This window comes from Macaca mulatta, chromosome 8 (assembly GCF_049350105.2).
Source record: "Macaca mulatta isolate MMU2019108-1 chromosome 8, T2T-MMU8v2.0, whole genome shotgun sequence".
Lineage (NCBI taxonomy): Eukaryota > Metazoa > Chordata > Mammalia > Primates > Cercopithecidae > Macaca > Macaca mulatta.
Window position 1 is genome coordinate 76794119 of NC_133413.1, and position 144179 is coordinate 76938297.

Below are 144179 nucleotides of genomic sequence, written 5' to 3' on the forward strand. Positions count from 1 at the left end.
CTTCCTGTGGTCTTTTTAAGCAAAATGGTCAGGTCTATTTTGAAAAGCAACTTACAAATTACAAAGCTCACCTTCTCTTTCTTGCTCAAACCTCATTTTCCTTTCTCACATGGAATTTTTTGCTTCCACTCCTAGTTCCCCCAGGAAGCTGGTCCAAGAGTGGTTAAGATGAGAACAGGACATGGATCAGAATCAGAATTAGATGGTAGAATCAAATTGCTAGAGGGGTTCTGGCCAATGTTCCTCACAAAGGGCTAGTTTCTGGTTACAATGATGTGTGACAAATGCAAGCACTTGAATGCCTATGAATGAGGGAATGAATTCTGCAGAATGCTCCTTCAGCTACAGAGATACAAGAATCCACTCTTCATTAGAGGAGGAGCTGCTGAAGTATATTGTGGGGGTCAACAGAAGGGCTATCCAGAAGCACTGGCAGTCATTCTGAACTCACAAGCATCTTAGCAGGGAAGCTTCAAGGCAAGAAGAGAAATGCTGAGTGTGAGCCTCATCGGTGGACACACAGAGTTCATTGAACGGTCCGTGTCAACAGCTCACCACCTATCCTGGGCACTGGGCTACTGGAATGGGAGACTTCTTAAAAAGTTCAATGAGTCATCCATTTATTTTTTTGCTGTCTTACATTAGAACATAATAAAAAACTTACATGTGCATTTTTCTTTACCCAAACACACACACACACACACATATATCAATTCTTTTAGAATAAGTGACATTCTATATCTAGAATGAAAAAACTGTCTATACATGAATTTTTTTTTTTTTTTTTTTTTTTGAGACAGAGTCTCACTGCAATCTCTGCCTCCTGGGCTCAAGTAATTCTTGTGCCTCAGTCTCCCGAGTAGCTGGGACTATAGTCGCGTGCCATCACGCCCGGCTACATTATATTTTTAGTATTTTTAGTAGAGACGGGGTTTCACCATGTTGGCCAGGCTGATCTCGAACTCCTGACCTCAGGTGATCTGCCCGCCTCGGCCTCCCAAAGTGTTGGGATTACAGGTGTGAGCCACCACGCCCAGCTACATTGATTAATTTATTAGCATAATAGTTTTATATAAAATGCCTTCATTTCGAAAACATTTTTATTGTATTCAGCATGGAAATTTTTTTTTTAATCAATGTGTAACATACTAGAAAATTAAATATTTAGCTACCAAAACTTGAAAGATACCTGTTATTCTGAGTCAAAGAGTAAAGTTTTAACAAAATAAAATGAGTCACTTTCCTACTCATATTCTGCATTTCTTAGCTCTTTTACCTCTTCCTTTCTCATCCCATCCCCCAAAATAGAGGATTTGAAAGTGTTGGCCTTAGTCTCACAGGTGCATTTACTTGTATTTGAGAAAGCTGATTTATTCTTTCATAAATTAGAAATAAAATTTCTAAGAGAATAATAACCAAGAGTCATAGTGCTTAGTATCTGACACTGCCCTAAGAGCTTTATATTGATTCATTTAATACAACAACCTGTGAGAGAAGTACTGTCACCATCATCATCTGTGGTTTTTTAGACTATGTGACTAGAACATGGAAAAGATAAGTAACTTGGCTAACAGGGTTCAAAATGACTTTATACAATGTAATTACATGAACAATAAGAATCAAGTGTATCTTCACTGGAATTCCCCAGAATAGTTCCCTTTCTGACCTAGAAACATCATCTCTGTGGTTTCTCACAAATATCCTTCTTGGAGATGGTGCATATTTAGAGAAAACCATGGATAAGTCAATAAGCCTGAGTCTAGCCCTGCACCCCTAATCTGGATGGTCATTCTAAAGACATTGTTTAATCTTTCCAGGTAGAGCTTCCTTATCTGTAAAATGGTTTCCTTGACTGAAAGGAAAAACTTGAAAGCTCTTTAGTGCACATATGTCTAAGAATAATTTTTCTAGTAAACAATGGCTTTTTTTTTTTTCACATTTCACGGAGTCTTGACACACCTCCTTGGAGCATTGCTGTTAACAAATTTAAGGGATTTGACCTTTGGATTTAGAGGTGAGAAGAGAATACCCTTTAATAGATGGAACACTTTGCTACTCCCAGAATGTCCGTTTTCTGACTGCACTGGCATCAGAACCTGCCTTTCAACCTCCTTCCTCCCAGAGTAGCAGCCAGCAGCCCAATCTCCCTAACCCAAGTGTCCGTCTGAGGACAGAGAGACCAAGCAGTGCCACAGAAAGGAGCCCTGGCTATGACTCAGGAGGCCTGAGATCTCACATGCCACTTCTCCTCTCTGTAACCTTGGATAAGTCATTTCACATCTTTGGGCCTCAGTTTCTTCATTCTTAAGCAATTTTTATTAGAGAAGATCTTTAATTAGATGACAATTATGGGACACTCTGACCCATACATGTTATGTAAAAATAACTTACATATGGTTAAACAAAAATGTACAAAAGCAAATTTTTTCACCATCCCCATATAGTTTGTTAGGGCTCTCATAACAAAATATCACAGACTGGGTGGCTTTTAAAAACAAAACTTATTTTATCACAGTTCTAGAGACTAGAAGTCTAAGCCAAGGTATTGGCAGGTTTGGTTTCTTCTCAGAATCCATGGCTTGTAGATGGCCATCTTCTCCCTGCATCTTCTTGTGGCCATCTCTGTGTGTGTGCATGTGCCTGCTGTCTCTGTGTTCTGTTCTCCTCATCTTGTAAGGACACCAGTTGTATTGGATCAGGACTTATCCTAATGACCTTGTTTTTGCTTAATTACCTCTTTAAAGGCCTTATCTCCAAATACAGTCACACTCTGAAGTACTAGGAGTTAGGTCTTCAACAAATAAATTGGGGTGGGGAGGGAAGTCAGCCCAACAACACCCATGCCATCAATTTCTCAAAATTGTGCCATATTTCAGTTTGCTTTATATTTGAACCACATATGTTTTATAAAGACTTTTTTTTTTTTTTTTTAGAAATCCCTGAGTATCTTTGTTCTGTCTTTTTGAGAAAAGTGACATGTGCCTTTATCATATCTCTAAGGTCTCCCAGGTCCTTAATCACACTACTATTGTAAAGAATCTGCTTCTTTTTGAAAACTAATCTTCCCAGAGCCCTCTTTTTTCTTCCCCTTAATTTGTCCCGATTGCTTTCTTTGCCAGCTGCATCACTGTCAACCTGAGATTTTATTTTCATTGAGTTCCTGGGTTGGTTTCCCTTTTTCTTAAATCCTGTGTACTCCTCCTTCTTGGATTCTTGCTTTGCTTTGCTGAAGTATATCCGTGGCATACACAGAGACATGCTGCTAGACATGCTGTTCTTTCCCTTCAAACAAGAACTCACTACCCAGCTGCAAGGAGGATGGTTAACTAGTAGCCACCACGTGTTAACTCCTCTAGCCGAGGTTCTAAGCCTCCGGCCAATGACTGAGCAAGGTGGTGATGCTAGGGCCTCACCATTTCTGCCCAACTTGAGACTCCTCTAAAAAGAAATCTTTGCTCTGGAGCCACCAAGAGGGTTGGCAGAAACTTTGTTGGGTCTGCATCATTGTCTAATGACTACCTCTACCCAATCCTGTGTCCTCCCCTTTTCCATTCACAGAAGTTACTCCCCTGTAAAATGTTGTGCTCTAATTCTGTTTGAGCTTCAGCTTCCTGGAGAAGCCATCCAGTATAACATCCTCAAATAATGTTTACTTACTTTTTATTTGTTTCAGAAAGGAATCATAGATTTAAACTTTATGAGACCTTGCAAGTGTGAACTATTTGTCCTCATATGTGATTACTACTTCGATCAGTATACAATTCTAGGCTTAAAATTATTTCTCTGCAGAACTTTGAAGGCCATGCTCCACTGTCTTCTAACATCCAGTAATGATGATGATAAGTCTGATCATAATCCAATTCTTATTCCTTTGTAGCTAGCCTAGTTCTTGTTTAGATTTTGTTTTGTTTTGTTTTGTTTTTCTCCATCTTTGAAAGTTATAGGGTTTCATCTTTATCCTCAATGCTTTTGAATGTCACTAGGCTGTGTCCAGGCATAGTTGTTTTTCATTCATCCTAACTTGCATGATCCTTTCCATCCATCTGAGGACCAATGTCTTTCTTTTATTCTTTCCCTTGCATTGTCTCTGTTTGCTCTTTCTGGAGCTCATATTAGGTACTCTTTATGTCTTCAGGATCTATCTTTTCTTTCTTTTTTTTGGGGGGGGTGGGTGTGTGTGTGTGTGTGCGCGCGCGTGCGTGTATGTATGAAACCGGATCTCACGCTGTCCCAGGAGCAGGAGTGCAATGGTGCAATCAATCATAGCTCACCGCAGCTTTGAACTCCTGGGCTCAAGAGATCCTCCTGCCTCAGCCTCCCAAGTAGCTGGGACTACAGGTGCACACCACTATGTCTAGCTAATTTTCGTATCTTTTGTAGAGATGAGGGTCTTGCGTTGTTGCCCAGGCTTGCTTAAACTCTTGGCTTCAAGCAATCCTCCCGCCCCGGGCTCCCAAAATACTGGAATTACAGAGGTGAGCCACCGTATCCAATGTCATGTTTTTATTTTTTGCTTTCCACATATTTTCCATTCTGTCTTCTATATCTTCATAGTTGATCTTTAGCCATGACCAATATGTTACTTTTCACCTTAACAATCATACTTTTATATTCAGGAACTCTCTTCTTCCCTAATTGCTCCTGTTAATATCACTGTATTCTGGTTTTCATTGCTGTAACACTCTCTTGGATGTCCCTGAGGATATCCCTAACTACTTTTTTGTTAAATAGTTCTGTTCTATTCCTTGCATTATCTCTGTTTTCTCCTCAGTCATTTATTTAACTTGTTCATCTTCGACTTTCTTTTTTAAGTTGTTATTTCCTCCCAAATGTCTGGTAAACACAATATGACGGAATACATTGATATCTGTAAAAATGACTGTGTCCTGAGGACAATCAGGCTTTGCATTTATGGTGCATGGGTGGGAACAGCCATGCTGGCCTAAGATCCCCCAACCTGACAAATCAAGGAAGAACTTGCTCTAAGAGTTGGGTGGGGTGGCCTTCCTGTTCCCTCCATCTCTATTAGGCTCTACTCTGCCCTACTCCCTAGCCCTATACCACTCTACAGACTCTAGACTGGCAAATCTACTCTGCTTAAGCCATTCTCCAGTGGGATCTCCCTGGCAAAAAATTCAGCAGCAGCTGCACAATGTTGTGGGCGGCTGACCTCTGTGCTGCTCTCTCTGTGCCTGGAGTCTCTTATGAGCTCCATGGGGAGAATGGTTTTGTCTCTGCTAGCTTGCAGAATGTGCATTTGAAGCTGTGCTTTTCTCCATTATAATCTCATTTGATTTTCACCTTCCAGAAGTTATTTAAAATGTCTATTTGTTAATTATACCTACTGTAGTTTTCCATGTTGCAATAGATTTTTTTTTTCTTTTGTGTATTTTTATCATCTTTTCAATGTACTCCTGGGGAGGAAAGGGTGTAGTCGTATGCGCCCAACCTTCATACATGTAATCCTGATCCCTGGACACAGTGGGTGAGCACCTAAGTGAGGCCAAGAATAACGGAGAGTTTTGCAGTCAGGCCAGAGAAAGAGAAGTGACTCTCTGTGTGATAGACCATGAAGAATAAAGCTCCAGAACTTTTAGGGTGGGGGACAGCACCATGTTTCCAACTGTGTGCGCTAGAGAGGAGCTGAGAAGCACTGACAGAGAAACTTTTAAGGAGGCCTAGTGACATTTCATCCTTGGTTTCTTGGGGACACCCTTGTATCATTATAATAAATGTCTTGCTTATACTAGCTCTTGTGAATTTCTGTCACTTACAAGTAAGAAGGCCAAAAATTATGCATGTTTGGCCTCCCTGAAACCTGTTACTCAAGTAAGGTTGGCCATTGGGGAAAAGGGCTTGGCTAGGTATGGTAGCTTGCGCCTTAATCCCAGCACTTTGGGAGGCCGAGGCCGGAAAATCACTTGAAGTCAAGAGTTCAAGACTAGCCTGGGCAAAAAAGCTAGAGCCAGGTGAGGTGGTGCATGCCTGTAATCCCATGAGGCTGAGGCAGGAGAATCACTTGAGCTCAGAAGTTTGAGGCTGCAGTGAGCTATGATTGCATCACTGCACCCCAATCTGGGTAACAAAGCAAGACTCTGTTTCTAAAAAATAATGATAAAAATAATTTAATAAACACCCTGCTTGCCACTCTTGTAAAATAAGGAGAAAGTAGGACTAAAAGGAGGCTCTTTTCTCTTAGCCTAATTTACATGGTTCTGTCCATGAACTTTGAGCCAGAGGGGTACAACTCACCTCCTCCACCTCTCAGAGGTCATTTTCTCAAACTCTCAGAAACGCTGTATAACTTTAAAGATACATCAGCTTGTTACATGCAAAAATGGAAAAATGTTCACCAGGAAACAAAAATAATCTCCTCATGTTTGTGCAGCCTTAAGGAAGCCGCTTTCCCACTTAAAAATCCAGCCCTTTCCTTTTCTCTAACTTCCTATTTTCTCTTTCCTAATTTTACGTTTTATTAAAGCTTTTACTTTTGGGAACTACTATCTTATAGGGGAGATTTAAGAAACAATTCCAATCTTCCTTCCACAAATATTACTATAATAACATTAACACAGAAACTCAGTTTGCCCAAACCAACATGATGCCTTCTTGGTTAAAAGACCCCTAAGGGCAAAATCCAGGTCGTTGGATGGTTTTTATGCTATGCTAAAAACTGAGTGGGAATATGGCGGCAAACCTTTAACAATTTATAAACGCTGACTATGACCGTACAAAAATAGGCCGACAAAGCAGGATTATAGGCCTATTTGAGATTGAATAACTTTGTTAAAATTAAACATAAAATAGGAACCAGATCAAAAAGACATTTTATGTAATCTTAATCTTCTTCCCTCTCTTCGCTTAGCCGGGGGTTGGTGAGGGGACTTTCTCTAGGAACTTAATGACTCTGATGTCTTAAAGTACATGCGGTGGAACCAGCTCTGTCTACACAACCGCGGGCTTCAGTGGCGTCTTCCTAACCCGGCTTGCCGGCCGGGGGCGTCCCGAGAGCCTCGGGGCCTTCCCTTCACCCCGCGGAAGTTGGACGGGCGGCGCTGGTAAGGCCTCCCGGGCTTAAAGTGCAACGGACACTGCAGAAATCCAAACTGGTGGCATTCGCAGTTTGGGGACGCTAGAGGAAGTAATGATTTCTGGTTTGTTAACCTCAGGTGACAAAAATGCCGAGCCAGGCGGGAGCTGGACCTACAATCTTCTGCTGCGTGGTCAGACACGTTATCCATTGCGCCACTGGTCTACCACGCAACTCCTCCACTGGCCGTTGAATTACTGCGTGTTGAGAACACACTCGGCAACCACTTTAAAGGGCAACGCAGGCTGGTAAAGGAAAAGTACGATAAGCGAGGGCGGTAGAGTCGCAGGGTCTTGGCACCGCGGGCCCCAGACACCTGGGTTGAGGGCCTTTACCCGGTCAGTCAGGCTATGGAGCCAGAGCGCGCTGTCTTTCTGCGCACGCGTGGAGCACACTGGCCGGCTCTCTGGCGCTGCGCTCAGTGCAATCTCCGGCTGCCTGGACTGGCGCTCCGATTCTTCTGTGCTGAATCTCAGGGGACGCCAACATCCATACACGTCCCTTCGATAGCTCAGCTGGTAGAGCGGAGGACTGTAGCTACTTCCTCAGCAGGAGACATCCTTAGGTCGCTGGTTCGATTCCGGCTCGAAGGAGACGAGTGCGGTTTTTATTCCAGCTCCCGATGACTTAGGTCCCTTTCCTTGGGTGCCCTCAATGACACATTGCATTCCAACAAGCAGTTGGAAACTCTAGCGCGTTCTCCCCATTTTGGGCCTCCCAGCCTGCGCGGTAATTCTTTTTAGCTGTCCCCCCGCGGGGACGTGCCCGGGCAGGTTCCCAGCGCAGCTGTGGGTCTCCGCTCGGCCGAGCGACTGCCGGGTCACGGCTTCTGCATCTTTCTAACCGGTCTTTGGCATTGCCGGGCTCCTGAGTCACACAGGAGGCAGCGCCGGCTCCAGGGGGCCGGGCGGGGCCCTCTCCTCAGAGCCCCGAGCAGCTTCTGCGACCCGATGGCTCGCAACGGCTGCCCTGAGGAGGTGGGGGGTCCGCGGGAAGAGGGATCTAGTGCTCCCGGAACCTGGGAATCAGAAAGAAAGAGAACAAAATACCCAAAACAGGAAGCCTAAAAATGACACAATGTTACAGAGACAAGGCGGCACCCAGGCCGTTTTCCCCGCTCCCTTCGATAGCTCAGCTGGTAGAGCGGAGGACTGTAGGCGCGCGCCCGTAGCCATCCTTAGGTCGCTGGTTCGATTCCGGCTCGAAGGAGAGACTCATCTGTTTTGTTGCTTTGAACCAAAGAAATCTGTCTTTAGTGCTGAGTGTTCTGACCCTTCTCTAGAGGAACAGATAACGAGCCGTGCCCAGCCGTGGGGGATTAGCTCAAATGGTAGAGCGCTCGCTTAGCATGCGAGAGGTAGCGGGATCGATGCCCGCATCCTCCAGTTTTCTTTCCTGTCCCGTACGGTTTTTCTTTCGATTCTCTCAGCCCAAACTAGAGCTGAAAAGTCAGACGAAGTCAACTGAAGAGTAGGGCGAGCTCCAGGTTACCACTCTAAAACTTCCCAGACAAGGAGTGGTGGGTGCTAGCAGTTTATCCTTCTAGCTTTAAATTTCTAGACCGATTTAGTTGGGGGAAATTCACGAAATACAATTATTTCTCCTTCAAAATGGAGACAGATTGCCGTCACATGTATTATCCCTCAAAATCCTTTATGATTTGTGATAAGATGTCTGCATTTCCAGGGACTCATCTGAGGCTAAGCTGCCCATCGTTCGGGGAGACCCTCAGGGAAAACAAAACAAGAAACAGAGAACTTGGAAACGGACACTGATTACTTTGAACGTTTGCTCAGCCGGGGAAGCAGGAACTGTTCGGCCCCGGGCGGGCTGCCTGGCTCCGGACAGAGGACAGATCCGAGGTGGATGGATAAGGCAAAAGGTAGCCCTGGGGAGGTGAGTGGATAAAGTCCCTGGACACAGGGGCTGCCCTTGGAGGAGGTTCTTATGTCATTGTCCTCCAGTGGAAGTAACTGTGCAGAATTAACTAGAGACCAGCGATGAGAGAGAATTAATTGGATAAAAATTTTATCTAGGGCAGTCCTTGAGCGTAATTTTGTTAAGCAAAGACAAGACAAAAACAAAACGAGTAAAACCCAAACACACATCCACACACTCACTGAAAGATTCAAAGATAAAACAGAACACAAAGACTTTTCTGGTAATAAAATCTCCCTATCCTAATTTTCTAGAAAAAAAGCTGTTGAAGCCACCCCGCAGTTCTTACAAGACAAAACACAAATCTTCCACACAAAAGCAGAAATACAGTATTATCCTTTGTGAGGAGTGCAGCAAATAAATGATATTTCTTCAGGGTCCTAGGCAACCTGTATACTTTTGTTACCAGTGTATACAACATGCTATGGTTTATTGCTGTCTTTCATTTTCTAGAGTGGTCTCCATTTTTACCTCGTTTTATTATTTTCAATAGTCTTTCAATTGAATGTGTTGTAAATTACTTGAAATATAACATCATGATGTTCATAAAAACAAATTCACAAAGTAAGAAAAAGAATTCTTTTATCAGATGCCATGTCCCAGTTTCTAGTTTGGGATTATGGGCGTTCTAGCTGGCTGAGGGGAGGAACTGGCAGTGAAACTTTAAGTGACCGAAAGAGCAAGAAGTAAGTAATAAGTCAAAGGAATAGCAAGTAATGCACCCAAAACCCAGTGTAGGACACACGTTTGGGGGAGGTGACCTGGGCCAGAACTCAAAGGATATCTCAGAGTCAGCAACCCAAACTGGGAATGGAATTCACATACAAAGCTCAAAGGTATCAATCAGGAAGCAGTAATGCATAGTGGTTAGTCAGGCAGACTGTGAAACCTGATGGCCTTTCTTGGCTTTGCTACTTCTAACTGTATGACCACAGGCAGGTTGCTTGACATTTCGGTGCTTCAGTGTCTTTGTTTCTCAAATGGGGATATAATAATAATACCTACTTTTAATTAAGATATAACATGTAAAAGCCTTAGTACAGTGCCTGGCACATAGTAAACACAAAATAAACATTAGCTGTTATCAGTGTGCAAGGAAGGAAGAAACAGAAACATAAAGTGTCATTTCCCTGGCAAACTGCAGAGATTCGACACATTTCAGCACCTGGAGGCCTGGCAAGCATAGCATCATACAGTGAAGGCCTGGGGGAATTAGTCTAAGGGTTTGTATATGTGTTTATATAAACATATATGGAAGTGCTTGGAAAGAGGTGCTTGGATCTACTGTGTAGGGAAAGTAGGAAGAACAATGCTAAAAATACAATATGATGGTTAGATATATTATGGTGTGGCCGTGTAATGAAATATATATAGCCCTCAGAATTGTATTTATTAAGAACTTACATTGACATGGGAAATGTTAATAATCATGCTTAGAAATAAAGTAGGTATAGAGCAATATAAACAAGCATAAGTTATTTATAGAAAAGACTAGAAACAGGCTGGCATGGTGGCTCATGCCTATAATCCCAGCACTTTGAGAGGCCCAGGCAAACAGATCCCTTGAAGTCAGGAGTTCGAGACCAGCCTGGGCAACATGGTGAAACCCTGTCTCTAAAAAAAATACAAAAATTAGCTGTATGCGGTGGCATGTACCTGTGATCCCAGCTGCTCGGGAGGGTAAGGTAGGAAGATCTCTTGAACCTGAGAGGTCAAGGCTGCAGTGAGCAGTGATTGCACCACTGCACTCCAGCTTGGGTGACAGAGGGAGACCCCGTCTCAAAAAAAAAAAAGAAGAAGAAAAAGAAAAAAAAAAGACTGGAAACATGCATTAAAATGTTAACAACAATAATGATCTTTGGTAGTATGATTACTGTGATATATTTTCCTTAAAATTTTAAACTATTTTCTAAGTTTTCTGAAATAAACAATATTTTTAAATTGGAACTAGGGATGACTTTAAAAAAATTAACAGCTGACATCAACCCAGCACTTCCTACAAGCCGAGCACAGCTCTAGGTACTTTACATGTTGTAACTTATTTCTCTCATAAAGAGAACACCAGGCCCAAATGGCTTCAGTACTGAATTCTACCAAAGAGTTAAGGAAGAAAAAAAATACCAATTATATACAAATTTTTCCAAAAAAAAATGATGAAAAAGGAGTACTTTCCAACTCATTCTATGAAGTCTCTGATACCAAAATTAGGCAAAGACATTACAGAAAAAGAAAACTACAGACCAATATAGCTTATGAATATAGATGCAAAAATTCTCAACAAAATTTTAGCCAAGTAAATCCAACAACATATAAAAAGGAAAATACGTTATGACTAAGTGAGATTTATCCCAGGAATACAAGACTGGCTCAACATTCAAATTCATAACATTAAACAGATTAAAGAAAAAAAATCATGTGATCATCTGAGCAGATGCAGAAAAATCATTTGACCAAATTCAACATCCATTCCTGCTTTTAAAAACTGTCACCAAATTTAGAGGGGAAGGGAACTCATTCAACCTGATAAAGGACATAAGTGAAACACATGCAGCTTACATTATGCTTAATATTAAAGAACAGTGCTTTCCTCCTAAGACCAAGACCAAGGCAAGGGTGTTTTCAGCTCTCATCAGGGCAATAAAGCAAAGGAAATGAAGTAAAAGATCTCCATATAGGAAAGGAAGAGGGAAAACTGTTTCTGTGTGCACATCTCACTTTTAAACAGTATTGGTTACATGTTGAAATGATAATATTTTAGATGTTCTGGGGTTAAGTAAAATTTTTATTTATTTTTAGATTTTTTAAATGTGGCTATTACAAAATTTAAAATCATGTATATGGAACATATTTGTCACATACATCTTATGTCTTTGGACAGTGCAAGTCAGAGAGATAGGCAAGGGCCAGATCACATCAGGTCTTGGGACCACAGTGAGGATTAATACCTTTATCCTAGAGGTGATGTGACCATTAATAGGATTTAAATAAGGGGTGACTTGTGAGAAGTGGATTGCAGAAGGCAAGAGTGAATTCAGAGAAATCAGTTAGGAGGCTGAGGTGGAGGAGAAGTGGGGCTGGGGCTGGGTGGGGAGGGTGGAGCCAACGTGTGGAGTTCAGACATAGGCCATTGGGAAGACCTTGGGCTAAAGTATTCGCTACTTGTTGGGACTGTCGCTGCTTATTTCTGGCACATATATAATGAGTGTTTCTTATTTCCAAGAAGTGTTCAGGGGAAAGTAAAATATGTTCATTTTTCTGACGTTTCCTCAGAGATCTTTATGATGAAGTAAAATTTATAAACAACAGATTTGAAGAAGGAGTGATTATCAAATGAACAAAAGATTTCAAGCAGAAGTTGGCAAACCATCTAATGAAAGAAATGCCACAGTGTTAGCTGCTGTTAAGTGCTTTTCACGTTCATTTCTCTTTGATTTTAGATTTTGTAAGATGTTTCTTTTCATTAAAAATTTAAAAATCACGCGGGGCGCGGTGGCTCACGCCTGTAATCCCAGCACTTTGGGAGGCCGAGGCGGGCGGATCACGAGGTCAGGAGGTCGAGACCATCCTGGCTAACACTGTGAAACCCCGTCTCTACTAAAAATACAAAAAAATTAGCCAGGCGTGGTGGTGCGCGGCCTGTAGTCCCAACTACTCTGAGGCTGAGGCAGGAGAATGACGTGAACCCGGGAGGCGGAGCTTGCAGTGAGCCGAGATCGCACCACTGCACTCCAGCCTGGGTGACAAAGCGAGACTCCGTCTCAAAAAAAAAAAAAATTTTTTAAATCACATATCCAAGCTACTAATTGCCAGGTAGACAGCTAAATAGAAAAGACTGATGACACAGGCAGAGGGAAAACATGAAGTATTTTGTAGATGTCATGGGTCAAGTCCTCAGTGCAAAGGGATGGCAAGAATCTTTGTAAGGAAAGAGAGTTCTGGGTTATATTTTTTGGAATAACTTTTAAAGTTGTTACATGGAGGGAAATTTCTAAGCCAAATAATGGTTAGACAGTGCTTTATTTGGGCCACACCCTGAGCTCTAGGATACCAAAGGAAATAACATTATGTCTTCTGTGGTCAGATGGGTTATATCTGGCAGGACTGATAACCGAGCCTGGTGCTTGGAACACCAGCTCATTGAAATCCCAAATGAAGTGTGGCCTTCTCTCCACTGGTCATGAGTGGAGTTCTCACTAAAAAAGGGAGGGAGGGAGGGAGGGAGGGAGGGATGGATGGATGGATGGATGGACGGACGGATGTAGGCATGCATGTGTGAATATTGCAAGAAAGAATTAACAGCCTCACTGGCTTAGTTTAAGAGGACCTGGTTTGCACAAGATTAAGTGTTGGCCTTTGTTTTGGCATGGGATTAAAATAATTCTCAGATTATATTGGTGCTGGAGTTGACCTGAAAGTCTTGGTCCACTGGTGCCCTAGTGCTCCAGCCCAACTAAACTTCCTTCTTCAGCAATCACCAACTCTCTGCCTTCACATTCACATCATCTGATGTTCTTTCCCTGTTTTAATTCTTTAGTCAGTCACCCCCTTTCTCACTTCCAGTGGGCACAAGAAAGCAAGAATACTTCCTTTCTACCTTAGAGGCTGAGCCAGGAGTGAGATCCGTCTTCCAACTCCTCTTGTTTTCTCTTTCATCAGGACTGCACTCTCTCTGCTCACTGTTTTGCTTCAAACCATATCTGTTTTTATTTTCTTTTAGCTGTACCCTCCATCTAACCATAAATTCTCTATTCTGTTTGATGAACAAATGGCTCCTTAAACTAAGGCTGGATTATTTTCAAGTACCTGGAATTGCAATTACCTGCACCAAAGACACAAAACAGAACGTGGGTAAATGAAATGCTGAGGATGTTCTGGAATGTTCAGGATTCTTTGGGATTTTCTAATGTCTCCTGTTCACAGAATGCTCTGACCTATTTTGACAGTTACAATGAAGAATCGGTGCTGCTCTTCTGACCACACTGGGGCGAGTAGAGATTCACATCACTCTAGCCAGAGAGTACAAAATCACCAAAAGACAGTGACCCAGTTCTTGTTGGAGAGTCCTTCATATGCATTTGAATTTGCCCCCAATATTTTTTTATATCTCGTGTTCTAGGACTGGTTGTCTAGTATAATAACCACTATCCACATGTGGACATTTAAATATAAGTTTACATTAATACAGTTTAAAATTTAGTTTCAGAGCTGCACTGTGCACATTCCAAGTACTCAAGAACCACAAGTGGCTAGAGATTGGACACTACAGATATAGAACATTTCCATAATTAGTGGAAATTGTTATGGACAGTGCCCTTCTAAAGCATGGGTGTGGTGCAGTTTAGTGGGTGAGGTCATGGGCTCTGTACTCAAAAGATGTGTCTCTTAGTCTGCATCACAGTTTCAGCAGCCATGTGACTCAAGGCAACTACTTAACTTGCTCAGCCACAGTTGACTCAGTGGAGATAATAATACCAGAGACAGGGAGCTATGATATGAAGTAATGGGTACTCAGTACATATTTATCATATTTGTTGTAGTAGTATAGTAGTAAAAATAATTTTAGCATCCCTTCCTGTCTTCCCTAGATGAAAAACACACTGAGCTCTTACTGTATAATAAAGAACTTAGCTGGTCTTTGTCCCAAGTCCCTGAGTGGGAGCCTCTAAATCCTTAGAATTTCTCGAGTGACAGACATGCCTTTGTTATTCATCGTGGGCCCTGATAGTTTATGCTAATGAGATAGCTGAGGATGGGGGCCGGCCATGTCAGAAAGAACAACCATGAGATGCGAATCTTGGGGCTTTGAGCCACATGATGTCAGCCCAACCTCCAGGGAGGCAAGGAGAAAGCTGAAGATTGAGATCAGTCACATAGCTAATGATTCCATCAATCATGCCTCCATAATGAAGCCCCCATAAGAACTCTGGACACAGAAGCTCGGGTGACCTTCCCTGGTTAACAGCACTCTGTGTGCATTGTTACACATTCATGTGCCAGGAGGGTGATGCATCCTGACTCCACTGGGAGAGGACATGGAAGTTCACATTTGGGACACCCTGCAACCTTGCCCCTATGAATTTCTTCTTTTGGCCAGTCTTAATTTGTATTCTTTTTGGCTCTAATAAAACTGTAATCATAAATATGTTTTCCTGAGTTCTGTGAGTCATTCTACCAAACCAAGGAGGTAGTGGGAACCCCCAAATTTGTAGCCAGTTGGTCAGAAGTACAGGATCTGGGAACCCCAGAGTTCGCTGCTAGTGTCTTAAGTGAGGACAGACCGTGCCCTTTACTTGTGAAATTTGGCCTAACTCCATTTAGGTCATGTAAGAATTCCACTGCAGATCTACATCTCATTCCTAGGCCCTGGCCCCTGAAAATGCCTGGTTCCATTTGGCCCGGCAGCTACAGGTTGAAAGAGGTCAAAAGCCTTCTTTTTCTGTTGTTACTCTTCAGCATCACATCCACCGTTGGGTGCACACTCAGGTTCCTAGGGACCCATCTAATTTCCCCAGATGTATCTGGGAGACCGGAAAACTGTTGAAAGAGGGGAGGGTGGTGGTAACTTTGCTTCAGTTTTTCAATGTGTCTAAACATACTCCAGCCCCAGGCTGGTGGGACTCAGAAATGAGGGGCAACCAGGGCTTCCAACCATGGCAGCTCCCTGTGTAATTGCTCCCGATCAGTTTCTAGCCTCTGTCCTGATATGTGTGGTGAGAGTAGGGGTGGACGTGGGGGAAGCAGTGCACTCCTTCTATATAAACCAAAATACCTTCAGGAGACTACGCTTTGTTAAATTAAGTTTGACCTAAAGCTACCTTCATATATATTTTAGGTTTCACCTAAAGGTTTCTTGTACATAGTGAACTGTCGCCCAGCTGGGTGTCGAAACAGACTGTAACGTGCTCATGTAACAGGTCGCTGAGTCTCAGCCAATCCCAGGTGGTCAGCTGTTAAACCAGGTTCAAGTAAGGCAAACGCTGAGCTGTCACCAGTCCATATAACTCTGTGCCCCACTTCTGCTTTCTGTACATCACTTCCTTTTCTCGGTCCATAAATCCTACCCAACCATGGGGCAGCCCTTCAATCTCTAAACCTATTCTGGTTCTGAGGGCTGCCTCATTCGTGAATCATCCTTTGCTCAATTAAATTTTGTTAATTTCAATTTGTCTAAATTTTTTCTTTTATCAGCTGGTTTTCATGTCCAGCACAGGCTCAGGTCCACTCCAAATCCCGGAGCCTGAAGATGACTTAAATTCTGATTCAGGTCCAGAATTTCCCCAATCTCCTGAACCCTGTGAATGATTTGGGAGTAAACAAAATGTTCTGATTTCTCCTTAGAGCAGAGCACTCCCTCCTGTGTCCCACTTCCAGCTCAAACACCCACCCCATGGACTGGTGTCTGAGAGCAGGGAGGAGCAAGAAATGAAGAAAGAGAACGCAGAGAGGAAGGTGGTAATTATTCATGTTGTGAAGGGAAAATAAATCTTGGGGCCCCCAAATCACTAAGCTAAAGGGAAAAGTCAAGCTGGGAACTGTTTAGGGCCAATCTGCCTCTCATTCTATTCAAAGTCGCCCCTCTGCTCACTGAGATAAATGCATAAATGAAGAGGCTAATTAGAAACTGAAGAGAATGCAACCATTTTTCTCTTTTCTACCTATGACCTGGAATCCTCCTCCCCGCTTCAAATCTTCCACCTTTGCTTTGAGCTGTCCAGACCAAGCCAATGTTCATCTTGCATATGTTGATTGATGTGTCATGTCTCCATAGAATGTATAAAAACAAACTGTGCTCTGATCACCTTGGGCACACATTGTTAGGACCTCCTGAGGCTGTGTCACAGGCGTGCATCCTCAACCTTGGCAAAATTAACTTTCTAAATTAACTGAGACCTGTCTCAGATTTTCAGGGTATATTTTGGTAACCAAAAATATAATTCTAAGCCCCCCAACTCACTGATGGACGCCCCTTCTCGGCCAAGGTCGTTCCAAAGTAAACCTAAAAAATGATTTCAGGCCATCATGGGAAGATAGAGTCACACATGCCTCCTTCTAGCCTCTTTTAGAATTCAGGCTCAGCTGACCAGCATTAACACTAAAACAGAGATCTTAAGACTGAAAAAACAGACTCTTTGTAGCAATAAGATACCAAATTCCAATCTGACGCTAGTATAACATCATATGACAGATAGCAGGCCCTGAAAGAAATTAAAGTATTTTCCCCCAAAATATATTTCTTTGAAATATTTTGAAATGGCCCTGCAACACTGTCTCTTGTGAGGAAAATCTATATTCTGTAGAGAATCCCTTCCTTTTCCAGGTCTTTTCCCTGATCCAGGAGAGATTTAACTGATTTAACTTCTACTCTCTCTGAAGCCTGCTAGTTGGAAGCATCTTCTGCACAAGAACCTTGGTGTCCACAACCCCTTATCTAAACCCAGACATACCTTACTGTAAATTGCAGGTCCTTAGGTGATATCTTAGCTCTTTTAACCAACTGCCAATCAGAAAATCTTCGAATCTACGTATGTATGACCTGGAAGCCCCTACTTCGAGCTGTCCCATATTTCAGACCAAATGAATGTATACCCCCACATATATTGATTGATGTCTTATGTCTCCCTGAAACTTATAAAACTAAACTGTAGCCTGACCACTTTGGGCACCTGTTCTCAGGACTTCCTGGGGCTGTCACAGGTCATGGTTCTTATATTTGGCTCAGAGTAAATCTTTTCAAATGTTTTACAGAGTTTTACTCTTTTTCATTGACATTCATCACCTGAGCTCTTAGTCCTGTGGGATTCATGCTGGTTTCCTGTGTCGCCTCCAGGGACAGTTCTAAGAAAAAGTAAAAGGCAGGGAGCAAGAAAGAACAGAGAGAAAAAAAAAAAAGACAGAGAAAGGAAGATAGAGATCAGCTCTGTAATCCCAGAGCTTTGGGAGGCCATGGCAGGAGGATGGCTTGAAGCCAGGAGTTCAAGCCTGGGCAACATAGCAAGACCCTTGTCTCTGCAAAAAAATTAAAAAATTAGCTGGGCCTAGTGGTGCACACCTGTAGTCCCAGCTACTCAGGGGGCTGAGGTGGGGGGATTGCTTGAGCTCAGGACTTTGAGGTTTCAGTGAGCTATGACTGCGCCACTACACTCCAGTTTGGGCAACAGAGTGACTCTCGGTCTCTTAAAAGAAAATACTGTTTCAGAGGTTTTTGTTTTTTTCTACGAATACTGCTAAGCTAGGTTATGAACCCCACTCACTTATAGAGGGCAGAACTGAAATCCTCCTAGGTGAGGTCACCTTCCAAGACCACAAAGCGAGGTAGATGCAGAAGTTGGGAGAAAGCCTGACTGTCTCTGACTCACTCTGCAGCCTCTCACTACATCATCGGTCACTCAGGCTCACGCATCTGAGTCATCTCTGTGGATTCTACTTTCATAGCAGCCCCAGGGATCATTTCCTTCTTTCCTTCCCCACTGCCATGACCTGTGCCAGGGCTTCCCGACCTCTCACCTGGACTATTGGCAACAGCCTCTGATCTGGTCTTTAGCCAGTCACCTTCATGCTAATCTAATCCAACGCTCACTGAAAGATCAATCTAACCAACCACTGCCCTCACGGAAGTGAGAAACTTTTAACGACTTCCTGCTGCTTAATTTATTAAGTGTTAAAAACTCTTTAACGCAGTATCCATGGCCAGCCAATGCTTGAGCAGCATGCCTGCACTCCAGCTCAAGTCACTGTGGCTCGGAGATCCCCTGCACGCCTGTGCATGCCCATGTTGCTGCTTCTGTGCCTTCTCTTGGAAAGCCCCAGCCATGCCTCACCTAACTACACGTCCATCCCTCTGAGATCCTCGGTGCAGCAGTTCAAACACTAACCCCACCCATGAAGCCCTTCTGATTCCTCCGACCCTGAATTGCTGTAGCTGTTGTGAAAGGAAAATAAATCTTGGGACCCCAAAATCATAAGCCAAAGGGAAAAGTCAAGCTGGGAACTGCGTCAGGCAAACCTGCCTCCCACATTATTCCTAAATAAGATAGCTACAAAGATTTAAAAGCTACATACCTCCCTTACAATTTGCACCCTGGGAAATTCCTTACAGGCCCCAATATCTTTACCTTAAAACAGTTTTGTTGAATTTTACCTTGACAGTGTAAACTGACAGCTTATCTTCACAGGCGTGGTACAAAGGACAGAACTCTAAGTCATCTCTCTGCTTACCTGAGACAAATGCATATCTGCTTTCTTCCTCTGATGTAAAAATGCAGACTCACTGAGCTAGAGGAAGACATAAATGACTATTATTCCTCTACCTACCGCCCAGCGCCAACATGTAAATTATGTATTTGGTGAAAGACTGATCAAAGACTCGAAAGAATGCAACCGTTTGCCTCTTATCTATACCCACAACTGAGAAATTTTTTTTCTCTTTCCCCAATATCCATCCTTTTCCCTTTAAATATTAAAGCCTCCGAAATCTTCTCTGGAGAAAGGCACAGACCTGCCTCCTGGCACGCGCCGTTAACTTTCTCGATTGAGACCTGTCTCAGGTACTTTTTGGCTTGGACTCTTTATCACATTTTATTTTGTACTATGTTGTGTGTGTGCACGTCTCATCTCCACTCTTAGACTGGGCTCCTTGAGGACAATGACCTATGTCTTGTTCATCTTTCAATCCCCAGAGCCTCACACAATGGAGACACACTACACATATCCAATGAATGTATTTTGAAGGAATGAATTCCTTCTACAAGAAAAGACTCTGCTGCAATGTACATGATTAGTTTAAGTGCTTTTACTTAGATTGCAAGGTCTTTGGCAGTAGAAACTTAATCTTTCCTAGAAAATATCTCACATATTGCATTCAGACCTCCCTTCCACAGCCCATGAATTGATAAACACAATTAACTGTCTAGGCGGGGTGAACCGAAGTAATTCAGTAAAAAAATTTTACCAGTTCCTGTCCTCACTGTAGTTGCTAAATAAGTATTGAAAGGACTAAGATAATTCTCTAAAGATCCCCGATATGTTTATGAATACATATAACTTATTATTAATTAATAGAGCTTGTTAGATTCTCAATAAGCTCTCTGTGCACACAGCACTAAGACCACACATAACCAGTCACACTGACCTACACTTCACTGGTAATCTAATTCACACCAGGGATATGTTAACAAAATGTGTTCATTGTCCCAGGTTTTTAAAATCAAGGAGAAAGAAAGCCAAAATTTATCACATATAAACAGACATGGATTTCTTTTTCATTTTTGATCTGATTTAAAAATTTTTAAATACAATATATATTGGTTAAATTGTTGCTTCACAAAATCCCGATGAATGTCAGAATCAATGTTTTTGACTCAAGAGCAGACCAAGAATATTAGAAATTACCAGGGAAACTATGGTTTAAAAAGTCACCTTGGAGGAAGGGGAAATGCAAGGGCGTATAGTTATTTTGGAGGCAGATGAAATGCAGGTATGGAAAAAGGACTCCATTTATACTTCACTTGTCAATGGCGCTGGTAACTGTGCCCCAAGGGATGACAAAATGAAATAATAGATTTGCCACCCCCAGGCCCCTGCCAGTTGCTACCTCATTACTGATTATTGTTGCAAACTATTATATAATTTAAGAATTTAAATAATCAGTAAAAGACCATCAAATTTGCTTTGTGTTTTTGGGTGTGTGTAGGAGGCAGGGCAGCATAGGAGGAAAGAGGGCCAAGGAAGAGGAAAGCAATGCGGAAGAGCAGACAGCATACTAGAGTTGTTTTATCATATAACTTTTTTCTCAAATAATTAGATCATCCACTGGTTTTGAATTTTTATTTATGCATGTATTTATTTATTTATGAGGTGGATACCTCTGTGGTGAAGATTTGAATTTAGCTTTTAAATTGTAATTTTTCAAAGACCACAACCCCAGCTGACAAAGATGAAATACTTAACATTAAGAAAGTCTTTTTGATGATTGCCCTTGTGAAGCCTGGATAACAATTTTCAAGACATGTTTTGTTCATTTTCACCTAAGAAGGCTCTATTAGGCTACTTTTGGTGACTCAGTTCCTGCACTCTCAAGACAGGGCTGGCATTAGTTACACAGTCAGACACTGTGCTGCGTTCTGCCCCTTCCTGGAGAAACTGTCACCAAATTCTCAGTGAGTGTTCACAGAGGGCATGGTTCAGTGGCTAGGCATGCACATTTGCATTTGTTGTTGACAACTGTCAGCTTTGACCTCCTTCTCTTCACAACCCTGTCTAAATGGGGTTTGTAATCCTCCTTCCCACCCACTCTCTTCACTCCCTGGGGCAAGAATGTTGACTCCTGCTCGTCACCTGTCAGGATCCATCCTCCTGTCACTGGCTTATATGGACAAGTCAGCCCACATCACGTGACTGCAGGTTGCTAAAAACAGCTCCGGCACCCACTCCAAACCAGGGCCTGAAACAATGTCCTCCACCGAGGGAAACGTAAAGGACACTTGATCACACAATCCCTGGAATAATATCCAGGAAACACTTGCTGGAGCCACTTGCAGCACCCTTCCCTGGCAGCACACTTGGGGACAGCGAGGAGATGAGCGCATCTCTGAATTACAAGTCTTTTTCCAAAGAGCAGCAGACCATGGATAACTTAGAGAAGCAACTCATCTGTCCCATCTGCTTAGAGATGTTCACGAAACCCGTGGTCATTCTCCCCTGTCAGCACAACCTGTGTAGGAAATGTGCCAGTGATATTTTCCAGGTAGGTTTGTTTGGAATTTGGTTGGGGGGAGGGGGTGGAAAAGATTCCCTTCTCTTGGAATCAAGTGCTTAACATTGAGGTGAAATGCTTTAAAAAACTTTATAAGGTTGCCAGGCGCGGTGGCTCACACCTGTAATCCCAGCACTTTGGGAGGCCGAGGCCAGTGGATCACCTGAGGTCAGGCACTCGAGACGAGGCTGGCTAACATGGCAAAACCCCATCTCCACTAAAAATACAAAAAAAAAAAAATTAGCTGGGCATGGTGGCGGGCACCTATAATCTCAGGTACTTGGGAGGCTGAGGCAGGAGAATTTCTTGAACCCAGGAGGTGGAGGTTGCAGTGAGCTGAGATTGTGCCATTGCACTCCAGCCTGGGCAACGGAGTGAAACTCTGTCTTAAAAAAAGAAAAACAAACAAACAAACAAACAAAACTTTATAAAGTTGCATTTACTTTCAAGAAAAACATGTTTCTTTTAACGATTTGGTTTGTGTCCTCTTTACTCCCAAATCTAGTTTTATTTTAATACTAAGAATCATATATTTTTAAAAATCAAACCATTTAATGTGTTTCAAAACTATAAATAAGTAATTGCTGAAGACTTTAATGTGGAGTTTCTGGCTGGAACTTTTGGTTCTGAAAATGTTGAATGGAAAAATATCTGATGTACACAGTGGTATGTTCGCATATGACTGTGGATAAGGTCTGACCCTGTGTTTCAGAACCACTTGCTGAGAAAGCCCTGAGGGATGATCTTATGGCAAGCTTAAAGTAGAAGTTCATGTTGTTTGTAGTAGCAGAGAGTGAAAACAAGTCTCGGAGAAGCTACTTGTGGCATTACCCAATTCCTTTTTTCTTACTTGGCAAGAACAGGCCTCTAACCCGTATTTGCCCACAAGAGGAGGCACCACCATGGCATCAGGGGGCCGATTCCGCTGCCCATCCTGTAGACATGAAGTGGTTTTGGATAGACATGGGGTATATGGACTTCAGAGGAACCTGCTGGTGGAAAATATCATTGACATCTACAAGCAGGAGTCCATCAGGTAACACTCTTCCACTCTTCCATGTATCAAGGCCATCTGAAACTTGTTTTTGTTTGTTTGGTTTAATGGGTTGCTGCACTGAATGCTTGTTTATCAATCACAGACTGTTTTATGGAAAAATGGTTTTCCAAGTCAGTCCTTCCCAGTGAGATTGAGAGTTGCTCACAGCATGAGAGAGGGGAGTTGGTGCCCATGCTTTTTATCAATTTAAGAATTAAGTGACTCATTAACACTAATCCATTCCAGATGGTGATGTTGAAAGAGACCTACTGCTGTCCCTCTACACCTTAAATCCTGGTATTACATCCATTTTACACATTTTTGCACTTCACAGGTCCTTTGTAGCTCCAGATCTCTACAAAGAAAAAATATCTAGTAAAAACTTAATAGAAAATTAATAGAAATGGCATCTTGCAAAATAGCCCAGTTCCTAATTCAGACAGTCTTGCCTTAAAATTGTTTGGATGGTAATAATAAAAACAAAATCCTCTAACATAGGTTGTCACTGTATTTACCCTAAGGGAAGTCACAAAGCAAGGCAAAACCCTGGCCTTTAGGGACTTAAAGTTCAGAGACATGAGGAAAAAAAAGATGAAATTCAGGTTATGTTTCCCTATTCCTTATTCTGTATTTACTGCATAGTCAGCATTCACTTGTTGATTGCGAATAGCATCGTGATAGCATTATATATCATCCATTCATTTAAAAAAATAACAAAAAAGGCTTCTTATTCACCAAACCACATTGGCTATAGAATTCCTTTCCTAGATACAACGCTGTGGGAAGCTTATTCCTAGAAAGGAACGATGTGAAGAGCCCCTTTTCAATTGTGCACAGGTCAGTCCAGTCCACAAAGCTTGATAGCAATATTGAGACCATCTAGAAGTGGCCTCATTGTGATTCCATTAGGGGACATGTATTTATGGAACATCTGCAGAGCTCTAAGAGGCTTGTGCTCTTGGAAGGAAAGCTGTTCTATAAATCTAACATAATTATTATAATTATTATAGCTATTAATTTCCGCTAAAGATCCAAAACTAAATTAGATAGTACCAGGATCTAGATGGGTTTGGGGAAGAATTGCTGATGACATATTGCAGAGATTGCAGCTGGCTGTTTCCCTTGCTTCCAAAGTCTCTTGACAAGAACAACAGTACTATTGCTGTTGCTGTTACTTTACAGATTTGATCTCATTGTATTTCACTACTTTAAAATACAAATACACACTGTCTCTTAAAAACTTAACCAACCAATTAAAAACCAATTAATTATGAGACTGATGCAAAATTGCGATTTTTGCAATTACTTTTCATGGCCAAAACAGCAATTACTTTTCCACCAACCTAATATTAAGAGAGTTTATATTAACAAGAGTTTCAGGGCTAGTCCAGTGCCTTGCACAAAATAGTTGCTCCATAAACCCAGCTGATTAAGCAATACCACAAATATTCTTACATAACAAGTTTCAGAGCTCGTACAGTGCCTTGCACAGAATAGTTGCCCCATAAATCCCAGCTGATTAAGCAACACCACAAATATTCTTACATGTTCTATTTATTGCAATAAATTTATGTTTTGTTACTTGTCACAGTGGGAATTTGAGACATGAAAAAATAGCAATACTTGTTATGAAATCCAGAGAAGAGATGTTAAAACTTGCAGTATTAGTAAAACTACAAAACACATCTTCACCTTAACTATGAAGTTGGCTTGGTGCAGCTGCCAAAAATAGTACCCAGGTCTGGGAAGTAAATTGCACAAAAGAAATGAACGAAATTTCCAACAATAAAGCTCATAGTTGAGTGGACTAGGGATGCTTTTGTAATTTTCTGTGATTTTGTTATGCTGTTTTTTCTTGAACTTGAGACTTGCTTGTGGGACAATTTTACTTGGTAGCAGAACCACAAGTGGCACAGAGCACTTGGCCACGTGTCTGGGAAGAAACGCAGGTGTCCCCTGGGGGCAGGCAGCCTTACTAGACCAGAACCTTGAGCCTCAGGGTACATTAGGTAACCCTGGAATGACCTTGGATATATAGAGTGAGAAGAGTTCAGCTGTGGCCTTTGGAAGGGGGTGGAGGGGTGACCAGTCACAGACTGGGATGTTATTGGTCAACTCTGACCTCCTCCAGAAAGGCTGGAGACTGTAAGTCTCCACCAAACCTAGCATTGTTTTTTTATTTTATTTTACTTATCTTTTTTTGAGATGGAGTCTCGCTCTGTCGCCCAGGCTGGAGTGCAGTGGCGCAATCTTGGCTCACTGCAAGCTCCACCTCCCGGGTTGACGCCATTCTCCTGCCTCAGCTTCCTGAGTAGCTGGGACTACAGGCGCCCGCCACCTCGCCCGGCTAATTTTTTCGTATTTTTAGCAGAGATGGGGTTTCACTGTGTTAGCCAGGATGGTCTCGATCTCCTGACCTGGAGGATCCGCCCGCCTTGGCCTCCCAAAGTGCTGGGATTACAGGCATGAGCCACCGTGCCCAGCCAAAACCTAGCATTCTTATCCAGAATTCTGCATGGTGCCAGACTAGCCACAGTTGGGAGGGAGAGACGGTAAGAGAAGGTACTATTTTGGCTAATATTAATAATTAATATAATAATAATTAACTTTAAACTATAATAAGTAAAACTGCTATGTGCTATGTGACAGACACTTTTCAGGGTTCCTAATACATGAATCATGTGCAATTCTTTTTTTTTTTTTTTTTTTGAGACGGAGTCTTGCTCTGTCGCCCAAGCTAGAGTGCAGTGGCACGATCTCCACTAACTGCAAGCTCCACCACCCAGGTTCACACCATTCTCCTGCCTCAGCCTCCCCAGTAGCTGGGACTCCAGGTGCCCACCACCAAGCCTGGCTAATTTTTTTTTTTTTAAGTAGAGACGGGGTTTCACCGTGTTAGCCAGGATGGTCTCTATCTCCTGACCTCGTGATCTGCCCACCTTGGCCTCCCAAAGTGCTGGGATTACAGGCGTGAGCCACCGTGCCTGGCCCATATGCAATTCTTTAATTCTTACAATAATCCTGTGAGGTGTTGATTATTATAATTACTGCTATTCTATTAAAGTTTTTAGTGTCTTAAAGTAACTAACATACACACTTTTTAAAATTCAGTATACAAGGCCTCTGAAGAGAAATGCTATCTCCACCCTATTCTCTCTTTACCCCCAAGCCTCATTCACCAGAGTCAACCACTTTTAATTCTTTTAACTGTTTTTCTGCTATGTATCACCAATGACATGTGCATACTACTGGTATGCTTCTATTCTTTGACTTTTCAATTTTAGACATTTCCTATTGACTTTCCACTGTAGACGATTAGGACTGAGCCCTCACATGGCTAGACTTTACCCTCTACTTGGGAATTCTTTTACTCTCCCCTGGGTTGAACCCCTTGCTTCCTGGATTCCTGGTCTCCTTGTTTGGTGGCTTACTCTCTTGTTTCTGTGGAGCACATCCTCAAGTAATCTCTTGAAATGTGCACAAAGTCCTCCTCTTTTCAGCCTCTCCCACTCCGTCACTGCCTACTTCCGCCTTCAGGACTCCTGGCTCCTGCAGTTCCAGAGCCTTTCCAGGGTTCCATAGCTCAAGTCAGCTTGCTTATTGTAAGCTTCTCACTGCAGGAACGTAACAGAACTAAGATGCAACTCAAGTAGGTCATGTCCCTTCATCCAGATGTTCCTAATTTCCAACATTGGGTTGACATCTCTCATTTGCTGTCATCCGTGTTCACTTTTTGTCCTTATTAATGTATGCCCTTTTATTTCCTTATCCTCATTTCACTGGGATTTCAGCAGAATAAATACATACATACATATATAAATACATAAATAAATACGTGCTTGTGTGCATTCTGCCACATTTAATTAGAAGACCCTTAATCCGATTTTTGATACGAGTAAAAACTGAGACCAAAAGAGGTTAAGTAACTTGTCTAAGGCCACATAGCCACTACATGGAGAAGCTGAGCTGGAATGAAGCTTTAAGATCAGTTTGGCTGGGCACGGTGGCTCACACCTGTAATCTCAGCACTTTGGGAGGCTGAGTTGGGCAGATCACCTGAGGTCAGGAGTTCGAGGCCAGCCTGACCAACATGGTGAAATCCCGTCTCTACTAAATACAAGAAAAATTGGCCGGGTGCGGTGGCAGATGCGTGTTATCCCAGCAATTTGGGAGACTGAGGCAAGAGAATCACTTGAACCCGGGAGGTGGAGGTTGCAGTGAGCTGAGATTGAGCCATTGCACTGCAGCCTGGGCAACAAGAGCAAAACTCCATCTCAAAAAAAAAATCAGTTTGACTACAAAGTTACTACTTGAATTGCCTCACCAAGACCAGATGCCCACTCCTCAGGAAACTCTAGGGTGGCCTCAGGAACCTCAGAGACCAGAGACAGCAGGCTACAGACTCCTCAGTCCAGCCTACACTGAATGGCAAGGGGCCACAGCCAACATTTAGCATTGGGCCTTTACCACAGCTGTGAGCTTGGCTGCTCTCACCTCATAAAAATGTATTTATGTCTTTTTTTTTACATGCCAAATCTGTCCCAAGTCTGTTACATGTTTTAAGTTGTACAGAGGTCTCATTATACACTCATCTATGAATGGGTGGTGCCTCTGGGGCTGGGCTACAACCTAAATAGGAAAAACCCAATGAGGAATACGGGAAATCAGTGTATACAGCACCATGAAAAAAATAAATAAATAAATTGAATCACAAACAAAACTAAATGTAGAGCCTTATGGCTGTTTTCACATTTTCAATATTTGCACATACTGCATAGACACGTGCTCTGTGACACTATCTCTGGTCACAGTTATTGATATCAGAACAGCATGTGGGACCCAGGCTGCCCACTCTTGCTTAACCCACGTTAATAATAAGGTAGAGATACCTAGGAGGGAAGGATTTAGAGGGGAAGATGCCTTTGACCAGGCAGAGACCAACTTGCCAGTCCAAACCCCAGAGGGCACTGTCATTTATTAAAGGAGTAATCAGGAAGTTGTCTGGTCTCTTCCTCTGCCACTCAGGAGTGCCAGGTGATCCCAGGCTTTCCCCATATTTGCCATGCCTTCTCCAGCTGGGTGGTGTTACACTAGAGCACAGAGAATACTGTCCATTAATAGGTCAAATTCCCTTTCGTTGTCTCACTCATTTGTGCAACGAATATTTACGGAGCCACTGCCTCTGTGCGAGGCACTGTTCCGAGTACTGGAGATGCAGCAAAAAAGAAGACTCACCATGGCCCCTGCCTTCATGGAGCTGATTTTCTAGTGGAGGAAACAGACAGACCTGAGAGGGGAATAATTTTCTCAATTGTGGAGTTGACTTTCCTTATTTGAGTTCCAAATATGTGGTCAAATCAGAAGGTCATAGACTTCAAGGAAAGCATATTGGTGCAAAACCAGACAGAAATTCCTTTTGCAACAATCAGATTCTAATATTTTGAAACTGGAAGTCCATGCAATTTTCTTATGAGACCCAGGGATTCTCCCAATGTTTGTCCTAATCTCAAGTACTTGACATCCACCTAGCAACTTATAAAGGAACATTAGTCTCTTACAGAGGTACATCAGTATGTTCTCTGCCTTTCTCTGAGTTCTGGGGTTGCAGCTACAAGATACCACACATCAGAAACAATGGGTTTCAACACCTGTATTCATGATTCACAGTAGGAAGTGCATTTTACATTGTAACCACTTACATATATGGATGGATATATATACACACACGTACATACATATATACGCACATACACACACACACGAACACACATACTTTTGTTTCAGTCACATATATACACATGTACACCTGAAACAAAAGTTTCGAATAGCTATACTTTTTCTTACTACATGTAATTCACAGTATTTGCTATTCCATTCTATTTTTATTTTAACAATGCGGATCATAGCTCCCTAAATTGATTTCATGCCTCATAAAAACCTGTAGTTTTTAAAAATTGGATCTGTATAGCAACAAAAAAAAAATGTAGTCCCAAATCTAAGATATTGCTAAATAACTATGTGTTTGGAAATTTGAAGAAAGCTTCTGGATTTGGATTTGAATTTTTTTAATACTTCTGAAAACTATTAGCAGCCTCAGTCATTAGATAGGATATATCAGAATTCCTGGGGTTTATATAAGGAGGTACACCCACACTTGCCTCTCATACACAGTTGCATCCAACCAGTACTTGAATTAATAATCAGAAGATTTCGGTTCCATGTGAGCCACGCCTATCCTCACTCCTTCAAGTGAAAGGGGTGTTTCCTGGGGCCAGAGGCTGGAGGGGTGTGATCTAGCTCCTCCCAAAACTTGTGCAAACTTGACTTTTAGTTAATCAACAACTTCCTGTTCTTGGTCCATAATGGGAAAGTGTCCCTTGAGAAACTCGTGAGCATGTGGACACAGTGCTGGACCACATTCCTGACGGCTCACCAGGGTCCGATGTTCGAACTTTCAGGAATTTCACTAGCAGATTCTTAAACCTTAAATAACTTAAAATTGGCCATGTGGAAATACACCATGGAAATGGGCAAATGGTACAAATCAGGGTCTCCACGTCTCTGTCCCTACCCCAAGCAAGTTGTTAGAGATTTGCCAGCACTCCCCTGCTACACCTGCAGGGAAGCTGAATTTGGTGAACTCTGAGCACGTAAAAGGGCCCCTGGGGGCCTTCTGGAATAGAGTTGCTGGGCATACAGGGACGAGAAGGAATTTGCAAGGCAGAGCAACAGTCTCTGCTCTGGCCCAGTGAGAGCTGATGGACATTTATCTGCCTACGTCCTCCCAGGCCAGAAAAGAAGTCTGACCAGCCCATGTGTGAGGAGCATGAAGAGGAGCGCATCAACATCTACTGTCTGAACTGCGAAGTGCCCACCTGCTCTCTGTGCAAGGTGTTTGGTGCACACAAGGACTGCCAGGTGGCTCCCCTCACTCATGTGTTCCAGAGACAGAAGGTAACAGAGCTGCTCCCTCCCTCCTGCACCCCCTTCCCATCCTCACACCTCAGGGCCTTGCTGGGGCCAGTGTGAGTGGCCTCCTCTGGTGGAGGAGGAAATCCAAGCCACACAGGGCCAAGGGACACTGGGGGCACACAAGGTCTGCAGGAAGATGTGTGCACAGTTGTGCACGAGGCACACACCAAATTCCCTGGACGGTGGGGGGAAAGGCGAGACAGGGCAGGGGTGCCCAGGTTCAGGAAGGGGCACAGAAGGGCAGGATCCCTGTTTCTGTGCCCTTTGGAGGTTGCTAAAGATGAGCAATGTTAGGGGACCCAGCAAAAGCTCAAACTGCTCAAGATTATGTGAAGTTTAGACTACAGATAAGAAAAGGACAGCTTTTTACCCTACTCACAGAATACTTTTCTTCATCCACCCATGAAAGGTTTCTTTGGTCCTCCTCAATGCCTTTTCTCTCGCACTCTTAGTGAGGGAGGGTTACACTAATGACATACAGTTACAGAACAGCTTTAAAACACAGACTTGTGCTGGCCCTCCTGTCAGGGGGCCAGTTGCCTAAAGACCCCTCTGAGTGTGGTGCATACCCTTGACCCCAGGGCCTCAGCCATAGCCCCCTCTACACTTTACCAACCTGCCAACCTGGTTTCATGCACGAGCAGGTCAGTATTTATCCATCTGGTGCAGATAAAAGCGGAGTTGGGTACTCCAATAGGTGCAGCCACTCCAGGCACTGAGAATTTGAACAGTTCCACCTCTCAGTTTCTTTCATTTAGAATCATCAGTTCCACATTTGATCAGTGTTTTACTGTGAAGATCAGCACTGGAATCAAATTTGGAAGTAAAACTCTTGGGCAACTCCAACTGCAACTAGTGGCCACTAAGTGCTAAAGCTAGATTTTGCAAATTATCCACAACATTTGTTTATTTTTCAATCCAGTTACAATTTATTCCCCCTTCTGTTCTGCCCACCTCCCCCAAAGTCATAGCATGATAGAACTGTATGGTAGCTGTTTCACAGTCCTTCCTTCAGAGCCCATAGACTCATGTGAGATGGACAGAAGGACAGACTGGTGGGACCCTCACCCTTGCTCCTGTTTGGCCAAAGTAGCTTCACCTCCATATTAGCTTTCATTTGAAGAAGGTTCTGCAACTTTAAAATATTTTATAATCACTGTTCTGGTCCAATCTTCTCCTTCTAAATGTGAGAAAATTAGGCAGAAATTGAATATATGTTTTGCCCAACATCACAGAAAAGTTGGGGGTAGAGCTGGACCAAATACATGTGTCTCCCAAGTGCCCATCCAGTGTTCCCAGTGGCTCCATCAGCCAGCCTTGGGAAGGGGGTAAATAGGAACAGTAGAATCTCTTCCTAAGTCAAAAGAGCAAAGGAATTTCAAAGTTGACATTTCTCTCCTAGAACCAGTTCTTTGTTTCAGTGTGAAGTTTGTAATGACTTAGTCTAATGTGTGTTTGTGTCTGTATACACTACATTCTTATGCCCATAATAAGTGTATGTTGAATAAATGAGTATTTACTATACACATTTCCCAAGTAAAATTGACCCTTAGTTCCACTAGGTAAATAATTCCATTTGGGTCCCTGAAGTCGCATATTTGTCTCCATGTCATTTATAAGCAATACTTAACAATTCTTTAGCTTGAACATGTTGATCTCAATATTAAGAATGTGATGAAAACTGTGAAACCTCTCCCTGCACAAATGTATTCATACACAAAAGTTTGCTTGCAAAATCAGGAGGTCCACAGGCCTCCCTGTTAGTCCTTAGGGATTGCATGTATCCTAAATTAAGAACCTGTAAAGACAATATTATGACCAGTTCACAGTTGGGGTGACTAGGAAATCCCTAAGATATGGGGTTCATGTTTTCTCTTCATTAGTCTGAGCTCAGCGATGGCATCGCCATTCTCGTGGGCAGCAACGATCGAGTCCAGGGAGTGATCAGCCAGCTGGAAGACACCTGCAAAACCATCGAGGTGAGTCAGGTGACTCTCACAGGGTCTCCACCAAGCCTGCAATACCCGGGGGTTCGTGGCTTCCTCAGTGCCACACTAGACATCCCTGTTCTGACCTTTCATCCTTTGCTTCTAGAATGGCCTCCTTCCTGATATGTCTCTGAAATATTCACCTCCTGCACAAAAAGAGACATTACCACATGAGTCACTGAGGCAGATGTTGCCACAATTACTAGGGCTATTGTTGCATGTGTTATTCTTTCTTCCTTTTGAAAGATTAGCTACAAGAAAAATAAATCCCCCATCGTGGAAATCAGTGTTGTTGCTATTAGAGCAAACTTTCTTGGTGGAAATCCAAACTGTCTTAGGAAATGCTTGTCGGTGCTTTAGACAGTCATAGGCAGGTCTGAGCTGCACTTCTCCGTTCTCACAGCAATACTGCAAAGTGGTTGTCAGGAGGAGAAAAATCTGCCTAGCTGTAGTTAGAGAATGGCTCGGGGACTGTGAGCTCATGGAGGCCAGAGTTCAGGCTCATTCATCACCACTTGCCCTCTGGCTGGCCCAATGCCTGGCACATAATCAACACTCAAAAAAAAAAAAAAAAAAAAAAAAAAAAAAAACTTGCTGAATGAATAGATGAGTGGCTGGTTGTTTAGCTTATATACGTGCTTGCCGTATAGTAGTAAGTAGAGCAAATTGACTTGTCCCTCAAGATCAAATATAAAGTATGTCATTACTGGAGGCCTTTAAAGTGTGGAAGCCTAAAGAGAGTTAGCTATGTGGCAGATATCTTTTCAGGAATTGAAAATTCACTGACTAGTTACAGCCATGTTGCTCTGGGACAGGTGCAAGATATCTGGGTTCAAGTCCAGGCCCTGGCTCTGTAACCCGGAGCAGTCCATTACAATCTCCCTGCTCTAAGCTTTGGGGTCATTGTTTGTGTAGTTGGACCTCTGTGCAGAGGGTGGAGGAATGATGCTGTTCAGTTCATGGCATATAGTTCTCATTGCTGGGTGCCAAGCCTCTCTTGTTATCTATTTATTCCCCATTATCCTCATTTCCCACTCTTGTTCTCTTCCCCATAGATCACCACTCTAACATGTTTGATGTTCTGTTTGTATTCTTATAAAATATGTATTGTGTTATATGCATGTCTTTTAATTTTATAAATGGTATTGTGTGGAATTTTTCATTCTGCTTCTTACTTTTTAAAAAACCAAGCCTTACATTTTTGGAGTTTTTGTTTGTTTTTTGGGATGGAGTCTCACACTGTCACCCAGGCTGGAGTGCAATGACGTGATCTCAGCTCACTGCTACCTCTGCCTCCCAGGTTCAAACGATTTTTCTGCCTCAGCCTCCTGAGTAGCTGGGATTACAGGCTCCCACCACCATGCCAAGCTAATTTTTTGTATTTTTAGTAGAGGCGGGGTTTCATTCTGTTGGCCAGGCTGGTCTCAAACTCCTGACCTCCTGATCTGCCCGCCTTGGCCTCCCAAAGTGCTGGGATCACAGGCATGAGCCACCAGCATTATGTTTTTAAGATCCATTTGTGTTGCTACAAGGAGATTCAGTTCCTCAGTTTTCTCCTCTGTAAAAATGGGGCAATCATGGTACCTACCTTATAGAGTTACTATGAATAATTAAATAAGCAGAAGCAAAATGCTTAGCACAGTGCCTGGCGTGTGGTGAGTGTCCAATAAATACTATTCTTATTATTTTATCATGAGAAAGGCAAATTCTATTGAAAGCTAAAGGTCATTTTCTAAATGAGGGCTTTAGAACATTAGCTATACTTATCTCATTTTAAATTTGCACATTATTAAAATCAATTTTGTTTCTTCTCCACACTCATATTCCTGAAAAGATCCATGATCAGTCTGGGATCCATTTATAGGAGGAAAGTTTTCTCTTGGTGAAGAGCCAAAAGAGATTCGGAAACAGACAGTACAAACTTTTTTCTTTGCACTTATTTACAATAAAGGCAAAATACTATTCAGTTGTAACACCGTGAATCAGCACTCCAGGTAGTACCAACCTGAGTCTTGAGTTTATAAATAGGGGCATGTTGCTTGTGGGTGAGCAAGGTGATCTCAAGGCTTTATTGGAGATGTCTGTTGGAAGGAACAGGCTTTGTGTCTGGGATGGAGAAGCTGGAGAATGCACAGGAGAAGAGCCCTGGAGGGGTCCATCTGGGTCTTGAGCAATTTGATTCTTGAGCAAATGCAAATGATTGGGGCTCCATTTAGCCAGCATCAGAGGACACCGAGTGGGCTGTAGAAATTTGACAACTGATTTTCTTCATAGAAGCCAGTCAAGGGTGCGGTAGGAAGTGCTGTTTTTATTCACCGAAATGACTAGAAGGAACAGGTTTGAAGTTAAATCAGCAATAGGGATTAGTGCAGATGTCAGGAAGAATGCTTGGCAGGGAAGGGCAGGATCATTACCCCCATTCTTATTGGCAATAGCATTCATTGAACATGACACACTTTTCTAATAAGCATTTTCACAGGTGGCTAGGGGAGGGTATGTAATCACTCTCTGCAGGACTTCACGATGAGGCTGCAAATTGTCAGGAGTCTTAAAAGTCCATCTTTTTATCTGTTTATTTCATTTCTTTCATTTATTTCATACCTGTTTTTGTAAGATGAAAAAACATAGCAAGTATACAGTCTTATTTGTTGTTTAGAATGTATATTCATATATAACAGTATAGAAAGTACAGTCATGCACCGTGTAATATTTTGGTCAGTGATGAACTGCATATATGATGGAGGTCTCGTAAGATTATAATATCATATTTTATCATATTTTTACTGTACCTTTATATATTTAGATATGCTTAGATGCACAAATACCATGTATTACATTTGCCTGTGGTATTCAGTACTATAACATGCTGTACAGGTTTGTGGCCTAGGAGCAATAGATCATGACATACAACCTAAGTGGGCAGTAGGCTCTGCCATGTAGGTTTGTGTAAGTACATTTTGTGATGCTCACACAATGTAACTGCCTAAGGATGCACTTCTCAGAACATACCCCATAGTTAAGCAACACGTGACTGTGGATATTTACATATAACCTTCTATACATTCATGTGGAGAAATCAGGAATGAAAAACATCAAAAGCTTAAGGCCTGTGAATAGTGGGACTGCAGGTGATTTTCAGCCTCCCTTTTATATTCCTGTATTCACATTTTTATAAAGTGAGTCTGACATTTTTAATAATCAGCAAAATAAAGAATGAGTGAATATGACTCACATGAGCATAGTTCTTTCAGATCAGTTAAGGTGGCTCATCTGGAGATGTAGAGATTGTCTCAAAGCCCCATGGAGGTCTCCTACTTTATGATTCCCACTTGACACATTAGCCTTCATTTGAAGTGTCCCTGAGGACAGGGACGGTTCCAGATGGCCACCCTGTGCATCTGTCATCACTGGGGTGATCTCCCAGAGCCGGTTCCATATCAGTGGGCAAAGCCCAGAGGCTCAGCTTCTTGCCAGCCTGCAAGGCAGGACAACATGGAGCAAACCAGGTCCTCGGCTTGCAGTGAAATTGTCCTAGCTTGAGAGCCGGGTGGATTCTCTACCGGGGTCAGGGCCACAGAGCTCTTGTGTCTCCTCTTCTGCCCGGAGTTCATTTCCCTTTCTGGCTTTGCTCACCACCTGCCCAGAAACATTTTCTGAGAAGCTATGAGTAGTTCCTGGCCGGGGGGCGGGGGGGGGGGTTGTTAAAGAATTCTCTTTTCTGATTGGTGAAGATCTCCTTAGGGATGGAAATGAAGTAGTCCCTGGGGTGGGTATTATCCTTCCATAATTACACAGCCTCTCCCCGCCCTGGGCCCTGACACCTGCCCCAGAGCCCTTTGGTGGCAGTGCCTTCCTTGCACATGTCTAATTTTGTCCTAATCATGTAATATCACATAGGACTGGCCTGGTGAGGCACCTGTCCCAGGACCCGCCCTGGAGCAATGCTGAGCTTAGAGTAAATTACATTGTGGACTCCTTGTTATCATTTAAGAATAATGTCTGCAGTTAACATGAATTTACAGTGATAATGAAGAAGGATTTGAGAATGACTATAGTTGCAAAAGGGCGGTCTGAAAGGGGGAGTGGCATTTTCCTTCCGTGCTGTGGGCTGACAGGGAGTGAAGGAGCCGTGAGTCTTTTTACCTCTGCTTCTTGAGAGAGGCTTGGCCTAAGACGGTCCCTGAACTCTGGACTGCAGGTTGGTGGAGGGCTTCTGGGCTGTTCTATGAGCCCAGCATGATCTGAAGTTTCACTTGCCTTTCTAGGCCTGGAGATGTTCTGGACAGGAAGGAACTGGATGGGGGGCTGCCTACAGGCAGTGGAAATGTCCGTGGGGAGCTCTCCACTTCCAGGAAAACATGCTTGACTTTCACTCCTCATCCCTAGAGAACATAATCTACCTCTTGTAAAATTTACCAGTGGCACTTATCCTATGTCACTGGATGCTTAAGGGCACAGACTGTTAATACTAGCCCTCCCAAAGGCAGGCTGGCAGGCCTAGAAACATCCCTGTTTTGTATGGCCTGTCTAGGGAAAATTGTTCCAAGTTGAATAATAAATATTTGATATTGAGCATTTTCAATCTCTGAAAAAGGACAACTTGAATAAAACCCTCCAATGATTGTGCAGTGAGAACAAATTCATTGTGTTTCCAAAGCAGTGATTTTACCCCAAATGACCTTTTCTCATCTCTGAGACATTGTCCATGCCTTTACAAATATGAAATATGAATGTAATTAAAATTGTTTAAATAGCTTGCCAGAATTGTAAAGTCAATATAGCATATGTTTAAAAGAACAGATTTCAGAGTTTGAGTTTTAGCTCTGTTGCTTAATTACATGACATTAGGCACGTTACTTAAGCTTCCTGCCCCTCGGTTTCCTCAGAGTTACAGTGGGAATGATAATATCTTCTTCACAGCATTGTCATGATGATGAAGTTGAAATAAGAGGCACATGCCAGGGCCTTGGTAAATGTCACCTAACAGCCTCAGAGTCAGCTTGGAAAGCATACACTTATTCTGATGATGTGACCCAACTGGAACCTCTAACGATTCTGGAGCATGTTTTAAATGGTGTCAGAAGACGGTCAGGTCCTAGTTGACTGTGATGGCAGGACTGAGCAACTTCCTCTAGAGGGACATGTTGAGAATGAATGGAGCTAGACATGACTTCCGTTCTTTATCGAAGAGGTTTTGTGGCAACAGGAAATACTGGCAACCAAGGGAGACTGAGCCTCTTCTGGGAAACGTGGTGACTATCCACAGCAGACCAGAGTGAGATAAACATCTGCTCAGCCTGACAAGTGGCTTTCGCTGAACCATGGGGCTCCACTCAGAACAGGCCCACCTGGCCCTCAGCCCTCATAATGTCTACTCAAGAAGATTCTAAATGATCTGGCCTAGCCCAGAAAAACTCAAATGCCAAGAACCCCAAGATTAAGTGTTAGAAATCCCTCAAATTATGGCATAATTATCCTTTGAACATGGAGTGGCAACATAAAGTAGTAGAAAAGAAGCTGAGTTTGGAAGACCCGAGACCCAAGCCACTGAATGGAGTTGTTTGCTGAGCACTACAAAAAGGGGCCGGCTGATGGAGAGCCGAATCCCAGTCTGGGTGCCCAGAAGATGGTGTCTCTCTAGTTTATCTGTCCTCTTTCTAGGGACATCCTAGTCTGTACTCATGGGACTTCTCCAAGTGCTTGTAACTGGAGCTTTATAAATGAAAGGCTGGATTTGATTTTCTTGAAAGGAACTTCTTACTTTAGTATAGTTCTTTTTTCAGTATTATTAATCTACAGGCTGCTTTTCTTTTTCTTTTTTGGAGGGTTAGTGGGAGGAAATCCTGTTTGCTTAATGAAGGGAATTTTGAAGTTCCTTATTTCAAATGAAGGTATAGCTCTGAACAAGTATGTCTCGATGAATGTTGGAGGAATGTGGTGGAGATACAAATGGGCCTAATCAAGCCAGTTGCTCAGTGACAAGTGGTGGGGCTAAGAGCTTATCTTCAGCTCTATTTTGGTCACAGAGCTGTATTCCTTACATGGTAAGAGCAGTGGTCGTTGTTGCCTTAGGATTTTTCCTATTGTGGCCATGACACATGCACAAGCTAGTGCTGAGCTTTCAGGGCTAGGACTTGCAATGTATGTCTTAATGCTGTCAATGACACAAGACTTGCCAGGAACAGAGGGAGGCACGTCATAGCCTAGTGACTGTCTGAAATGTCTTCACATTTACTTGAAATTAGAGAGTCTTGGAGCTGTAGAGTCAGAAGGGACCTTAGCAATTATACAATTCAATCTTTCACTGTAGAAATACAAACATGCTAATGACTGTTCTGAGGCTTAATGGTTTCCCAAAGGTTGCATAGTCATATTTTACTGGATTTTTTGTTTTTTGGTCTTTTTTTTTTTTTTTTAACATTGAATGAAGCAGAAGCTTGGAATATCCACTTAAATACCTATTTCTTTGGAACAGAACAAAATTGAAGCTTTTGCATGAGGGCTGAATGTTTCTAGATGCAAGTCATCTATCTTTCTTTCTTTCTTTCTTTCTTTCTTTCTTTCTTTCTTTTTCTCAATCTATATTTCTCAAGTGAGCATGCGTGCTGGGAACTGGTGATGAGCTAAACATAAAAGGTCCTGTTCACAGGCAGTTTTTATTCTAACAGAGGAGTTAGGCAATAATCAAATGAATAACAAGATCATTTTAGAGAGTGATAATTACCTGAGAGAAAAGCAAACCAATAAAAATCTAGCCATTTAAAACAGTGGTATGATGGTGCTATGCTTGGAAGGCTATCTTCTCTTTTAATGTAAGGTCATCTATTGTTGAATTTTTTTTTCCATGAGAGGTTCTCTTTGCAGTTGCATGTTTTGTTTTTCTTATTACTATTAAAATATAAAGGTGACTAGAAATTGGAGTCTGCCAATTTTAACATTTCCATGATGTCAACAGTTAAACAATGGCTTTAGATCAATGTTAAATGTTACCTACTCACTTCTAAGGAAACAACCCAATGACCATTTGATTTTTTTTCTTTACATCCAGAAATGTTGGCATTGGTTAGGAACAAATATCCCACCCATCATCATCTTACCATTTCAATATGGGAAAGATAATCTTCACTTTGTAAAATCATCCCCTTTTGGTATATTGCATCCACACTGCGTTCTCCCTAGAAATGGGATGAATTTTATTTTCGTTAAAATATTATAGGCAACTTTAATTTCATTCCCCCAAGAAGCCAAGAAATATAACTGTCCCAGCAGACCCAGGAGGAAGGCTGTGCAGCAGCCAGAGGCTTTGCATCAGAGTATGCCTGGACGCCAATACCTACTGCATTTATGGCGGAGTTATACTTCACTTGCTAAGCACACTTACACAGGTGCACACACACAGAGGATGTAGGAACCACAGACATCAAAAGGGAGAAAATGGAGACTATTTGAAAAGACAAACTCAAAAGCTCAAAAATTATATATTTTGATTGAATTACTGTCCAGAGAAGAGGGGAGGTATATGGTTCCGAATTGGTCTTAAAGATGCATACCTTTTTACTCAAGTAAATGAAAGAAGCATGCTAAAAGCAAGGAGCCTTCTTGGAAATGAGGAAGTGTTTGTGGAGAAGAGACAAATATGGTTGCTATCATGCTTTTGTAGGTAACAGCAATCCTTTAAAGTGTGCTGTCTGCAGACGTTTTCACAATGCAAAAGTCCACATATTTTCCTATTCCATTTTTCAGGCTGCTAGAAAGTTACTGCTGAAAGTGTTGCAGATTCACATTAACAAAGGCACAGCAGGTACTGAAATTCACAGTCATTACTGTCAGTAGCTAGGTGGCCTCTGAGAACATTTTTTTTTTCATGGCACATATCTGTTCCCTCATCAGCTTAGAGGGCAAACTGATAACCTGAGGTGTTTATTGTTCCCTGACTTTCACAGCACTTTGATGTTAGGGGGCACCTAAGTTAGTCTCTCGTGTGTGGGTTCTACCTCAAAGAGTGTGAAAAAATAGAAGACTTCATTTCATGGAGTATTTCACATTTGAATATGACGTTAGGTTAACCTGAACATTTTGAGTTAATTTCTCAAAGTCTGTAAGTTCCAATTTCATAATTCCCAGGAAGAGGCATGTATTTTTGCCGTTTCAGAAACAGATTTATCTAACTCTTACCCTTTTTTGCATAGAATTATATTAAAAGCTAATTAAACAAGAGAAAAATGTTTTTTCCATTAGGAATTAGAAAATATAATTTTATATTTATCATTTATGATACATTGTTTTCTTTATTATTCTCCACAACATTGAAAAATTATGGTAGGTTATTAGATCATATAATACCAGGTACAAAGTGAGTAGCTGATGAATTTTGTTGAAAGAAAGAACTAGTGAATATAATTCTGAAACAATTTAAGATGCCTTGCCTTTAACCTACCTTAAGCATTGTGAATTTGCTTTTTTTGTTTTTTTGTTTTTTTGTTTTTGGAGGTGGAGTCTCACTCAGTCGCCCAAGCTGGAGCGCAATGGCACGATCTCAGCTCACTGCAGCCTCCACCTCCCAGGTTCAAGAGATTCTCCTGCCTCAGCCCCCCAAGTAACTGGAATTACAGGCACGTACCACCACACCCAGCTAATTTCTTGTATTTTAGTAGGGATGGGGTTTCACTGTATTGCCCAGGCTGGTCTTGAACTCCCTAGCTCAGGCAATCTGCCTGCCTTGGCCTCCCAAAGTGCTAGGATTACAGGTGTGAGCCACTGTGTCCAGCCAGTAAATTTGTTAAAAGGCATATATTTCATTTACAAGCACTTCATATAATTTTTTAAAGTTACTTAAAATATGGGCCCAGCTGGGTGTGGTAAGAGTAGATCAATGACCCAGGAGTTCAAAGACCTTGACTCTAGGCCAGGCACCAATAATAAATAATCGGATGGCCTTGAGAAAGTGACATCTCTGCTAGGTTTCAGTTTCCACATGAGTGACATGATTGATTTGGAGCAGGTTACTTCTAATATTCCATGCAGCTTCAAAATTCCACAACTGCATAATTCAGATTAAGGAATTTGGACCTAAATTTAATAGACACTGATCCAGTACCAATATATCCCAGGTAATATTATAAGCACTTTACAAAGTATTTAATGATATAATAATTTTAATTGAAGCATAGACCGCATATGGGGTAGTATTTCCTGCACTATAAAGTATAAACAAATGATAATAATTGTACTAACATTCAATATAAGTTATTTAAAAACAGAATAGAAATAAAATAATGCTTGGAATTGGAAGAAATATAGGAATGAAATTAGATATTCCTTTTTTTTTCAAAAGATAGCTGAGTAATTTAATATCAGATAAAGTAATAATATCAGAGCAAAGAAATTACCAGCAATAAAGAGAGGCATTACATAATGATAGAAATGTCAGCTGAACAAGCTATAGCAGTATTAAATGTGAGTTCATTTAATAACATAACTTATTTTTTAATTTTTTTAAATCTTTATAGATTCAGGTGGTATGTGCAGGTTTGTTACATGGATATATCGTAGTGGTGGGGTTTAGGCTTCCATTGTACCAATCACTCAATTAGTGAACACTGTACTCAACAGGTAATTTTTCAGCCCTTACCTCCTGTCATCCTCCCTGCTTTAGGAGTCACCAGTGTCTGTTATTTCCCTCTATACATTCATATGTACCCACTGTTTAGTCCCCACTTATAAGTGAGAACATGCAGTATTTGATTTTCTGTTTCTGAGTTATTTCACATAGGGAAATGACCTTCAGCTCCATCCATGTTCCTGCAAAAAACTTTAAACCAGCAAAAAATTATATGATCAAAATAAATGATTTAATTTTTATTTGACTTGAGAGAGTACACTAGATTACACATGACTTCACATCTGTCTCATTATAAATGACTTGGCTGCCATAAACTTGAATGTTCTCACATATTAAATCACATAGGAGAAAACTTTTGTGAATCAAAGACCTTCTGCCTGTATTACATCTTAATATAATATTCATTATGTTATACATATTTCAAGTGCACAACTCATTTGGGAGAAACAAGCTGGAAACCATCATATGTTCACAGTAGAACTTCTAAATATTGGAGAGGCTTATTTCATGTATACAGTGGGCACATGGTTGCCTGAAGGTTGGGACAAAAGATAATACAGTGAAAGAGAGTTTGATTGGAAAACTACTAATAGGTTTCAGTTTCTAGGCCTGGTTGAACAGTCCAACTGTCAAGCTAAAGGGCTGGAAATGGATGGAAATTTGTCAAGCCAGGCAATTTCCACATCTTGACATGCTGCATGGACCGTTGTTCCATTACTTTGACAACTGCCAGGACTTCAAGCATTTTCGTCCCCTCCCGAACCTCCTTTACTCCTACTCCTCCTTAAGGTCAAGCTCAAGCACTAACTCCTCTGAGAAACTCCTCCTGAGTCAACATTTCTGGCTCCCCTAAAAGGTCTTCCATCTACACAAAGGGTTGGACAAAGATTCCATAAATGCTTCTAAAACACCTGGTATAGATCTCTAAAATATTTACATTATTCAGCCTAACATATCAAATTACATTATTGGTCTATAGTCTTTCTTAGTGAACTGTGAGCTCCTTGAGAATAGGAATGATGTTTAACTCTTTTTTGGATCCCCAGAGTCTTGCATGATACATGACACAAATGACATGCATTGTTTGTTAAATCCATGAATGCATGGGTGGATGCCAGTGGTAAGTCATTTACTATTAAAATGGTTGGCACCACTGGATCTCCATGCATTATAATTTGGTTAGGAACTGTGATGAGAATTGACTGTGCACCAAGAAAGGCCATGGAATGAAGGATATATTTCTTGCACATTTGCAGAGTATCTTCATAATCAACAATTTGGTTTAGGTCATTCTCCCCAACTCCACACTGAGAATAGTAGAGAAATTGAGAGGAAACGAAACACATTAAACAAAATCTATTCCGCCGGGTGTGGTGGCTCATGCCTGAAATCCCAGCACTGTGGGAGGCCGAGGCTGGTGGATCATGAGGTCAGGAGTTTGAGACCAGCTTGACCAACATGGTGAAACCCCATCTCCACTAAAAATACAAAAATTAGCCAGGCAAGATGGTATGTGCCTGTAATCCCAGCTACTCAGGAGGCTGAGGCAGGAGAATCACTTGAACCTGGGAGGCGGAGGTTGCGGTGAGCCGAGATCCCACCATTGCACTCCAGCCTGGGCGACAGAGCGTGACTCCATCTCAAAAAAACAAACAAACAAACAAAAAAAACAAAAAAAAAACCCCACAAAATCTATTCAACAGATATTTTCTGAACAGTTACTATCCAAGGTGCTGTGTGTCCTAGGCAGACCCAGATTCTACCCTCAAGAAAAATATAGTTTAGATATTTAAGAAATTCACGTAAAGGAAGAAAGCAATACATGACACAAAAGACTTCAGTGTTTACCAAAATGAAAGAATATGTAATAAAGGCTATAGAATGGTCAGAGATGTCAGAAATAAATTTGCTGGATTCCCAAGAAGCTCTCACTGTGCAGGAGAGCTAGGTTAGATCATTATGGCTCACAACCTGCTCTCAGCTAGAAAGATCCTGGACCCAGAGACAGTCAAGTCCAAGGAGACTGGCATACATGCACACCAAGCTTACCAGGGATTGAAAAACCAAAAGGCCAATGACTATGTGAACTGGATAATTAATTATGATTTAAAGATGGGCCCAGAGTAAAGGGATCTGGATGGTACTGGAGATACTTCAGTCACACAACACAAACGTGCAAGCCAGACTTCCAACAGAGCCTTTCTCTCCAAGAGCATAGACCGGATGCATTATTTCCCATTCTTAGACAGTATTGGATAAATAAGGATCTGGTAGATATAGATATATGCTATCAATGGTAACTATTATGAGATTTCAGAAAGTTAAAAGGTTGCATTCAGCCATAAACATCAAGGGACACTTTATGGAAGAAGTGGTAGTCCAACAATGTCTTTGAATTGCTTAGAGTTTGCAGTGGTGACTTGGGGAAGAACATTGCAGACAGAGGGGAAAGCATGAACAAAGAAAGTGAGTGGTTTATTTTTGCTGGAATTCAGGGTATACAATAGAGGATAGTAGAAAGTTATGAGAGAAATTGGAACCAGATCATGGAGGGGTCTTGAAAGCTAGTTATGAAGTTTAAATGTTATTCTTTGTGTAAAGGGGAGTCATCATAGCAAAAAGCATGATTAAGGCCGGGCATGGTGGCTCACGCCTGTAATCCCAGCACTTTGGGAGGCTGAGGTGGGCAGATCACTTTTGGTCAGGAGTTCAAGACCAGCCTGGCCAACGTGGTGAAACCCCATCTCTACTAAAAATTCAAATATCAGCTGGGCGTGGTGGCAGGTGCCTGTAATCCTAGCTACTCAGAAGACTGAGGCAGGAGAATTGCCTGAACCTGGGAAGTGGAGGTTACAATGAGTCGAGATCGCACCACTGCACTCCAGCCTGGGCGACAGAGCTAGACTCTGTATCAAAAAGAAAGATAGGAAAGAAAAAAAAAAACATGATTAGAACTGTACTCTGAGAAAATTAACTTGGTTGCAGCGTGTGAGTTGGCTGGGAGGAGGGAATCCTGGCTGCAGAGGCCCTTGGGAAGCTACAAAATCTATATAGGAGTACTGAAACTAGGACAATATTGGTATAGGTGGAGCAGAAAGAGACTTGAAGGTACAAACCAGGAAGTATCATAGCATTTTCCTTGCACACACATTCCAAAGCAAAATATAACCTATAACCTATGTAACCCAAATATAATATAAAAGAAAATCATTCTTTATTTCTATGAAATTCTTCATTTATAAAGAACAGAAGATTGGAAAACCATTGATTCATGTAGCCAATTTAATTGATTTTTAGATAGTCTAAATATCAAATTTGTTAAAAATGGAATTTCCAAAGCACCAACATAGTGGGTGTCCATACCTAAATGGACAACTTCAGGGAAAAGAAAAAAATATCCTACATAAGTAAATGTTTTTCTTTCCCAAGATGACTAGGTGATTTCTCCAAATTGACTTTCTTTTAAATAGTTTCTAACACTAGCTAACCCAACTAATAGGAATGTTGCAGAAAACAGAAACAGGAGCTTTGTGAGAAGTTTGATTACCTGTACGGCATTTTGGAGGAGAGGAAGAATGAAATGACCCAAGTCATTACCCGAACCCAAGGGGAGAAACTGGAACACGTCCGTGCTCTGATCAAGAAGTATTCTGATCATTTGGAAAACGTCTCAAAGTTGGTTGAGTCAGGAATTCAGTTCATGGATGAGCCAGAAATGGCAGTGTTTCTGCAGGTAAGTCTCTTTTTGGCACCAAAGTAACAACCCAAAAGGTGGGTGCTGGAAAATTAGTTATCACATTGTTATTATTTTATGTACATTTCAGTTTTTATTTATTTTACCAACTAAAATATAAACCCCATATACTTACATATTCATCTATCTAACAACTTAAAAACCATGTCTGTGATACTGCTTAAATCTAAGAGGGTTCTGGTATAAGACAGCAGTTATTTATGACATTTAGAAACTAAGCTATGAGATTCTCAGAGTCAACAAAGGAAATAATTGTCTTACCACTGTCTTTTATGGAAATAATTTAAGTAAGACTATCTTTTGTTTGCTTTCACAGAATGCCAAAACCCTGCTACAAAAGTAAGAACTTTTTATTTTATGGAAAAATGCATATTTTCACCTTTACCCAAGGCTATCCAATTTTAAACAGTGACAGAAAGTGACAACTTGTCTTTGTTGCAGAATCTCCGAAGCATCAAAGGCATTTCAGATGGAGAAAGTAGAACATGGCTATGAGAACATGAACCACTTCACAGTCAACCTCAATAGGGAAGAAAAGATAATACGTGAAATTGACTTTTACAGAGGTTTGTTATTCTTTTGACCATTTGGCGAAGCTGCAGGTGTGTGAAAGCTGCCAAAGAGTCGGGTGGGAGGAAAGCGGGGATTCAGAATCACCTCCAGAATCAGTCGACAACTTTACAAGGATCATATCCAATGTGAAGCTCTATTTCATTACAGGATCACATCGTTTGTTGACGGTGTTCATTTAGCTTTGCATATATGGTGGCTTTTTTTTTTTTTAAATGGACTTTCACTGTGTCGCCCAGGCTGGAGTGCAATGGCGCTATCTCAGCTCATTGCAACCCCCACCTCCCCGGTTCAAGTGATTCTCCTGCCTCAGCCTTCTGAGTAGTTGGGATTACAGGCACCAGCAACCACACCTGGCTACTTTTTGTATTACTAGATAAATAGGGTTTCTCCATGTTGGCCAAGCTGGTCTTGAACTTCTGACCTCAGGTGATCCACCTGCCTCAGCCTCCCAAAGTGCTGGGATTACAGGATGAGCCACCGTGCCCAGCCTGGTGTCTATTTTAATGTCAAGTTGAGTATTTGACTCTGGATAAGCAAATGCTTCATAATTGATGTAATGATGATATCTCAACTTCAATGCTATACACAGCGTTAGCCAAAATGATATTAAGTGTCGGCAGGAGCAAGGTTAAAGATGAGATAAAACCAATACATAAGAGGCATCTGGGATAGATATTGCAGCACATCAACCTAATCAAACTTGAGAGGATAAGAACAGTAACAACTCATAGAATAAGTCACAGCCGAGCGCGGTGGCTCACACCTGTAATCCCAGCACTTTGGGAGGCCAAGGTGGGCGGATCACCTGAGGTCAGAAGTTTGAGAACAGCCTGGCCAACATGGCGAAACCCCGCCTCTACTAAAAATACAAAAATTAGCTGGGTGTGACGGCCAACGCCTGTAGTCTCAGCTACTCGGGAGGCTGAGGCGGGAGAATCGCTTGAACCTGGAAGGTAGTGGTTGCAGAGAGCCGAGATTGTGCCACTGCACTCCAGACTGGGTGACAGAGCAAGACTCAGTCTAATAAATAAATAAATAAAATAAGTCACAACCTGGACATAAACCTGGGTCTGTGTGATCAGTTATACTCCATGAGCTATAACCACATTCCTACCTTTTGGCCCAGAAATCCCATTTCTGAGATTTTATCCTGATTAAATAATTGAAAAGTGAAAAATAATCTTGGGGCTGACCAAAACTTTGATCACCTTGACTCATGCTAGCCCATCTAGATGTTCACACCCCTCAGCTAGAACACTGGTAATGCTATGAGGCTGCACCAACATCCACAGACAAAATTTTAAAGGCAGATCTTCAGGACATATCTTTTTAAAAAATTGCTTAACATTGTCTGTCCTTAATGTCGCCTGAGGGAATATTAAGATCAGTGGGTCAGGAAAAGAGTCACAGCATTCCAGCACTTTGGGAGGCCAAGGCGCGTGGATCACTTGAGGCCAGGAGTTCGAGACCAGCCTGACCAACATGGTGAAACCCCATCTCTACTAAAAATACAAAAATAATTAGCCGGGTGTGGTAGTGTACGCCTGTAATCCCAGCTACTCCAGAGGCTGAGGCAGGAGAATCACTTGAACCCAGAACGTGGAGGTTGCAGTGAGCCGAGATCGCACCACTGCACTCCAGCCTGGGCGACAGAGCGAGACTCAGTCTCAAAAAATAATAAATAAATAAATAAATAAATAAATAAAAGAGTCATGACATTAATTATGGCAAAAGTCAGTATTCACTGAACAACAGAGATAGAAAGCTAAAATGACAAAAGGGTTTTGTATGTTTTCTAAGATAGGGAAGAGAGTTGCACTTCCATTTAATGTGACAGAGATAAATAAGTGGCAATCCCAGGCCTCTGGGAGCTTGTAGATGTGGCAGACTGTAATAAAAATGTGGACGGGCTCTGGAAGGTGAGGGGCATGATGCACAGCAGAGGTGAAGACTCTGTACTGGGGAGGAGAACAAGGAGGATGGGGATGGTTCCTTCACATTTGTCCAGTCCACATTCCACTAGAAGCACAAAGTCCTGGCACGGCATACTTGGACCACTGTCAAATGTCTGTGGGAGAGAACTTCCCTAGCCTTGACCGTAATTGGGGCTATAAGCACTGGCCATTAACTGTGTCCATGGCTGCAGGGATAGTTATAACAATTTACAAGATACCTTACTTTTCCAGAAGATGAAGATGAAGAAGAAGAAGAAGGCGGAGAAGGAGAAAGAGAAGGAGAAGGAGAAGTGGGAGGAGAAGCAGTAGAAGTGGAAGAGGTAGAAATTGTTCAAGCAGAGTTTCCAGGAGAAGATGAAAGCCCAGAAAAAGCTTCAGAGCTCTCTCAGGTGGAGCTGCAGGCTGCCCCTGAGGCACTTCCAGTTTCCTCTCCAGAGCCACCTCCAGCTCTGCCACCTGCTGCGGATGCCCCTGTGACACAGGTAATCCCCCCTGAGTCTCTTTCTGCAGGGCACGTTGATGTGTCTCCTTACTGAATAGCCTAAATAATTTACCCTATTCTGCCTTAAGAAAAAGATAACTATATGCCAGACATTTGTATGTGGTAGACAAAAGATTTCAGGACAGTCCTCATGTCGGGGAGAAAAGTCCTCTAGGTGATTCAACAGATTCTTCGTTGTTATTGTTAGTTAACAAAACTTAATTTAATACAACTTTCCCACCAGTAATGCCCTCAGATCTGAGGCAATCTTTGTCTGGAAATCATGTGTGTGTGTGTGTGTGTGTGTGTGTGTGTGTGTGTGTGTGTCCATATCTGTGTGTCGTATTAATTCATTGAGAGCTGATACCATGGGAACTGGGTCTGCTCTTTGCTACTTAGTGAATGTAGATGTGGGGTATAGGATGAGAAATAAATAGCACATAAGGTAAGAAATAAAAGTGATTATACTTTCAGAACTTTGAATTTTCTGTAGCTAATTGAGGGGGTAAATAGAGAAACTACACTAATTTATGTTCCTGTTGCTCACCCTGAAATACAATTTATGTATTTTTCCTTCAGTGAGCAAACAATGAAGCCTGGTTTTCTATGGATTTGTCATTTGATGAGATTGTGTGTTGACAGAATTGTTTAAAACATATCTTAGGAAATAAGCTCACCCCAGATGCTGCATCTAATTGTTTGACCTCGTGTTTCTAATATGTCACTGTCCAGTTTTCAAGCCCTTGTGCAGACTCCATGACACTTCAGCAGACAGGATCACAACCTGTTGAGTTTGCAGGCAGTGCAGACTCATCAGAGAGGAGTCCTGCTTCCACTACTGCTTTTGAAGTGGATTGAAACTTCAGAGGGGGATCTCAGAGATGGAATTGTATTTCCATGCTCTGTCTCCACAGGAAACCAGGCTAAAATGACATTTATAGTCTAGAATTTTTCAATTCTGAGCATTCCAGTTGTACTAAAATTGAAAAAGGTAGTAACTAAGTGAGGGTTGGACTTGATCAATAAGATTAATTTTTGTTTTTTTATAATGAGGCTTTGGGGACTCACATATAATGCCAACAAATTATTCTAGTCAATAGTTTGACCCTTTTCCCATATCTGATATTTTATAAGCAACATTCACTGAGGTTTCTGCTTTCTGCCTGCCTGGGCTCCCAACAAGTGAAAGACAAGCTCAGAAAAGAAGAGGGCAGACATCCAGATGCTGGACAGAGGGGCACTGTGGGCACCATTCTGCCCTTAGCGCTTCTGGAGGGTGGGATGAACGAAAACGGCCACCAAGGCACTGCATGCAGGGAGCGCGCAGTGTTCAAACCCAAAGGGAACTAAAATCGACTGCTTTTTCTTCTTCTTCTTTTTTTTTTTTTTTTACTTTTGAATTTATCTGTTCTGATTAAGGGGGAGGTTGTGCCCACTGGCTCTGAGCAGACCACAGAGTCTGAAACTCCAGTCCCTGCAGCAGCGGAAACTGCGGATCCCTTGTTTTACCCTAGTTGGTATAAAGGCCAAACCCGGAAAGCCACCACCAACCCACCTTGCACCCCAGGGAGCGAAGGTCTGGGGCAAATAGGGCCTCCAGGTTCTGAGGATTCGAATGTGCAGAAGGCAGAAGTGGCAGCAGCCGCAACGAGTGAGAGGGCAGCTGTGAGTGGTAAGGAAACTAGTGCACCTGCAGCTACTTCTCAGGTTAGTGATGATGCACTTGTGTCTATGTTTTCCCGCGCCCCCTAGGGTCCCACTGGAACAGGCCACAGCAAGAAGAAAAAGGGCTTTCAAAGGGGCAGAGAGAAACCTCAGCCAGGGGAAAAGTACAGAAATGACTCATCCCCCAAATGTTGGCTTGTTTTGAGCTCTATATAAAAGAAAACATAAAACAAAACAAATTTGAGTTCACTCTGCTGGTGTGTGGTGACCTCACACCTGGCTTCCCAGGGGAAGGGCGCAAGTGAGCCTGGCCCTTAGGCATGCTGCTGAGCGCTGCTTCATCTGCAGTGACTGGCTGTGTCCCTCCCTAGTCCTCCTTACCAATGGCCACTTGCCTTTGCTCAGCCTTCCCTGTGTCCTCCTTGGGCTTCCAAAGACTAATCCCCTGCTTTTGTGTCATTCCCAGCAACCCCCAAGGAGCACACTTGAATTGAGTTTTAAGTCTGTTCTGGAGAATAACCTCTGATTCATGGATTCTTGGAGTGTGCTTGCTACAGCTAGACAGAGACAGTCTTGGCTTGATTAAACCTGTGCTTTGTAAGCATGTGCTCCTGGAAATGGAAAAAGCACAGGTGCTCCTCCATAGAGATTTTTTTCAAGAGACTCTTTCTTTATATAATGAGTTTGAAGTCCATGTCTTCCCCCTAACACTTGGTTAGATGTTTGCATGTCTCGAAGAGTCCACAGAAGAATTCTTTTACAATTTCTTCACAAGGAAGAATGTTCATGGTGACTCCACACTCATGAGCATTCTTAAATGATGTGTGAGGTGTGAATGTTGCCCAGGCAAGAGGCTGCCTGAAAGCACTCTCCAGTTTCATGCTCCTGGGTCATCAGGTGATTGATTATGAACCACAAACAACATGTTCTCACAAATCAGAAAATGACTTATTATTTTGTTTGTATCTGCTCAAGTAGACTTCAGTTCCAGGAGGTAATAAAAGGAAATGATTTTGGAAAATTAAAAGTAACATGGTTTGGGGTTGGATGTTTATTTTCACAGATAAAAGTGACAAAAATAAATGTTTGGTGTGAAGAAATCTTTTGAGGTAGTTTTTAGGTAAAAGATGCAGTAGACTGATTATTTCTAGAAAATGTATGGCAATTCTTATACATGGTGGTAGAAGCTGAGTGCGGAGGGGCTGTTTTCTGAAAACAGCAGTGCACTACCCCATGAAGAGCATGCAGTAGGGCTCAAACCAAAACGAAAAGTCCATTGAAATAATGTTGAAAATAATTATTTGTGATAATATCAGTGAAGCTTTCTTCTTGTTTTCTCACAGGAGTTAGTAATCTGCCTAGCGCTTTTGGCTTTTCTTATACTTCACTACATCTGGAGTCAGATTCAGTGCTTGATTTTTACTTTAATGGGTAGGAAATATTTTCTTTTCCCTTGACTAACATTTCACATAGTTTCTTCCATAATGTTCCTCTTCTGTAGGCCCAGAGATTAATTTCTCCCCAAATCTTGAGGCTCAGTCCTCCCAAAATAACATTGTTCTCAGATTATACTGGAGGTCTCAAGCTCCCACAATGCAACTGCCTCAAGACCTCTTCCTGAGGAGAATTGCTCCATTATCTATTCCTGCATGGAGGGGAACCTTGACCGAGAACAGTGACTCCATGGGCAATTATTCAGTAATCCAGGAGGAGCAAACCCTCCAGAATGGTCATTAAGGGAGACCAGTTTCAAATGTCCATAATGCCGTGAGGACTTACTGCTTGTAGAGAAAGGAGCGGCAAAGGACTTCTGCAGGAAAATGCAGGTTTCCATAGATTAAGAAGAAGCATTTCATCTGCTTACACCAGAGATGCCCAGGAGGTGGCCAAGTGACTCCTGGTGGGATGCTGTTCTAGGCAGTTCCTATGCAGGTGAGCAGGTGGGTTCTCTTTGAATCCTCAGACTCTACAGAATTTCTCCTGGGAGAGGAGGTCCCTGAGAGAAAGATGCCCTGAATGAAGAAGTATCTGGGGAATTGCAACCACGTGAGACCTGAATGAATTAACAGCCAGAGGATCAATGTGCACTTACCAGCCATCAGGAATTAGAACCAAAGAACTAAGCCATAAAGTCATCAAGCAGTCTGTGTGTATTATTTTCTAGTCACCCTTCTCATAGCCAAGCCTTTGCTTGATTGCTGTTATGAGATTTGCTTGAGGACTGACATCCTAATCCTTTAATACCCTTTTGAAAGCTCTCAGTTTAATTAATAATATTTAAAGAGCCCAACTTCCATGTACTTTTGTGTAAATGACCCTGCTAGGCCTGAGACCCAGCTCCCTGTGCCTGTAACTCACAGGCAGTTCAGGGTCAGTGGTGCTCAAAGGCCTCGGCTATTTCTGGCTCACTGACTTTTCCCTGGGTTGACACTGACTCTTCTGGAAGCTCCCATCATAGACTTTCTGCCTCATTAGCCATGTGCTTAGCAATGGCGGTGGTGTCTCCATTGGTCTCTGCCGTGTCTGCAACTGTGTGTGAGCAGGACCTGCCCACAATGTCAGCTGGAAACCTGTGCACCCTAGAGTGTCCCGAGTGTCCTTACAGTCTGCTCAGCTGCCCAACTCTTCCAGACATTATCTTTGGTAAAGAGGAGTGGGAGGATGTATTGGCCATGGACTCAGGGGGGCAAATGGTGAGAGAGAAAACTCCATGCTTTATTGGAACCAGGACCTAATTGTGGATCTGAATAATTGTCTGAAGGGTTCTGTTTACATTCCAAGAATTCGGGTTTGGGGCTTTGTCACTACATATATGTCTTGTATTGCTTCTCTGAGGCTGCAGAGGGAGTGTCATGCTTCAAGGCTGCCATCCACTGAGCTCATGTCATGTATGCTGACATCCACATGCCTGCCTGGGGAAAGGAGGGTGGGTCAGGTGGAGCAGGTGCGGGGAGGGTGTTGACATCCAGTATTTCAAAGAACCTTGCTGTATAGTTCTTGGTGTTTGAGGAAGGGCCTTTCACATAGAGAAGGACACCTATTCATGATGGAGTACTACTCTTTGATCCCAGAAATGGGATATGGGCAGGTTGATAGAGACCTCGCTATAGCAGCAAATTCCCGGCCTCTGAGAATTTTTTGCAGGCCTGATTCAGCTTCACCACTTCAGAACCCAGTTTACCTGATTCATATTTGTCCAGTTCAAGGTTAGAGTGTTGGAATTTCCCTTTTCATCACTAGGCTTACCTTGAACATTTAGGATGTGGTAAGAGTTCTCCTTGATTCAGTGGTGGTCTTATCTCTCTTTACCAGGTGGTCCCATGTCAGAGTAATGTTGCCTTTAAAACTCAGAAGCATCTCAGGCTCACTTGCTGACCTGTAAACTATATTCAGTCCACAACGGCTGAACTGCAAACCCTTTAGAAGCAAATGCTCTCTTTCTTGGTGCTTTCCTCATATCCATGTACATAGTGAAACATGCCCTTGATTTTACTGCCTGTGGTTTCTGGTGCTGAACAATTTCTACTTTATCATGTACCTTCTCTCTTCACCCAAGTACACAGGCAAAAAACCTTTCATGGCAAAAAACAAACATCAACTTCCTCTACCAGTGATGAACAGGACCACTACTTCTTGTTAGATCAGAAGAGTGTTGTAGCTCCCCCTTGGGCATTCTCTAAGAAAAAGCAAGGTTTGGATTCAGTCTTGTGGTGAATTTGAACTCATCAAAGGCCCCAGTTTCCTCGGGCTTCTACAGGATGCACTTGGAACCTCCGCACACCCCAGTCCTCCCAGAAAACTGTGCAAAGCCCTCACTCATGAACTGATCTTTACCTGCAGAGTCATCCTCTCAGTTTCTGCCCTTCTCAGCCAGGCCCGCTGTATTCTCATTCAATGCAAAGAGAGTTTGGTAGAAGTAAACTTTGATTTACTTCATATGTTAATTTTAAAATTTATTTTGAAAGAATTACACCGTGCCCTAGTCAACCTCAGAAAACAAGGCATGAATAAGGTGGGAGAAGGATGCTGTGAGACGGGTTGGCTGCCTTGGAAGCAGTCTCTGTGAGGCCGTTTCTCTCGGGCATGCCTTCTTATGGCCATTGCTTTTCCAGTCTGCTTCCACCCCCCACCCACTCCCCATGGACAGTTGGGCATTTTACTGGGGCTATGTGTGGGAATTAAATTGTTATAGAGGTGGGAGCAGCAGCAATGAAAGCCCCCTCCCAGTTCTCCTTCCTCCCTTTCCAGTGCAGCTTAGTGGCCTCACCTGGAAGAATCTGCCCAAACCATTTAATGGGAGCTAAGCAGGGAACAGGCATTTCCAGAGAAATGTGTCTTTATTTGGTGGATTAACTCAGCAGCTGCTCTGGCTGATACTTGAGCTGGACACAGCAGCTGCCTCAAGGTAAGAGGATCTCCCCACCATGAGCGCGCGCGCGCGCGCACACACACACACACACACACACACACACACACAGACACAAACACTCCAGCCAGAGCCAATTGCTTTGGAGATGGGGACTTTGGCATTGAAATCTTTGCAATTTCTGCCTCTATATAGAACCACAGCTCAGTATTTCACCAGAACACAAAGTTGCTGTGATAAGAGGCCCTAAAAGCTTTACTATATTATAGCGATTTGTTGTTTCAAAAATATCCACTTTTCACATTCTATTCTTCAAGCCTGAAAAATAGACAAACAAATTGGGTAGAAATTTTGCCAAAGCTCAAGACTGTGGAAGGATCCAGAAGTTAGAAGAAAGGACTTCAGATCTGGTCCTGGAGCTGCTTCAGTGTCTGACTCTGGGCATTTAAGTTCTTTGAGCCTCAGTTTTCTCATCAGGAAAATAAAGAGACTACTCAATGAATAGATTCATTTATTTTTACACGGGGCAGTGTAAAATCTAGTACTAGGAATTTTATAATTGGTTTCGGGTATTTTCATTGGGAGGGTTATGGACTTAGGCCTGACACAAGTCATTATGAGTGACAATAATTACAACAGATTCTCAGTGAGATAGAGAGTCCATTGCATTTCTCAAAGTGCATTTCTTGACTTGAAGCTCTTACATAAATCCCAATTTCCCAAACCATTTTCCAGATTTCTCCCTAGACACTCATTTAGCTGAGTGTTTACACAGCTGCTATTACCTCCTTCAGATTGCATGAACTCCACATCCATGATGACTCCACTCTGAAGTCACCTAAAGGTACTTACAGACCTCACTGCTCAGTATAGCAAAGACAGGATGTACACAGCAGAGGCAGACACAGAACATTCAATGGATGAAGAAATGAAAGATGTAAAAAAAAAAAAAAAAGAAATGAAAGATGTGATTTTTAAAATCAACTTTATTGAGATATACATACACTAAAATTTACCTTTTAATTATACAGTTCAGTGAGTTTGGACAAATATGTAGCATTGTATAGCTACCACCACAGTTAAGATGTAGAATGTTTTCATCACCCCAGAAAGTTCCCTCATGTGTCTTTACCATCATATCCCTTCCCTGCATCCTTGCCTCTGGCAACCACCGATGCGTTTAATTGTCATTATAGTTCTGCCAGTTCCAAATGGTCCTGTGAATGAAAACATACAGTATTGTATGCTTTTATAACTAGCTTTTTTTTTCACTTAGCATAACGCTTCTGAGATTTGTTTATTTTGTGGCATGTATAGTATCTCAGTTCTTTTTATTCCCAAGTGGTATTCTATTGTGTGGGTATGTCACTAGTTACTTATCTATACATCACTTGATGGATGTTTGTGTTCTTAGCAGCTTTGACTATAATAAATAAAGCTGCTGTGAACACTCACATATAGGTCTTTGTGTGAATACATGTTTTCATTTCTCTTGAGTAAATGAAGGAGTGGAATTGCTGGATTGTATGGTAAATTTGTGGTTAACTTCATAGGAAACTGTCAAACAGTTTTCCATAGTGGTTATTCAATTTTTTCTGTTTCCACCAGCAAGGTAAGAGAGTTCTACCTACTCTATGTTCTACCAGTGCATGGTATTGTGTCAGTCTTTCATATTTCAGCTATTCTGGGTGGATGATTATGCATGGTATCTCTTTATGGTTTTAATTTGCATTTTGACAAAGACTAATGGTTAGCACCTTTTCTTGTGCTCATTGGTCATCTTTATATATTCTTTGGTGAAGTAACTGTACATATCTTTTGCCCAACTTTTTATTCAGTTGTTTATCTTCTTAGAGAGAAGTTCTTTATGTGTTCTTGATAAAATTTCCTTATTTTAATAGGAAATAATTTCTCCCAGTCTGTGGCTTTCCCTTTCATTTCTTTTAATTTTTAGGTTTTTTTTAATTTCAATATGTTTTGGGAGAGCAGGTGTTGTTTGATTACATGAATAAGTTTTTTAGTGGTGATTTCTGAGATTTTGGTGCACCCAAGCAGCGTACACTGTAGCCAATGTGTAGTCTTCTATCCCTCCCCAACCCCTACTCTTTCTCCCAAGTCCCCAAAGTCCCATGTATTATTCTTATGCATTTGCATCCTTATAGCTTAGCTCCCACATATAAGTGAGAACATATGATGTTTGGTTTTCCATTCCTGAGTTACTTCACTTAGAATAATAGCCTCCAATTCCATCCAGGTTTCTGCGAATGCCATTACTTCATTCCTTTTTATGGTTGAGTAGTATTCCATGATATGTGTGTGTGTGTGTGTGTGTGTGTGTGTGTGTGTGTATCACATTTTCTCTAGCCACTCATTGACTCATTGACTGATGGGCATTGGGGCTGGTTTCATATTTTTGCAATTGTGAATTGTGCTGCTATAAACATGCATATGATGCATGTGCAAGTATCTTTTTCGTTTAATGACTTATTTTCCTCTGGGTAGATACCCAGTAGTGATATTGCTGGATCAAATGGTAGATCTACTTTCAGTTCTTTAAGGAATCTCCAAACTGTTTACCATAGTGGTTGTATTAGTTTACATTCCCACCAACAGTGTAAATTGTTCCCTTTTCACCTCATCCCCACCAACATTTATTATTATTTTTTTTAATGTTTTGATTATGGCCATTCTTGCAGGAGTGAGGTGGTATCGCATTGTGGTTTTGATTTGCATTTCCCTGACAATTAGTGAGATTGAGCATTTTTCCATATGCTTGCTGGCCATTTGTATATCTTCTTTTCAGAATTGTCTGTTCATGTCCTTTGCCCACTTTTTGATAGGACTGTTTGTTTTTTTTTTCTTGCTGATTTGTTTGAGTTCCTTGTAGATTCTAGATATTAGTCCTTTGTTGGATGTATAGATTGTGCAGATTTTCTTCCACTTTGTGGGCTGTCTGTTAATTCTGCTGATATTTCTTTTGCTGTGCAGAAGCTTTTTAGTTTAATTAAGTCCCATCTATTTGTCTTTGTTTTTGTTATATTTGATTTTGGGTTCTTGGTCATGAAGTCTTTTCCTAAGCCAACGTCTAGAAGGGTTTTTCTCATGCTATTGTCTAGAATTTTTATGGTTTCAGGTCTTAGATTTAAGAGGGATTTAAGATCCATCTTGAGTTGATTTTTGCATAAGGTGCAATATGAGGATCAAGTTTCATTCTACTACATGTGGCTTGCCAATTATCCCAGCAACATTTGTTGAATACGGTGTCCTTTCCCCACTTTACGTTTTTGTTTGTTTTGTCAAAGATCAGTTGGCTGTAAGTATTTGGCTTTGTTTCTGGGTTCTCCATTCTGTTCCACTGGTCTATGTGCCTATTTTTATACCAGTGCCATGCTGTTTTGGTAATTATGACCTTCTAGGATAGTTTGAAGTTGGGTAATGTGATGCCTACTGATTTGTTCTTTTTGCTTAGTCTTTCTTTGGCTTATGAGGGCTCTTTTTTGGTTCTATATGAATTTTTGGACTCTTTTTTCTAGTTCTGTGAAGAATGATGGTGGTATTTTGATGGGAAGTGCATTTAATTTTAAATTTTTTTTGGCAGTATGGTCACTGATTCTACCCATCCATGAGCATGGATTGTGTTTCCATTTGTTTGTATCGTCTATGATTTCTTTCCACAGTGTTTTGTAGTTTTCCTTGTAGAGGTTCTTGGTTAGATATATTCCTAAGGGTTTTTTTTGTTTGTTTGTTTGTTTGTTTGTTTTCAAGTATTGTGAAAGGGGTTGAGTTCTTAATTTGATCAAGAACAGCTTGGTTGCTGCTGGTATATAACAAAGCTACTGATTTGTGTACGTTAATTTTGTATCCTGAAACTTTGCTAAATTCATTTACCAGTTCTAGAAGCTTTTTGGATGAGTCATTAGGATTTTGTAGGTATACGATCCTGTCGTCAGCAAACAGCAACAGTTTGACTTCGTCTTTACCAATTTGGATGCCTTTATTCCTTCTCTTGTCTGATTGCTCTGGCTAGAATTTCCAGTACTATGTTGAATAGAAATGGTGAAAGTGGACATCCTTGTCTTGTTCTTGTTCTCAGGGGGAATGCTTTCAACTTCTCCCTGTTCAGTATTTTGTTGGCTGTGGCTTTGTTGTAAATGGTTTTTTATTACCTTAAGGTATGTCCCTTCTATGCCAATTTTGCTGAGGGTTTTAATCATAAAGAGATGCTGGATTTTGTCAAATGCTTTTTCTGCATCTATTGAGATGATCATGTGATTTTTGTTTTTAATTCTGTTTATGTGGCATATCACATTTATTGGCTTATGTACATTAAACCATCCCTGCTTTCCTGGGATGAAACCCATTTGATCATGGTGGACTGAATTTTTAATATGCTATTGGATTTGGTTTGCTAGTATTTCATTGAGGATTTTTGCATCTATGTTCATCAGGGATATTGGTCTGTAGTTTTCTTTTTTTTGTAATGTCCTTCCCTGTTTTGGGTATTGGGGTAATACTGGCTTCATAAATGATTTAAAGAGGATTCCTTTTTCCTCTCTCCTTTGGAATAGTGTCAATAGGATTGGTACCAATTCTTCTTTGAATGTCTGATAGAATTCAGTTGTGAATGCATCTGGTCCTAGACTCTTTTTTTTTTGGCAATTTTTTTTTATTACCATTTCAATCACGCTGCTTGTTATTCATTTCTTAGAATATTTTGAGGAGCAAACATTTTTAGTTTTGATGAAACCCAATTTATTTTTTTCTTTATGGTTTGTGTTTTTTATGTCCCATTTAAGAAAACTTTCCTTAACTCAAAATTACAAAGATTTTCTCCAATGTTTTCTTCTAGAATTTTTATAGTTTTAGCTCTTAAATCAGGTCTAAGATCATTTCGTTAATTTTTGTGTAGATGAGGTAAGGAAAGTTTGTTATTTGTTTTTTGATATAGATATTCATTTGTTTCAGCACTATTTGTTAACAGGCTATCCTTTTCCTCAGTGAATTACCTTAATACTTTTGTAGAAATTCAATTGACCATATATGTGTGAGTCTATTTCTGGACTTTGTATTTTGTACCATTGATTTGTATGTATGATATGTAAGTTTGTCCCTTCCCCTATACCACACTGTCTTGATTATAATAGCTTTAATAGAAGCCTCCAAATAAGTCAATGTAGTCTCCAACTTCGATATAATTTCCACAATGCTTTGATTATTTATCTTTGAAAAAAAACCAGCTTTTGGCTTTATTGGTTTTCTCCATTTTTTTAAATCAGTTTTTCTATTCTATTCATTTCTGCTCTTAATGATTTTCTTCCTTGTGCTTTGGGTTTAATTTTTCTCTTCTCTTTCTGTTTATTAGGGTTAAAGCTCTGATTATTAATATGAGATTTTTCTTGCTTTCTGATATAAGCTTTCAGTGCTATAAAGTTACTTCTCAACACTGCTTTTGCTGCATCCCACAAATTTTGATATGCTGTATTTTCATTTTTATTTAATTTGAAACATTTTCTAGTTTACTTTGTAGTTTCTTCTTTGACCCTTGGGTTATTTAGATGAGTGGCATTTCATTTCCAGATATTTGAAGATTTTCAGATATCTTTCTTTTTGACTTGCAGTTTAATTCTGTTATGGAGAGAGACTAGAATATACTTTATATGTTTCCAATCCTTTTAAGTTTATTAAGATTTGTTTTATGTCTCAGAATGTGATCAACCTTAGTGAATATTCCACATGCATTTGAAAACACAAGTGTTTCTGTTGTTGGGTATGGTGTTCTGTACTTGTCAATTAAGGCAGTTGATTGATAGTGTTGTTTAAGTCTACTATACCCATATTGATTTTCAGTTTACCTGTTTTGTCAGTTTCTGAGAGAGAAATTTTGAGATCTTTGACTAGAATTTTGAATTTTTCTATTTTACTGTATCAGTTTTTGCCTCATGTATTTGGAAACTGTTTAGGTACATTCATATTTAGCATTGTTTATTTATTTTCTTGAAGAATTGATCCCAAGATAAGTGTTTTCTCTGTTGAAGTCCAGGGTTTATTTCCCAGGCTCTCAGAAACCAATACATGTGTCCCCAGACCTGAGGCTTTCTCATCACTCAAGGTTCAGTGCCCTTGAAAATATTCATATTTTCCTAAGCCAGGATGGACAATGGGCCAAAGTTCCAAGGAGGAACAACCTTTGTGAGCCCCGCATCTCTACTGAGTGTAACCTGCAAAAAGATAAAAGCATTTTTATGCAAATGATTTTTGAGACCAAGCTATGCATTCTGATTTCAAGTGCAAACATCCACTCCAGCTGCCACTAGAGACTGAGAGGTGAGAGATGCAGGAGGCTAGAGGGCCAGGAAGCTGCTTTTCTGAGGAAGATTAATTTCACAAGATATTACAAAGCATTAAAAAAAAACTAGAGACTAAGAACATGATTTCCCATGAGTGTGACTATAGGTCTTGGGTTCTTTGAAATGATCTATTTAATTTTCCAAAACAAACGGAAGTGAATGAAAATTTAACTCTGTTCTCTAAATTTAATTGAAGGATTCAGGGTGTCAAATTATTTTCAAACAGAGATCCCTACTGAGAGCAATTGCTACGTGTTTTACAAATTAGGAGATTCAAGCTTACAAATTGCTGATATGCCAGGTGCCCTGACTGTGCTGGAATTTCAACTTGATAAAAATAGAGAAAAACTGATCAGTCCTCAGGACGGGCCTATGTTTACTCCAAAACATTGTCTGGAGCCGAATAATCCTGGAAATTATAAGAAGCTATGGTAGTGAGATGCAGACATTCTTACCCAGAAAAAAAAATCGTAGGAGAGGGTAAGTTTTTTTTAACAAGTAAGTTTGAATGAGACCATTACATTAACATTATTAATGCTTTTTCATTTGCACCCTACAACTGCAATATTGTTTTTCTGGGCTTTTTTTTTCCTGCTGAGAAAGTGCCAGATATTGGGGGCTTTGAGGAAATTTACATCCAGGCCCCTACAGCTGGGCTGCCATCTCCTCAATCTCCTCAAGGCCCCCAATATCTGTCACTATATCTCTTATTAACTGTCAATTTGGGGGATTTACCAGAAGGACAAAAAAAAAGTCAATAATAAAATTGTAGACTACATTTCTCAGGATCAAATGGCATCCTAAGTAAATGTCACTTTAATAGGAAGCTAAAATGGATGTATCCATTTTAAAGAGGAAAATACAATGTAAATTGTGTGTGAGTAGGGTAATGAATTCATTCATTTCCCCTGGCAACCTGTGCCTACAACTCTACAATTCCATGAACACGAGCTCTGGGAGAACTCTCTGGGGGAGCTGTTATGACATAGCTAGCTGAGCTAAGCTTCCTGTGTTTTCAAATTGTTTATTATTCTGATTTAACCTAAGGCCTTTGTTAGTGTTGTACATCCTGTGGGTTTTTTTCTGTCTTTATATGTGTATCTCAGTGATTTCCATGGTACACTTTTTCTCCCACTACAGCCCACGAAGTGAAGAGTTAGTCCACCAAGGTGTTAATGCATCTCAAAAAACGATGGCACGTGGCATTGACTGTAACTAATGTGTGTCCATTGCTTTATCATCTACAAAGTCTTTCATGAGGATTCTCTCATTTAAACCTCACAACAGCCCACTACAGTAGGAACTGTTAAACTTCCTCATTTTATAGTGGAGGAAAATGAGGATTCTAAAGGAGGCGTGACTCGCTTAGGATCACAGAGTAGCTTGTTGCCTTTCGATCTCTCATCCTCCACCAAGTGGGGCATGCAGCGTAATGGAAGCCAGGCAGCATCTTCAAGAAAAGTGGATGAATCCCCACTTCACTTCGGTTAATGGGACTGAGACAAAATTCAGCATGACCAGGGGCTCTTCTGCTTTGACTCACCACTCAGGCTAGATCGGCACAGCCTCACAAGCAGAGGTGGGTCGTTTCTAGGCCTCCACTGCTGGCAGGGATGTGGCTGTCCACTGCAAATGAGGGCAAGCCGATCCTTCAGTTGCATCCCGTGGTGTCAACCAACCTGCCTCTCTCTCTGCCTTCGGTGGAGAGGCTGACCCTGTCCCGAGTCTTAGGTGTGCAGCAGCACCAGCTGCCCTCTTTCCCTTTGGACTTCTGGTCACTATGAACAAATCTCGGCACTTTATCCTAGAGTTACTTTGAGCAAGGTCCTCAAACTTCCTGAGTCTGAGCTTTTCTGTAACTGATAATAATACTGTCGACCTCCTATGATTCTTAAGGGCAACCTGTTGGGTCTGTTTGCCTAATGAAATGTAAGAAGCCCCTGTCTGTAAAGAATTAATGATCTAATTCTTTGCAATCCAGTTCTCTTTTCAGGAAGAACAAGAATACATACACACTCTCTACATGACACACAACTGTCAGCTCCATATCTGAGAAGAATGCTGGCTGCAAGTTTTGCCAGGCTGTGATATCAACTTCCATAACCTGTCCTCTCCACCCTGATCCCATCAATTCCTGGACAACACACCTGACACAAACCAAACAGTACACACCACAGCATCCTTCTCCAGGTCAGGAAGCAGTGAGTTTAATTCCTGCTTGTTGGATGGGCCTCAGGAAATTATTCTCATTTCCGATTTTCTCTTAGCAAGAAGGAGGCAGCTGATGGCAACAAAGCCCCCCAGTCAGTTCACTCCACACACCCCCTTTATCACTCAGTGTGTATGGCTGTGAATCCCCCCAAGAAAAAATGCTTTTCTTTTTATTAGAAAAAGGATCTCTCTCTGACATCCAGGCTAGAATGCAGTGTTGTGATCATAGCTCATTGCAACCTTGAACTCCTGAGTTCAAATGATTCTCCCACCCAGCCTCCTGAGTAGCTAGGACTACAGGCACGTGCCACCACACCCAGCAATTTTTTTTAAAGTTTTTTGTAGGGGTAGGGTCGTGCCATATTGCCCAGGCTGGCCTCAAACTCCTGACCTCAAGCAATCCTCCTGCCTCAACTTGCCAAAGCACTGGGATTACAGGCACGCACCATCATGCCTGGCCAAAAGATGCATTTTAGCGAGTGTTTTCCTTCCAGAGCTCTTTTTAGGGGTTCCTATTTTCTGCTTCCTCTAGCTGTGCTGTATTTTCACAGCTCTACATTTCATTCTTAACATACCTTGATTGCCCTGTCCCAAGCAGAAACGTCTGCATTCCTGTGAAAGAGACACCCATGATGGCAGAGCTGCGTAACAGAGTTTCTAAGGCTTTGACCCTTGGCTGTAAGTCAGAGATAGTGCCTCAGTTACTTCTCACCATGGGTGACTGGCCTGGGTTCTTGGCTGTACTCTCCTTCCCAGTTAGGAATCTGTAACACCTAAACTATCCAAGAGCCTGAGGTTCAGGAATGCTAAGTAGGGGAGCAGGCCAATGCTTGGGCTTGGTCTTTCTGAATAAACATTCTAAACATGGTCTCAGCATTCCTACTTACACCTGTTTCCAGCATCTGGCTTTGGTTCTCTGACCCAGCCTAGCAGGTGCGAGATGGATACTGGGTGGTTGCCCACTCAGCAGCCTTAAGTCTAGCTGTATCCCTCCTGTCCACATTCCTTTGAGGCAAAGGCATTTCATGATACATAGGCAAGGGTTTCTTTAAATTGACCCAGAAAGACAGGCATTTAATGTGCATTGGTAACCAGATCCTGTGTCAGGTTGAATTTCTGACTGGCAGTCCCTGCAGCACTCCCTGCAGCACTCAGAGATTGAGGAAATGGCAGCCCAGCTCTGGGGGCCTGGGCATAAATTTCCTTAAGGCCCCCAACATCTCCTCAATGGCCTGGCATCTGTCATCCCTCAGGATAAGGCATGAATATTTCTAGGTAAAGTATTATCTGGCAGCGGCATACATGAGGCCATCATTATCCATTAATGTCTTCATTGCGATGCATCTTCTCAGCTTGATGCTATCGCTTGACTGAGCCTTAAGGAATGGAACACAAGACAGGTAAGCATTAGTGGATCAGAGTCATGGATGATGTAGAGAATGATCATTTGGGGAAGGGTTGATGCTGGTATGCCATGGAGGCCCTGGGAAACTTAGAGACTCAAAGGCACTGCTCACTGATTAAAATAAGCTCACTCTTCTACTTTCGGGCAGCTTAAAAAAATAATGCCCCCATCCCCCCTAAATGTGGCTATCCAAACTTGTGCCAGAGTGAATGTCAGGAAAGCATTTGTTTAGTTTCATTAGATAGAAGAGGTGGGGTGAGATGCATTTAGGTAAAGGGGGCTACTGGCATTGACCCCCAAACCCAAACAAGCACATATCCACCAGTCTGCACCCAGTTATGTCCCCTATGCTAAGATCCTGGGGACTAATCTGTACTCAAATGAATTTTAAAGGCAGTTTCATGCTTTCACTGTCAAGAATCTTGCCATGAGACACACTTTAGCTTTAAAAAAATCACTCATCACATTTAACATAAAAATCAAGCCAAATCTCTGTTGAGCATTTTGCTTTCTTTTCTTTGACACCTTCATGCTAAAAATGAACCTTCTGTTAAGAGCAGTAAGCTTGTGTGCCTTTAGGAGCCAAGAAGGTAACATGAATGAAAAAGCAGGCCAGGTAACAGAACAATGTTAATAGAAGCATAAATACAAGACATTGCTTGCTTTCCTTTTTACTCTGAGCATAGCAACTGTGTAAGCACAATGATAAGTGGCAACTGAAACCAGCCTTGCAGCAGGGGCAGCAAAGGGAGTGTTGGGCACTGTGACCCTGACCAAGACAGGCAGAAGGGAGGAAGCATTCCCAATCCAAGGCACAACACTGCTTAGCTCTCCATGCAAGTTCTGGGTTGTTCATTTCTGCTTTGTCCAAAGAACCTGCAAATCCAGATTTTAATGTGATGTTGCCTGAATTTTAAAAAATGTTTAATTCTAGTAAAGAATGCAGAACACAAATTTACCATCTTAACTACTCCCATTACACATTCTAAGTGTCTATAGTGTCTGTTAAGAGCAATAAGCTTGTGTGCCTTTAGGAGCCAAGAAGGTAACAGGAATGAAAAAGCAGGCCAGGTAACAGAAAAAATGTTAGTATAAACAGTATAACAGAAAATGGGAGTATATAATGTGTATACTCCCATTACACATTCTAAGTGTCCAGTTTGGAAGTGTTAAGTATGTTCACATTATTGTGCAACCAATTGCTAGAACTTTTCCATCTTGCAAAACAGAAGCACTATACACATTAAACAAAAACTCCCCATTTCACCCTTCCGCAGCCCCTGGTAACCATCATCCTAGTTTCTGTCTATGAATTTAACTATCTAGATATGTCATATAAGTGGAATCATATAATGTTTGTCCCTTTGTATCTGGCTTATTTCACTTAGCATAAGGTCCTTAAGGTTCATCCATGTTGTAGCATGTGCCAGAATTTTTCTCCTTTTTAAGGCTGAACAGTGTTCCATTGTATTCCATTGATTTTTGACAACATATGTGTGCATGACATTTTGTTTATCCACTTCTCCATGGATGGACACTTGGGTTGCTTCTACCTCTTGGCTATTGTTAATGTTTCTGTGAACATGGCAAGTATCTGTGCCAAGTCCTGCTTTTTTGTTTGCACGAATTTATATTTTTAAAAAAATACCCTGCAAATATTAGACAATTAGGAGTGAGGATGTGGTAAAATTGGAACACTCATGCGTCGCTGGGAGAATGTAAAATGGTCCTTAGCAGCTGCTATGGAAAACTGTATACAGGTTCCTCAAAAAATTTAAGAGTTACCATAAAATCCTGCAATTCCACTTCTGAGAATATACTCAAAGGAATTGAAAGCGAGACCTCACACAGATATTTACACACTCCTGTTTAAGCAACATTATTCTCAATAGCCAAGAGGTAGAAGCAACCTAAATCTAAAATCATTTCTTGTTGATGGGTGTTAATGGGCATGCATTCTGACAGAGCCTTGTGGACATCTGTCTCTGTGTACAGGACAGTTCCACGTTACGGAAAGTGTTTGCCTAACCCGAACTGAGGCTCATGTAAGTACGTTCTATAATGTTCACATAACAACAAAATTACCTAAGGATGCTTTTCTTTTTAAAAAAAACTTTTAAGTTCAGGGGTACAAGTGCAGGTTTGTTACGTAGGTAAACTTGTGTCATGGGGGTTTGTTGTACAGATTATTTCATCACCAAGGTATTAAGCCTAGCACTCATTACTTGTTTTTCCTGATCCTCTCCCTCCTCCCACCCTCCACCCTCCAAAAGGCCCCAGTGTGTGTTGTTCCTGTCTATGTGTTCGTGTGTTCTCATCATTTAGCTCCCACTGATAAGTGAGAACATGTGGTATTTGGTTTTCTGTTTCTGTGTTAGTTTGCTAAGGATAATGGCCTCCTGCTCCATCCATGTCCCTGCAAAAGACATGATCTTGCTATTTTTAATGTCTGCTTAGTATCTAAGGAAGCATTTCTTAGAAGGTATCCCTGTCATTAAAAAACACATGACTGTAATATGGAATTAATAATCTGTTGTTTACCTTTGTGTGCATATCAGACCAAACTGGAATGCAGGACAAGCTCCCAAGCAGGTAGAGGAGAACAGTGCTTGTAATTCTCTGTCCCTTGTTCTGCTTCATAGAACACCACTATTCCCAAGACATAGCACTTCCTGTGATAAACGAGAGCTAGCATTTAGGAAACTATTTGAAGGAACACATACATACAGCTCCATCTGGGGAAGGTTATAGGAAAAAGATCAGCTTTTGATTTGATGGGCCGTGCTTATAAAAAAGAGTTTAGATCTTTAACTCATTCTTCCTTTATGAGGTAGCCATGTGTGAAGTTGGACCTTTTGGAGATACACTGAACAGTGTCATTGATGCCTGTGATTACAGCACACTGAAGGGATTAAGTCGTAGAAATGATGCCCAATTCTGGAAAAATGAGATTGCAAATACTATTGTCTTTTCTTCCTGGGGGTCGGTGCTCTTGTATACAGTTTGTCATAAACAGTCCCCAGGTGATTCTGCATGGCAGAGGACTCTCTTCACTGTTGAAAGAAAGGAGGGAGGGAAAAGGGGAAGGGAGGAAAGAAGGAAGGAAGGAAGAAAAGAAGGAAGGAAGGAAGGGAGGAAGGAAGGGAGAAATGAAGAAAAGAAGGAAGAAAGGAAGTGAGGGAGGGAGGGAGGGAGGAAGGAAGGAAGGAAGGAAGGAAGGAAGGAAGGAAGGAAGGAAGGAAGGAAGGACCAACCTAATGTAAGTGAGTCATGTGTAAAGTGCTTTATGTGTATTACTTTATTTATTCAGCGCTTACAACAACCTTGTAGGGTAGGTTCTCATCTCTATTTTACAGAAGAGAAAACTAAGGCTCAGAGAGTTAACTAACTTGTCCAAGTCATACAGCTAATAAGTAGTTGGTGTGGGATTCAAAACTAGGCTAAGCCTCTTTGCACAGAACTTTCTTTGCTGAGCTGGTTGTTGGGTCCTCAGTGGATATAAACAAGACCAAGGAGATGGTGCAATTATCTAAAGATACTCAGGATAACCTCTGCTATTGGATAGCCCCCCACTCTGGTACTGGCTTTTCTGTTCTGAAAGACAGCATTGGTCCATATTGTTTGGAGGAAAACCTAATAATTTCCTAGAAACATGGAGGTGTAAGAGAAGCCAACCCAAACTATGTAATCCCAAATATGAAGGCAATAGTGGGTTAACAACTAAAACATTTTAAATGGAAGATAGACATTAATCTCTAGTACAGGAAAGCACAAAAATTTATACACATCCCAAAAGCAGTCCCTTTTGCAGAAAACACATTATGCCACTCGTTTCACCCTTCAGCTATTTCAGAACAGCTGCCATGGAAGTTCCCTTTAGTTTAGAAACTACCTTCAAGAAAAACAGGCCACAAAATGGACTCTGATGGTCTGTTCATCCAGGCAGAATTCACTATTCACTCAAACTGAATGTTTAGAAATAAGTCTTCTTATGATATTCCCACATCATTTGGGCTTTTGGGTTTTTTGTTGTTGTTGTTTTTTGCATAAACCATACATGAGACTTAAGGGTTTGTTTTTGTTTGTTTGTTCGTTTGTTTATTAGCCAGGGTGAGAAGATTATGGTGGGCAAGGGAGGAGTTCGACATGTAAAAATAGGTGCAGGATTCTGTCAGGATAATGTTTATTTTACTTCACTTTCAAGGACATTGAGGTATCTGACACATTACCGACACAATCTAGTTACATTCTTTTTCAAAAAGCCCAATTTCACTTGATGTTTCCACCATTCCTTCATAGAAAACTACATACTTCAGTTTTATTCTACTGTGGCTGATATGATTTCATGACCCTTTTTAACTTTCTATCAGGAAATGATGTGGCAGCACAAAGGATTATCCCAAAGCCATAAAGACTTAGGATAATTTTATTGCTCTTGAAACATCATCCCCAAACATATGTTTAGGGTAAAATCTGGTAAAGTGCAGACCAATAACTTGTTTTGCTCTCAAGACTATTTTGAGTGGCAGTAAAACAATGTACTTAACCGAAGTTCTGCTTTGCTTGTGCCAGGTATTATCCATTCATATCGCAGCTTCATAAAATCATCCAGTGCTTCTGAGCTGAATGCATGTGGCTACCTCATTGCTTTGAAATCAGTGGCATTCTAATCTGGTGGGATAGTTTTACCAGTGATGTCATCGGAACATGTTTGCTTATTTATCCATAGTTCTCCTAAGAAGAATGGCGTTTGTCATGGTACCTTGAAATGTAAAGAGTTTGAGCTCATAAAATCAAATTGCATTTCAGCAAATATTGGATTTGATTTAATATGGATATGGTTATTAGAATTTATTACCTAGAGAAAAAAATCCCATCATGATTTACCCAAAATTAAGCCTGTAGTTTTGCAAAACGTATAGTAAGATAATATATATGTATGTACATGGTAGAAACTTTTTCAGCAGTGGAGGGATTATATTATGTCCCACAATGTTATGTGGCATAGCAGTGTCATTTAAATTTGGAATATTTTTAAAATTCTGCAAGCTTTTCTAAACCCAATTCCTAGCAGTTTCAATGAGACTCTCATCTGAATAAATCATTTACAAGTGGGCTTTAAAAAAAAAAAAAAAAAAACTAGTATAGTCTGAACTCCTTTTTCCCAAGAACTTCTCTTCACTGCATGCATTACTGTTCCTTCTTTTTGTATCATAAGGGTGAATTATTTTCATGACTCTTGGCTGTAGCCAAAATAATCTGAGCTTGCTTTCCATTTCTAATGATTATGTCCCATATAATAATATTGTTATTATTATAATAATTGTTATTATTATACTTTCTCCTCAGTAGAAAAGTGACTGGACCAATCCAAAATTAACAAATCTCTTTTTTTCTCTGATTCCCATTTTCTTCCGTTGCAGATTGGATTTGAGGCTCCTCCCCTCCAGGGACAGGCTGCAGCTCCAGCGAGTGGCAGTGGAGCTGATTCTGAGCCAGCTCGCCATATCTTCTCCTTTTCCTGGTTGAACTCCCTAAATGAATGATATTCATTCCAACTGCTGCCCCTCTGTCTGCCTGGCTGAGATGCATGTGGGCAGCAGGAAGCCCAAGTGAAATTAATATTATGCAAATGATGAAAGGGACCTCTGAACAGGATTTCTGCAAAAATAACCCAAAACTGTAATTCCAGATGACTTATCTAACATATTCGGGGGAGAGAATATTTTGAGAAAATAGTTGCAGAAAGCACTGGAAATAATAAACTTGATCTTATGCAAATCTTTTATTGTGTGGGAAACATTGTGAAGGGTGTGTAAGTGTGGTATATGTGTATGTCAGTCACAAGTGGCAAATGGTGAAAAAAGTGGTCACTATGCTCTTGTCTCTCATAGGCGCTGGCTTTTTGTTATTATATTATAGTAGTTCTCATTTCCTTTACTCTTTAACAGTGCAGGTGGTCAGTGAAAATCAGTGTCAACTCAGAAGTGACTGATTTATCAATACATGGACAAAAAGTAAATCATTGACCAAAGCTATGAAATGTTTCACAAAGTTTTCCTCTTTTGCGTAACAGATATCACTGGATGTACATTCAGAAATGTTCTTTGAATCTGGTGACACTTTCATGGTCCAGAAAGCTGAAGGCCTGGGCATCTCTTATGACATTTTTCTAATATTAGTTTTAGATTTTCATATATTAGGCACTTTAATTGAAAAAGATCTTCCAGCAAGAGCTGTCTACTTTCTCTTGTATTCACTGTGGCACCAATCTGGTAAATTGTAGAACAATTGCATGTATTTAAATATATATACAAACATATCACACACTAAACATATATATATATATATATATATATATATATATATATTTAAATCATGCTTTGTTAATATTTGTCCCACCATAATGCCTCCTTCAGAACGTAAGTGTAACTTTACTCTATATGAACTCTTAAATAAATGATGTTTTTAAAAGCTTTGTCTTATAATGATTTATTCAATGTTATGTATTATCTTATTCATTTATTAGTTAAGTGTATTTCAAAGGTCCCAGGATAAGATGCATCTTCATACAAATTAATTTTGAAGTATTAAATATTTGATTGAATTGTTTAAAGCTATAACTAAACTACCAAAGGCAAATGCACTGTAAAACTAATTAAATGTGCTGTTCAGTTTTAGAAATGAATAAAGGTAGTTCATGTTCCTAAGAATAAAAGTGGGTAGGGTTGGCCTAGGCATAAATGTGGAGGATATTTGTGTAATTATTAAAGTCAAAATGTTCTTCATAAGAAAATTTTTCCTATGTGACATTTTATAATGACTAAATTTAGTCATCTTAAGTGGAGATGCTATTAAGTTTCTCTTATTAGAAGTAGTAATTGGAAAATAGCTTACAAAAAACTGTTTCATGGTACCAAAGTAGTAGTTTGACAGAGTGAGTCTTTCTCATAGAAAAAGAATGCAGCATTTTGGTCATATAGTTTGGAGGAATTTCTACCTTGACACTTCCCTTTTCCTTTCATCTTTTCCCCACTCTCTCCAATTATTTCACATCTTTTAATTGATCAGGGCTAAATGTTATTTCCATTATAAAATGATCTTCCCTTTTAGAATTACCATGATTTAGAGCTGCTGGGAGCAACTTCCTGAATTATTAACTCAACCTCAGAGAAGTAGTCCATGGCACAGAGATGAGCCCAACGTGATTTCAGGGTCTGTGTAAGCCACTGATATATGTTTGCATTTTTAGTGGAAAAGTACAATGCAGGAAGTTTTGTTTTTCTTTTCTGGTGCTGAAGACAATTTGGAGGAAGCTAAGAGATGAGAGTATTTCCAGTGTATGAGCACTGAAGAGAAAAAATAAAGTCATGATTACCTTTGCAGCTTTTATTAAAAATATAAATATTCAACATTCTCTTACACAACCAAACTGACCAAGGACTGGAAAGATGTTTTATTACTGAAACGTTTACAAGAAAAAGTTGTTTCAAAGAGCTTACAGATTTAGTCTTACCCACCCAAGAGAATGGCATTCTCTTTGGTTCAAACCACAACAAAAACAATTGGGTGACTTCTGTCTGCTTTTTCAAACAAAACGTTTTCTCACTGGTCTACATTCTCTTTAAAACACCACTAAAAACACCTGGAAACGGAAACTAAACGTAGACAAAACGAATAACATTGTGTTGTTACTGCACATGAATACACTTTGTGCATGCTAAGTAAGGGGTATAGGCTCTCTCCCTCTCTCCCTCTATGTTTCAAGCTATATAAAAATAAACAAATGGCGTAAGAGCAGCGCTATGGTACAGAATACTGTATTTTTTTTGTGTGCTAAATGCAGAATCTTTTTGGCCAAACGCACCGTTTCATTTCCCAATAATCTCCATGAGTTTCCTGTTGCTGTGAGCTTGCTGCGCTAACTGCTCGGCCCTGGCCATTTCCAAGACTTCCCGGAGGAGGTGGAAGGTGAGATCCAGGGAGATGGGAGGCTCCTCGGACCGCCTCTCCCTCTCCGTTGCCTCCTGGTGGCCGCCGAGGGCGTTCTCGGCGCCGCGCTCCGCGAGAGCCGCGGGGCTGTCGAGCGAGCGCCGAGGCAGCAGCAGCTGCTGCAGCAACACGCGGAAAAAGTTGGCGGCCGCCTGCTCCGGCGAAGGGCGGCTGCCGCTGCCGCCGGCGAGGAGCGAGGAGGCGGGCGAAAGGGGAGCGGCAGGGCTCTTGTTGAGGTTCCCCAAGCGGAGGAAGTACTCCTCTCCCATGCGGAGCAGGACCGGCCGAGCCTGCGGCTGCTGGGGCTGCTCGGACTGCGGCGGCGGCTGGAAGAAATCCAAGGGCTGAGGGTACTGCGGCGCCTGCCGGGCTCCCGGGACCGGCCCGCGGCTCAGGAGCGCCCTGCATGGCGGGCAGGGCAGGAGAGCCACCAGCAGGACGCCCGCGGACACGAGCAGCGGCAGCCGCATGTTAGGGGCACTCGCTGCGGCACAGAGGTGGGCGGAGGGCGGAATGAGAGAGGGGAAGAGAGAAAGAAAGAGTTGGTGAGAGTTCGCTCAACTGGGAGGTGCACACGAGGTCCTCCTACCGGACTACCTTAGACGTGCTGGCTTCAGTGGTTAGGGTGGGCGCTGTCCGCGGTGCTGAAACACCTGGGGAGCGGGGAAGGGGGTGCCTGCTGGGCTCCGCACCTAAGCTCAAGCGCTCGCCGGCCAGGAGTGACCCTTCTTTCTAGACTCTGAAGGGACGGTCCCTGCGTCCTCTTCCTAATGATCCTCAAAACTAATTTTCCCGAGCCTAGGGAAGAGCCACAGATTTAAGATTCTACCCGCGCTGACTACCTCCCTTTCGGATATTTCAGCATTTTCTTCCAAATTGATTAACTCCTGCCTCCTGGTCCTCCCTCTCCACCCCTGCCCTTGCTGCTTTCTCTCGGGGGTTAGGATAGAAGGGGGTGGGGGAGCTCCTTTACACAGCCAGCTAGGAGCAACTGGCAGCACGGGTAAAGAAGAGCAGCCGTCTAAGTTTGCTTTTGCCACATCCCAGCTACTATTGTAATCTTAAGGAACAGTCCGCGAACACACACACGCACGCACGCGCGCATACACACACACACACACACACACACACACATGCATACACACGTACACAGGCAGTGGCAGCCGGCTCTGCGGCGCACATCGCGGCAGCTCAGGCAACGCAAAGTTGGTGGTGTGTTCCGTCCAGGCGCTCCCTACCTTCCCAGGCGCTTTGCAGGTGAGCCGGGTGCTGCCGCCTCTCTGCAGAGGGACGTCTCCGGGGCTTTCTCTGGAGGTTGTCTTCCTTTCTCTTTTCTGTTCCCACTCTCTTTTTCTTTCTCTCCTCTCTTTCCCCTCAGTCTCTCAATGGACTTGGTCTCCGAGTTTCTCCACTCCAGAGCCTGGAGTGGGATTTTATAGTGTCGACCCTCTTCAAAAACCACGCAGCATTTGCCTAATAAGCTGACGCTCTCTTGACAGCTCGATTGCGTGCTGCCTCTGCTCCTGCATAAATCATAGGGCCCTGCCAAGGAACGAGGGGCAGAATTTTGCTATCTCAACACTGAATCTCACATCCAATTATATCAACAGATATTTATCGCCTCTTGGTGACGTCAACTAGCCCTAAAATGGAAGGGCTTCTTATGACTTGTCCATTGACAAAAATTCTTGAATGAGATTTCCCAAGTGTGAAAACATATTGACCTCTTACTATGAAAGGCCATATTAGGGGTGTGCAAAGAGACAGCGAATAGGAGGAAGAAGGGGAAGTGGGAAGGAAGGGAGGTGTCCCAGTGCAGACCTGCCAGGAAAGCAGCAGCCAGTTAGAGGGAGTGGATTTGGATGCCCCTTCTCCTAACCTCCCTGACCAGGTGTCTCTGACAACACCTCAGTATCTGGAAATATCCCTTTGCTAGGCACAGAGTCCCACCATCTTTCTGCCTGGAAAAGAATGAAGCATCAGGAGAAGGGTGTGCAGGAACATCTAGCTTTTAAACGTCTATCTGCATTTTCCTCCCAAGAGCAAGCACATAAAGGAGTTATGAGCCTGAGGAAGCAAGGCCAATAAGTCTCTTAAAATTCAGTTGAAGTTTTTAAAATGATGACAAGAGCTACTCCTATGGTGAAGGAGCACAAACCAGGGTTAGTAAGGGGTGTGACAAAGATTTTAGGTTCTCTCAGAAACTCTCTGCTCCTCCTTTGTCTCTCTTCTCACAATCTAAAATTAATTGTGGACTCCCTTTTCTATTCCCAAATTAAAGAGAGAGAAGGCCAGTGAGAGATGCATGAGTTAAACAAGATTTACTTATTCTACTTAATGCAAACTCAGTGAGAGGTGTCCATTCTAACATCCTAATCTATGTTGAAAAGGCTTAAACTGCTTGATCACAGGGCTAAATTCATCAGTTACATGTTTTCATTGATCAATATTGAGTCTGTAAAAAGTAATCTCATTCATTTCGCCTCCAAATACTATCAACATCCATAATAGTATCCATATCTGGGCCACCCAGGGTGGTTCTTTTTAATCATTTCTTTTTCCGAATGCAAATGTTCTTCATGTGAGCCTGTTAAATAAATAAATGCTCTCTGACGTATCGCCGAATGGAATGGAATGCTAAGCCTGTAAAACTATACTCAATTTTTGAATTAATTGACACTATCATATAGGTGGGAGGCAGTTACCTTTAATTCTGCAATTCAAAATGCAATTCCAAGTTCTTGTGCCTGTGATTCAATTCAGCTTCCAGATAACCATCAAAGTTGTTTATCAGAAACTTCCTGCTCCTCATTTCTGATTACTTCTGCTGCTTCCTTTGTAGCTAATGTGACAAATGATGCAATGCATGTTTCAACTTCCACTTTGGGTCTATACCAATCCACAACTGCTCTTAGGAACAAAGGGAAGGCAGGGAGAGAAATGCTGACAGTTTGCAGAGAAGCCAGCCCATAGTTGGATCACTGCACCATGTTATGTACTTTTGACATGAGAGAACAGAGAAAGAAATGTGCCTACTTGGAAAGAATGTGAGTTGTTAATAGATCATGATTATGGAAAATGGTTGAGTTTCTGGGAGAAAGCTGTGTTTTATATTGGTAGGAAAACACACAGAACCTTAGATTTTGTTATTGTGGGCTTTTTTGTTGTTGTTGTTAAGCTGGAATGGGTTCAACATTTTTACTTACTTTCCTTTATGACCTGTTTTCTGACCCCGTTAGCAGATTTCGGCTTGAATGTCAAGCTGGAGGTGAAACATTGACTTGGAATAGGCAGTTTCAGTGCAGTAAATGGATACAGAAGAGAAACTAGGAAAGGGATGTGGTTATGAGTTTAGCTGGGGAGGTCTGGGAGGTTCTTCCAGAGAAGACACAAGTTTTGGGCTCTGACTAACCCCATTCCCATACCAATCTCTCTCCCATTGGGCTATCTGGGGGATGTTGTTTTAGTATAGCTCCCTCCTCACTGTTGAGTCCTTGCTGTGAGGTTTTCTTGGGGTATGTCATTAATAGAGCCAAAGTGGCTCCAACTAGGGAGTAAGGAAAAAAATGTTCCTGAAGCCCAGAGGAGGAGAAGCTATGCACAGCAGCCTCTACATGCCACAATTTATCTGTATTTGTCTGTTCTCACACTGCTAATAAAGACATACCAGAGACTGGGTAATTTATAAAGGAAAGTGGTTTAATTGACTCACATTATCACATGGTAGGGGAGGCCTCACAATCATGGCAAAAGGCAATGGAGAAGCAAAGGCACATCTTACATGGTGGCAGGCAAGAGAGAGCATGTGGAAGAGAACTCCCTTTTCTAAAACCATCAGATCTGATGAGACTTATTTACTATCACAAGAACAGCATGGGAAAGACCCACCCTTACGATTCAGTTACCTTCCACCAGGTCCCTCCCACAACACGTGGGAATTATGGGGGCTACAATTCAAGATGAGATTTGGGTGGGGACACAACCTAACCGTATCATTATCCAAAATGTATATCTCATTAAATCACCCAGTGTTCACATTAGAAATGACTTAAAGAGATCACTCGGTTTAAATGAGAACCAGAGAATTAAGTGACTTACCTGAAGTCACTCAGCTAGTTAGTGGTAAGGTGAGAATTAGGACTCAGTTCTTTTGATTACCAGCCCATATTATTTGCATAATGTAATGATAAGCTTTGGACTTTCTTTTCCAGCAGAGCACACAAATTTAGGTGAAAAGATGAATTTTAAAACATTTTAGAGCTAGAATCTCACTTTCTTGCCCAGGCTGAAGGCACCATGATAGCTCACTGCAGCCTAGAACTCCAGGGCTCAAGTGATCCTCAGACTCCTGAGCAGCTGGAATTATAGGCATCAATCACCATGCCTGGCCTGAGAAGATGCATTTAAATAAAGTAATATATTCACAGACCAATTGTGGAGTAGCTTCTTATACATTTTCCTTATTTGATAAACTAAGGCATGAGAATGCAGAAATTCTCTGTGCATGCTCATGTCTGTGGCACCTGATTTTCAATGTGTGTGCATACATTGCAATTTACTTTTCAGTATTACCAAATTAAAATGCATTAATTTGATTATTCTGCCTAGGTGACCTTTGAAAAAAGTGATCTTTGGATACAGTATGGAGGGTGAAAGGGATTCTTAAAATTATAATATAGATCTATGATTTGAGAAATAACATAATGCAGATAACTTAAATGTGCAGTAAACTAAATATCCAAATCCATAGAAATCACCCCTAACAGATCTGATCTTACATGTAGGAATAACTTCTGGAAAGGAGTCATTGGAGAATCAATTTAAATGCTTTTAGAACCTAAAAACACAATCCAAGAAACATGGGCACAAAAACAGGGATTACTTTATGTTTTAAGTCTTTTTTTTAATGGTTACATAATATACAGTATAGGTAAATTAAAACAGACCCGACACAACAGTCTAATAAAGAAATACCAGAAATAATAGGTAACTGGTGGGCATATTTTTGTCACTTGCATCACCTTATACCTTCACAAGCTTCTATTAGCATAGCTCGTGGCAAAAAAACACCATCTCCAAGTTGGCTAACAGAAACATTTGTTGAAATAAATCTACCATTTCCAATGACAGCCTTCAGAAATGCCTAGGGTGGACAGGTGGTTTGGTAATTGTTTATAACTGTTCTTTACATAGATTAAGTAACTGTCTTCTGCTTCCACAGGAGGAAAGGTTCTCAAACAGCAAAATATCTAACTGCTTCACTGGCAACAATAACTTTTGTTAATCTCTTCTGATTATCAAAGCCATATGGACTCTTTGCAAAAACTTAGAAAAATCAGAAAAGCATAAAGAATATAAAATTCCTCAGAATATCAGAATCTAAAGATCATCACAGAAAATTAATATTTTGTTGTTTCCCTTGAGCATTTTTCCTGAGCTCATAATCATAATTTAGATAATACCATGTTCTTAATACTGAATATCTGCTTTAAAAAAAAAAACTCTCATTTTAACACTTAAAATAATTGAGAGAGTAAATTTCAAATGTTCTCATCACCAGAAATTGGTAAGTGAGGTAATGGATATGTTCATTAGCTTGATTTAGCCATTCCACAATATACACACATATCAAAACATGTTATACACCATAAACAATTTTTATTTGTCAATTTACATTAATTAATTAATTCACTGAAAAATAATTTGTTGAAGAAATCTTCCCCAGGTTCCTATATTAGGTTTAGCACCTGTGCCTTATATTTTCCTAACAGCATGAATGCCCTTCATTGTAAAGCTCACATTTTGTTATAGTTACTGGTACAATATGTGCCTCCTTTGCTGGACAGTAAACTGTGTAGCAGGACTTTGATTGTCTTTGTAAGTTGCCATATCCATTTATCTTGCCCCAAACATGGTAGATTTCCAGTAAGCCTGCTGAATGAATGAAATGCAGAAAATCTGTTGAATGAATGAAGCATAAAAATTACCCATAAACCATACATATTATCCAGACATAACTAAATAACATTTTATAGTTAAAATTTTATAATCTACTTTTTTCCACTTAAAATTATATCTCAAGCATTTTCCTATATCCAAATGAAATCCTTTTTTTATTGCGTGGTATTGCATCAAGATGTGCCAAATTTTCTATTCATTCTTCATTGTTGATCACTGCCCAAATGACCTGCTTTTTATTCTTTTTCATCTTACTCTTGCACTTTTAAGTAACATACCCACAGAATTATTTCTTGATTCTTCAAATATAAGCAATATCTCTTAACTTCTTAACTCCCAGATTGTAAGATGAGATTATCTATCCCTTCAACTTTTCAGACACCCTCCTTCACCTTGATCTCTCAGTGTCTTTCATCTGTACTTTTACTTCTAGATTGTCCATGTTAATTATTTTTATAATCATAGTTAAATCTTTCATGCTTTTGTGCTTTTAGTATAATTGATTCTACACTTGATCTTAGCCAAAGGGCCAAGAACCTCTAGATAGATAGATAGATAGATAGATAGATAGATAGATAGATAGACAGATAGACAGACAGATAGATTCTAAAAGTGGGAAGCCAATATAGTTTTTAACTATTGACTATGTAAATTGTTCACTGAAGAGTAAGATCATGGACTCTGATTACATTTGTTATCTTGTTTTTTCTACAATTTTCTATTGACACTTTTATATTTTTTATATTCCCATTTTGGTTTTTTCCTAGAATTACGAACTGTCTTAATTTTTTTTTTTCAAATTTTCAATCATGATAAGTAATCTATTAAGTCTTCCCCCTCCCTCTTTTTAAGACCTCAATCCTTGAGCACGCTAACCTGCTGCTTTCAAACTAGTTACTTTCTAAATCTGACGCACAGGTGTCTTCCTGGGACTTCTCTTTTCTTCTTCCCTGGATTGAATTCCCTGTCCAGAATCACAGGACTTTTTCCCTCTTGATTTCTGAATTTTATTTTGCTAGAGAACATCCTCAGGTAACTTTCTAGGAAAGGATGTATGTGACACATATTTTCTGACTCCTTGCATTCCTGAAAATGGTTATATTTTATCCAGATATTTGAGTGATGCTTTACCAAGGTATATAATTTCAGGTTAAATATAATTCTCTTCTAGAACTTTAAGTATTATTCTCTTGTGTTGTATTATCCAGTGCTGCTGATAAGAAATCCAGTATCATTCTAATTTTCCTTTTCTTTCTTTCTTTCTTTTTTATTTTCACAGAGTCTCACTCTGTCACCCAGGCTGGACAGTGTAGTGGTGCGATCTCAAATCACTGCAACCTCTGCCTCCTGGGTTCAAGCGATTCTCCTACCTCAACTTCCAAAGTAGCTGGGACTACAGGCATACACCACCATGCCTGGCTAATTTTTGTGTTTTTAGTAGAGATGGAGTTTCACCATGTTGGCCAGACTGGTCTTAAACTCCCAACCTCAGATGATCCACCCGCCTCAGCCTTCCAAAGTTCTGGGATTACAGGAGTGAGCCACCATGCCCAGCCTGATTCTCATTTTTCACAGGACCTTTTTTCCTATTATCTCCTGAAGCTTTTAGTCTCTTCTTTTTTTGTTGATGTTCTGAAATTTTAGAATGGTCTTTGGGTCTTTTTTTATGTACTAATTTTAATTTGGAGGCTCTTACTCTTCAAGGGTGAAAAAAAACTCCTATATTATTTATGTTATAATTTTTTTCCATTTTTCTCTATTCTTTCTTTTTGGAGATTTCTATTATGAGATGTTCTCCCCTCTATTGGCCATCTGTGTTTACTATTTTCTGTCCTGTTAGAACTTTTAGTTTGCGGTTCTACTTTCTAAGATACTCTTCAATATCTTCCAGCTCTTCAGTTACTTTCATTTTACAACTGCATATTCAAACTCCAGACTTTTTATTCTTTCTCCATATGTTTTTCATAACTCCTGTTCTTGCTTTACAGTGGAATGTTCTCTCCGATTTCTTTAAGAATGTTAACTAGAAGGTTTCTAAGTTTTCTTTCTTTCCCTGAATTATCTATTCCATCCGTGGTCATTATTTATCTTAAATTCTCAATTTTATGCTGGAGATCTTTGTGAAATCCCTGAAGGTGACCCTGTGTATGATTGGTAGCACCCTCATGTTTAATAGTTATTCAGTACAAAGCTGATGAAGAACCCTGTGTGCAGGGTAAGGAGCCTGCTTCTCGCCAAGCAGTCTTCCTTCCAGGGTGATCACACAGTGAACTAGTCTTTACTCGGGATATGCATGAATGTCATATTGTCAATTTTATTTAAGAAAAATGTATGTATTAGTTTTCTGAGTATGCCGTAGCAAATACCAGGCTGGATAACTTAAACAGCAGAAATATATTTTCTCCATTCTGGAGGCTAGAAGTCCAAGATCAAAGTGTCAACAGAGTTGCTTTCTTCCCAGGCCTCTCTCCTTGGCTTGTAGTTGGCCATCTTCTCCCTGTGCCTTCACACGGCCTTTCCTCTGTGCATGCCCATGCTTCCATCTCCTCTGCCTACAAAAACACCAGCCATATTGGATTAGGGCCAACCCATATGACCTAATTTAACCTTAATTACCTCTTTAAAGGCCCTGTTTCCAAATACAGTCATATTCTGAAATATGGAAAGTTAGGACTTCAGTATGTGAATTTTTCTGCATCGAGGAGACACATTTAGGCCAATAACAATATATTTGTCAATGTTTATTTCTTTATTTGCTTGTTGGCTAACAGGCAGACATTTGAATGTCTGGCATTCTCCACATGGGATGAGAAAAACTGGTGGAGAGGTTGACTCTTCCATATATAAACTTTCAAGTATTCCTCGTATTTTTGACCCTTTTCACATTTCTGTCTTTGGCGAGACTTGGAGATTCTGAGCCTTGAGCCCCTCCTAGGCTCTGCAGTTGTGCTCCTCCCTCAGCTGCCTGCCTCCTACAGCCGCTTCCTCCACATTGTCCTTGGGAGACACTGCATCTTCTTTGTCCTGCACCTTCCTGTGCCTTTGTGGACCCCTTACAGCTGCTTTCTCTCCCTTGCTTCCTCAAACACCATCTCTGCTCTCATTATTTCAGAAGTTTGCTAAACCCTCTCACCTGCTTACATTTTTTATCCTGTTCTTTTCATCATTTGGGGTTTATACGATCATTTTAATGGAGTCTCAAAGAAATGACAGGTAAACACACATGCATTTTGGAAAGACCCCTCTGAATGCAGTATGGAGGGTACATTGGTGGGGCAGGAAGGCAGAAAACAGACTTATGGTTTTTGGGTTATTAGCCCTGGGCCTCCACAGAATGAGCATCACAGGCCCAGGGACGACAGGAAGTGTGGAAGGCAAGGGCAGCGTCCCAGGAGCCCAGGACTCTCTACCTGTGGGCAGCCACATCGCTGTCCACGTTTTGGTGGGAACAGTTCCCCATCAATCAAAAATTCTGTCACTACCCATGAGTCATCACTGAGTACCTTACCTCCTTTCCTAAGAAAATGGCAAGGACTTTGTTACCTGTGCATCTATTTTTCCAGAAGTTGAGAAGTAACTGACCCTGGGAAGATGACTCAGAGCATCAGAAAACCAGCACGTTTCTGCTTCTCTTACAAGCCCTGGTCTTGACAGACACAATTGCCCTTTCTATTTACATCATAATACATCGATTGTGCTGTTTCAGACTCCAGGTAATGGATGGAGGGCAGTGAGAGGATGTGTGTGAACTTTCTGTCATGAAGGACAATTTACAGGAACTAATCATCCTGCAACGGTCGCTCAGAAAAAAGAAATTCATCAACCAGGCACCCCGAATAGGTATTTATATTCATGAACATCACTTGACTCTGAAGAAAGAGTTCCCAAAGAAGCCTCCTAGGAATGTTGCTGGTGTCATAAAAATGGAAGGGAAAAGTTAAAGAAAAGTTAAACTCATATTTTACTGCAGAATTTATTAGTGTTTTTTATTCAGCAGTGTAAATCCCTAAGGCTTTAGCATTTCCCAGACTTATTTGGCCACAGAACATGTTTATCATTGGACAAACTGGGAAATATCATAAGCCCAAAGGCATTTTATGAGGAGTCCAGCTAGACTTTTTTTTCTTTATCATTTAAGTTCATGATTAGAGCTACTAGTAATTTTCTACCACTCCAAGGAGAAAATTTAAAATGTCACTTTTTGCCCTGAAGAGAGGGTCTCAGGGTATGGAAATTTGTCTGTTTTCACTCCTTCTGAGGATTACCTGTCCTAGGAAAGGTCATCTTCCAACAAGAAGCTGCCAAACCTCTACTCACCATCCATGAAATGGTCAACTCTGTTTGCATAATCACCCTTAAAGGGTGATTATGGGAAACCTATGTCTGAAAAAGAAAGGATCTGATTTTCCACATTCACTGTTCTTTTTGCATTTTAGGAGTAATCTGAGCAACAACATGGTCAGGATAACAGAAAAAGACTTAGTGACCTTAAGCAGCAGTGATGTTTAATGCACCTATTCATATAAAGTATAGATACATAGTTGAGCCTCACCTCATTTCCCAACTTGTTTTCTTTGTATTTTAATTCCAAATAGTTGTAAAGTTCCTGGTCAGAGGAAGGAGTTGGTCTCTACAGAAATGTAGCCCACTGGAAATCCATGGACCTACCTTGCAAAGGAGAACCTCTTTGAGTAGGCAGGTGTGTCCTAGACGAAACTGGTTGCAATGGATGAAGTTGGGCTTTTCATAGGGGAAAGTCAGTTATTCGAGAAACAACAAGCAATGAGGGCTACAGAGGTGGACAGAAACTTGGGAGGCCAACATTCAGGAGCTGTGGATTTCAAAGATGTTACAGGTTGTGGGTTCAGACCTTTCGCAAACCTTGGAACAAGATCTTTTCATCGTCAAGGCTTCTGTTATCCACCTGTAGAATGCTCTCTTCATTTTGAGAGCTAGTTATTTCTGTTTATGTGTGTGTGTTTATCTGTCTGTCCCCCAGTTCAGTTATGAACTTACCTCCCACTTCTTTTAGTCCATGACTCCTAATATACTGCTTAAGCATGGTACATATTTGTTGTTGGGGATTGACCATGTGTGTCCTATTTAGGAGAAAGGCTACATCAATTCAAGATGGTCTCATAATTGTGAAAGCCAATGAGTCCTTGAAGTGTGATTATGGGAAACCTATGCTGGAAAAAGAAAGGATCTAATTTTCCACAGTCACTATTCTTTTTACATTTTAGGAGTGTTCTGAGCAACAACATTGCCAGGATAATAGAAAAAGACTTAACAGCCCTAAGCAGCAGTGATGTTTAATTCTTCTATTTATATGAAGTTAAATATAGATACATATTTGAGCCTTACCTCATTTTTCAACTTATTTTCTTTGTACTATAATTCCAAACAGCTATAAAGTTCTGCCTTGTGCTAAGGTGCTTTTATGTTTTCAGAAACAATGATAATTGTAATAAAGGGATGTTTTTAATTTGAATGGAGAAATACAATTATATAACCTGATAGATTTATTCTATAAAAGTGCTATTCTGCTTTTTGAAGTAGGACAGTGCTGGGGACTAAATGTTTGTGTACCCCCAAAATTTGTATGTTGACACCTAATCCCCAATGTGATGGTATTTGGAGGTGGGGCCTTTGGAAGGTAATTAGGTCATGAGGGTGGAAACCCCATGAGTGGGATTAGTGCCTTTATAAAAAGAGACAGAAGAGATGATCTCTCTTCCTCTCTGCAGTGTGAAGATACAATGAGAAGTCATCCACCTGCAAACTAGGAAGAAGGCCCTCGCCAGACACTGGATCCACTGGTGCATTGATCTTGGATGTCCCAGCCTCCAGAACTGTGGGAAATAAATGTTTGTTATTGAAGCCATCTACTAGTCTATGGCATTTTTTTTTTTTTTTTTTTTTTGGCAGCTCAAACTGACTAAGGTGAGCAGCATATCTGATTCTTGTTTGTAATGGAATTCATTCTAATATCTTTACTTAAATATTTCACTACAAACAAAGCACTTCAAAGCAGCTTTACAACACTTTTCTGTGGGGACACACTAGGGGACACACTAGACTTCTAAGTATGACATTTGTCAAGCTACTTGAATACAGGTCTGACTCTTGTTTTCTAGCTGCATGACCTTGGACAATTTATTTAAATTTTCTTAACTCATTTCCCTTTTTTTTTTTTTTTTGTCAAACCAATATTAAATGTAAGTCTCCTTATTTGTTTCTCTTGTGGGAGTAAATGAGATAGTGCACTCAGGGCCTAGTTATAAGTATTCAATAAACATTTGTCATTGTTGTTGGGGTAATGATGTGTTGCTTGGTACTGTTGAAGGTGGCAATTCTGTCTAATCTCAGGTCCTCCAAGCCTACATTCTGTGCTCCGTCACAATAAGTGTTTATTAATGAAATAAAAGAATAAGATAAATATACTCACTAGGTTTTTCTTCTAATATTAGAAGCTCTCAGCCACCTAGTTGATTGAAGATGTTTTTTCCATTTATAGACTTTATTTTAGATTGAGAGAAAAATTGAGGAGAAAGTAGAAAGTTCTCATAGATTCTTTCTCCCCACCCCAACATCACCCCTCCCTTTAGCTTCCCCCTATTATTAACATCTTGCAGTTGTTTCAGTTGATGAGCCAATATTGATGCATTATTATTAACTAAAGCCCATGGTTTCCATTAGGGTTCACTGTTGGCATTTTATATTCTATGAGCTTTGACAAATGCGTAGTGTCATGTATCCACCATTACAGTATCATACAGAACAGTTTCACTGCCCTAACAGTCCCCTAAACTTCCCCTATTCATCCCTTCCTGCCCTCAGCCCCTGGCAACCATTCATCCTTTTAGTTTCTGTAATTTTGCTTTTTTCCTAGAAAGACATGCAGTTGGAATCACACAGTATGGAGCTTTTTCTGACTGGTTTCTTTCACTTACACAATATATATTTTATATGTGTAAGTTCCTCCATGTTTATTTAAACAAAGCTATGTTTTTACTTAGGAATAGAGTCATTTTTATGGGAATTATCCATTTGGCTAACATATCTCTTCTTAATAAATCCTCATTTAAGGACTACTTCCTTGTTGAAACTCCTATTCTTAGTCTAATTTATTAATTTAACTGAAAACAGGCACACTCAAAGAGGAATTTTGCATCTTAAGGAGAGATTAAAAACAATAATTAAAAATGATTAGTAATTAAGTGCTAATTGGTAATGAACTGCTAATTAAAAGCAAAATTCAAGAGTATATGTATGCCTTTTTCCTTTCATGATTAGTAAGTCCATGACTTCCTGGTGGGAGCCTTGATTATACCACAGGTTGTTAGGGACCTGTCAGATTCTCCTAAGGTAACATGAATTATTACTCATAGCGAACTGGCTGGAAATTCTTTTTTTAAATTATAACTATCTATAACTTAATTGCTTCTGTATGACTTTACTATCATTCCATTCTTGGTATCCTTCTAAGGTCAAGGTAATAGAAAAGAATCATTCATCATAAAGTTTAAAACTCCCCTTTTACTCATCTTGTCTGTCTCCCTGATTGGATCTCTGGAGGATCCTCCCTTTCTCCAGCTTGAGATATTGGGGGAACCTGCCCCCAGTATTTCAATGTAAGTTCTATTTTCTATAAGTGTTGGCCAGCTGAGAAATAAAGAAAGAGTACAAAGAGAGGAATTTTACAGCTGGGCCGCTGGGGGTGACATCACATATCGGTAGGACTGTGATGCCTGCCTGAGGCTCAAACCAGCAAGTTTTTATTAAGGGTTTCAAAAGGGGAAGGGATGTAAAACAGGGAGTAGTTACAAAGATCACATGCTTCAAAGGGCAAAAAGCAAAACAAAGGTCACATGCTTCTGAGGGAACAGGACAAAGGCAAAGCAGAACTACTGATAAGGGTCTATATTCAGCTATGTGTGTACTGTCTTGATAAACATCTTAAACAACAGAAAACAGGGTTTGAGAGCAGAGAACTGGTCTGACCACAAATTTACCAGGGCAAGTTTTTTCCCACCCTAATAAGCCTGAGGGTACTGCAGGAGACCAGGGCGTATCTCAGTCCTTATCTCAACAGGATAAGACAGACACTCCCAAAGCAGCCATTTATAGACCTCCTCCGAGGAATGCATTCCTTTCCTAGGGTATTAATATTAATATTCCTTGCTAGGAAAAGAATTTAGCAATATCTCTCCTACTTGCACGTCCATTTATAGGCTCTCTGCAAGAAGAAAAAAATGGTTCTTTTGGCCCGACCCCACAGGCAGTCAGACTTTATGGTTGTCTTCCCTTGTTCCCTAAAAGTCACTGTTATTCTATTCTTTTTCAAGGTGCACTGATTTCATATTGTTCAAACACACATGTTTTACAATCAATTTGTACAGTTAACACAATTATCATGGTGGTCCTGACATGACATACATCCTCAGCTTATGAAGATAACAGGATTAAGAGATTAAAGACAGGCATAAGAAATTATAAAAGTATTATTTGGGAACTGATAAATGTCCATGAAATCTTCACAATTTGTGTTCCCCTGCCACAGTTCCAGCTGGTCCCTCCATTTGGGTCCCTGGCTTCATGCAACAGGGAGATGGGGACAGCACAGATACAGCTGCCTTCATGCCTTCCCAGGGTGCCAGCCCCAGACAAGCAGGCCTCTTCTGGACTTAATTTCCTTGATAATTTTGTGTTCATCCTGTTCCACTAGATACTCTAAGATACAGTTTCTTCTGCAGCCCTTCAGCCTTCCCTCTCAGCTTTTTAAAGTTTACAGCCTTCAAGCGCTTACAAACAGTATGTCACTCCTCAGGTCTTAATTTAGAAAATGCACAAATATATTTACTTGGCTTTTGGAGTGCTTTTTAAAAAGCCACCTTCCTGGGCCCTTGAACTTTTCATAGATGGGGAAAGAGAAGATTCTTCACCAAACTGCCTGAGACTGGGTGGTTTGGATTTCTTTAAAACAGCTGTTGTTTCCTTCCTGCTGTCATTTCTGCATCTAATCATGGGGGCAGCTCCTGATCAAAGAGCATTGTACTGGTGAGGCACCCATTCTCCCACATACGGGCTGACCCCTGGTGCAGAGTGAGTGAGGTGAGCCTGGTCAGGATGGGGTTGGGAGCACCAAGAAAGAGATGGCTCAATGCAGGGCGCTTGTGTCCACACAAGTTTCATTCACATCCCCAAAGCAGTGTCGAGCTCCTGAAGCCACATCAACTCTCCAGTACTAAGCCCCTAGGTTCTTTGAGCAAAGTAGTAGACTGAGAACCAAGAAGACAATGAAGAATAAACATTAACAATGGCTGAAAATTGGGGTTTTAGGTTTTTTATGAAATACGAAAATACCAATCACATTTGTATCTGTTGGGGTTTTATCAGAAATCTTCTAGGGGAACTGTGATGGTTAATATTTAGTGTCAACTTGATTGGATTGAAGGATGCAAAGTATTGTTCCTGAGTGTGTTTGTGAGGGTGTGGCCAAAGGAGGTAACATTTGAGTCAGTGGACTGGGAGAGGCTGACCCACCCTCAATCTGGGTGGGCACCGTCCAATCAGCTGCCAGTGTGGCTAGAATAAAGCAGGCAGAAGTTGGAAGATAAGAACACTTGTTGAGTCTGCCGGCCTTCACGTTTCCCCTGTGCTGGATGTCTTCTGCCCTTGAATATCAGACTCCAAGTTCTTCAGCTTTTGGACTCTTGGACTTACACCAGTGATTTTCCAGGGGCTCTTAGATCTTCGGCCACAAACTGAAGGCTGCACTGTCAGCTTCCCTACTTTTGAGGTTTTGGGACTCAGACTGGCTTCCTTGCTGCTCAGCTTGCAGATGGCCTATTGTGGGACTTCACCTTGTGATCATGTGAGTCAATACTCCCCTTCACATATACATCTATCCTATTAGCTCTGTGCCTCTGGAGAACCCTGACCAATACAGGAACTAAAAGAGGCTAAGCAGTTCTCAGAACTAACCACTGAGACTTTTCCTCTAGGAACTTTGGGGTACTGCAGCTCCTTCTCTTTTGGTCAAAAAAACTGCAATCATGGCTTCTCTTGTTTATGATTCTTCCAGAAGCTTTATGTGTTTTCTTTCTTTCTTTTTTTTTTTTAATCACTCATTCTCTCTCCTGGAACTCTGCTAGGAAGTAGAAGTGATTATCTACATTCCATAGAGGAAGAAGTGGAGCTCAGAATGGGTAAGTAACTTGGCTGATGTCTCCCAGCTGATATGTGGAGGGGTGTTGGGGTTCCCAAAGAGCCCCTCCTTTCCCTTTCTCTTCTCCTTCTCAATCTGGGGAGGGGTGGGACAGCATCACATGGTTTTGAAGGGAGAACCCCATATGTATGCCATGCTCCCAGTTTGTCTCTTCCCTCAGCACTAACTACAAGGCATGATCAAGAGGAATACTCTTTGTTTATGCTCATGTCGTTCAAGAGAAGACTAAATCAGCAGACTCAGCCAGAGCATCCCTGGAAACTTACCTGAGCACTGTCCATAGTAATTCTTCTGTTTGCTGCTGGGTTTCCTTCATCAGTTTTAATCCTTACACCTCTTCTGTAAAAACCATGCTGAACATCCATTCTGTCCTTGCTTAGTGGGGCCATTCCCAGGAGCAATGGTTACAACCTACTAACAAATGCGCTTATGCAGATCCTCAAAATAGAGTCAAACTTCCCCACGTCTTAGGGCCTGGGAAAGATTTGCAGTTTCTCATTCTATAATGGAAGTTATAAGTTGATGTTGATGCCTCATATCAGTTTCCAAATTAATATTTGCTATATGGAGGCCTGCTAATTAATATGAATCTTTGCTGAAGGTTCAGATCAGCTATTTGAAATGGGAGGAAGGTAGAAAGCAACTTGCAAATTCTGTGCATAATTAGGTGAGGAACAAGCTCACATGATGAAGTAAACAACTGGGCAACATTTGCATGATTCCTTTTTCTTCCAACACAAGACAAGACACAGGGAGCTGACTAGCATTCTGCCTTTGCTGTGAGTCTTACTTCTTATTTCTCCACCATTTGGGAGGATTCTCAAAGCCAAGCACAGACAACACTGTTTTGCCAACATTTTCTTATATTATCCAAGGGACTGCCAGGCAGCAAAGGTTACCCTTCCAAAGTCAACCTAACACAGGTGTCTTCTGTTTCTGTAACTTTTCCCTCAGCTGATACACTTGTGTCCAGAGAAAGGCCACAATTTAGGTTCTGACCTCTGAATGCCAACCAGCCACAGAGTACTGAAAACGTTATTACTTAACCCCAACACTTACTGAGTATCTACTATGCCCTAGAACCTGTGCTAGAGTTGAAGATAAAAATGAACAAGTGAATGTCCTGCTGCCTTTGAGGATTCTCTGCCCACTGGAAGAAGACACATTAAAGACACCATTATGGTGAGCGTTCTGCAGGTACACAGGAGGGAGCCTACCTCTGGTGGGGGAAGGAGGAAGGGTTCAAGAAGAGCTCCCAGAGGAGGCAATGCCTGTTGTGAGACTAGAAAGAGGATCAGGAGCTGGCCAACGAGCAGCGGAAGGGGGCTCATTCTAGACAGGGTGCTCCTGACACAAAGAGGCCAAGCTGTGAGGAAGTTCCCAGTGTTCCAGAAACTACAAGTGGTTTCCTAGAGTGTATGAAGTTGTGCACACAGGAAAGTTCTCACAGGTAAAGTTAGAAAAGGCCTGCTCCTGAACCTGAGATGTGGTTCTTGGTGGACAGAGTCAATGAGGGCTTTCAACAGGGAAAATACATGGGAGGATGTATATTTTAGAAAACACACTCAAGCTTGTTGGGCTAGATGGACATGTCAAATAAAGATGATAATGAGCATGTTGGGTGTCTACTGTGTGCCAGGCACAATGCTGGGATGGCAAGGGCACAGACACCAGTCAAAAATCTTCCAGCTGAGTTGGGTCAGCTGGGAGCAGCCCAAGGTGCCAAAGAAGCTATCAAACAGCATGGTTAACATACCCATGCCTTCCCAGATCCAGATCCCAGCTCTGTGGGTTATTAGGGGTTATTAGTTATGTGGCTACGTAGCTCAGGGAACTTCTCTGTGTCTCAGTTTCTTCACTGGTGAAATGAGGAAAACAGGACCTACCTCATAGAGGTATTGCTGTGAGGATTAAATGCATAGATGTATGTGATGTCCTTACTTTGGCTTCTGAAAGAGTTAAGTGATTTCTAAGTGTAGTTCACATTATCTGAACAATGGTAAGGACTGAAGACAGAGCCGGAACTTCAAGACATGTTAAGAATAAGAGGTATCGGGGGAACCCGCCCCCAATATTTCAACATAGGTTCTTTCTATTTTCCATAAGTGTTGGCCAGCTGAGAAATAAAGAGAAAGAGTACAAAAAGAGGAATTCTACAGCTGGGCTGCCAGGGGTGACATCACATATCGGTAGGACCGTGATGCCCACCTGAGTCTCAGACCAGCAAGTTTTTTATTAAGGGTTTCAAAAGGGGAGGGTCTGTAAGAATAAGGAGTAGGTACAAAGATCACATGCTTCAAAGGGCAAAAAGCAGAACTACTAATAAGGGTCTAACAAAGATCACAGGGCAAAGAGCAAAAGCAGAACCACTGATAAGGGTCTATGTTCAGCAGTGCACATATTGTCTTGATAAACATCTTAAACAACAGAAAACAGAGTTCGAGAGCAGAGAACTGGTCTGACCACAAATTTACCTGGGTGGAATTTTTCCCCACCCTAATAAGCCTGAGGGTACTGCAGGAGACCAGGGCGTATCTCAGTCCTTATCTCAACCACGTAAGACAGACATACTACAGACTATACTACAGATATACCACATACTACAGACTATACTGAAGGAGACAGGATGGTGGAATCCAGTGCTTCTGAAAGAGTTAAGCACTTTATAACTGCAATTCTCATTATCTGAACTAAGGTAAAGGCTGGAGGCAGAGCCAGAACTTCAAGAAGGAATTGGCTGACACAGAAACAAGAACATGGATTCTTCCGAGAAGTAAAGAAAGATGTTTCACAAAAGACCCACTTTGTAGGTGGCGATGTGTTGATGTGCTGGGTCTGATACAAAGTGATCCCAACAGAAAATTCCTCTCATCTTCAGCCTAGGAGATCTTTAGGCCTTCACTCGGATCTTCACTCAGGCCTTCCCAGAACACCCTCTCAAAAATTTTCACCTGCTTTCTCCTGCACACTTGAACTCTCCCTTTCTGCTTGCTCTCTTTGGCACTCACATTCTATCTCACCAAATTATCTGATTTCTTGTTATCTTCCACCCCAGGATGTCAGCCCCATAAAGGCAGGAATTTTTGTCTGTTATGTTCACTGTTGTAACCGGAGTTAAATGCTGCTTGGCACAAAGTAGACACACGAAAACTATCTGTTGAATGCCTGATGAATGAAATCCTCATGTAAGCACTATTGGAACAGAGAATAGGGTACGACTATTGGTCAACTAGCATTCAGAAACTATCTGCTGGGCCCTATGGGCAATGCTGAAAAAGAAAATGGAAATTCTATCATCAAATGTCTAATACTTGAAGAAACGAAACGAATGAGCCCATGTGGTAAGAGATGACTGAACCCCACTCTCCTTCTAAAGCTATGCTTTTTCTCCCTTGTAACCTCGTCTCCAGGCAGCTGTCCGTCTTCTGGATCCCTGGCAACTCCAGTCCACAGCACCCTTTCTCCTCCCAGCCTAGGATTCAGTGCCTTTAGCAGCCCAGTCATGCCACTCTCTCACACCAGCCTGGCACCTGGGTGTCTCCTGAAAGCCTCCTCAGAGCTGTCTTTGATGGGCAGCTCCTGCTGCCTGTCAGTCCAACTGCAGTGAAGGTGGTTGGGGTCAAATTCCAATTGTCAAGGTGATAGGAAAGACCTCAGCGTGCTCTGTGGATGCAGAGTATGAAAATCAGCAAAACCAAATGAGGTGTGTGCTGTTTTTAGAGGAAGCACTAGGTAGACTATTTCAGTACAATTCTGTTTATTCTTTTCTGTGCAAACCCAAATTTAGTGTACCCAATACACATGCGTATGAATGCATACCACATAGAAATGCACAGACATCACACACACCCACAACAGGGATATGAGTGTATGCATGAACACACACTCACGCTCACACACCATTGTAAGGCTTGTCCTCATCCTAAGAGTTTAAGGTAATAGTTTTTTTTAAAAAAAAGTGGATAAATGAATGAATGAAATCACTATTTTATCTGTAATCATTTAACAGAGGATGGAACATAATAGCTACCCACTCTCAACCATCCCAGTTTTAAACATTTATTAATATTGGAGTTTATTTTTAAAAGAAATTCAAAAACTTAGGGTAAAATGTTCCCCCAAAACTTTTACTGTTGCCTGGGTTTATTATTTTTCAGAATTCAATACATTTTGGGGAACTGTTTTTCCTTTAAAGAGTGGAAACTTCTGAAGAAAATAGCCATGTTACCAATGTCGTTCCGCTGAAGCCACAAAGTCAAGTTAGTGGCAATGGCCCTGGACTGAGTGCCAATTGAACTGGGTTTCAATCCTGTCTTTTTTTTTTACTATTTTTAAATGCAACTGTATGCAAATTGCTTCTTCTCCCTGAGTCTCCATTTTCTCATTTATAATTTGGGGAGTGGGGTAGAGAGTCTTTACTTAAATATAGGGCATTACACATCCATACATCCCTATTTATGTGCCCCCTTAAGATCCCTCTAAGATATTTTTATAAACAAAGGCTAAGCTTTTTAGCCATAAGAACCCATTGTGGGTGCAGGACATCAATACATTTCCAGGAGGGAACACATTGGGTCATCAGGTAGGTGGTGACTGATCAAACAAGGTGGAGGAAGCCAGAGGAGAAGACAGTAACAAAGAAAGAAATACAGCCATGCACCTTACTGAACCTTGGAGAGATGTGGGATTCTGCAACACCAGTTATGATTAAGCATCGGAGCAAGCCACAGATTGATCCTGGACTGGCATGATTTTGCGCCATCCTCAGGGGACATTCGTCAACATTTGGAGACATCTTTGAGTATCATGACTGGGAGGTGCTCCTGACGCCTGGGAGTTAGAAGCCAGAGATGCGGCTAAACATCCTACCATGCACAGGACAGCTCCCTTGGCAAAGAGTTATGCAGCTCAAAATGTCAAAAATACCAAAGTTAAGAAACTCCACTCTACACCCAAGAGTTGATCTCCCACTCTGAAACCCTCTCCATATTTGAAGACTAACAGATACCCATCTATGTCACTGTTATGGGCTGAATTTTTGTCCTCAAAATCCATATGTTGAAGACCAAACCCCCAGTACCTCAGAATGTGACTGCATTTAGAGATGGGGCCATTAAAGAAGTAACTAAGTTAAAATGAGACTTTTAGAGTAAGCCCTTATCTGATCTGACTCGTGTACTTATAAGAAGAGGAGATTAGGACACACAGAGAGACACCAGCGATACACATGCACAGAGAAAAGTTTGCATAAGGACACAGAGAGAAGGCAGCCATCCGCAAACCACGGAGGAATGTCTCAAAAGAAATCAACCCTGCCAACACCTCGATCTTAGACTTCCAGCTTGCAGAACTGTGAGAAAATGAATTTCTGTTGTTTAAGCCATCCAGTCTGTAATACTTTATTATAACAGCCCAAGAAACTAATATACCCACTATGCAAGCAATGAGAGGGTTCTTCTCCAAAGAAATGGGATGAACACAGAGAAAAGACCTCAAATCTGGTAATTATGGATCCCCAGAATTATTGTCCACTCCCCTACATCACATTAAAGGGAACTGCCAGCCTACAATCACTGTTCCCCACCCACCAACCCCCGCCTCACACACACACACAACACACAGCTCAAGATCAGCTTATTGTCCGGCTCTTAAATATGACGTAACAGCCAAAGATCTCTGAGGAACATCTACAACACAAAAGAGAGAAACCAAGATTAACAAGCAGCATATGCAACACTGGAAAGAACAGAAAAAATTTGGAAACACAATTTAATCTTTAAAAACTCTTTAATAAATATTCTTAAAAAGAGTAGTAAAAAAAATCATTGCATCAACAGAGTACAACTAGCTAACAAGGAAAAACTATTGAAAAATAAATACATGAGCCTGAAATTCGAATAGTAAGTAAAATATAATAAAACCAATGTTGTAGAACAAAGGCAAGATGTAGGAAAATGAGAAAGGTAAGATGTGTCAAGGATCAGTCCAAGAGGCCCCACATTGATTAACAGGAGTGACAAAAGAGAAAAACAAAAAGAAAGAAATCAAAGAATTATCACGAAGGATTGTCCCAGAGTCAAAGGACACGAGTATCCAATTAAGAAGCCTATCAAGTACCCAAGTGCTCAAACTGACAACTTACATATGTGCATACACATGCAGACACACACACACACATCTGGATCCATCACTATAAAACTTCAATACATCCATAATAGAGAGAAGATACTGAGAAGGTTTATCAGGAAAGATAGAAATTTAAAAGAGACCTATGAAAACCAAGAATTTCAACCAGCATCAGACCTGTCATCATCAGCCACACTAGGTCAGAGAAGATTTATTCTGCACATGAGGTTGCCAGATGCCCCCAGGAGTTCTGGGATTCATGCCATGTGTGATTGGCTTGAAGTCCTTGGTCAAGCCCTGATTCCAGGAGGCATTCCTGACAAGTGGATTGCTCCTGCTGCCCAGTGCCATATTTATTTCACAGAATCCTATGAGATTGCCAAAAAATGGCAGCGATATGATGATTTTAAGTGACTCTCAAATACATCTCACCCAGGACAAGTTCAGTGCTCTGAGTACTGATGATGGTCCATCACTGAACCTTGGCCTGAACTGTATGTGTGGACCCCTAGGTCAGCTCTCATCTGGATTTGTTCCATAGTTTCACTTCGGATCTTCAGCACCCAAGTGCAGCTGGGGTGGCAACAGGTATCCTTTACTCCATTTGACTTTACCACTGATACCTAGGGTGGTCATCCCACTGCCCCATTCATCTGATAGGCAGTCTTTTGACAATGGCTACATCTGTCTTTACCTGGTGCTTTCAAGATCTTTGCTCTGCAACAGCAAGGGGCTTTTCCAATTGATGTCTTCCCCTGCCTCCACAGATGTGGGGATGTCTTGCACTCCTGGATCAGCTGAAGCCATTCCTGATGAGAGACAGACGTTTCTTGTGCCAATGACACTGTTCTTCTCATTCATTTTGTCCTCTCCACTGGTGGCAGTGAGTGGAAGGCAGGAGTGCAGTTAACATTAAAAGAATCACTGTCTAGGAATGTAGTAATTACAGCATAGAGTTTAAGAGAAGATAGGGTTGGAAGCTATGCTCTATGTTTAGATTGTAAAATTCTGAAGAGTAAATTCAACATAATCAGAAAGCAAATTATTTTTCACATTTTCTTGCATACTCTGGATAAGACTTGCATATTTGGTCGTCATCAATGAAGCACAGCAACAACTTTTGAGAAAGTCATTGAAAGCCAGTATTCATGGTCAGTATTACCTGTAACAATATAACCAGACTCCAATAAATTGTATTGCAAAAGTGGTACAGATCTATATTGTTCATTGTAAACAAGTTCCCAAGAATTTGGCATCGTGAGTAATGACAGTATTGCTACTTTTCTTCACGACTGGAGATATGGAATTAGCCAAGAACACAGAGATAGTGCCTGGACACTATGAAGAAAGAATTTTCACATGCACTGATTAAGTAATAAATATGTAAGTACCTCATCTGTATCCATTATTCTGAATGATTTTCAATAAAACACTACACCCCACATGGGCCCATGAATTTGGTAATACTTTCTTAGTCAAATTATTTATTTAGAAAAAGGTCCCACAAAAAAATATTTATCGGAGGCCCCACACATCTAGGAGCAACACTGCTGTTAGGGAATTACTTGAGGGTGTGCCTCAGCCCAGCAAGTAAATCAAGAAAACAGAAGTCTTGGGATCCAGGAAACAGGAGATTCAACCCAGAAAAGCAAAAAAGAAATCTCAAGATAAAAAAAAAAATAAACCCCAGTCTAGAAGTCAACCAGTGTTGATCAGAAGGGAAGAACAGAGTTTCTAGGGGAGAGCAGAGAGTTCCTGGGGAATGGAGAGTTCCTGATCTTGGGAGTTTCAAGGTCAAGCTCTCAGGCCTTAAATAATAGCTAATATAATTTTGACATTTTGAAATAAGTAAATGATAAGAGCAAAATTGCTATGAAGAAAAATAAAGGCAATTAGAAACTCTCAGAAAAACAAAATGCTGTACAAACCAGGAAACTAATCAATGTATTCCACTTGATTCTACAGTTAACCACATTTACTTAACTAAACACTGTTAATTGATTTTAAGCTTTTATATACAACCTATAAACAAGGCATGAGACACAACTGTGCTCATAAATAAAATGTAAGTGTCATCAACTTTTAACAATAGAGAGGTAAAAATTCAAAAGATAAAGACTAGGAAGTGAAAGTAGTGCAGAGGAGTAAAGGAAAAGTTGGATGGCCTCATCTTTCAAAGTCGTGAAAAATTAAGGATTCATCAAAATGTGGAATCAAGGATTACAGTCCAATGACAAATGTGGAAATAAAATTGTATATGTTTTAAAGTTACAAAGTTATCCCATGAAAAAGACTATATTGGGAGGATGGGTAGATAAATGGTGGGTGTAATGAACTAAATAACCATATATTAGAGCAGTACATACTAGAAAACGTATAACATTGAATTAATTGAATTTATCAGGATATTACCTGCTAGGGAGTGGGATTTGAGACACAGTGGGGTAGGAAATTGTTACTTTTCATTATAAATATTTGATTTTAAAAGTATATACAGACATCTCTTTCATAAAATTAAATTCTAAATACAATTTTTTAAAAAGTGGCTATACAAGATTATTTCTAAGGTTTCTTTTATATCTAAAATTCATAGAAAGTGCTCCCAAAGCTTAGTCTACTCAGGAGGAACCCTGGAACTTTTCCCTTCAGAAAGTCTGGTATATATTCAAGCTGACTGTCTGATCAGGAGCCAGTTCATGCCCTAGGAACCTCACAAACATTTTGATAAATGTCAAATTTTCACTCCTGACCTTATTTTATCTTCTCAACAGCCCTCCGAAGCAATTATTATGATCATCTGCATTTCATAGATGAGATTCAATGAGATTAAATTAATTGTCCTGAATGATATGAGTTTTAAATTGTTAGACCGAGATTCATGGCCTCACCATGCTAAGTCATTTTCTCTCCCACCACATTATGCTTTTTGTTGAGCAGAAAGAGAAAGTAAGAAAAATTATCTGCCCAAGAGCCAATCCTTCAGTAAGATGTCTATATAAATGCACTGCCCTGAGGTTATAGGGTAGCTCCTTTAGGAATCTGATGGAGCAGGCTGACAAACTATAGCCTCTTCTCCGCTTGGGATCATGAACATCAGCCATCTGACAACGCACTTCACCAAGGCTGTGAGGCTCATAAGGACCTGGAAAGACTCATCCTAAGTGATTGGCACCAACACAGTGTGCAGCATCCAAAGGGCACTGGATGAGACCATTTAGACCCCAACTGAGCACCGTTCCTTACGTTTGACCCACTCTCATTCTTGACATCTTTTACAAGGCCCAAGTCATGATGAGACACTCCTGCATTTCTCTCTCATGCTGCAGTGAGAATGCTCTCAGCACAGACAGTCATTCAGAGTGGGAACTCCAGGAACACTCTGAGATGCCACTCACGCCTGCCAAAGAAAACTCCCAATACCTGTCTTCCCAAGATGTGCTGTCCACTCAAGTTACCTGCATCAAACTCATGCTTGGTGCTGTTGGGCTGCAGAATTTCTAAAGAAGTTGTTTACTGGAAATAAAATCACAGAGTTCTTTACCTGCAGAAACTCCATGAAACATTGGAGAGAGCTTACATAAATTTCCACTGAAAATATTACTTATTCCAAGTGGATCTGCCACATGGGTAATTGCAGCCTCATAGCAATCTTGTGAAGTCAGTGTGGTCCCTCAGTGTGGTCCCCCTGGCTTCCACATGGTCCCTCTGACTTCCTTTTCCCTCCTGGGATGCTGGCTGCTCAGAGATGGACTTCATGGCTCTCCTCCAGGTGGGCCAGAACAACATTGCCTCCTCAGATCTCTTCCTTCTTTCCCCTTGTCTCAGAGCTACGCTTAGGAGATAGGCCAGTGACTTGATAACTAACAACACCAGATGGTACGTTGTTGTTGTATTGCCCCTCCCGATAACATGTTTGCATTTTGCAGGTGATCTCTGGTAACTAAATTTAAAGGCTTGGCAGATGGAGGAATGTGTGAGCCCTATGTGACATAGGCCTCTTAGAAGTCCTATGGTTAATTGCCCTGTTGTAGAAACATGGAACATTTTCCTTTAGGCACCTATATATTTCTCAATGTTATATTTTGGTATTATTTTAGTTTTATAGTCAAGTCTTATTGGTCATAGTATGATCCACCTTCTCAAAAATATACTGTTCAGTAAAATAAACTCAGAGTAATGAAAGAAATCACCCCCTAACTCCAAAGAAATATATATACAAAGTTTCCTTGATATGTAGACCTCTATTTTTAATTCATATTGTTTTTAATATTCAAAAGAGACATAAAGGAAATACTTTTAAAGGCTCAAAGTTATACTTAAGAAAAACATGAAATAAAAAGGTAGCAAAATAAGTATGAAGAGCAACTTACATATAAATTGTCTAGAATCAATTTTTATATTAGACTCATATATTCTAAATGAGAAAAAACTACAATGCTTTAAATAAACACATAGGATTTCTCCTTTTAGTAGGTAAAATATATAAACTTAGCCTAAATTTCTTGAATGGATATGCAATAAACTATTTATAACATCTTCCCTGTCCTACTTAACTTATGACTAATCCTAAACAATTAGAGAGTCAGATGGTTGAGTATTTAAAGAAGCAAACATCTCAAATAAACAGAGGGTCATATCTACCTGAAATCCAGAGCCCCACATCCCATATAGCTGTGGGTCCACTTAGCAATAGCTGCAAATGGAAGCTGCAAAAGTAATTCTGCAGAATCCTGCAGCCTAGAAGTTAGGAAAGATGAGGGTCCATTAAGATCTGGATAGTGTAGTCAGCCTGTGGGGGCAAGGAGGACTCCCCAGGTACCTGTAATAGCTTCAAAAGCAACTTTCAGATTTCTGTAAATTTCATGAAATTCTTCCCATGTGGACCCTCCTCTGGAAAATTGGAAAACAAAAACCTACACCCACTCACTGCTGATTCTTTATGACACTCACATCACTGAAATTTCTCAATCCCCCCAAGGTAAAGTTTTTGCTAAAGCGAGGCTGGGTCTGCCCCCAAAGCCTATCATTTCACTAACATTTAAAAATATTTTCTCAACATTCTCAGGCAGTGTTCAAAATCGGCCTGATATATATAGAGCCTCCTTTGTGGAATAACAAGATTATTTTTATCATTTTCTGATTCTCCAAAATCTGACCTGTCACCAAAGAACTTCTAAAAATATCAGGATGATAATGATATCCTTCGTCATATCCTCCTGGCTTACGGCTGCATTTGTAGAGCTGGGTTTTTATTTATTTTCTGAGGGTCCTCTCTGATCACAGCACTCATCATTTCATTGCTTCAAGAAGATGTGAGACAGAACAGCTATCTCGGGAAGGTGGTGGATTTTGCTTCCACCTTTAAAGACAAGGTGTTTTTGTGCAATATTCAGTTCAGTTCACTCTCTGCCTATCTTTTAAATCTCATATTTTTGTTGGAAGTATATTGGAATAGATCCTAGAAAACAAATGCTGACTGAGGAGAAGCATTTTGGTTTTTTTTCCCATAGCCGATTCAATTCAATAGCAGCATTACTGAGTGCCTACCATGTGCCAGGAATATAAAGATGAATAGAATATTCTTTGCCCTCAAATAGCTCATAATCTACAGGATAAACAGTCCCACTAAGAAGTAACAAGCTATCCTGTGAGAAGAGCAATAGTCTTATTGCTGTTTATATAAACTTACAAGAATGGGAGCACCAAAAAGGGAGCTACAAATACTGCCTAGAGAAATCAGAAATGTAATGGGAAACCAAAGGTATTTTCAAATAGATCCCGGCAATTTCTTGCTCAGAGATTGTGTCCCATTCTTGATATATCTGGGGTTGGGAAAAAAAAAAAAAAAAAAACCCAGAAAACCTTGTTTTAGAGAATTGTGAGCAGCATCTGCTCCTTGGGTAGAATTTAGAATGTATCCTTGGGGATATATTGGTTTTGGTGAGTCTTTTTCAGTCATGTTTAGATAGAAGTACCTACTCATTGGCCTTGCAGGAGCCCTGGACAGAAGGAAGTTTCCAACAGCAGATGCTTCACCTGGAGAAGGTTCACTACTCTAGCAGTGACAATTCTCTCTTCACATTGGGCACGCTGTATCAATTATCTTGTCAACTGTTATATTGTCTATCGTGTCATCAATGAGTGCTTCCTTCTTTTGGCTGTAGATTTGGGGGGGATAAGATGAAGACTTCCACGCATTAAGAACCCTGGACCCTTGTTCCAGTGGCAGGAGGCTGGGGCCACAGGAAAGAGGGAACCCATAGAGCACTGCCTTTAAAGGGAAAACGAGGACGGAATTCAGGAATAGTGATACATGATATCACTATTTTAGGTTTTCCTTTCCTCCGAAGTGAAATTTGTTAAATACTATTACCTCTTCTTGTTGCGTTGGTAAGCACTGGAGAGTAAAGAGCAAGTACAATATTTGTGCTTTGGAGTAAAACGGACAGAAAAAGGGCTAGCAAATGATCACGAGTGGTCATGAAGAAGCTGGGAGCAGCAGACTGGAGCAGGAAGGCACATGGGATAACCAGAATGGACTTAGGGAACATGTAGGCCTTCTCTGAGCATTCTCAGGAATATTTAGGGAAGGAGGCAGGATGATCCATTGGCCTCAATCCATTGGACGTTAAAAGAAAGAGGCACTGTTCCCCAACTCCTCCCAACCCTGACACATGGCTTCACATTGCAAAGGCTAAAAGAACTTTGGAATAATCTCCATTTTTCAAGGAACAACAGTTCTGGGTTTTGAAGAATGAGTAGATGTTCACAGGGCAGCAGAGAGAAAACAAACGAGTAAAGACTTTTACGGAAAAACAAGCATATGCTGGAATGGCTAAAGCAGAAATCTCAACCACTGTCATGACTCATGGATCTGTTCTAAGCCTTTCCAAGGTTCCACATCCAAATTGCCTTGCTTTTCTCTCTTGCCAGCATGTGCCTTATGCAGACATGCAGCTTTCTACTGTCCCTAGTTGGCTAACCAGCCTTCCATTTTTTTTCCAACTTCCAAAATTTTGGTTTTCTTTTTCATCATATCTCCCCTCTTGTTCTTAGAGGTTCACTTATTTTAAATTATTTTACTGTGAGGTTTTGGACAAGAGTGGAGATAAATGCATGTGTTCAATCTGTGGTCTCCTTCCCCAGTTATATTTTATTTATCTATTCATTATTGTTCCACCTAATGGAGAATAGCATGACACCAGGATCTTGCTTAGAAGTAGCTCTCAAACCCTAAAAGGGCTTATAAAATCACAGTCCCTCACTCAGGGTTAGAATGAGCTGTAAAAGTCAACCTGTCTAAGCTCCTATCAGATGCTTAATTCTGGAAACTCCTTTGCTTGCCTGTTATAAATTTAACTTATTGAGTGAGAATGTTGAAAAGCTGTGTTATCATTTTGCTTATCATCATTCATCATATTTAGTAATTATCAAAATAGCTGCCACTTATGATGCACATTCCATGCACACCACCCTGTGCTGAGGGGTGTTTATGCCTCCCAACAATTCTATGAGGGAGGTGTTATTCCACTCTCCCCACTCCCTGTTTTGCAGAGAAGGAAACTGGGATTTAGCTCAGATTTAACTCACTTCCCAGTCTCTTGTAGTCTGTCCATGGCAGGCAGAGCCTAGTTTTAGACCACTGTCAGGTTCCAAAGCTTATCCTCTCAGCTGTGATGGTTTCCAGATTTAGGACTATGTGACTCGGAAAGAACTGCATTGTTCTGCAGGGTGGCTGGCGTGTGCTTTCTTCTTTTCTCCACTGACAGCTTTAGTCGCTGATGTTGTTGCCATTGCCTACATTTGAATCCTCAGGGTTCTGACCCACTGTAGTCCCTGGCTGACTTCTGTCTGCTACCCAGATGACTTTTTTTTTTCAACTGATAAAAAAAATTTAGGAAACAAAAAATAATTTTAAAATTCGTTTTGACAAAACAATGAAGATAAATATGTCGTCAAAATGATGTACAATGCACTTTTAGGTAGTCTATAAATGGCACTGCATTGATTATCAATTACATCCATCATATCAAATCACCATTGTTAATACATTGAGTACAGTTGAATTAAAATGTTGACCAAACCAAAAATTTCAGGTTTGGTGGGTTTGGTTTTTTTTTTTTTTTTTTTTTTGGTAAAATAACCACATACTTTTTCCTGTCAATTTCAGTGGTTGAGGGTCCACTGTTAAAATAAGCAGTGAAAGAGAAAGTACCCATAACCCCAAAGCAGGTAAGACAGGACCAAGTCACAGCTCTGTGCTTGCTGTGTCTTTTGAGCAATTCACCTAACTTCTCCAAGCCACTATTTCAAAATCTGCAAGAAAGAACCCTAACACGCAATAGTATTTTGAGTGCAACTGAGACAATACATGTATAAGTGGTCAGCACAGAGTTGGAGCTTAATAAAAGCACATTTACCAGCTTTATCCAAGAGTCTCCAGCAAGTGTTGAAGAACTGCTTTTGTAATAGATTCGATAATGGGAGATAGACATTGAGAATACATGTAAGCAAACAGAAGAGCTTGGATGCCTGAAATCTCATGTATTCATAAAGCATCTCCAAGACTCCCAGGGTTGGCCCCTCTAGTTCTGACAGCTATAGTAGTCATCAGACTGGACTCAGAAACTCAGAATTGCCAGCCCATTTAACTGCACCTTGATCCACAATGTTGTGTGTGGCACACAGTGTTGCCTGTGACCTCCTACACCTCCATTGCTGCTAGGTGCAAACCCTGCTCAGCAAAACTTTGAGCATGCACAGTTCAGAAGATATGAGAATTGTCTCCTGGGGTCACTATGGGGGGTCTTCTGTGGATAACAAATACCATGGGAAAGGCAACTTATTAAGGTAAATATTAAAATCTCCTAACGTCTAAAGTCAGCCAGACATACATTTAAATCCCAGCAGAAATTCTCTGAAAGGTTTGCCTCCACCCTAGGTCTTCCAACATTAGAAGAACTTCAGAGAGAAAGTAGGACATTTTGTCTCTCTTGGGTATTTGGGAATCAAGGTGCAGACTTGGGGTAGCATTGGAGATCCCATGAAGAATTGAATACCTAGGCTTACATCAGAGCAGCTGCTATCTATACATGCCCCCCAGTGTCCCCTAGCACCCCAATATTCCAAGAATGGCTCCGGGCATGGCCAGCTCCCCCACAGTCATTTCAGATTGGAGCAGGCTCCTTAGAAGTCCTTGGTGTCTGAGTCTTAGTCCCACAGTGGATGCTGGATATGGTTCAACATTCTGGATTCATGGAGAGAGGAGGGCATGTGGCAAAATATATTTAACTTATATTATTTCTTTCCTCATTATCCCCTCAATCGTCCTTATCCTAGAGACATGTGCCTCTCAGTCAAGAAGTCATTCTGACTCTCAAAGACTCTACAGGAAGTGGGTTGCTAGTAAGGCACCACGAACAGGGTTCTTAGTGGGCTGAGAGCTGAGATGGAGCTCCAGTCACACGTCTGTCACTGATGGAATACATCAGTCAAATTACTTCATCTCTCTGGGCCTCAATTTGTTTGTTTGTTGTTTAAGTTTTTTAAAAAAACTTCTTCAGTGAGAGCAGGGGTCTTGCTTTTCTCTATATGGATTGGATCGTCTCTCTTGGCCCTTCTAATTCCAATGATCTCTAATGTTTCTATAAATCTAACAGGAAGGAGCTGAGCTAATAGAATCATGTGGCTAATAGGGAACATTTCATAATGTTGATTGTAATACTACAATCAAATACTTCTGTTTTCTCTGCTGAGTATTTGACAGAACCGTGAGTTATAGGCTGGGATTTCTGGATCCTGTCTGTGTTGTACATGAAGAAAAAATGTTGAGAGCTGTGGCCTTTAAGCTGTTGAAAAGACATATTTCTCATAATCTAGGTAGCTTTGACACTACACACCACAGCCTGACAATTAAATTTCTCCTTCTCTCTCTCCCTAATTTCAACCAGTTGATATGCCACATTGAAAGTTAAACCATTCTGATGCGAAGACACCTCTTTTCTTCAATCAGAACCCAAAAAGCTGTCAGTGCCACTTTCCTCATTAGTAACCAATCTGCTTGCCCAGACAGTGCCTCACAGTTTGTATCCAGTGAAAATGCTGCTCCCTGAGAACAGAGGAGCAAACACAGCTGAGGAATGGAGTAGAGGTTTGCAGACGGCCCCAGGAGCTGAAATTAAATGTGCTGCTCACCTCATCAAGACAGGGGAAGTGAGTGCTGTTGAAGCTTAAGAGAAGCGCTCCTGATCAGTGATATGTGCCTGAAGAACATTATCTATGGCTGACTCAAGGAATCACTCAGCTCAAGTCTTGGCTTATGACTGCTTTTTCCCTGCATTAGGTGCTCTTTTGAATCAGAACAAGCCATGTCATCTTCTCCAAGGTAGCTGCTGCCACCTTAAAGTAACTAATGAACCCCATTCCTTTTCTGCCATTACACGGGAAACACACAGTATACATCAGGCATCCTAATCTTCCACTTTAGCTTATTGCAGGGCACAAGAGGCTGTCTAGAAACTTACTCTGTATTCCTCCAAAAAACTTTAAGGCCCTTGAGTAAATGGACCTCAAGGAAATCTGCTGAGGGTGGTTTATCACAAAAGACAGAGGACCCCCAAGTCAGATGGCCGTTAGTCCCAACAGAGAAAGTAAAACAAAGAGGGCACCAAACGAAAAAAAAATGGTTTGCACAGAATTCCATGTGAATATCTTAGTCATGGTAATAGAAGTGAGCAATGGAAGGTGGAATAAAAATTCTGGAATTCTGGAAGATCCCAGCCAGAGAGAGCTCTGGATCTGAAGGGAAGGGAGGTGACTGGAGATCCTGCAGAGCCCACTTTTTTGCAGGCATCATAATGTTCTCTTCATCCCCCTCTGCCCCAGCTGATGTAGCCAGTGGTGGTTCTGCTCTGCAGTCTGAGGTCCCTTCAAAGAGATGAGTGAGCAAGATTCTGCCTTCAAAGGCTCCTTTATTCTTTTTTTCTCTCTTTAAACAGGGATCAGAGTTGAATTACCTTTTTGGAGATTTAGATGATAGTACCCCACTTTACTGTAAAAGAAAAAAAAAGAAAGCAAGAAAATAATTTGCTGCATTAAAACATATAACCAGGGAGGCCAAGAGAGTGGGTCATTTGAGGGTATGAGCACTGTAAGCCTCAACAAGAAGAATGCTTACTGTGTGTCCTCTGACTACCTGAATACTGTCTTCTGTCACAGCCTGGTGGTTATCTTAATGCAAATACTTTATTTTTAGTTTTTTACTGAAGAAGATATGCATAAGGAAAAGTGCACATATAAGTGTATAGCCTCACATAATGAGCACACTCAGGCAACTGGCACCCAGAAACAGAAAGACACAGGAAGCCCCTTCCCCTAACCTCCTCCAGGCACTCTGCCCCTGAAGAATAACTATTATCTCACCTTAAAACAGCATAGATTAATTTTGCTGTGTTTGTACCTGATACAGCTGAAATGATGAGTGTAATCTCTCGTGTCTGTATTATTTCCCTCATCATTGTTTGTGGGATTCATCCATATTGTTGTGTGTAGCTTATGTCAGTCTCCTCACCGCACACACCACAGTGAATATGCCACAGTGTATCCATTCTGCAGCTGAATGGCATCTGGTTAGCTTCCAGCTGGGCACTATTTCAAATAATGCTGCTATGAATGTCTTGATACATGTTTTTGGTACACATAAGTAGCAAGTCATAATTTTTAGTAATGCTTGGTGTATTAGTTCATTCTCATGCTGCTAATAAAGATATACCTGAGACTGAGTAATTTATAAAGGAAAGAGGTTTAATTGACTCATAGTTCAGCATGGCTTGCGAGGCCTCAGGAAACTTACTCATGGCAGAAGGGTAAGCAAACACGTTCTTCTTCACATAGTGGCAGCAATGAGAGGTGCCAAGCAAAAGGGGGATAAGCCCCTTATAAAAGCATCAGATCTTGTGAGAACTCACTCACTATCACAAGAACAGCATGAGAGTAACCACCCCCATGATTAAATTGTCTCCCACCGGCTCCCTCCCACGACTCATGGGGATTATGGGGACTATAATTGAAGATGAGATTTGGGTGGGGACACAGCCAAACCATATCACCTGGCCTGAAAGAGGATGCTTATATATTTTTCTGTTTTCCAAGTTCCATTTTAGAAATCTCAGTAGGAAAGTGTGTGTTGAATGTATTTCAGAATCTATTAGAAAAAAAAATAGGAAAATAAGATGATTTGATACTCACATCATCTCTCCACAATATTTTGGCAGTTTGTTCTCCAAAATCAAGCAGCAATGACTAAGATTACACAGCAGCTCTGCTTTTGGCAGCTGTGGGACTGCCGCATTCTCACCTGACAACCTCTTCCCACCTCCCAGCAACAACTTGTAATCACCTCAGTCATGTTGTCTATTTTCAGCTCATATAAAATTATTTCTCTTTTTTTCAAAATACTTTTTCCCAGTCTAATTTTGTCCTCCAAAAAATTCTCTGGTGAATTTGAAAATTAAAATTAAAGACACACTAGTTCAGCCTAGTATCCTGTTTTCAAAATGACACTGAAAAATGTTTTATGGGAGCTAATTGAGCTAATTGAAAAACAAAAAAGAAAGAGCTGTTCCCAGGCTGTGTGAGGGAAAGAGATGGAGGTGAGGAGTGGGGTAAAACATGGCCCCCAAATTCTTTACCACTCCTTCCACCAAGAGGTAGAATCTGGGTGGTGCGTGACAGCTTGACGGATTGAGAAGCACAGACAAGGCACTGTGTGGCTTCAAGCCTGGGTCTGAGAGGGCCTTGCAGCTCCCTCTTGGAATCCAGCTGCCATGTTGTGAGATGCCCGAGTCACGTGGAGAGGCCACATGGAGAGGCCAGGTGGAGGCTTTGGTCAACAGTCCCAGCTGAGACTGGCCTTTGAGTCATCCCAGCTATAATGGGTTGAATTGCATCCCCAAAGCTGATATGGTGAAGTCTAACCTCCAGTCCCTCAGAATGCACCTAATTTGGAAATAAAGTCATTGCAGATATAATTACTTGAGATGAGGTCACATCGCAGTAGAGTGGGCCCTTAACGTGTCCTTACATAAGAGACACATTAAGTGTAAGACACAGACACATGGAGAAGACAGCCATGTGAAGATGGAGGCAGGGACTGAATGATGCTGCCTCAAGCCAAGGGACACCTGTGGTTACCAGAAGCTGGAAGAGGCAAGGGAGGATCCTCCCATAGACGCTTTGGAGGGGCATGGAACTGCTGATGTGTTGATTTTGGACTGTGAGAGAACACATTTCTGTTGTTCCAAGCCATTCAGTTTATAGCATGTTGCTATAGCAGCCTTGGAAAATGAATACCCCAGTCCAGATGCCAAATATGAGAGTAATGCCAGCCCCAGCTGACCAAGTCTTCCCAGATGAGGACCCAGCACTGGTGAACACACAAGCCATCCCCACCTTTCCCTATCTCAATTTCTGCCCCACAGAAAGAGTGAGCATGATACAGTGGTGGTTATTTTATGCTTCTAAATTTGAGGTGGTTTGACCTGCCCTGGTAGTAAGTGGAGAAGAAAACTATCACAGTTTCAGACCCAGGTGCCTCGGTCTACACTATACAAGGGGCAGACCGGTCATCTCTGCTCTGAAAGTGTGCTGAGCCCCAGTGTCCTTTGACAAAGAAGAGTAACTCAGTTGATCATCCCGCAGGAAGCATGAGCATTGAACCAGGAATAAGACGCAATGTGTATTGAGGATTTACTAAAAGCCAGGTAATCCTCTAAGGCAAGCTTGTCCAAACCACAGCCCATGGGCCACATGTGGCCCAGGACAGCTTCGCATGTGGTACAACACAAATTCATAAACTTTCCTAAAACATTATGAGATTGTGTTTTTTGGTAGCTCATCAGCTATCGTTAGTGTTTGTGTATTTTATGTGTGGCTCAAGACAATTCTTCTAGGCTAAAAAACCTACCAGAGTCACAGAGTTAGTACATGGTAATATATAGGCTTCACACGTCAGGAGATGGCACCAAGAATCAAGAAGCTTACCACACTCATTGGAAAGAATGGATGTGATGGGGCTAGTTTCCAGAAGAGGACAGTGGCCTGAGTGTTTATCCACTTAATGGGCATTTCTTGAGCTCTGCTGTGTCACTGAACCGTGCTCTTCTGGAAGGCACAAACTAATAGGGGATTCAGACACGTAAACTCACAGATATCTTTTCTTTTTAGTTCAGGCCAAGGCTAAATTATTTCAAAAGAAACTGTTGTAATTAGGAAAATGAGAGAAAATAATGCAAACAAGAAAAGGAGCAGTGAGGTTCCCTTGCTGATAGAAGCAAAGAGAAACTTGAGATCAAAGATAGTTGTAGTTCTTAACTATAAACAGAAAGTTTGGAATAAGTCAAGGAGTGGAATGAGAAATTCAGCAGTGGCCCGGTTCTGTGAGTCTCAGCAGTGCACCATAGACTTTCAGGACCCAAGGTGTCCGATTAAATTGGACCCAGCCCAGCTGGGACAAAAACACTCACAACCACATCTAGATGAGCTCATTTTTGGACTGCATTTTTCCCTCAATCAAAATATATCTTTTGGAGTCTCAAAGGAGAGGAAAAGGAGGAAACAGCAGAGATAATACCTCCAGTAGGAAAGGGCATTCTTTGGTTCTCCCACTGCTCAGGACAGCCTGGGCACCACATTCCGCAGAATGGTTACCTGCACTGATGGGAAAACACATTCCAGACTCGGGGCACGCCTGTCATGGTGGCCCTGGCTGTCATCCAGCCACTCTAAGGTGTTGCCCTCTTTTGCAAAATTGGCAGATAAAGGTCAATGAAGCCCCTGACCTTAGCTCGCTCCCCTGGACTTTTGTCCCGCCAGCCCATCACGACTGCGTTCACCATTTCTTCAAGTGGAATGTTTCTTCAACAACTTAAAATAGTTTCAAAAAATGTTTCACAGAAAAGAGAAAAGGTCAAGGTTACAGGGAGCTGGCTCACCTTTTTTTTTTTCTTTTTGACCACTGTTAGAAAATCATTTTGTGAGCTAAGATAAGGACTTTGGTTTTTATTTCTGAAATATTTTATTACTGTTTTTAAAAGACAGTGAAAAGCACTTCAGGACGTTCAGTTAGGGAAGAAGTGACCCGGCCCCAGTCCATGGTTTCCTCACACCCTCCATCACCTCCACTGCCTGCTACTCATCTGTAGGAACTGAGGAGACTGGAACCCCTAAAAGTCAAACAGCATTCTTGTTTCTGTTTACCAGGCAGCAATACATTACCTACTGATTTCAGAATAAGGGAAACATTTCCAGTAGAACATACAGTATCTTCCTTTGAGGATCTTTTTTTAACCTCCATTATCTTTATTGCAGCCAATGGACATAGAGATAGGGTCACAACCACAGCATAGGTGGAAAGAGCTCCAAATTCTCCTAGTTCCCACTGCGATGTGTTCTAAAGCTCTTAATGATATTTGCCCTTTCAACATAAAAGCCAATCACATAAAATGGAAGGATGGAAAGTCAATAGCTGGTGCACTGGCAGGAAGACTGTCATTGCTCTCTTGTCACATGCAGATGAGGGACATTTCCCTCATCTAATCACCTTTGGTGCCAGAAGCAGCGTACTTCATGATTGGGGCAAACTCTGGGCCAGATCTTGTGGTTTGAAATTCAGGCTCTGCAGTTTACTGTGATTTTGAGTGACTGCTTAATCTCTCTGAGCCTCTTTTCTTCATCTGTAAAGTGGGGGTAATGATGGCATCCACTTCTTAGGGTAGTTGTAACCAATAGGTGAGTTAATACAGGAAAGCCCTTTAATAACTATGCCTTAATGTCTTTGCTATTACTTTTATTCCTATAAGAAAAGGAGCCAAAGAGTGGAATAAGATGAGTTTATATTGAGATCCTAAAAGACAGAAAGCTAGTCCCTGTTCTCAATCCTCCTTCTAAAACCACTTTAACCATCAGCTCCCATGATGGTATTCTCATCTATGCAGACAGCAAACTCAGCAACAAGAAAGAACTCTTAATACTTCTCAAGTCACCAGAAACTCATAGGAAGGCACAGAAGACCAAGTTACAAACTACTCCTTTCATTCCTGTATACATTCTCTATACCTGTTGACAAGCTGCCCTGTAGTGTATGATATGTAGGGCCAATTAATCAAGGATTATTTGAAAAACATTTTGGAAGAAAAAAAAATCAAGCAATGGATAAGGTTGAGTGGATTTGCCTAGCTTCAAATTGCATAATGCCAAAAAGTAGACTGAGAGGAAAGTGGGTAAGAAGAGCTAAACCATAAGGGCTCCCTTCTTTCTACTTTTGTACCATGCCTGCCCTTATTTCATAATCAGTTTTCTTACTGGCATAGTGGCTCATGCCTGTAATCCCAGCATTTTGGGAGGCTGAGGCATTAGGATTGTTTGAGCCCAGGAGTTTGAGACCAGCCTGGGCAACATAGTGCAACCCCATCTTTACAAAACAATTTAAAATTAACTGGGCATGGTGGCATGGGCCTATAGTCCCAGCTACTCAGGAGCCTGAGGTGGGAGGATCACCTGAGCCCGGGAGGTCAAGGCTGCAGTGAGTGGTGAGCACGCCACTGCACACCAGCCTAGGTGACAGAGCAAGGCCCTGTCTCAAAAAAAAAAAAAAAAAAAGGTGTCTGTATCCTCTAAAGTCTATATCCTTCCTCCTAGCACAATGTCTTACACATATCTCTCTTATTTTTCAAAAAAAGAATGACAGGATGGATAGATGAAAGAAACATACATATATCTGTGATAGGTAGATATACAGATTATTGAGAGACAGAAAGAGAGAGATATGTGAGTTACTTCCTATTCTTAATCCATTTGGAAGGTAAGTATCTAGTTTTTCACAAGTACTCACGATCTCAGTTGTGGAAATCTCTGGGTTTCACTTAAATCAGTTTTCTGTACAGGAATAGGCTTTTTGTGCATTTCATTATACCACAAATTTTCTTTTCAATTTCCACGAAAATTTTATCTTTCATTTCACATGAGCAATTTTCATACTAGCTGAGACACCAGCTGAAACTGTTTTACAAAGTGATTTTTCTTTCTTTCTTTAGACAGTGTATGCCGAATTGCTTGTATTCATAGAACCGGGTCACTGCTGAATTTTACATTCCATTGTTTCATTTACCCAAGACTTCGGTTTTCTAGTTAAGAACTAAAACTGTCTTTGATCTCAACTTTCTCTTTACTTCTGTCAACAATACTTGGTCACCCTTCCTTTCAAATCTTTTTTTTTTTTTTTTTAACCACAGAAAAATCAGTTTTCTTTTACTTCATGAATACCACCATGAGATGTGGACGCCTGGGCAGCCAGCTAGATGAACTCACTGAGCATCTTGATCTCAGACCAGTCTGGAAATATGATATATCATGGAACTTGCTCCCCATTTGAGCCCCCATGACATAATGTCTTAACTTGCAGGTCACCTTCATACATATTTGTATTACTTGTCTCAGCATAAATGAAATGCTTCAATAACAACCAAATCTCTTATGTATAACTATCTGAAAAGGGGCATCAATATTTCAAAACATTTTCTATAAAGTAAGATGGTGAGCAGATTTGGGGGTTTTGTTCCACAACATTTTTTTCCAGTGTCTATTGGAGATAACACCATTCACCTTAAGCTTTAGAGATGAAGGAATATTTTTAATAAGGAGTGATGGCAAATAGTGTATGCTATAAAGTAGTATGTGTAACTCAAATTCAGTATCCTTGCTTTTCAGTTTCCATTCAAGAGTTCAAAAATCCAGCCTGTTGGATTTCTGAACTTGATTTTGAGGCTTGAGCATATAGAGTACTACTTGCTTTTCTGGAATTACTTGGCTTGAGTTACATCCTGTGAAATATTCCAGGGATTGCTGTCTATTCGTTTTGAATCTATCTAAGATAAATCGGATAACACTAAAGATACTTCCTTTATTGCCCAGAAATAGACTGAGCTTAAATTTCAAGTCTGTTATTAAAACTGAAAATGCTTCCCCTAGGAAATCTCCTTCAAGATTGTCCTTGAAGAATGGAAGCTTCTCCTGGGCTGAGTGTTCTTTTTCCTTCCTCGTTGGCCCTTGATCTTTCTGCTTTCATCTCGATCTCAGCCCAGCTTGCGCCTCATTAAAACCACCTCACTGTGGACTGATGAATGAAAAGGAAATCCATGCCATGTAAAAGAAACCCCTTTCTGACAACCCAGCACCATAAAAGACAAAATCTCTTCATTGATAACAATGCTAACGTTGGGGTAACACTTGAGTGGATTTTCAAAGCCCTCAGTTCCATGGGCATTCTCTCCTTAGAGCTCTGAGGTTGGCAATTCTCCCTGTGAAGTGATGGTAATTATCCATCCAGACCCCTTGACTGTTGTGAGACAATCCTGGGACCTCCATTCGGGGCATTAGATGTAACTAAACTTCTAATTACCACATTATGCAGCCTTGAAATAAATTGAAATCTGAGATTTCATTCAATTAAGAAAAGGCGCCCGGAGTCCACTTAGCGATGCAGTGCCGACTAGAGCTGCTCATGGCTCGGAGCCAGCTGTACCTAAACGGCGACGTGGCTTCTCCACCATGCTCACACTTTACGGCGATTGCTTTGCCCAGATCAACTGGGCAGCAGTGTGTCCATTATTAAGAGACCTGTATAAGTCCATTCTTTTTACAAAACAGACACTCTCACATAATCATTGAGGGGTATAAGCATCATTTGAGTTTACTTTACAGCAGTTTTCCCAATGTCAGATGTCAGAATGCCCTAAGGTGCATATTAAAATATCCTACTCCAGACCCACCAAAGCAAATTTTCCAGGAGATTCTCATGCTCAGGAATGTATGGGAAACACCAATTTCATAGCAATCTTTATCTTTGAAATGGGTGCAAAAACACAATTCACTTTTATCGCAAACATGTATGAAGTGAATAATGTGTCCTTCCTGCAATGTTCTCTGACAGACACAAAGAGAAATTAAATGATAAATTAATAATAAAATATGTCCGTCTTATATACCAGGTGCTTTGTATAGTCATCTCCAGATTTTCACAACAAATATATGAGGTAAATTGTAGTTTTCCATCTTACGGATAAGAAACTGAGGCTGAGAAAGAATAAGTCACTTGCTTAATTGCATAGCTAGTAAATGGTGGAACCCCAGTCATTCCAGCTCCTCATCCCATGTGCCAATCATTACTTTCCCTGATTTCCCTTTCTCCTCAAGCAAGATAAGATGCGTGCTTGGAGCACAACACAAGACAAAATGTTTGTGGGCCCCGTGAGGCTGGCCAAGTTCTAACAGCGCTCAGCGAAGAACTATTGGTGTAGTCTCGATCAAGTCAGAAAGACTTCAAGGAGGAAGCAAGGAGGACAGGTAAGATGAGGTAGGTGGGAAGAAGGGAGTGTTATAGGAAGGAGAAAGGGCAATAGGGAAAAGAGCATATTGCTTTTTAAAAACAGTAACAATAAGTATTTATCAAGCACTGAAATGCCAGGCATTTTCTCTGTGCTTTAAATGTGTTCTCACGTTTAGTTTAATGCTCACATCAGCCCAGTGACAGCAGGGACTCAAAGCCCCATTTTGACTTTTTGAAGTCCCATGTCACAGAGAACAACTAAAGTTCTGTCCACTTTTTTCCTTCCCTCCCCTTGTCCCTTGTGAGGAAATTCACACTCCAGCGAGGAAATTCACACAGCGTGAACCTTCTGCAGACGGGCCAGCTGGTGCTGGGAGAGGGCCAGTCCAAATGTTGGGAACCCCAGAGAAAGTTTTATTTCATGTTGCTAAGCAAATGCTGAAGTATGTGGAGCTTATGAAAACCACTTGAAGTGGACTAAATTGTTCATAATAATTAAATGTTCCGGGCTCTTCAGAAAGTTCCATGGTTATTAGTCATGTTCTTTGATCCACGAACTTGCTCTCCTCAGAGTGTGAATCAGAGGCGCAGCCCCTTTGTGTGCGACACTGAAGGGCCCCGAGACAGGGATGGGTGCGGGTGGTGGGGGTGGTGGGTTAGGCATGGCCAGCGCTGCTCAGGGAGACAGGACCATTTCTCGGCTTTGTAATTGCCTTTAATGTTCTTTTTAAAAACTTTACACTAAGAATTGCACAGAACTGGGGACTGGACTTTAAATGATTGAATTTGGTCTCCCTCCAGTGCCCCATCCTTCCCTTCCCTGGCACCCAGCATCTTTATGCCTCAGGCACCAAAGCTGTCAGGGGAGCCTGACCCAGGAGGCAGACTTGCCATGTGCCGCAGCTGGTATTCTTCCTCTCTCACTTCCTTGCAATCTCTTATCAAAACTCAAGAGCATAGATTCCCATTCCATCACTGCTAAAAGATAATGATGAGAAAGGAACAAACTGCACCTGTTCTAGGAGGCACGTCAAAGGTGCTCTTCAAATGTTAACTCTTCCAATATTCACCATAACTTTAGGAGTAAGAAATATTTTAATTGATGACAAAAATAAGGAGGGGTTGAGTGATGGAAGGTTATGTTGTTAATAAGCAGCAGAGACAAGATGTGAATCCAGGACCGAGTCAAAAGTCAATCATTTTCTACTGTACATGGGTCCTTGGAGAAGCAGATGCAGAGTCAGGATTAAACATGTAAGTGATTTACTGGGGAGCCCATGTTAAGGAAAGGGGAGGGAGCAGGAGCAGGCAAGGAGATCCTGCAGGTGAAAACACAGGTCTGGCCCCTGTGAAGGAGAGAGAGAAGGGCAGGATGGGCTAGGAGACCCTTAGCTGCAGCACAGTTCCTAGAAAGGTTAGGCCAGCTGATAGGGATCCCTGAGCCAAAGTGGCCTGTTGGAAGAGCCCTGCATCTCTAGGGAGATCTAGAGGTCTCTAAGAGCATTAGGACTGGGCCATGCTCAGCCCTGGGCTGGGAGCAGCCTGGGGGACATTGGCCTCACTGTGAACAGGTGGTGGATCCAGACGGGAGCTGCTGGGCTGTCAGTCAATGTTCTCTGCAGCAGGAGATCCGAGGTCAGAGTTGTGCCTCTTCATGGCCACCGCGGTCACCCCATTACACGGCAAGATCTACTTTACACAGATTTGGGAAGCAGCTCCTCCATGGATCCCATAGGCCACTCTTCCTGAGGAGAGATCTGGATGACAGAGGTTAGGAATAGGAGCTGCAGTTCTCCTTGTTAGTCCTGGGACCCCATCTGGTTCTCATCCTCTGCCTCTTCCACTGTCCGTTCAAAGGTCCCTCATCCTCAGCTACTACCTAGGCGGGGCTCGGAGGACAGGGCTGTGGCATGTGGCCATTCACAGTTGAAATGGGGCACAGGAGTATTTGTAGGTATCCAAGTGGATGCCCTGGGTTCTGGGTTATGCAAATTACTCCCTGTCCCCATTGTACAGAAGCACCCTCTCTCCTCTGCTGACAGGGGCAGTGACGCCCACCAGGATGGTAAGCCCTCCTCCCACCAGCTGGTCCTTGGACACAAGGAGTCCAAAGTGCCTTTGTGGCAATCTCAGCTTATAGTGCAATGGGACCCTTGTTGTGCCCTCTTGCAAGAGCACACTCCCCACTGGAAACTCCCAATTGTGAGAAAAGGAATCACAAAATCCCCATGCACCATTAGGAGTGATAAGTAGAGCCATCCCTGCTTTTGCCTTTTGGTTCCAGACCCATGCATTCTTCCATAAGGAACACAGTGGCATATATAGGCCTCTGATTTAATGTATGCACAGCTACAGCCTGGAGGATGGCACCCACTCTCCGAATGCTGCCTCCAAGCTGGCTTTTGAGCTATGCCTTTAGAAGGCCATTCCAGTCCTCTACAAGGCTGGCTGCTTCTGGATTTGGTGTGTGATACATGGTCATGGGACCACTCCTGTACCCACAGCTAGTTCCCTGGTCAAGTGTTACACTCTGTGTGAGCCCATGCCTGTGAATAGGATATTCTGTAAGTCCAGCGATGGTGCTGGCTGAGGGGCTGACATGGGAAGGCAAACCATGTACAGAACAGGTGTCTACTCCTGTGATAATGAGTTGCCAGCCCTTCGGGATAGAAAGGGCTCAATGTAGTTGCCTTACCACAAGAAGCTATCTGTCCCCTCGAGGAATATTGCCATACCAGGGGCTCAGTGTAGTGTCTGTGGCTGACAGGTTGCATACTCAGGCAGCAGTAACTCCCATGCTAATTGGTACTCCCTGCTTCTGGGCCCACACTCAACTTCCATCTCCTTCCCTCCATGCATGTGCCCTTTTTGCCAGTTATGGTGGCTGATGGCGAAGGCTGCTCACCTCATCTGCTGAGCTACTTTGTCTACTTGGTTATTCAAGTAACCAAGTAACCAGGTGAATGCTTTCTGGTGGGTGCTAATATGTGATACAAGTGTCTTCCCACATCAGTACATCCATTCCCAAGCCTGTAGCTCAGACCTCCTTGTCTCCAGTCTCCCAGTTCTCCCCTTACCAGATGTCCAGGCCATTGGCCACTTCCCACGAATCTAGTTCTGTGATTTATATTATCATCTCCGACCTCAGAAGAGCACCATCAACAAGCCCTGTAGACTCAGATTTCCCAACAGCCGTGGTGACTGCCATGTCATCTGGGCCCTCCCCGGGAACGTCATCCTCTGATCAGTCTCCTGGTCTTGCATAATACACCCACTCTAGCATGCCTACTTCCCTGTGCTTTTTTATGCCTTCCTCTGCTGTCTGCCAAGGAAACTCTTGCATTTTCACTTTGCTCAGCAAGGGCCGTCACTCTTTCCAGGTTTCTATGAGCCACTCTAGCAATGAATTTGCCTCAACCCCAGGGGTCATCACTAGTATTCAATCCCATGTTTCAACAAAGGGTGCCCAAGAAAATGAGTTTTTGTTAATCTAATCATACACTCCAGCCCCTTTGATCCAGCACCTTCAAAAGCTATTTCCAGGAGTACTCCTCTGACAGCAGCTACATTCTAGCAAGTCCTGAAGCCTCTTCAGTGTATAATCTCTTTCCTCCTTCTCAGACCCAGCAAGTCCTCAACCAGATAATGCTGGGATTTAACCTGATGTTCACCTGGCAGCCAGATGAGGACATGGCAGCAGCTCCTGTTGACCCATGGAGGAGAGGTTTCTGCAGCCTCTCCCACAGAGGGGAAACACTAGCTTGTTCTAAGAAAGGGTGGGTTGCCTTGGCAAACTCAGAGGATTTGGGGCAGTCTTCAGAGATGTCCACTTAGATGTCTCCCTTCCATGTTCCAGGGCCCCAGGTTTTCTCATCCAGGGCCCTGACCTTAGCATAATGGACCTGCTCTGCAATTCTAAGTAGCTGTCTAACAGATAGACACTGCTCAGCTGTGTCCAGTGTCAACTGCAGGAGATGGGGGGTCTCTTTGTACACTGCCAAAGAGAACCTCTGGCTCTCACATTTAGACTTTAACTGTTTGTCAAGGCCTCAGTTTCTCACTAGAAACGTTCCCATCTCATCCTCTGAAGGGCATCAGTGCAAATGAGTAGTAACCAGCCAACCTCACTGCCCTTGTAGACATCTCCCCCTGCCCCTGCAATTTTCAAACTCCTGAATCATTACTCCTGCAAGGTGGCTCCCATCACTGGGGAGTTTTCCAGGTTACCATGGGCAAAAAGTTTAGTATTTGGGCCTCCACTCAGTGCCAGAGATCACTCATTTTCGATCTATCACTCAGGATGGTGCCCTCTTTGCCTTCCAGGCTGTGAGTAAGCCCATCTCACAACCCCATTTTACCACCTGTCTTTTCACCCAGCTCCTGACATTACATGTGTTAGTTTGGGTCCTCCGGGGGTTAAGTGTGCAAGAGGCTTGTTGGAGGAAATGTCCCGTGAAGGATAAAGGGGAGGGAGCAGGAAGAGGCAGGCACTGCCTTCAGGCCACAATGCAGGTTGAATGCCTGCGAAGGAGACGGGGAGGGAGGAGCTTGGATAGGAAGAGTCTGGGACTGTGCACAGTTCCTTGAAAAGTTCAGTCAGCTGATGGGGAGCTGTTGAATCAGAGTCATGTGTCGGAGGAGTCCCGCATCCCTCAGGAATGGACCTGTAGTAATACCACCACCATGGTCAGTCACCAGCTGGGAGCAGTCCACAGGAAATGTGGCATAGGGGCAAACACAGTGGACAGTCCGGAGTGCTAACTGTTGGGGGCATCAGCCAAAGCTGCTCCCTACAGCAGAACTTGGCAGTGCATTTTCATGAGCACCTCAATAACACACTAATGCCCAGACTAAGTCTGGCCATGACGTTAAAGACAGATAATGGCTTGAGATTTTAGTCACCCTAGATAACATTCACATTTTGATAGCTATATATTAAAAAATTACAACGATAGAGGGATTTTAAGATGTGTAGCAGGACCAAAGGGAAAAAGATAATTTGGTGCAATTGAATCTCCCTTTGCCCTCCTCAAATCAGATCACATAGGAAGCTACTCTGTATGGTGCCATTTTTGAAGAAATACATGCCCTTGATAACCTTATAAAATGGAAATGATATCATTTTAGAATTCAAAGGAAGATGGTTCAATTAGGGAGTCGGGAATGAAATGCTCAAAATAAAGTCATTTCTGCCTTCCTATCTTGGGCAGAGAAGTGAATAGTGTTACAGTTGAATGAAGCAATTTTTCCACCTGCATTTTTAATAGCCAGGGAAAGAGAATGGTAATGCCAGTCTGCACAGACTCTTAAAATTGGAAGGGACCCAATAAATCATGTTCATTGTACATTAACCTCCTATTAGCAGTAAAACCTGTGCAAGATTCTCACCCTCAATTCCTAAGACGTTAATTGTCCTAGACTTGTTTGCCTCCAGTGACAGGGACCTCACTACTTCCTGAGATAGCCAATTTTGTGGTTAGACTGCTCTAGTTTTATAATGTTGTTTTCAAAAGTAATTGAATCAGCACTATTTGCCACACTTGGCCATGTATTATCAAATATTATCTCACTGACTCCCTAAAATTACCAGGGAGGAAGAATTTCTTTTCCTATTTCATAAAAGGGGAACCTGAGATTCAGAGTGGCTAAGTGGTTTGCTCAATGTCACACAACTGGAATTCAGTTCCAAGCCCAGTTCTCTTTCTCCATCTCCCCGCAAACACCTTAGAGTGTGCTTGAATCTGTCTCTAATTTTCACTTCCACTGATTCCAGTTCATACTCAGAAATCTCACAGAACAAGCCTACTCTTATCATACACATGATGTTCCTTCCAGTGTCTGGGTCAGCCCTTGCATTATACTGTATGTCATTTTAGTTTCCAGATTAAATGCCCAATTTCAACTGTTTCTCAAATGTATCATTCCCAGATAAGCTCAGAGAGTCTCACCCAGACGCATTTCAGGTTTCTAATATCCCTTTTAATGTGACACATCTTGAACTGAGCACATCCTCCAAGCATGTTATGACTTGTGTGATGTGGAAAGAAGCTATCACCTCTCTTTCCCCACACACTGTACTTCTGTTGATGCAATGACATCGTGCTATTGACTCTAAAAACATATAAGCAACTAATGCCACTAAATCCTTTTTCACACAGGCAGTTATTAAATTGTATCTTCCTCGTTCTATACAGGTACAATGAGTTTTTTGAATCATATTCATTCTGCTTAACTTAAAAATATTTCAAAAATATTGTTATACTGTTTATTGTATATTGCAATACTGTTAAATTAATAGTCTTTTTTTTTTTTTTTTTTTTTTTTTGAGACAGAGTTTTGCTGCTGTTGCCCAGGTTGGAGTGCAATGACACAATCTCGGCTCATCGCAACCTCCGCCTCCTGGGTTCAAGTGATTCTCCTGCCTCAGCCTCCCGAGTAGCTGGGGTTACAGGCATGCACCACCACACCTGGCTAATTTTGTAATCTTAGTAGAGAGGGGGTTTCTCCATGTTGGTCGGACTGGTCTTGAACTCTTGACCTCAGGTGATCCACCCGCCTCAGCCTCCCAAAGTGCTGGGATTACAGGTGTGAGCCACTGCGCCCGTGTTAGTCCTCTTAACATGATTTCAATGCCAGTTTCAATTTCAATTGAAGATGACCTGATTTCAGATGCTACCAAATCATGTCATCATCAATAAGTTAGTGTTTTTTGAGAGAGCCTGTCCCACTACCACATATTGCAGGACCTACTAAAATGTGATGTTTTTTAGGCCAGATGAGGTGACTCATGCATGTAATCACAGCACTTTGGGAGGCCGAGGCGGGTGGATCACTTGAGGTCAGGAGTTCAAGATCAACCTATCCAACATAGCAAAACCCCGTCTCTACTGAAAATACAAAAATTGGCTGGGCGTGGTGGCATGTGCCAGTAATCCCAGCTACTTGGGAGGCTGAGGCACGAGAATCACTTGAGCCTGGGAGGCAGATGTTGCAGTGAGCCAAGATCACACCCACAGCACTTCAGCCTGGGTGACAGAGTGAAACTCCATCTCAAACAAAATGTAGTATCTTAGTCTATTTTATGCTATTATAGTAGAATACCACAGACTAGGTAATTTATAATGAAGAGAAATTTATTTGGCTTGCAGTTCTGGAGGCTAGGAAGTCCAAGATCAAGGCACGACATCTGGTAAGGGCCTTCTTGTTATGTCAAAACATGGCAAAAGGCATCAAACGGCAAGAGAGCACAAAAGAAGGCCAACCTTAATTTTATAATAAACTCATTCCCACAACAACATTAATCTATTCATGAGGGCAGAGTCCTCATGACCTAATCACCCCTCAAAGGTCCTACCACTTAATACTATCGCAATTAGCCATTAAGTTTCAACACCTAAATTATGGAGGAGACACATTCAAACCACAGCATACTACCCCCGCCCACTTATGTGCTTCGCACATGCAAAATACACTCATTACATCTTCATAACCCCCAAAATCTTAATTTGTTCCAACATCAAAAGTCCAAAGTCCAGTGTCTCATCTGAATCAGATATGGATGAGACTCAAGGCATGATTAATTCCAAGGCAAATTTCTCTTTAGCTGTCAGTCTGTGATATTAACAAGTTACACGCTTCCAAAATATAATAGTGGGACAGGCCTAGGATAGATATTTCCATTGCAAGAGGGAGAACTAGGCAAAAAGAGAGGGGTAAACAGTTCCAAATAAGTTCAAAACCCAACAGCAAAAACAACATTGAGACTTAAAGCTGGAGAATAACCTCTTTGACTTCATCTTCCCCATTCTGGACATACTGAGGTGGGAGTTGGTCTCCCAAGGCCTCAGGCAGCCCCACCCTTATGGAACTCTGTTCCAGGAGTCAAGGTCAAAGACCAAATACAGTTTATTATTACGCCATAGCCCAAAATGAGAAACAGCCCAGATGTCCTTCAACAGGTGAATGGTTTAAAAACTGTGATATAACAATATCATGGAGTACTACTCAGCAATTAAAAAGAATAAACAATTTATGCTCATAACAACTTGGCTTTGCTGGGCTCAGTTCACCCAGCAGCTCTAATACATTGAAGTCTGGTCCCTGCAGCTTTTCCAGGCTGGAGTTGCATGCTGATGACCTTACAATTCTAGGGTCTTTGAGGCTGCCACCCTCCCACAGCTCCGCTAAGCATTGCCCTCATAGGGACTCTCCATGGTGGCTCTGCCCCTATGATAAGTCTCTGCCTGAGTCCCTAGGCTGTCCACAATATCTTTTGAAATCTAAGTGGAGGCTTCCATGGCCCCACAACCCTCACATGGGGTTGAATCTGAGTGTCTGCAGATTCAGCACTACATGGATGCTGCCAAAGCTTACTGCTTGCACCCTTCAGAGCTATGGCATGGGCCACACTTGGGACTTCTGGAGTGGTTGGAGAACTTGAGGAGCACTGTGCCAGAATGTAAGGAATAAAGTCCCAAGGCAGTGCAGGGTAGCAAATGGTGAGGTCTTGCAGGCACTGCTCTGGAAACCTTGCCTTCAAAGTCCTAGCTTGCCCCAAAGATCTCTGAAATGCCTTTGAGGTCATTCTCTCATTGTCTTAATGAATAGAATCTGGCTTCCTTCTACCCACATTAATCTCTTAGAAAATGGTCACTTGGCCACACCTTTAGTATTCTTCCCCCCATCATGCATTTTTATTCTCTTACATGGCCAGGTTGAGCCACATAAGAGAATAAACCTTTTCCAAAACCTTTTCATTCTGCTTCCCTTTTAATTATAAATCTTGTTTTTAAATAATTTCTCTCAAGATGGCTGAATAGGAAGAGCTCCGGTCTGCAGCTCCCAGCGAGATTAACGCAGAAGGTGGGTGATTTCTGCATTTCCAACCGAGGTACCCAGTTCATCTAATTGGAAATGGTTGGACAGTGGGTGCAGCCCATGGAGGGTGGGCCGAAGCAGGGTGGGGCGTCACCTCACCCGGGAAGTGCAAGGGATCAGGGAATTTTTTCTCCTATCCAAGGGAAGCCATGAGGGACTGAGCCTGAGGAACTGTGCACTCCAGCCCAGATATTGTGCTTTCCCATGGTCCTCCCAACCAGCAGACCAGGAGATCCCCTCTGATGCCTACCCCACCAGAGCCCTGGGTTTCAAGCACAAACCTGGGCGGCAATTTGGGCAGACAGCGATCTAGCTGCAGCAGGTTTTTTTTGTTTGTTTTTTTGTTTTTTGTTTTGTTTTGTTTTTCTCCCATACCCCAGTGGCATGTGGAATGCCGGCAAGACAGAGCTGTTCACTCCCCTGGAAAGGGGTGCTGAAGCCAAGTGGTCTGGCTTGGCAGGTCCCACCCCCATGGAGCCCAGCAAACTAAGATCCACTGGCTTGAAATTCTTGCTGCCAGCACAGCAGCAGTCTGAGATCGGCCCAGGACGCTGGAGCTTGGTGAAGGAGGGGCATCCCCCATTGCTGAGGCTTGAGGAGGTGGTTTTACCTTCACAGTGTAAACAAAGCCTCCTGGAAGTTTGAACTTGGTGGAGCCCACTGCAGCTCAGCAAGGCTGTTACGGCCAGACTGCCAGATTTCACCTTTCTGGATAGGACATCTCCGATAAAAAAAGACAGCAGCCCCAGTCAGGGATTTACAGATAAAACTCCCATCTCCCTGGGACAGAGCTCCTGGGGGAAGGGATGGCTGTGGGCACAGCTTCAGCAGACTTAAATGTCCCTGCCTGATGGCTCTGAAGAGAGCAACGGACCTCCCAGCACACTGTCCAAGCTCTGCTAAGGGCCAGAATTCCTCCTCAAGTGGGTCCCTCACCCATGTATCCTGACTGGGAGACATCTCCCAGTAGGGGATGATGGACACCTCATACAGGAGAACTCTGGCTGGCATCTGACAGGTGCCCCCCTGGGATGAAGCTTCCAGAGGAAAGAACAGGCAGCAATCTTTGCTGTTCTGCAGCCCCCAACAGGTGATACCCAGGCAGACAGGGTCTGGAGTGGACCTCCAGTAGACTCCAACAGACCTGCAGCAGAGGGGCCTGACTGTTAGAAGGAAAACTAACAAACAGAAAGGAATAGCACATCCACTCAAACACCTCATCCAAAGGTCACCAACATCAAAGACCAAAGTTAGATAAATCCACAAAGAGGGGGAGAAACCAGCGCAAAAAGGCTGAAAATTCCAAAAACCAGAATGCCTCTTCTCCTCCAAAAGATCACAACTCCTCACCAGCAAGGGAACAAAACTGGATGGAGAATGAGTTTAACGAATTGACAGAAGTAGGCTTCAGAAGGGTAATAGAAAACTCCTCCAAGCCAAAGGAGCATGTTCTAACCCAATGCAAGAAAGCTAAGAACCTTGAAAAAAGGTTAGATGAATTGCTAACTAGAAAAACCAGTTTAGAGTAGAATATAAATTACCTGATGGAGCTGAAAAACACAGCACGAGAACTTTGTAAAGCATACAGAAGTATCAATAGCTGAATCGATCAAGCAGAAGAAAGGATATCAGAGATTGAAGATCAACTTAATGAAATAAAGTGAGAAGACAAGATTAGAGAAAAAAGAATAACAAGGGATGAACAAAGCCTCCAAGAAATATGGGATTATGTGAAAAGACCAAATCTACATTTGATTGGTATACCTGAAAGTGAAGGGAAGAATGGAACCAAGTTGGAAAACACTCTTCAGGATATTATCCAGGAGAACTTCCCCAACCTAGCAAGACAGGCCAACATTCAAATTCAGGAAATACAGAGAACACCACAAAGATACTCCTCAAGAAGAGCAACCTCAAGACACATAATCATCAGATTCACCAAGGTTGAAATGAAGGAAAAAATGTTAAGGGCAGCTAGAGAGAAAGGTTGGGTTACCCACAAAAGGAAGCCCATCAGACTAACAGCGGATCTCTCAGCAGAAACCCTACAAGCCAGAAGAGAGTTGGGGGCCAATATTCAACATTCTTGAAGAAAAGAATTTTCAACCCAGAATTTCATACCCAGCCAAACTAAGCTTCAAAAGCGAAGGAGAGATAAAATATTTTACAGACAAGCAAACGCTGAGAGATTTTGTCACCACCAGGCCTGCCTTATAAGAACTCCTGAAGGAAGCACTAAACATGGAAAAGAACAACCAGTACTAGCCACTGCAAAAACATACCAAATTGTAAAGACCATCAACACTATGAAGAAACTGCATCAACTAATGGGCAAAATAACCAGCCAGCATCATAATGACATGATCAAATTCACACATAACAATATTAACCTTAAATGTAAATGAGCTAAATGTCCCAATTAAAAGACACAGACTGGCAAATTGGATAGAGTCAAGACCCATGTGCTGTATTCAGGAGACCCACCTCATGTGCAAAGATAAACACAGGCTCAAAATAAAGGGATGGAGGAATATTTACCAAGCAAATGGAAGGCAAAAAAAAAACCCACAGGAGTTGCAATCTTAATCTCTGATAAAACAGATCTTAAACCAACAAATATCAAAAGAGACAAAGAAGGGCATTACATAATGGTAAAGGGATCAATGCAACAAGAAGCGTTAACTTTTCTAAATATATATGCACCCAACACAGGACCACCCAGATTCATAAGGCAAGTTCTTAGATACCTACAAAGAGACTTAGACTCCCACACAATAATAGTAGGAGATTTTAACACTCTGCTGTCAATATTAGACAGATCAACGAGACAGAAAATTTACAAGGATATTCAAGACTTGAACTCAGCTCTGGACCAAGCAGACCTAATAGACATCTACAGAACTCTCCACCCCAAATCAACAGAATATACATTCTTCTCAGCACCTCATCACACTTATTCTAAAATTGACCATAAATTGGAAGTAAAACACTCCTCAGCAAATGCAAAAGAATAGAAATCATAACAAATAGTCTCGCAGTCCACAGTGCAATCAAATTTGAACTCAAGACTAAGAAACTCACTCAAAACCACACAGCTACATGGAAACTGAACAACCTGCTCCTGCATGACTACCGGGTAAATAACAAAATGAAAGCAGAAATAAAGATGTTCTTTGAAACCAATGACAATGAAGACATAATGTACCAGAATCTGTGGGACACATCTGAAGCAGTGTGTAGATGGAAATTTATAGCACTAAATGCCCACAAGAGAAAGCAGGAAAGATCTAAAATTGACACCCTAAAATCAAAATTAAAAGAACTACAGAAGCAACAGCAAACAAATTCAAAAGCTAGCAGAACACAAGAAATAACTAAGATAACAGCAGGACTGAGGGAGATAGAGACACAAAAAACCTTCAAAAAAATCAAGGAATCCAGGAGCTGGTTTTTTGAAAAGATCAACAAAACAGATAGACATCTAGACATCTAGCCAGACTAAAAAAGAAGAAGAGAGAATAATCAAATAGATGCAGTAAAAAATGATAAAGGGAACATCACCACTGATCCCACAGAAATACAAACTACCATCAGAGAATGCTATAAACACCTCTATGCAAATAAACTAGAAAATCTAGAAGAAATGGATAAATTCCTGGACACATACACCCTCCCAAGACTAAATCAGGAAGAAGTTGAATCCCTGAAGAGACCAATAACAAGTTCTGAAATTGAGGCAGTAATTAATAGCCTACCAACCAAAAAAAGCCCAGGACCAGATGGATTCACAGCCGAATTCTACCAAGATACACAGAGGAACTGATACCATTCTTCCTGAAACTATTCCAAACAATAGAAAAAGAGGGAATCCTCCCTAACTCATTTTATGAAGCCAGCATCATCCTGATACCAAAACCTGGCAGAGACACAACAACAAAAAAAGAAAATTTCAGGCCAATATCCCTGATGAACATCGATGCAAAAATCCTCAATAAAATACTGGCACACCGAATCCAGCAGCACATCAAAAAGCTTATCCCCCATGATCAAGTCAGCTTCATCCCTGGGATGCAAAGCTTGTTCAACAGATGCAAATCAATAAATATAATCCATCACATAAACAGAACCAATGACAGAAACCACCTGATTATCTCAAGAGATGCAGAAAAGGCCTTCGACAAAATTCAACACCACTTCATGCTAAAAACTCTCAATAAACAAGGTATCAATGGAACATATCTCAAGATAATAAGAGCTACTTATGACAGACCCACAGCCAATATCATACTGAATAGTCAAAAACTGGAAGCATTGCCTTTGAAAACCAGCACAAGACAAGGATGCCCTCTCTCACCACTCCTATTCAACATAGTATTGGAAGTTCTGGCCAGGGCAATCAGGCAAGAGAAAGAAATAAAGGATATTCAAATAGGAAGAGAGGAAGTCAAATTGTCTCTGTTTGCAGATGACACAACTGTATATTTAGAAAACCCCATTGCCTCAGCCCAAAACCTCCTTAAGCTGATAAGCAACTTCAGCAAAATCTCAGGACACAAAATCAATGTTCAAAATCACAATATATACACCAATAACAGACAAACAGAGAGCCAAATCATGAGTAAACTCCCATTCACACTTGCTACTAAGAGAATAAAATACCTGGCAATACAACTTACAAGGGATGTGAAGGACCTCTTCAAGGAGAACTACAAACCACTGCTCAAGGAAATAAGAAAGGACACAAACAAATGGAAAAACATTCCATACTCATGGCAGGAAGAATCAATATCATGAAAATGGCCATACTGCCCAAAGTAATTTATAGATTCAATGGTATCCCCAACAAGCTACTATTGACTTTCTTCACAGAATTGGGAAAAAAACTACTTTAAACTTCATGTGGAACCAAAAAGGAGCCTGCATAGCCAAGACAATCCTAAGCAAAAAGAACAAAGCTGGAGGTATCATGCTACCTGACTTCAAATTACACTACAAGGCTACAGTAACCAAAACAGCATGGTACTGTTACCAAAACAGATATATAGACCAATGGAACAGAACAGGGGCCTCAGAAATCACACCACACATCTACAATCATCTGATCTTTGACAAACCTGACAAAAACAAGATGGGTAAAGGATTCCCTATTTAATAAATGGTGTTGGGAAAACTGGCTAGCCATATGCAGAAAACTGAAACTAGACCCCTTTCTTACACCTTATACAAAAGCCAACTCAAGATGGATTAAAGATTAAACATAAGACCCAAAGCCATAAAAATCCTAGAAGAAAACCTAGGGAATACCGTTCAGGACATAGGCATGGGCAAGGACTTTATGTCTAAAACATCAAAAGCAATGGCAACAAAAGCCAAAATTGACAAATGGGATCTAATTAAACTAAGAGCTTCCACATAGCAAAAGAAACTAGCATCAGAGTGAAGAGACAGCCTACAGAATGGGAGAAAATTTTTGCAATCTATCCATCTCACAAAGGGCTAATATCCAGAATCTACTAAGAACTTAAACAATTTTGCAAGAAAAGCAAATAACCCCATCCAAAAGTGGGCAAAGGGATATGAACAGACACTTCTCAAAAGAAGACCTTTATGTAGCCAGCAAACATATGAAAAAATGTTCATCATCACTGGTCATTAGAGAAATGCAAATCAAAACCACAATGAGATACCATCTCATGCCAGTTAGAATAGCAATCATTAAAAAGTCAGGAAACAACAGATGCTGGAGAGGATGTGGAGAAATTCGAATGCTTTTATACTGTTGGTGGGAGTGTAAGTTAGTACAACCATTGTAGAAGACAGTGTGGCAATTTCTTAAGAATCGAGAACTAGAAATACCATTTGACCCAGCAATACCATTACTGGGTATATACCCAAAAGATTATAAATCATTCCACTATAAAGACACATGCACACGAATATTTATTACGGCACTATTCACAAAAGCAAAAACTTGGAACCAACCCAAATGTCCATCAATGATAGACCAGATAAAGAAAATGTGGCAAATACACACCTTGGAATACTATGCAGCCTCAAAAAAGGATTAGTTCATGTCCTTTGCAGGGACATGGATGAAGCTGGAAACCATCATTCTCAGCAAACTATTACAAGAACAGAAAACCAAACACCACATGTTCTCACTCATAAGTTGGAGTTGAACAATAAGAACACATGGACACAGGGAGGGGAACATCACACACTCGGGCCTGTCCGGGAGGTGGGGGGTTAGGGGAGGGACAGCATTAGGATAAATACCTAATGTAGGTGATGAGTTGATGGGTACAGCAAACCACCACGGCACATGTATACCTATGTAACAAAACTGCAAGTTCTGTCCATGTACCCCAGAACTTAAAGTATAATAATAATAATTTCTCTCTTCTCTCTTTTCACTGTACGCAGCCAAAAGAAGCCTTGCAGTGCCTTGAACACTTTGCTGCTTTGATATTTCTTCTGCCAGATATACTAGTTCATCACTCTTAAATTCTGTCTTCCATAAAACCCTAGGGCATTGACACAATTGCACCAATTCTTTTCAACTGTATAGCAAAAATGGCCTTTACTCCAGTTGGTTTTTTTGTTTTGTTTTGAGACAGAGAGTTGTTCTGTCTCCCAGGCTGGAGTGAAGTGGCACAATCTCAGTTCACTGTACCCTCTACCTCCCACGTTCAAGTGATTCTTGCGCCTCAAACTCTTGAGCAGCTAGGACTGCAGGTGTGGGCCACCATGCCCAGCTAATTTTTTTACTTTTAGTAGAGACAGGGTTTCACCATGTTGCCCAGGCTGGTCTTGGACTTCTGGGCTCAGGCAATCTGCCCACCCCGGCCTCCCAAAGTGCTACTGTTATAGGATCCTTGGGGGGTTGCTTTTCTGGTGAGAAACCCCTGTGGCTGGTGGCACCTTTGCCTAAGTTTGGCTTGGACGCACTTGGCTCATTCTGCCCACCTGACCTAGCAGGCTGAGCTTAGCTCATGCTACCAGCCTGTATCCCACACCTGTCAAACTCAAGCCAGGCGTGGAGCAGCATGGGGTGTGTGAGCAAGCGAGCGTGGGGTCTGACCACTGTGCACAGTCAGGTATGCCAGCTGCTTCAGTGGGGCAGGCAGCACCAGGTGCTGGCACAGGCACCGGCTCTCTGTAAGGCTATAGCCAGAGCAGGTGCGCTGCCGGCAGCTTCCATGGCTGTCACCAGGGAACACAGTGGCACCCGGAATCTTGGAGACCCCAGGAACCACAGAGCCCCAAAGAGAGAGTCACAGCCCTGGCTCAAGGAGCTCCCAGGTTTGGTCTCCCTAAAAGGCTACATCTCTTCTCTCCTTCTTTTCAACTGCAACATGGTGAGCAAGGGGCATGTTTCAGTCCTGTTTCTGTTACAGATCTTTCAGCCCTGCCACTTGGCAGGTCCCACGTTTGTGTCCTGTGTCCAGGAAGAATGAGGTACAAAGCCAAGTAGAGAGTGAACAAGGTGAAGAGGAGCTTTACTGAGTGACAGAATAGCTCCAAGGAGGCACTGGGGTGGGTAGCTCCTCTCTGCAGGTAGATCATCCTGCCATCTCTGCAGCTCTCAGAAGACAGGAGGTCTTGGAGTGGGTAGCTCCTTTCTGCAGCTGGTCATCCTTATGTCTGCAGTGGGTAGCTCCTCTCTGCAGCCAGTCTTCCCAATGTCTGCAACTCTCAGCAGAGACGAGACCCTACAGTGGGTAGCTCCCCTCTGCAACTGGTCAGACTGTGGACATCTGCTCGGCTCTGGCAGAGCCCAGGGTGATTATGGGCCTCAGAGGGGAGGAAGTGCACGCTGATTGGTCCATGGGCAGCCATGGGCAGGCCCAGAAAAGGCACCACAAGTTCTCACTCCAGTCAGTGGGACTAGCAGTCTGGCCCCTAGCCTTCAGGCCCTCCCTGAGAGCCCACCTTTTTCTGCCCAGGAGCCTGTCTGCCTCCTGCTGCCATTCATGGCACTCAGGCTGTAGGTGCCAAGGGGCACCTGAAGGCCAGTGCCCAGCTGCCCTCAGCCCCCCATCGGCTTCCCTCCTATGCTCATCAGCGCCCAAAGTCCAGAGGGGGTCAAGGCGTCAGGGACTTGGTGTGTCAGCACTGCCACGAGTGTGTGCATACCTGGCCAAGCTGTGACAGCATCTGGGTCTGGCCCTAACTTTGCTCCAAGATCAGAATGGGCGCCAACAGCAGGGAGAAGCCAGGAGCAGGAGCAGACACTTCCGAGCCTGTGAGGGGAGGAGGTGTCTTCCTGGGCCCCCAAGAGTGCAGGGATGCCTGGGTCCACAGCCACAGTTTCGGCAGCTGCAGCTGCACCTAGGGATTGGGGCTTTTACCTGTTCCATGCAGCGAGAGGCCCAGGTCCACAGTAACAACTTGGGCAGCTGTGGCTGCACCCAGGGAGCTCCTGTCTCACAAACTTTAAAGGGGTGGGGATCCCACTTGGCCCTGGATTCTGCCAGCTCTGCAGAATGTGCAGCCCTGGCCATGCCTCTCCACTGCAGCTGGCATAATGACAGCAGCTGCTCCAGAGTAGCTGCCATTGCCATCACTAGGATTACAAGTGTGAGCCAGCATGCCCAGCCTTGACTCCAATTTTTAACATCTTGTTCCTCATTTCCATTTAAGACCTCATCAGAATGGCCTTTACATCCCATATTTCTACCCATCTTCTGGTCATAACCAATTAAGAAATTTCAAAGAAGTTTCAAACTTTTCCTGCAGCTCTTCTCTTCTAAACCGTCACCAGAATCACCCTTAGAGGTTTGTTTACAGCAATACAGCCTTTTTCTATTATTGCTTGATCCTCCTAATTCTTCTAGCCTCTACCCATTCCCCAGTTCCAAAGCTATTTCTATATTTTCAACTATTTGTTATAGCAACAGCCCCACTTAACACTACCGTTTTTCTGTCTTAGTCCATTTTATGCTGCTATAACCTAATACCACAGACTGAGTAATTCATAATAAATAGAAATTTATTTGGCTCATGATTCTGAAGGCTGGGAAGTCCAAGATCAAGTGACTACATCTGATGAGGGCCTTCTTGATGCATCATGATATGGCAGAAGGCATCACATAATATGGCAGAAGGTGAGAGAGTGCAAAGGAGGGCCAAACTCACTTTCATAACAAACCCACTGTCATGATAATGGCTTCAATCCATTCATGAGAGCAGAGCCTTTGTGCCCTAATCATCTTTTAAAGGTCCCACCTCTCAACAGTGCTGCATTGAGGATTAAGTTTCCAACACATGAACTTGGGGGATACATTCAAACCATAGCACCTTGTTCCCTCCCTCCCCTTCTACTTTCCTACCTGTCATAATGCTTCACTCTCCCTCCCCACTCTGGGCAGCCACTGGACCAGCAGCAGTAGCTTCACCTGGAGAGCTTCATAGAAACGCAGATTTCTGGGCCCCATTTCAGTCCTGCAGAATCAGAATCTGCACTTGAACAAGATTAAATCGATTTTATTTGTTCATTAAATTTTAGATGCTCCAGTCTAACATACTTTCAGCAGGCGATCTAATTCCCTACCTCAGTTTCTTCATCTGTCAAATGAAGGAGAAGGATAAGAAGCTCTCTAAGAGTCCTACAGCTCCTAAGTTCTTGAATGCTCTGCCTTCTGTCCTTCACAGTTGCCTTGAATTTTCCCCAGAGTTCTCCTGTAGTTCTACCATGAAGGCAGGGGAAAATTGATGGCAGATATAAAGATACATTTTATCCCTTTCAATATTAATAACCATAAATGAGACTCTTTAACTCAGGAGGAGCAAGGCACTGGTTTTGCAGCCAAGAGTCATTTGATCTCTGTCCTAATTGAGCACCTGACTTTTAGTCGGGTTCCAGAAATATGACACTTGCACTGAGATCTGTGGCACAAAAAGGCTCAGAGACGTGTTTTGTCTTGTCTACCTGGAGTGAAAAAAAGTGAAAAAGACACCTCCTTATGGGAGGAAAAAGCACAGACTTCTTTGGAACCAATTGATCTAAGTTCAAGTTCTAGCCCAGCCCTTTTTTAAACGCATTTTTCAGTACGCTCATCTTAAACTGGGGGAAATAAAAGTCCCTGTGCCATGGGTTGCTGTGAGGCTTACATGAGATAATCTCTGCTATGGTTTGAATGTTTCTGTCCCCTTAAAATTAATGAGTTGGAAGCTTAATCTCCAGTGCAACAGTATTGGGCAGTGGAGTTTAATGGGAGATATTTAGGTCATGAGGGCTCCATCCTTATGCATGAGTGAATGCCGTTATAGAAAGGGCTGTGGGAATGGGTTCACTCTCTCCTGCTCTTCTGCCTTGTGAAGACACAACGTGCCTCCACTCCTGAGGAAACAGTGCTCAAGGTGCCATGCTGAAAGCAAAGAGACCAAGCCTTAACTTTCAGTGCCTTCATCTTGGATTTCCCAGCCTCCAGGATGTGAGAAAATAAATTTCTGTTCTATATAAATTACCTAATCTGTGGTATCTTGTTAAAGCAGCACAAAACAGACTATGACAAATTCTGTGACATGCTTAGCCCAGAATGGGCTCAATAAATTATCTGTGTTTTTGTTATTGTTACTCTTTCATTTCTAAAACAGGGAAGCATTTAATTATCCCAAAGATTAGTGTAAGTATTAAATGATATATACACATACATTTTATAAATAGTTACAAATTACCCAATATTTCCTTTTTTTTTTTTTTTTTTTTTACTTTTATTGATCATCCATGAGGGCAAATACTGAGCAAAGGTCTTAAGTATTACCCCCTAAAAACCTGAAGATAAAAATGAAGGTAAAAGAAGATAAATAAGCTAAAAGGAGGCACGGGTCCATCCAAACTTGATGCCTCTACATAAATTTGAAGGGTCACCACCAATCAATATTTAGATTTACCAATAATGTTAATATTCATCAATCTTATTAATCAAAGTTCTCCAGAGAAACAGAACAAATAGGATGGGGGGCACCGTGAGAGAGAGACGGAAGTATTTATTTTAAGAAATTGGCACATGCATTGTAGGGCTGGCACGTTCCAAATCTGCAGGGCAAAGCCAGCAGGCTGCAGACTCAGGGAGCTCAGGGCAGAGTCGATGTTGCAGCCAGCAGGCCGCAGACTCGGGGAGTTCAGGGCAGAGTCGGTGTTGCAGCCAGCAGGCCGCAGACTCAGGGAGCTCAGGGCAGAGTTGATGTAGCCAGCAGGCCGCAGACTCTGGGAGCTCAGGGCAGAGTCGGTGTTGCAGCCAGCAGGCCGCAGACTCGGGGAGCTCAGGGCAGAGTCGGTGTTGCAGCCAGCAGGCCGCAGACTCGGGGAGCTCAGGGCAGAGTCGGTGTTGCAGCCAGCAGGCCGCAGACTCGGGGAGCTCAGGGCAGAGTCGGTGTTGCAGCCAGCAGGCCGCAGACTCGGGGAGCTCAGGGGAGAGTCGATGTTGCAGCTTGAATACAAAGACAAAATCCCCTCTTCTTTGGGGAGGCCAGTCTTCAACTAATTGAATGAGGCCCACCCACATTATGGAGAGTGATATGGTTTGGATCTGTGTCTCCCCTAAATCTCATGTCGAATTGCAATTTCCCAGTGTGGGAGGTGTGGCCTGGTGGCAGGTGGTTGGATCATGCGGGCAGAGTTATCATCCCCCCTTGGTGCTATATAGTGAGTAAGTTCTCAGGAGATCTGGTTGTTAAAAGTGTGCAGCACCTCTCCCTCTCTTGCCTGTGGTCCTGCTCCTGTCATGTAAGACACCTGTTCCCACTTTGCCTTCCACCATGAGTAAAAGCTCCCTGAGTCCTCCCCAGAAGCAGATGCTGCCATGCTTCTTGTAAAGCCTGTGGAACCATAGTCAATTAAATCTTTTTTCTTTATAAATTACCAATCTCAGGTATTTCTTTATAGCAGTGTGAGAATAGACTAACGCAGAGGGTAATCGGCTTTACTCAAAATTCCAACAATTTCATGTTAATCTCTTCCAAAAACTATATTCACGGCAACAACCAGACTGGTGTTTAACCAAATATCTGGATGCTGTGGCCTAGCCAAGTTGATACATAAAACTAACCCTCACACTATGTTATATATAAATAGATACACCATACAAAAATTTTTATTATATCTTTGTCTTCTCAGCTCCATAGGCCTCGCATTCTTTCAGATAAACCAGTGGATTGCTTGGCTCTGTTTGTCCATACAGCTACAATAAGGTACTGCTAGGTCCCTGTTATTTATTTATTTATTTTTAATTTTATTTATTTATTTATTTATTTTTTGAGATGGAGTTTTGCTCTAGTGATCCAGGCTGGAGTGCAATGGTGCAATCTCAGCTCACTGCCACCTCCGCCTCCTGCCTCAGCCTCCCAAAGTAGCTGGGATTACAGGCACCCGCCACCACGCCCAGCTAATTTTTTTGTATTTTTAATAGAGACAGGGTTTCTCCATGTTGGCCAGGCTGGTCTTGAACTCCTGACCTCAGGTGATCCACCCGCCTCGGCCTTCCAAAGTGCTGGGATTACAGGTGTGAGCCACCATGCCCGGCCTTGTTTATTTTTTAACAAGGAAGCAGCCCTCCAAGTTATGAATAATAACATAACTAACATTGTTACATGAGTACAATATGCCAGATAACACACTAGGCTCTTTGCACACATTTTCCATGCTAACAGCAACAATCCCACAAGTTTGCAATTATCCCCACTTCACGGATAAGAAAACTGAGACTTCTAACAGTTGCAATGCCTTGCTCAATATCATACAGCGAGTTGCCCCAGAACGAGGATTTGAATCGAATTCTTTCTCCAGTCTTTGCTCATTCCACTATGCTATATTGCTGACAGCTCGCTCTGTTGCCCAGGCTGGAGTGCAGTGGCACGATCTCAGCTCTCTGCAAGCTCCGCCTCCCGGGTTCATGCCATTTTCCTGCCTCAGCCTCCCGAGTAGCTGGGACTACAGGCGCCCGCCACCACGCCCGGCTAGTTTTTTGTATATTTTTAGTAGAGATGGGGTTTCACCGTGTTAGGCAGGATGGTCTCGATCTCCTGACCTCGTGATCTGCCCGTCTTGGCCTCCCAAAGTGCTGGGATTACAGGCTGGAGCCACCGCGCCTGGCCAGCAATGACATCTTAGTGTGATAATTTTTTTTTTTTTTTTTTTGAGATGGAGTCTCGCACTGTCACCCAGGCTGAAGTACAATGGCACAATCTCTGCTCACTGCAACCTCTACCTCCCAGGTTCAAGTGATTCTCCTGCCTCAGCCTCCCGAGTAGCTGGGGTTACAGGCACCCACCACTATGCCTGGCTAATTTTTTGCATTTTTAGTAGAAACGGGGTTTCACTATGTTGGCTAGTCTGGTCTCAAACACCTAACCTTGTAATCCACCCGCCTTGGCCTCCCAAAGTGCTGGGATTACAGGTGTGAGCCACTGCGCCCAGCCAATAATTTTCTTTATGATAGAAAAAATTTAAAAGTTGTAACAAATGGCTCTGACAACTTCTCTGTTTTTTCTCCCTTCTCACTCCTTATTCTGTTAATATTTAATATCACTTTAGGTAACAGAGATAACAGATAACTACCATTCCCTGTAGGTGATGATTTATTTTAACAATATATTTTCCTAATTTCATACTAATTTTCCTTCTCCCATTAGCTATGGTAGATCTGTCAAGAGAATGTTATTGCATTAAATGATAGATGTGTCATGGCCAGTTGCAAAGGCATCTTCTCATGCTTAGGGGTCACTTAATGGAATCCATCTACAAGAGGTCAGCTCAGCCCCTCAGTGCTCTGCTGTGACCAAAGACAGTCAGTCTAAGACAAATGGCGTTAGTTGTCCTATGAAGACTTCATTAGGCACTTTAAAGTCTAGACAGAAAAATGAGTTGTCAAGGAAATTGGTTAAACTCATAAAAAAAAAGATCCAAGTATAGTGGACTGACAAAAAAAAAGAGGAATTGTTTTTAAAGATGCTTGCTTTTAGTTACATAATGATCTTATAACCATTGCTACTGCCCCCCAGTAATGTTTGTTGTGTAAATGCTGTTAACACAGATGTCCCTGTAGCATGGAACCACAGCCTACATGTGCTGTCGCTTTAGGTGAGATTCTCATAAACCTTTAAGTGACAAAATTCTTCTCTTACAATATTAAAGGAATTAAATAACACATAAAAAGTGGCTTGAAACTGTAAACAAACTATTCTACAATAAAAAGTTTATTTAATTTTTTAAAAAACTGGCTTGGAAGCCCTTGGGAATCCAATCTTACCTGACACAGATAAATAACCAAGCGTAAAGAACATCCAGTAACTGTCTGTGCTGGATTCAGACAACGTCCTCTGACGCTCATACCCCCACTTTGAAAGGCTCCCCGATCTCATGCACAGCCAACTTCCTTAAACCAATCAAAGAAATCCTAGGGTTTACAGTGTGGGGCACAAAGCTGTACCACAAAGAAAAAGCACATCTGTTATAGCTTCTAGAGAGGTGACTTGGCAATAATGAGTTGTGAAGCTGAAAGAAACTTTTCTAAACCATCAGTAATAACAATAATACATTTTGATCAACCATGAGAAAAAAAAAACTAAATTGTCTTTCTATTCTTGCTATAGAAAATATTACAAAATTGTCATAGGAAGAGATAGTAAAGAATTTACAGCCAAAAATGTAAGGGAAAATACTATAGCAAGTGTCAGGTATTTAATTTTGTAATGTTTATTGCTTCTACCAGCTTTTTAAAACCTGTATTTTGCTGCGATTTGTTGGTATTTAGAATTCTGTATCTCTTTTTGCATCTTTCACTTTATCTTCTTTGCCTTTAATAAATATTAAAATTTTACCAGCTTTTGCCCTTTCAAAGTTGAGTTCTGGCTAGGTGCAGTGGCTCACGCCTGTAATCCCAACACTTTGGGAGGCCAAGGCAGGCGGATCACTTGAGGTCAGGAGTTCGAGACCAGCCTGGCAACACGGCAAAACCACATCTCTACATAAATACAAAAATTAGCCAGGCGTGGTGGCAGGTGTCCATAATCCCAGCTACTCGAGAGGCTGAGGCAGGAGAATTGCTTGAACCCAAGAGGCAGAGGTTGCAGTGAGTGGAGATAGTGCCAGTGCACTCCAGCCTGGGTAACAGAGTGAGACTCCATCTCAAAACAAAAACAAAAACAAAAAAAAAAATTGAGTTCTACACTGATTGTAGATTCTCCCATAGGAGACAATGTGATGAAAATGGTAACATTGGGACAGGAGATTCAGGTTTAAATCCTATTTAAGTTTCTATCTCATAGTGATTATTCCTTTTATTCCCACAAGAATATAAATTTACCTTAGTTTGAGAAATACGTAATAATCTTTATACAAGAATTGTCACAAAAACAGGAGTGTCTGTCATACAGTAATTTCAATATAATAGTTACTAAATGTTAATTAGGAAAATGCTTATAATACATGCTGTGGCAGATTCTATTTCCTCATTTTCTATAAATAATAATGAGAGCATATACTTTATTTGAGCTAATATGACTTCATCATTAATTCTTAAGTGGAAGACAATACAATATAAATATTAGCAAAATGAAAAGTGAAAATATAGCACCCAAGTAATGATAATTAACAAGATGTGTTGACCTAAATAAAACTCTCATGCTATTAATTAAGCCCTCATAATTAAAAGAAGAAAGGAAAAGAAAGGAAGGGAGGGAAAAGTAAATTACCTTTCATCAGCTCATTAGAGACTTGTTTTAAGAGAGAGTAAAGAGAAAAATAGACAATTTTGGAAGCATAGTGCTTTGCGTCTTTAAACCAGAAAAGTCTTTAACAAATTAAAAATTTGGTTTCTTGAAGATGATGCAATCTAGTTGGAGATGAAAAACAAAAAACACGCATTATCGTATTCACAAGATGAAATGCCAAAGTATAGGTAGCATTATGAATATGACATTATTGTGATTTATTAAATCTAAAGATTGCCATGATTTTATAAAATCACTTCTAGATAAAATAGCTATGTTTGTGGATTTATTAAGAAATACCTCACCAATAGAGTTGAAATAGCATCTGAATAATAGATTCTATCACAACCTTTGCCATCTTTTCACTAAAATGTCTACATAAATACTTGGAAAACAAAAAATACATAGCAAAATTACAATAATTGTCTTAGTCTGTTTTGTGCTGTTATAACAGAACACCTAAGACTGGGTAATTTATAATAAATAGAAATTTATTTGACTCATGGTTCTGGAGGATGGGAAATCCAAGATCAAGGGCCACATCTAGCAAGGGCCTTCTTGCTGCATCATCCCATGGTGGAAGGGGAAGAAAGTGCATGTAAGAGAGCAAGAGATTTCTCAATTTCACTAATCATTAGGGAAATTAAAATTAAAACCACAATGCAATATACTATCTTCTACCTGTCAGAATGGCTATGATTTTAAAAGTCAAAATAACAGACACTGGTGAAGTTGTGGAGAAAAGGGAACATTTGTACACTGCTGTTGGGAATGTAAATTAGTTCAGCCACTGAGGAAAGTAGTCTGGAGATTTCTAAAAGAACTTAAAGTAGAACTACCATTCAACTCAGCAACCCCATTACTGGGAAAATACCCAAAGGAATATAAATCATTCCACTATAAAGATACATGCATGCATATCTTCATTACAGCACTATTCACAATAGCAATGACAGGGAATCAACCTTGATGTCCATCAACAGTGGACAGGATAAGGAAAATGTGGTACATATACACCAGGGAATACTACACAGCCATAAAAAAGAACAAGATCCTGTCATCTGCAGCAACATGGACGGAGCTGGAGGCCAATATCTTTGGTGAATTAATGAAGGAAGAGAAGACCAAATACTGCATGTTCTCACTTATAAGTGGCAGTTAAACATTGAGTACACATGGACACAAGAAGGAAACAACAGACACTGGGGCCTACTTGAGGGAGAAGGGTGAGGATCAAAATACTACCTATCAGGTAATATGCTGATTACCTGGGTAACAAAATTACCTGTAAACCAGACCCCTGTGACACACAATTTACCCATGCAACAAACTTGCATACATACCCTTTGAACCTAAAATAAAAGGAAAAAAACAAAAGAGAGAGATGGAACTCACACAGCCCCAAGCGCTTTTAGTATCAGCATTAATCTACTCATAATGATGGAGCCCTCATGACCTAAACACCTCCTCTTAGGTCCCACCTCCCACACTGTTGCATTGGGACCTAAGTTCCGACACATGCTTTTTGGGGAACGCATTCAAATTATAGCAATAATAGTTGGAGAACTAAATCTGTCTCTCTCAGAGGTTGGCAAACTATGCAGACTGAAGAGCATTTGAAAAACACAATTAACAGACTTATATACGAGATAAAAAGTCACTGTGCACACCACAAAAATGAATACATATTTTTCTGAACTCCTATATATTATAAAATAAATCAGTTAAGCATGAAACTAATGAGCCAGAAAGAGAACAACAAAATAAATATCAATAGAAGGAGAAAGAAGGAAAAAAGAAGCATAACGTAGGAAAAAATTAATGGACTAGAACACACAGAAGAGTAGACAAGATCAAGAAAATCAAAAGCTACTTCTTTCAGAAAACAAATGAAATAGATAAACCTTTGGCACTTCCAATGACAAAAAAGAGAAAAGACATACATTGAAATATAAAAAATTAAAAACAGAATGTAATAGCAAATAGAGATATATAGGAAGATGTTAGAATTATAAGAAAATGCTATGCAAAATTTTATAATAATAAATTTGAAAATTTAAATGAAATGAATAATTTTTAAGGAAAAGATAATTACTAAAATTAACTCAAGAAGGTCTTAGTTTGTTTTGTGCTATTATAACAGAAACCTGCATAGATAAGTAACTGTGGTGAAAAATGAAAAAGCAGCCACAGATCTAATCCTAATATGAAGGCATTTAGGCCACTAAGTTTGGGGTGAGTTTTATAAATTGTTTGAGAAACAGAACAATTGTATGATATTCACATCCTTTCAGAGCATAAATAGGAAACATCCCAACTCATTCTGCTAATCTATCTGTGTAGATAAAGTTGATTTCATCTTGGATACTAATCTGCCACGTTGACTTCTGATTAGCCCCAGTTGTTGCGGGAAGTCAGGGACCCCGAACAGAGGGACCGGCTGATGCCCCATCAGAGGAGCATAAATTGTGAAGATTTCATTTTAATATGGACATTTATCAATTCCCAAATAATACTTTTATAATTTCTTACACCTGTCTTCCTTTAATCTCTTAATCCTGTCACCTTCATAAGCTGAGCATGTACATCACCTCAGGACCACTGTGATAATTGTGTTAACTGTACAAATTGATTGTAAAACATGTGTGTTTGAACAACATGAAATCAGTGCACCTTGAAAAAGAACAGATAAGGACTGAGACATGCCCTGGTATCCCGCAGTACCCTCAGGCTTACTGGGGTGGGAAAAAACCCAGTCCTGGTAAATTTGTGGTCAGACCAGTTCTCTGCTCTCAAACCCTGTTTTCTGTTGTTTAAGATGTTTATCAAGACAATACTTGCATAGCTGAACATAGACCCTTATCAGTAGTTCTCCTTTTCCTCCTTTGAAGCATGTGATCTACTCCTTGTTCTTACACCCCCTCCCCTTTTAAAACCCTTGATAAAAAACTTGCTGGTTTGAGGTTCAGGTGGGCATCATGGTCCTACCAATATGAGATGTCACCCCCAGCGGCCCAGCTGTAAAATTCCTCTCTTTGTACTCTTTCTCTTTATTCCTCAGCTGGCCAACACTTATGGAAAATAGAAAGAACCTATGTTGAAATATTGGGGGTGGGTTCCCCCGATATTTTTGAAGCCTCTCTACCTCATTTATCCATTGTGCCTGGAGATAAGGCATTAGATCAGTTGGCAGAAAGTCTTTCTAGACTAAACCCCACGACTTGGATTAAGTCTATTGGGTGCTCCACTGCAGTAAATTCTGGAATCATGTTTCTGTGTTTAATCGGCTTGTTTTTAGTGTGCCGGACCAGTCAAAGAATCCTCTCAGTCAAAATCGAGAGAATGAACAAGGCTTCATTGCCATGGCACATTTGTATAAAAAGAAAGGGAGAGCTGTTGTGGGAAGCCAGGGACCCTGAATGGAGGGACCAGCTGGAGCCACAGCAGAGGAACATAAATTGTGAAGATTTCATTTTAATATGGACATTTATCAATTCCCAAATAATACTTTCATAATTTCTTACGCCTGTCTTCCTTTAATCTCCTAATCCTGTTACCTTCATAAACTGAGCACGTACGTCACCTCAGGACCACTGTGATAATTGTGTTAGCTGTATAAATTGATTGTAAAACGTGTGTTTGAACAACATGAAATCAGTGCACCTTGAAAAAGAACAGAAAAGGACTGAGACATGCCCTGGTATCCCGCAGTACCCTCAGGCTTACTGGGGTGGGAAAATTGTGCTCAGACTGGTTCTCTGCTCTTCAACCCTGTTTTCTGTTGTTTAAGATGTTTATCAAGACAATACCTGCATAGCTGAACATAGACCCTTATCAGTAGTTCTCCTTTTTGCCCTTTGAAACATGTGATCTCCTCCCTGTTCTTACACCCCTCCCCTTTTGAAACCCTTAATTAAAAACTTGCTGGTTTGAGCCTCAGGCAGGCATCATGGTCCTACCAATATGTGATGTCACCTCCGGCGGCCCAGCTGTAAAATTCCTGTCTTTGTACTCTTTCTCTTTACTTCTGAGCCGGCCAACACTTACGGAAAATAGAAAGAACCTACGTTGAAATATTGGGGGCGGGTTCCCCTGATACCCAGTCTCATGAATGCCACCTGATTTCTTCTTTATTTACTGTCATTAGTGTAAGAATATGTCAACCTCAATGTTATCACACAAGTTACAGGCTATGATGCACACAGAATTTGTGCCTGTCCTGGTGGTCACCTTAAATAGTCTGGTTGGAGCTTGTATGCCCTTTCCCTATGGCATATAAATCCATATGAGAATAACTATAAACATTTCTATGTGAAATATTGGAAAATGGAGTCAGCACTATAGTTATTAAATTTGCAGTATGAAAAAACAGACTTTATTTCAGAATTGTGAGGATTATTAGAATCTTAGTAGATGTAATTCACAAGATTAACAGATTATGTGCAAAAAATTGTGGTCATCTCAAATTACTCTAAAAAATATTTGATGAAATTTTAAATCTCTCTGAATTTAAAAAAAAAACACATTATGAACAGGAATAAAACTTTCTTAAAGTAAAATATATCTACCAGAAACATAGAACAAATATACTTAAAGTTTTTGTTAAAATAATTCTTATTAAATTCAGAAAACAAGGGTGCAGGTGGCTAGGCTATATTACTGACATTCTCATTGAATGCATTAAGATGACAAAAAGAAGCATGAGAGCAAATTGTCATTATTTGTACAAAATAATATTGTATAATCCAACAGAATCATCTGAAAACTATTAGAATTAATAAAAGAGCAGTAAATTTGCAGAATATAAAAAACCAAAAATATCCTTCTAAAATTGATTATTGCTTATATTTAAATACATATAAGATAAATATGAATACATAAATTTTTAAGCAATAATATATTTATATGTTAGCAATAATTAATTTTATATATTAATATTTTATATCATATTTCATAAATAATAATATATAAATAATAAATATATAAGCAATAATCAATTTTAGAGGGATATTTATATATTAGCAATAATCTATTTTAAAAAGTCATGAAAAAAGGATACTATTCAAACTAATAACCAATAAATGAACAGAAAAACCTAGTGAAATATCTAACAAGAAATTCTTAAGACCTATAAAAATTGATGGAGGAACATAATAGAAGATTGGAAAAAAATAAGAAAGAAAGCCATTTTTTAAAGTTGTCCATTGTCCCCCAAACCATCTATAAATTTAATTAATCTTAACACAAATTCCAACAGAATATATATACATATATACTATACATATAAGTGTATATAGAGAGACAATAGGTTTTTGAAACAAATGAACAAAAACTTTCTTATAAGATTTAAAATATACCGTAAGGCTATTAGTATTGAAGTAATATAGTATAGATTAATGAAAGGAAATAATAACCCCCATGGGTTTATAGTGGGAAAGAACTTCTGTAACAAAGGACAGATTCACAAGAGAAAAACAAGCAAAGGTTTATTAATATGTATATTTCATATATACATGAGAGACATGGGACTGAGTAGTTCTCAAAAAGGTGGCTTTAAATTTCAGCTGTAAACCAAACAGTATCTGAGACAGGTCTCAATCAGTTTAGAAGTTTATTTTGCCACGGTTAAGAATCATGACCCATGACAGCCTCAGGAGGTCCTGAGAACATATGCCCAAGGCAGTTGGGTTACAGCTTGGTTTTATGTTTTAGGGTAGCATAGGACATCAATCAATATATGTGACAT

At 41.5% G+C, this 144179-nt stretch overlaps 2 protein-coding genes and 3 non-coding genes across 10 annotated transcripts; 4 read left to right on the top strand and 1 right to left on the bottom strand.

The window, feature by feature from the left end:
• The first annotated feature begins 7590 nt into the window (after positions 1–7590).
• Positions 7591–7683, top strand: TRNAY-GUA (transfer RNA tyrosine (anticodon GUA)). Its single transcript has 2 exons — positions 7591–7627; positions 7648–7683. It is a non-coding gene; the product is annotated as a tRNA-Tyr (tRNA).
• A 527-nt stretch (positions 7684–8210) lies between these two features.
• TRNAY-GUA (transfer RNA tyrosine (anticodon GUA)) lies at positions 8211–8299 on the top strand. Its single transcript is given in 2 exon segments — positions 8211–8247; positions 8264–8299. It is a non-coding gene; the product is annotated as a tRNA-Tyr (tRNA).
• Positions 8300–8402: 103 nt separating this feature from the next.
• TRNAA-AGC (transfer RNA alanine (anticodon AGC)) lies at positions 8403–8475 on the top strand. The gene has a single exon. It is a non-coding gene; the product is annotated as a tRNA-Ala (tRNA).
• A 12935-nt stretch (positions 8476–21410) lies between these two features.
• TRIM55 (tripartite motif containing 55) lies at positions 21411–70628 on the top strand. 6 transcript variants are annotated; one of them, XM_015145469.3, is made up of 11 exons: positions 21411–21770; positions 22643–22815; positions 29604–29769; positions 31671–31766; positions 44897–45130; positions 45468–45490; positions 45593–45717; positions 47911–48161; positions 49580–49867; positions 51169–51256; positions 69578–70628. In XM_015145469.3, exons 1-11 carry the CDS (start codon positions 21603–21605, stop codon positions 69586–69588), a joined length of 1623 nt encoding a protein of 540 aa, XP_015000955.3. In that variant the 5' UTR covers positions 21411–21602; the 3' UTR covers positions 69589–70628. The 6 variants fall into 6 exon arrangements, with proteins under 6 accessions (XP_015000955.3, XP_077799818.1, XP_015000953.3 ...); XM_077943692.1 differs by having other exon boundaries at positions 47914–48161; XM_015145467.3 differs by lacking the exon at positions 51169–51256.
• Positions 70629–71531: 903 nt separating this feature from the next.
• Positions 71532–73555, bottom strand: CRH (corticotropin releasing hormone). The gene is made up of 2 exons (XM_001094433.5): positions 73385–73555; positions 71532–72630 (listed from the first exon to the last, which is right to left on the bottom strand). Exon 2 carries the CDS (start codon positions 72614–72616, stop codon positions 72026–72028), a length of 591 nt encoding a protein of 196 aa, XP_001094433.1. The 5' UTR covers positions 72617–72630; positions 73385–73555; the 3' UTR covers positions 71532–72025.
• Positions 73556–144179: the final 70624 nt, after the last annotated feature.

Bases quoted from the DNA above. Each gene is read 5' to 3' on its own strand.
- TRIM55 (XM_015145467.3), top strand. From the start codon at position 21,603: ATGAGCGCATCTCTGAATTACAAGTCTTTTTCCAAAGAGCAGCAGACC. The intron at 21,771-22,642 runs GTAGGTTTGTTT...TGGCAAGAACAG, and splicing joins GTGCCAGTGATATTTTCCAG to GCCTCTAACCCGTATTTGCC. The intron at 48,162-49,579 runs GTAATCCCCCCT...GTTCTGATTAAG, and splicing joins CGGATGCCCCTGTGACACAG to GGGGAGGTTGTGCCCACTGG.
- CRH (XM_001094433.5), bottom strand. From the start codon at position 72,616: ATGCGGCTGCCGCTGCTCGTGTCCGCGGGCGTCCTGCTGGTGGCTCTC.